The sequence below is a fragment of the Larus michahellis genome, chromosome 1 (assembly GCF_964199755.1).
Source record: "Larus michahellis chromosome 1, bLarMic1.1, whole genome shotgun sequence".
Taxonomy (NCBI): domain Eukaryota; kingdom Metazoa; phylum Chordata; class Aves; order Charadriiformes; family Laridae; genus Larus; species Larus michahellis.
In genome coordinates, this window is record NC_133896.1 from 154,365,835 (window position 1) to 154,475,600 (window position 109,766).

At 40.6% G+C, this 109,766-nt stretch overlaps 1 protein-coding gene across 2 annotated transcripts; it reads right to left on the reverse strand.

The window, feature by feature from the left end:
• Positions 1-6,099: 6,099 nt before the first annotated feature.
• On the reverse strand, positions 6,100-71,569 carry UXS1 (UDP-glucuronate decarboxylase 1). 2 transcript variants are annotated; one of them, XM_074560363.1, is made up of 16 exons: positions 71,332-71,546; positions 60,981-61,052; positions 57,877-57,904; positions 55,049-55,097; positions 53,052-53,095; positions 47,151-47,211; positions 42,076-42,256; positions 30,816-30,920; positions 29,402-29,461; positions 26,933-27,054; positions 16,670-16,789; positions 14,011-14,054; positions 12,735-12,795; positions 11,216-11,273; positions 8,629-8,732; positions 6,100-6,941 (listed from the first exon to the last, which is right to left on the reverse strand). In XM_074560363.1, exons 3-16 carry the CDS (start codon positions 57,879-57,881, stop codon positions 6,810-6,812), a joined length of 1,146 nt encoding a protein of 381 aa, XP_074416464.1. In that variant the 5' UTR covers positions 57,882-57,904; positions 60,981-61,052; positions 71,332-71,546; the 3' UTR covers positions 6,100-6,809. The 2 variants fall into 2 exon arrangements, with proteins under 2 accessions (XP_074416464.1, XP_074416455.1); XM_074560354.1 differs by lacking the exon at positions 60,981-61,052 and having other exon boundaries at positions 71,332-71,569.
• Between the last annotated feature and the right edge of the window lie 38,197 nt (positions 71,570-109,766).

A 109,766-nucleotide genomic window follows, 5' to 3' on the forward strand; every position in this document is an offset into this window, starting at 1 on the left:
CTCTCTCTTGTGGATTCTCCAAGAGAAAAAAATAAAAATCTTTTCCATTACATTGTGCTGCAATGCTGAAGTTTTCCACCACGTACTGGGGTCTGGCTGGGATAGAGTTAACTTTCTTCATACCAACAGGTATGGTGCCGTGTTTTAGATTTGTCACTAAAACAGTGTCAATAACATCCCCATGTTTTCACTGTTTCTGAACAGCACTTGCACATCATCAAGGTCTTCTCTGTTGCCCACGCTACCCCAATAGCAGGTAGGCTAGGGGCAGGCAAGAAGTTGGGAAGGGGACATGGGTGGGACAGCTGACCCCAACTGACCGATATTCCATACCATATAACACCTTGCTCAGCAATAAAAGCTGGGAGGAGGAACAAGGGGGTGGGAGTTTTATCTTCCAAGGCAGCTATCGCTCAGTGACTGGCTGGGCATCAGTCTTGCTTAGGGGAGATGGTGAACGGCCTTTGCATCACTTGTGTTTTTTTCCTTCTTTCCTTCACTTATTAAACTGCCCAGCCCTCAAGTTTGCTCACTTCTGCTTTTCTTATTCTCCCTCCTGTGTGTTGGGGCAGGGGGAGTGAGTGGCTGTGAGGGTACTTAGCTGCTGGCTGCGGTCAACCCACCACAAGGCATTGGAAATCACCATCCCTGCAAGTAATTAAAAGACGGGTAGACGTGGTGCTTAGGGACATGGTTTAGTGGTGGTTTTGGCAGCATTAGGTTAATGGTTGGACTCAATGATCTTAAAGGTCCAACTGAGACGATTCTATGATTCTAAGGCAATAGCTCTAAGGGAAGGGCATCCCCCTTGCAGATGGGTCCAACCGACTTGAAGCGCAGCAGTGTCAACAACGCAAAAATACATCCAAGAAGCTACAAAGCCAGTAGGTATGAGCCATCACGGACTTGGGCAAAAGGAAGAAAACGATTAGAAAAAACAAATACGGTCAGGGTCAAATATGGTCAAATGTGCAGGGAGTTAGTTAAAGTTAACTTCAAAGTTAACCACATTAACAAAGTTAATTTCCTTTTGACTACTTCTGTCCCAAAAGAGAGATGAAACTGTGCAACAACCCCTCCCAGCCTCTCCATTCTGCTGTGCAAACAGCACAGAGCGCTTCACATCATCATCATCCCCCAGCTAACCCGGCATTGACATCATGTAACCTCTCCACCAAGAGAGAAGAGCAGCCATTGTTCATTGTGGCTCCCTGCAGAACAGGAACAGCTTGGCCACGCTCCAGCACTTCATGTTTCGAGACCCGATGCTGCCGCATCCCCCAGTTTGTGGGTGTCAGCCAGGCAAGGCCGTCAGTCGGACTGACGAGGCAGTCCTGCCTCCTTTGCTGATCATACCTCTAAAGTAACCCTTCCATGTCAAAGCATGGGAGTACTACTGACGTGCCTCCACACCCACTCTCATATACCCGCCCAAGTCTAGACAGAGATCTCCCTCTCCAGATCAAGTGTCTTCATCAGCAGTCTTAAATAGATATTTATTTCCATCTTTATTTTTGGGCCTTCATTCCCTTTAAGTTCCTACTTGTAACACAAACACTTTGGGGATGAAGCACCCCAGGACTGTTTCCCAGACGGAAGATGTAGGCTTCCTTGCTCAAAACAGCTTTCTCTGCAGTGGGGTGGACGGAGCCCAGACTGCAGTACTTAAGGCTGCCTCACAGTTTCCTGTGGCTTCGTGTTTTGGACCTTCCAGCTGCTTCAGCCATGGCGTGCTCCAAGGCATTCAGAGGATCCCCCTCCTTGCTGAAAAGCATGTCAGAAACTAGGCAAAGCATTGCAAGAATGAACCAGCTGTTGCCTGCTCCAGGCTGTAAATGGCAACAAAACAAGGTGGATAAGAAGTTGTTGCCACATTTGCTACCATGGAGTAGGCAAGTGACTGAAGGAAAGGGACTGGGAAAAGGAATAGAGAACCAGAGTCTGTTTTTTGCAAGAAATATGAATTGTTATTTCAGAAAAACCTCTCCGTTGATGTGGAATTGCATTCAGGAACCTCCTGGATACAAAAGGCGCCCCGCTTTTCTCCAGAGCCATTGCTGCTTTTCCTGGTAGCTCTAAGGCAGCTCTAAGCTGGTACCCACAGCTCCCATTTTTTCTCAATGGCTGCTCTAAATGCTGAACTAGGGTTGCACCCTCGTGCACCACCTCTTCATACATGCTTCGGCATCCAACAGCACATTTTGAATGGGAAGTAAATAGAAGGAGAAAGAGCACCTTCCCCCAAGCCTTATTTGGGGCGTTCCCATCTCCTACTGCTTGAAGCACAGGGAAATGTTCACAACTACGGATTTGTGGTGGCTACATTCCCACCTGTTTCAGGGGGAGGACGTATGGAAGTTAGGGCTAGCAATGTTGAGTACACACTTCCCATGCTATTCACAAAGCATCTCCTTCCTGTGGACAGGTCTTCCCTCATCAGCCTCCAACAACCTTCAAGGACTTCTTGGCCTCAAGTAGCATTACACTCAATACTAATAAAAACCTGAGGACTAACTCAATCCATCGCACTCATCAAAGCCCTCTTTTGCTCTCTGCAGCCTGTTCTCCAAGGCTAATGAATTTATGCAATGGTGTTTGTGTCTTCCCCCTCCTCCCTTGTCTCTTTCTCTCAACTATGAAACTCAACTCCGACCCCGCTTGGCAGAAGTGAAAGGTTTTTTCAAAAAAATGGGTGACAGAGACATTCACGAATGCCCAGAGGGCGGCGAGCTCACTGAGTACTAAATCTGCCAGAGTCTATATAGGTTAAGAAAAGCTGCAAACTCTCTAGACAGAGGAAGACTGTCAGATCATCATTTCCACACATGGCAAAAAAAATCTAACCTAACGATAGATATGAGGCTTCTCTAGACTATACACTTATGGAACTACTTAAAATAAATTAGGACTGCAAGTCTCACTGTAGCTTGTCTGTAGATCAGCAACCTGGTTTAAAAGCTTCCGAACAGCCTACATACAGAAATAAAGCAAAAGTGCATCTTGTTTAAAAAAAAAAAAATAAAACATCCAACTGTGGACCTCACAGCAGTGGATGCCCTGCACACCTCTCCTTCTAGAAGGCAGATCTCACTCACCAGCACCAAGCCGGGCAGTTCACCACAGGCCTCTGCTACATTGCACATTTCCTACTGAGAGAGAAGGACTTGGATCTAACACTGGTTGAGCTGCCCGTTCGTGCAGATCACTATGACTAAATAGCCACCTCAAACTCGGTCACGTCAGTTTTGCCTTGACTGCCTAACAGGCGATAGCAGAAAATCCCAATTCCCAAATTTCCTGGAGAAAAAAAAAAAATAAAATGCAGTATGCTGTGTTCAGGCATGGAAATCAGAAGGTCGTTTGGCTTCATTTACTCCTAAGTCCTACGTTTCTACACTTTCAGTGCTGTATTCCACCCCCCTCCATCAAAAGTGGCTCTTCTGGAGAGGCAGCAGCTGTTTCTCACCTGTGGTTCCCGGCAAAATTGACGCTTTCTTTCACCTTCTGAGATGGGTAACCCCGGATGGGAACAGAGACCACCAACATCCAAACCCTCATCTGCCTCAACTGCCTTGAAGACCCAGTTCAGACCAGAGCAAACTTGAAATTACCCCTGACTTTCATTCTTAAGCACCAGCAGATTCTATTTTAACACCCACGATTCATGCTTTTCGAATCAGCTAGAAGGCCAGTCACTGGCTTCAAACACAAAGAGCACAATAGCTGCCTCAGCTGCTGTTTCTGGAAGATGCTATTTAGAAAGAATATGGGGACTGAACCAGGAACCTCTGAAACAAAAGCCAGAAAGAGGACAAGGAAAGCAGCAAATCGATACAGTCTGTCACCCAGGCACAGTGGGAGGCCTGCCACGTACTCACAGATGGGCTGTATTGGTACCAGCCATTCGCCCTCTCTCCGATTTGTTCCTTTTATGAAGGAGGTCAGGCTGTGAAGTAACCTAAAAAGCTTTTAAATTCACATCTGTAGTATCCAAATGTTCAGACTTCCTGAGGGATTTTTTTTTTTTTGGAAAATGTACATTTTGTGCCTGTCTCCAGAAGCGTGCTTGTTCCAGTACAGTTTACGTATTTTGCACTGAAGTAATTGGATTAAATGAAAACCAGTCCTGGAAATAACAGCTGGTACCCACAGCTCCCATTTTCTCTCAATGGCTGCTCTAAATGCTGAACTAGGGTTGCACCCTCGTGCACCACCTCTTCATACATGCTTCGGCATCCAACAGCACATTTTGAATGGGGAGTAAATAGAAGGAGAAAGAGCACCTTCCCCCAAATATAACCTAGAGCTTAAGGGTTAAAAACACCGTGCTCAGAGCCGATTAGCAGTTCTTGCCACAACACTATTAAAGAAGCGGGCACTACTTTCACATACATCCAGCCGTGGTGTTGAGTATAGGGAGAGAGGCTGTGCTTTGTCAGCATATCAGTGATGACAGGTTACAGGCACACTTGGAGCACGCATGCCACGGTGTACTTTTCAGGCAAATTAACATGGAATAAATGTCCAGATCAAGTACCTAGAAAAAGGCTTCAAGCAAAAAGCAGACCTCAAGCTGCTCAGCTGCGAAAAGATGAAGGCAACATGTAATACCTAAATTCTACCTCTGAGTCCAGACAGGAAAATGCTCCCTGGCTCCCCATCTTAGTTGCATGGCAGATTTCCACTGGAAGAAAACTTGCCCACGTGAGCAGGGAAGAAAACCTGTGGCACTGGTGAGACCACACCTTGAGTACTGTGTCCAGTTTTGGGCCCCTCACCACAAAAAAAGACATTGAGGTGCTGGAGTGGGTCCAGAGAAGGGCAACGAAGCTGGTGAGGGGTCTGGAGAACAAGCCCTATGAGGGGCGGCTGAGGGAGCTGGGGTTGTTCAGCCTGGAGAAGAGGAGGCTGAGGGGAGACCTTCTCGCTCTCTGCAACTACCTGAAAGGAGGCTGTAGCCAGGTGGGGGTCGGTCTCTTCTCCCAAATAACAGGCGATAGGACAAGAGGAAGCAGCCTCAAGTTGTGCCAGGGGAGGCTTAGATTAGATATTAGGAAAATTTAGGTTATCAAGCATTGGAACAGGCTGCCCAGGGAAGTGGTTGAAGCACCATCCCTGGAGGTATTTAAAAGACAGGTAGACACAGTGCTTAGAGCTATGGTTTAGTGATGTTTTTTGTCAGAGTTAAGTTGATGGTTGGACTAGGTGATCGGAAAGGTCCCTTCCAACCTAGGCGATTCTATGATTCTATGAAACCATTTTGACTGAAAAGGATCACTGCAGAACTGGTCCAGACAGGGCACACAAATGACCACGTCAGCCCCACCACTGCTGGAGTCCCAGGGAACTTTACCAGGCAGACTGGATGGGACTCCAAGCCTTGCAGGCACTGGGAGGCACTGGAGATGGGATGCTCGGACAAAGGTGACTAAATACCACACTGCTCCCAGAGTCCTCCCTGGGTCTGGGTGTCAAGTCATCGCTACGGGTAACTCCCGCTTTGACCATCAACCTAAAGATACTCAAAAGCTAACGAAACATCAAGCTTTAATGAGATAAAGTCAAGTCATTTTGCTTGACGAGATTTATGATTTTCAATTTTGAGTGGCACTAAGCCAAAATACCTTTTAAAAACTCTCTCTCCCCAGGTATTCAGTCCTAGGTATTAAAAATAAAGGGAAGCCATTAAAAATAAGGGGAATTGGATTTTTTTTTTTTGTTTGCTTGGTTGGTTTTTATTTGTTAAGATGACAGGCATCGTTATCAAAGTTGAAAGCATTTACTGGCAATTCAGTAACTGCTTAAAATAGAAACATTTCTTCAGTTAGGGAGGCTAAAGTTAGACTCTACAGTTTAAAGAAAACCGTATACTCCTGCCTATCAACTACCTGGAGTAAATCATGATGGTTTTGTCTGATCTATTTCAACAGACAACCTGCAGCCCTTCCTGTATATCTGCTAAGAGACAACCAATGAAAGACCAATGTTAACTTTGAGGCAATTATTTACAGACTGTTACTTTCTAATTAATATACAATAAATGCACAGATGTCTAATGCCAGAGAAGTGCCCGCAGTGAAACCCTGAAACTAGTCAATAGAACTTTCAGTATTTTATTAAAATAGCATATTCAACCACTGTAACCAATAATACATTAACTTTATTCCCAGAGTACGCACAACACAGTAGTGATTCAAAATATCCTTATCCATGGTAATCAATGAAAATATCTCAAATTCAAGTGTACAACTAAAACTAAACCTTTGAAAAAATCTCTCCTTTAAAGAATACATAAAGCTCTCGTACAGAATTCTTTTAAACTCCTTTAGACTTAGACGTCAGTGTCTCTCACCTGACAATACCACTAACTTTTTTCTTATGCATAGTAGAACATCTCATATTTTATAGTACCCATTTTATAAATAAATTGGCATTTTCCATCCCGTTTGTGTTTATCGTCAGCTTCACAAAGAAACCAGTAAATAAAACTGTCAAGGACAGTCACAACAAAATGATCTCACAGCAAGATATAAAACTTGAAGATACTAAAAGATGCTTCTACTCTATTTTACATAAAAAGACAGATTTAAAAAGTGCAAGGCAAGATTTGCAGGGGAAGGGGAATATTTGTTTGTTATTTTTTAGGCACATCCACTTCTTTAAAGCAAGCTTCAGAATGAAATTCCAGTTTGTTCTTCATGATACCTGTTTCAAAGTCTCTCTCAAAAAAAAAAACAACAAACCCAAGAAGAAAAAAAATTACATCCGTCAAATGTCAAGCAGGGAGTTTCCTGTCCAACTAACAGTCTTCAGTTATGTCTTGTTCTTCCTTTTTTCATCCTTGCGGGTTTTGGCTTGGGAATATACTGATTGTTCGCCTGATACTCAAGTTCTTTACGGAAGTAATGAATTGCTTTATTCAAACCTTCTTCCAATGGGACCTGTTCCCAAAAGTGAGGAGAGAATCGTATCACACTGAGTTCACATCAGCTCTTCTCACAACGGTATCTTTTTTAGTACAGCTATCAAAAGACTGCTCGGAAGCCTCATTCTTAGCCAATATAAGTATTAACAGCACCACATACTGGTTACATCTCTGCACTGCTAACGCATGTTAGCTTTTAAACATCAGATATATTTTCTGAGGTATTAAGTCAAAAAAACCAACAAATTTAAATCTCATCAGATGGTTATGACTGGTCTGTTTAGTGTCAAAACAGACTTACATAATTCCACTTTCAATTCATAATACACTGAGATAGATAAGCACACAGAAATTTAAGCCCCTTCTGTTTTTCGTCATTAAAGATCCTCTTTAGCAGATTCTCACAGCATGGTATATACCACAGAAAGGTATAAAGGTGGTGGTTGTTTTTTAGTTTTTATTGCTCCAGTGCTCCATTGAGATACAGAAAAAGGGATACAAATTATCATCCAGTATCTAATTTGATAGTCTTAAATCCTATAGAAATAATTGTAATTCTTCATATTCTAGGCCTGTATTTAAACACTATGATTTGTAGACAAGAACAACAGAAATACTACCCACTTTTCTCAAGAGCCATATGCTCTTGACATGCGTGCTGATACCATCACCAACACAGGAGGATAAAATAGCAGCACAAGAACTACTCAGTGGTGAGGCAGTGGAACAGGTTGCCCAGGGAAGCTGTGGATGCCCCATCCCTGGAAGTGTTCAAGGCCAGGCTGGATGGGGCTTTGAGCAGCCTGGTCTAGTGGGAGGTGTCCCTGCCCATGGCAGGGGGTTGGAACTAGATGGTCTTTAAGGTCCCTTCCAACCCAACCCGTTCTAGGGTTCTACTTGCCTTGATGTACCAACACCGTACTGCTACTTCAGAGTAAGTTAAGTTTCGGTACTGACTGTGGCAAACAGTGAAGGTTAGAAGTATAAAAGTTAACTGTTTTAAACCTTTTGTGGTATCATACATCTCTATGTATGATATCCATAGTCTAAAATAAGGGCTTCTTATTCTGCCTTACTTCAGTCCACCAGCATAAATAAAAATAAAATAAATGTGTCACCTCTGTCTGGGTAGCTTCTGTTTTGCCCAAGTTTCACATATTTCCCTTTAAACAAACTAAAAACCAGAACATTTTTCTGGTGCTCATATATCTCTCTCTTAATCCAAAATAACTTTTTGGTTACAATGCTGTTACAGATAATCTTAAAAATACTCTTACTCCAAAGATTTTCTAAAAATATTTTAATTAATTAAAAGCAATTTTTTCCTTCCATAATGCATGTTACCACAGCAAAAAAGGAATGAGGACTGCAAACTCATTAGTTCTCATAACTATGTACCACATATTTCAAAGGATTCGTTTCGTTTACAGAAAGGTAGGTAGACACTTCATAATACGCATGTGAAAAAAATTAAAATGCCTATCATCAAAATGTTTTTTTCTACTTGTCTATTACAAATGCTAATTGTTCCTGGGTCATGAGCTAGGGCAACATACAAGACAGCCTTTTAAACAACTGTCCTGGAGATTGTGTTAAGCAGATATTCTGATAACTGAAATGCATCATTATCATGTGGTCCTCTCCCACCCACCTCTGCCTCCCTGTGTCTTTGCACACAACCCCTGTAATACAGCTGTACATACCACAGGTTCCCAGCCAAGCAATAACTTGGCTTTTCTGATGTCAGGTTTTCGTTTCTGAGGGTCATCCTGTGCTTCTGAGAGAAACTGGATTTCACTCCCACTGCCTATTAAACAAGAACTGTGCATTATCACCTGCAATTCACTATGCTTCACATTTACATCTTTCCTACCTATTGGAGCATCAGGTCTTTCTGCAGCTTTCTGTTTCATAATTCTGCCATTGAAATGCTTTCCACTGACACAGCTGCACTGCCCGCAACAGCTGGGTGAACCAGCTGTTCCACAGCAACATGGATTCACGAAGCATTTCACAAAGCTTTCAGCATGGATTCACAAAAAGGAAGTTATGCTTGACCAGTCTAATAGCCTTCTACAATGAAATGACTGCTTCAGTAGCCAAGGGCAGAGCAGTGGATATCATCTACCTTGACTTCAGTGAGGCTTTTGACACTGTCTCCCATAACATCCTTACTGAGGGCTGAACGAGCAGACAGTGAGGTGGATTGAAAACCGTCTGCATGGCTGGGCCCAGAGGCTGGTGAGGAGTGGCACAAAGTCTACTTGGAGGCTGGTAACTAGTGGTGTACCCCAGGGGTCAATACCAGGTCAACACTGAGTTGTTGATACACCAGAGGGCTGTGCTACCATCTGGAGGCACCTGGAGAAAAGGGCTGACAGGAATCTCATGAAGTCCAACAAGGAAGAGTGCAAAGTTCTGCACCTGGGGAGGAACAACCCCAAAGCACCAGTACAGATTGGAAGTCAACCAGCTGTAAAGGTGCTTGGCAGGAAAGGACCTGGGGGTCCTGGTGGACAGCAAGTTAAATATGAGCCAACAATGTGCCCTTGCCACAAAGAAGGCAAATGGTATCCTGGGCTGCAGTAGGAGGAGTGCTGTCAAGCAGGTCAAAGGAGATGATTTTCCTCCTCTACTCAGCACTGGTGAAATACATTTGGAGGGCTGGGTCCAGTTCTGTGCTCCCTAATATGAGACACATGGGCAGACTGGAGATAGCACAGCGAATGGCTACTAAGATGATGAAGGGACTGGAGCATCTCTCCTGTGAGAACAGGCTGAGAGAGCTGGGACTGTTCAGCCTGGAGAAGAGAAGGCTCAGAGGGATTTTATCCACGTGTATGAATACCTGATAGGGGAAGTAAAGAAGGCTCTTTTCAGTGGTGCCCACTGACAGGACCAGAGGCAGTGGGCACAATCTGAAACACAGGAGGTTCCCTCTGAACATCAGGAAACGCTATTTTACTGTGGTGGTGACCCAGCACTGGCACAGGTTGCCCAGTGAGGCTGTGGAGTCTCCATCCTTGGAGATACTCAAAAGCTGTCTGGGCATGGTCCTGGGCCACTGCCAGCTGTAGGTGGCCTTGCCTGAGTAGAAGGGTTGGACCTGATGACGTCTAGAGGTGTCTGCCAACCTCAACCATTCTGTGATTCTGTTAGCACTTTTGCATTGTAAAAGGACTTCACTTCCTCTTTTTGGCCGTACTCTCCAGTGTGATTTAAATAGCCAACACGGTACCTGTCTTTCGTCATGACAGGAGACAGAAACAGGACAATTTCTCTAACCAGATCTAGCAAATAGTTTACATGACATGTTACTGTGTGATTTTATGGATGTAGGACTAAAGTAAGCGTCTCTGGGCAGCCTGAAACAGATCAAGTTGTTTGTGAAGAGACAGACAATTGGGGGTAACAATTATTCTACGTGCCTGATGGGTTTGGTGCTCCGATTTTCAATTTCCTTCCCTGATCTGTGGATGCACAGATGTTTTCCAGAGGGGATAACCCTCTATTAGAAACATCACATGCATCAGCTTCTGTACTGTATGTTTGAACTTGTCTTTTTCAGATGCCTCAGAAACACTGCTGGAATCTACAGACTAAAAACCCTGGGCTAATGGCATCAGTATGTTTCATCTCATTAGGAAGCCGCACTAGAAGACTGAGTGCAGCCCTTCACTTCCATTCTCGAGAGCTCTGATTTGCTACAGGTATCAGTGCAAGAATTAAGAGAATGACACAGTGTTTTCTTCCCAGCCACTTACAAGGGAGGTGCTGACAGCCCTTGCAAGAGCCACTGGTAGATCAGTGAAAAGTAGAGAAAGACTGTCACCACAGCATGAGGTTTTTGATGGCAGTTGAAGGAGAACAGCCTGCGTAATTGTGAAGAACCACCTTGCTGAAGTATCTGTATTTCAGCTAGGAGGTTACGTTAGACATTTTCATTCATGTGTTTTCCATTTCTTTTATGAATTGTCCTTGTGCCAAAACAAAGCTAGAAAAATGCATAAACATTATACAAAATAATTGGTAGAGGTCACACACATACACAGAAAGAATGTATTCATTCTACTGTTCATGCAATATTTTACATACAATTGAGAGGATTTGTATTATCTTATTAATATTTAATTATATGACCAGGATACAATTAAATGCCTTTGATAAAGTTATTACGAAATCCAAAGACCAATTAAGTTATCCATATATTACACAGACCAATCAAGTAATAATCATCTAATGACAATAAGTACTTCATTAGCTTTTCTAAGAATCACTTATCATACTCACCAACAAGTTTTTTAATTAACTGGGCAAATTCTAGGATAGTGTGCTCTTCTGGGTTTCCCTAGAAATGGAAGCGATATTCATTACAATAACAATTAAACAGCTTACAACACGCTAGCTTTCCGACACGAGATGAGTCTAACAGGGTCATGTTAAACTCTGAAAAAGCTAAAAATCATGCCTTATTCCTACTTTGATGAAAAAATTCTAACTTTGACAAGCTCCACACTCATTAGAAAAGTTGCTCTCCATTACAGTTGCCTTGGTAACACAATGTACGCAGGGGGCTGCCCAAAAAAATCAGTCTGTAAAGAATGGGCAAATGCACTTCAATCACAGTAAAGGCACATGCCACTCAGCAGCCCACAAAACCACACCATCACTTTGAAATCTGGATTCAAGGACTTGGCCAAGTTGAGGACAGATGATATAATGAAGAAGTATGATAAACTCTCAGTTCATCCAAGGTTAGGAAACTGAACTAATTTAGCTGAAAACAATTGCTTCTGCTTTTACTACACCTTACATATCAACATGTATAAAGGCTACTTGCTTTCCTATACAATATTACTTTTCTTAAATATTTTTTTTAATCAACTTGCATGTGGACTCCTGATCAACATTTCAGAACAAAATGCTGAAAGCTTCCTGTTAGCATTAGCTCACCTTCATCAGCCTCAATTCCCTTCATCCCTAGCTTTCCTTGTTGCAAACCTCTTCTTCACTACATCTTGTTTGACCTAAAGCTGAACATTTAGGTACATATAGATTTAAACAATGAGTTTTCTGGACACAAAACATGTGATGGGGTTTAAAAATGTCAGCATTTGGATAGAAACATAGACATGAATTCATGTCCACAGTAAAAAGGAAAATCTAGTGAACAACTGCCCTGCAGAGTTGAATATCTGATTTGGCAAAAGTTGGCACACACAGAAATGACCTGGTGTATGCATCCTTTTTCTATTTTTATATCTACTACTGAGAATAAGGTGACAATAAATGGGACAGAACAAAAATCTTATTAGAAAAGTTAAGTTCTAAGCAGCCTTAATCAATATCAGAAAATTATATAATCAAATACGATCCAATTTCCCTCTAATCAAGACTACTAAGAAGTGATTTCTAATTATTTAGAGATAAGTATTCCTTCAGTGCTTTTTTCATTAAAACCAGACTGCAATCATTTCCTTGGTGTATTTTGCGCCCCCACCCCCTGCTCATATTTTGTTGTGGGGTTGTGTTTTTTTTTCATATTCTAATTACATAAATCCTTTTGCTAGAACAAATGAAAAACACTAGCAAATTTATCCTCTTCTTGGAACTACAAGATCTCAACATCTAGGGGCTTAATCTTCTTATTTGTAAAGAGAATACATGGATGAATACATTATTCATAATGAAAAGAGATTTTTTTACTCTGTTTATTTCTTCTAGAAATCAGCATCAATGACAAGGAGGAAACAGAGGTGATGCTGGCCACTGGACAGTAAACGCAGTAGAGTGGAGCTCTCATACTCACCAAGTTGACAGGACTGCTGACATTGCTGTTCATCAACGCCACCAACCCATTCACAAGATCACTATAAAAAGGGAAGAACAGATTGAGGCAATTTCCACTTCCCTATAAATAATATTATTGTCTAAAAAGAGACCTGCTTCCTCAGAGCTCCAGTAAGGCAGATCAGGCAGCTGAGTGAGGAATGCTGAAATCAGATTTACAGTGTATAATTCAATGGGTGTACGTTTTCTCAGCTGCTTGTTCTACAGTCATTCTTGTAAGATATATTGAACTGGAGATTAGTTTGAAAGGGTGATTATCTTTGGAATGCACTGGATATAGTTTATCTGAACATATGAAAGAATACATAAAAATATCAAGATACTAAAAAACAATACTTCCTTTTCTCTCTGGTACTCAAGCATATTTAGAGGCCCATTTCCAACACATTTCAAACAGAATAGGGTAAGTTGTAAGACTTCGCAGTTTCTTGTTTGAACTATCTTCTCGCTTTCAGAAATTCTTAGACCACGTTTGTTAACAAACCAGTATTTTGGTGTTACCTTCCCCCAGCAAAATAACCCTAGGTTATTTTGGGTTATCAGCAACAAACTTATCCACTCATCCCTGGACATACACATCCAGGTCCTTTTCATTATGACTTATAATTAGGAAAGGAGTGGATACTTTAAACTGATGGGGTTTCTGTAGCGTCTATCATCACTGTTATTACTTTCAGCAGAGGGAAAGAACATTTCCAAGTGGAGAATGATTAAAACAACCCAGAAGGCTGGCACGGAAGTTCAGCTAGCACAACAGAACAAAAGATTTGAGGAACCGATTCACTTTTTCAGTGAAAGTACGTCCTGGCCTTGCTTACACTGCAAATATTAGCTACAGCAATACCCCCTCAACTGGTTCCTTCCCGCAGCAGGGGACACATGCATGTGAAGCACACACACTGACCACGGATCCCCCGAAGACACAAGGTGGCACTATTGCATTACAATGCAAGGACTGACAAACTGCTCAGACTTAAAGCAGCATTCAAAATTTTCCTACTCGGTTATTTGCTGTCCCTTGAAGGGAAGAACACAATATTTTAATTCAAAGTTCTAAATCCACTAAAGTTTTGTTTCTTGGTATTTTTAGAAACGTCTCTGTCTCCTTTCTGAAAGTAAAGCTGGCCTAAGAATGAACATAATTTCTTTGACTAAAATGCACATGCATACAAACCTGGCCAAGCTCAAAGAAGCCCCAAGGGAAGTAAATATCAGAGAGCACAAATAAGGCTTACCTGACATACTGGAAAGCTCTCGTCTGAGTTCCAGGTCCATAGACCTAAAACCAGATGAAAATTAGAAAAGTTACATAAATATGAAAGTCCTCTCAAGTCCAATTATCTTTTCCTCACTGCTCTAGACAAACATCGCAAGGAGACACACCTGAGACATAAGCTCAGTGTTGCAGGAATGGAAAAAGATGTGCTTGCAGAACCTTTGGCAATGAATCAGTTCTTTGGAGGTCTTTTTCCTCTTGGATGTATCTCCATTAAACATACACTTAAGCATTTCATCAACCAGAACTCTGGATGTAGGAAACATTCTCAGGGATGTAGGACAGAGCAATGCTTTGTCCTCTCCTGAAACACTGAAAGACGCTGCAGCATGCACTCAGCCAGAAAAGAGTGCCAAATATTTAAAGCAAACCCCAGAATACCAACATGTGGTTATAATGAGCAATTTTTATTTGCTCATTATCAACAGATAACTTCAAAGAGACCACCAAATGTGAGTGGTCCCTAAAAAAATTGTCAAGAAAAAATAGCACTGTAAGCCTTTAAAGGAATCAGAACAAAAAAAAAATCATCACATGGCTCTCTAAATATTACTATTTGGGGAAATGGGAAGTAAAATAATTTCTAGTGGCTAGAACTTTTGAGTAAGCAAGTTGTTCAAAAGATTCAAAAATTCAAGTTCAAAGCAGATATTAAAACATACCTAAAGTGTACATAATGGTATCAGATAACATTCATTTTTTTCACAGCTTAGTTGCATGCAGTGCTTAAAATCCCTAGAACATGAATACTTAAATTCTGAAAGTTATCAGTAGGCATATTTAAGTGGGAAAACACTTAAGTGGGGACATACACATCTTACCACTGATCTGCTACAACAGAAAAGCTTTTTGGAAGGACAGACTAGAAAGTACGTTTTTTTTCTAGCAGACAGGAAAAACAATACAATTGGTATACACAGAATCATAGACTTGTCTGGGTTGGAAGGGACCTTTAAAGGTCATCTAGTCCAACTCCCCTGCAGTGAGCAGGGACATCTTCAACTAGATCAGGGTGCTCAGAGCCCCGTCCAACCTGACCTTGAATGTTTCTAGGGATGGGGCATCTACCACCTCTCTGGGCAACCTGTGCCAGTGTCTCACCCTTCTCATTGTAAAAAATTTCTTCCTTAAATCTAGTCTGGATCTACCCTCTTTTAGTTTAAAACTGTTACCCCTTGTCCTATCACTACAGGCCCTACATGCCATCACCTGTCACTTAGTAAACCTGTTGCTCTCTGAGGCAGATTCAGAACCAAAAGAGCTTCACATTTCAGTAAGCATTGGGTAAGATGAGGGGTTTAAGAGTTTAAACTGATTCTGAGAGAAATGCGCCAGAAGAGCACAGTGACAGCCTGACAGCCTCTCAAAGCAAACAGGAAGACAATTTTATGTACGTATAGAGTTTCCTGCTTGTCTTCTTTTAGCTTGTGGGATAAGTTTTACATAACTAAGTCATTTGTGCATTCCTTGGTCTTGACTCTTCAATGCTCTGTCCAGTTTCAGATTTTTCTCCACAAGAATCACAGCAGTGGAAGTTGCCACAAAACTTATCCTTTTCCTCCTTGGATTACATGCTCCTTCCTAGAGGAATTCCTGGATGAATTCTTTCTAGAGTCCCCAGCAGAAGGAATGCTATCTCAATCTCAAGATAGCTGCTCTGTGGAGGTACTTCGCAACAGACTTAGTTATTTAGCAGCAGACTTCCTGGCACTTCACTCTTCTAATCCAGGCAATATTACCAAATATTTGTATGAACCTTCTGTTGTATGTCACAAAAACTGTAAATGTTTCCATGACCTCACAACTGATCTCAGATTTCAAACTACTTCTCCCTCTTTCAGGATGTCTCCTCATTTATTTTACATATTCTAATTATTTTATAATAGTAAAGTAAACAGAATCAGGGCATAGGTCAGGCACTGTCTGTGTTGCTACATTACCAGCGTCTTTGGCAGAGTATTGGCTTGTGACAGCTCTTGCTCTTCCAGACAATGTTGTGATGTTGCTTAAGCTCTATCAAGAGCCAATGACCATTCACAGCAAACAGTCTGGATATGGCCATTTGTTTCAGCAGGAAAATTTAGCTGCATAGATGTGGGCCATGCCACATGGCGATGCCACTAACACATGATGTGTTAGTAAATAAAGGCCTGAAGGCCTTTATTAGTTAGTTAAAGGCCTTTAACATTACAGGAGCTTTTTAGGCTGATCTCCGAGCTTGCAAAAAGACATTTAGATGTCTAACTTCCAAAAAGGGTTCAGAGAAAGCTCCTCAATGGAAGAAGTACCAAAATATGATTCTGTAAACCTTGTCATGCCACGTTCCCATAGATGAGTTGCGACAGACAGAGATTCAAGTTCAGGATGACTAAAACACTTTCTCAGATCACAACTGGTAGCCTTGTTTCTCTCTGGTAGAGGAATGCTGATACCATCAACTGAGCATATCTTTTCATATATAATTCTATATGCTTGAGCTTGATACGCTGGTACATTTGATTTTTCAGAGGGCAGGGGGGGAAACTCAGTGTTTTCTAAAATCTAGCCTCCTTCATATCACATGAGGATAGGATATAAAGACAAATAACTCTTCGTGTCCCTGAGAGGTCATTACTTACTGTTAGTGGTTCTCCCTGGAGAGCTTGTAGGATAAAATTACTGACAACTCTACCATCGTTCATATGCATTCGAGGACCAAAGGTATTGAATATTCTGGCAACCCTCACTTCAACTCCTTCCTGTAGGCAAAGACAAAAGAATTGTTACTGCCTTAGTAAGACTGTTTTTCTTCCTAAAAGTGCAAATTAACTCTCCTCTGTGCAAAAGCTTTCTTAAGAATCCCTCTCACAGCTTTAACAAGCATTGTTTTCTCACCATGAAACACTTCTAACTTCTCATGTATGCTACTGGAAACCATAGTGCATACAGCAAGGTAATTTATAGTAGTTCTCAGTATTTGTAATGCAAGCAGCTGATGCTTTCAGCACATGCATTGCCTTCAAACGAGAACTTTTATGATTTTTCAATAGTACCCTTCCAACAACAACTTATTTCACCTGGGACTTTTCTGCATTTTTTGCGCATAAGTGAAGTCTCACAAACACCAGATACAGTATCAAGGTAGCATGTCCAAAGATTAGAAAAGTTGAACACTTCCCATAAGTATCTTCACCAATGTTATAAAGTAAGTGGCTTTGCAACCACAGCCACAATGTTTCTTAGCTCCCTGCTACTTATTAAACTGTGTAAATGCATGTATTAACAACCCAGGTCTCTTCAACGGCTTAGCTTTTTTCCCAAGAAATGTTTCCACCATTCCCAGAAGTCCTTTCTGGAGGATATTTTGCAAATCTTCAAAGCAAAATGCAAAAAATATGTGACATTGCAAACTGTCCGGACAAAACATTTTAACACTGAGAGGCTGCAGACTAAAGTTATCTCTCTCTAGGTATTTTCTGTTTATTGGCACTTACTCATTTGGGCAAGCCACAGTTCATGATAAAGCCTACAAGAAGGATGCTTGGTATTTGTGAGCTGAAGCATGCATTTGGCTCCTGATAAGTTCAGAGCAGTGTGGTATGCTATAAACAGGTAGATGCTACCATGTGAGAGTGATAGCCGCTAGGCAGGGAGCAAGATGCCAACTTCAGCCCAGGCCTATGCACCCTTTTTCTTGGAAGTAAACGTAACTTTAAGTACAAGAGAAACTTGCAAGAAAATCTGACCTTCTCTCTTGAGTCTCCAAGTGATTCATAAACAAATTAATCTTTAAAGAAGTTTTGGGAAAGCAACAGCATTAGCTTTTTACAAGAGAGAGTGAGAGAGGCAAAAGGCACGTTTAACACTAGCTATTACTTGGTGTTGAGAAATGGGAAACTCTTAATAGCATAGGTAAAGCCCAACACTTCCTAGTATGGAGAAGGCCAAACAACATCCAGTTCTGTTTAATTGTAGGTAAGGTTTCAGTTGCCACGATCAAACGTTTATACTGGCAACTAAATTGTAAGCTAACAGTAACCAGGGAGGTAACTATTGTGCCATAGGAAAAGCTACAGCCTTAGGCCTTTGTCACACAACAAGCTTGCATCCACACCAGAGCCAAAAAACAACCTCACAACATCCCACTTGTCCCTGCTGAGAGACCCTAGAAAGAGCAGAAGTCCCTTACCATGCAAAATGCATCAGTTGGGAATATACTCCCTACAAAAAAGCACGGCAGTGTAACATGTCAAACACATACTTCCAGCAGCATATTACAGAGCCATTCCCAATGCCTTCATTGTATGTAGAAATATATACTATAATAGAGTTTCTCCTTCTTTCATTTTGCCCAGCACTCTGTCTTGAAAAGGACACTGACTCCTTCAGGGAGGGACTGTATTTCGTGTGGGCTTTACAGAGGTTGCCACTAGTAACAAGTACAGAAAATGAGGCACTTGGAGGCTAGTACTCAAGGTAAAAATAACTCATTAAACAATGCCGACCAAAAAGCCTCTCTTGTACTGCACAAGCTACAGCAGCAGCCTTGTTTTCCGGTATTGGCTGGAAAATAGCATGAGATCTAGAAAAGAAAAACAACACTTTCTCTATAGGAACTTACTCATAGCCACAGTGAATCCAGTATTTCTTCTCCCTTTTATTTATTCCCTCCCCCCACTGTAATGTTGTCTTTTAAAATGAGTAACTTTTTATTTATAGTGTCATCTAGAAAAGCTTTTCTCTGCAGCCTACTGCTTTGAAAAATCTGTTTTTTGTGCAGCTGAATTTTCATTTGTGCCTGTATAACTAGGATCTATCTCCTCAAAAGAAACTTCCACAGACAAAGAGATTTTGGAGTCAGTAACTTAAAAATTGTCCTAAGTTTCCTTTCATCATTTCATTAACATCTCCTTTGAACTGATCCTGTTTGCCTGTTGAGTAACTCCTTTTTGTATTAACTGCCTACGAATACTTATGGTACACTCTTACCTATGTCCTCTTACTCTGAATATCAACAACAACACATTAATTGTGATGAGTGCCTCCACTGTATTCCCATTAGCAAAGCCAAATACTTCCCCAGATTTGTGCCAGTAAGTCATGTACAATATTTTATTATATTGTATTCTCTGGTAAAGAAAGGAGAAAAACTTCTTCGACCCACTTTTATCCTGCTAAACAAAAGAGAGCTTGAGACTAATCCCTGACACTAAGATCAAACGTGATCAACTGCCTTCTGTCCTCACAGTTTAAGACTATGTCTTCCTATAGCAGATTAATCAGAGAGAAAGTTCCTTAAGCAATCCAAAAAAGAGCCCAGAAGCAAGCTAATAACATGCAGCATTGTGGGCTATCAAAACACTTCAGCTCACTCTATTCTTTACCAGTATTGACATGTTCACAGAGACCGTGCCTGTACAGAAAGAGAGGGAGAACAGAAAAGATGCAAGAAAGATTGTTATGGCTTACAGAGATACCTCCTCTGAATAAATACCCAGACTATTCTATAGCTGTCAGTCAATTAAATAGTGTTTGTTTCAATAAATAGCAGTTTCCCCTGCAAAACAAACTTGTCCATGGTCTTCAGCATGAGCCTTTGCCACTTAGTTCTAGAGCTCCCTACTCCAGAAAGTTATCAAGGACGTTAAGATAACATCTTAATTTAAAAAGAAATATTTTAATTTTATAAGCCTTTTAAGAAAAGATGCCGCCTTGTGTTGACTGTCTCAGAAAATAGATCAATACAGAACACAACTCAAATGTCAAGAGGTTCTTTTAACTGAAACAGCTTGAACATATGCTGTGGCTGTAATTCATAAGGATATCTATCAGGCAAGCTTCTCTTACTCATTAACAGTGCTTCTTTCTTTTTAAAGTCTGTGTATCTATCTGAACAGCGAGCATGAATTAGACCTCCCTGCATACAAAATCAGGAAAGGCAAAGCTGCAATTGTCTGCTCTCCAGCAGACAACTGGATTCAAAAAATTTGCTAGGGAAAGCCCAGACAGTCGCACAACTATCACTGTGACCTGATACAAGTCTTTATCAATGTTTCAGCTAAAATTACTAACACTGTTGCCTGCATCCCTTGCTTTTTAGTCACTTTCTTACCAATACACATTTTTTCCCATATGTTTCAGAGATCATTAACTAACTCTCAAAATTCTTCCCCAACACCTGGATTGTAACCACAGCACAATTACTAGCACAGTGTTCACCCGGATTCATCTGTGACGTGTTTAAGCTACAATACTCTACACTGAGACTTCGTCCAGAGAATTTTATAGATATGTACTGCCTATGGTATAAGCAAAATGAGATTAATTCACAGTTATTAATAGATTTCAAAATTGCTTTGCAAAAGTAGTGATGCTGAGATCTGAATTTCCTAAATAGTAAAGCTGTTTATAAGCTAGGAAGGACAATCACAATCATCTGACTCTGCTTTTGGCATAATGCGGGTCCCTGAACATGACCAAGGCACACCTCCAGTACTCTATCTTACAGTTGAAATATTACCACTCTTATAGTTCAATGCTTCCCAGACTAGAGAAGCTACAACTTCACTTTGAGGTCTCTTCATACCATTATTTATACCTCCCTGCTAAAAGTGTGCCCTATTTCCAGCACTTGCCTCAGCTTGCATACCTCTTGTACGTACTGTACATGGCCAATGGAAACAGCCACAGCCCTGTTCCACCAACACTTGAACAGGAGACATTGCCATTGGGAAGCTGATGTGTAACCACTTCAGTGCATCTATGTCTGAATTATAAGGATTTCCCCTTCAGACTGTGATTTTAACTTCAGTAATTTATTGCACAATGTGGCTTCTGAACACGAGGTGGCAGACAACATGAGTGCAATACCCAGTGAATGAGAGCTGTATCTCAGCTTCCAGTAAGTTTCCAATAAGGGTCAGATATACATGCAACAATCTATACTCCAAATTTTAGTTATCTGCATAATGGAGAGTTCTGTAGACCCATACTCATGAATTAGTGTAACAATGACAGTTACAGGTGAAAGAAAATGCCTTACCAGTGCTTTTAGAGCAATGGTGGCTGTATGAGGAGGACGTATCTTATAGCCAAAAATAAGAGGTGTAACAAATTGAAAAGAACATCAGAAACAACACACACTTTGCAACAAAAGTTGAATGCTGCTATGGATATATTCTTACTCAAACACTGACTGAACTTATTGAAGTGAATCAATTTCCAAAGAAAGTTTAAAGTCTTCATGACTTCAAAACTCAATTTGCACCACAGTGCAGCAATATTAAAACCAAAGAACTAAGTTCTCCAGTTACCTGAGGGAAATCGGAAGAGATGATGTCTTAGAGAACAGCAAGGAAAGAAAAAGAACAAAACTAGAGCACAGAAACTATGGAAAGTATTCAGACTTTTCTTGGGAAACTGCCTCTATTTTTTTAGTCCATGGCTTTGATAATCATTGAAATACAGTCTTCTAACCTTGTGTATGGTACAAGGTTATTTTGCAATTGTTAACAGCACAGACCGTGTACAAACAGTAAAGATACTACAGCATTAGCAAAACCATTGTGTCTGAATATGGGCCAGAAGACCTGACAGTTTTTTTCTGCTTTATTTTCATATAATTTGGAAAAAGTGTTGCTCCACTGACAGAAGAAAGCCTCCTATTATATCCATGCTATGTTTATATCAGGAAGCACCGACAACTCAGATAAAAGAACGCAATTTAGAAACAGATACCTAAATAATAAAACTTTCCACTTACAGAGAGGCTCCTATTACTGATGTCCCAGTGAAACAACAGGTTGCACTTTTAGAATACTGACTCAGTTACTGCAGCGCCCTCCTCCCCTTTTCATCCCACTTCCTCCAACCGAATGTTACCAACAGATAGCTTTGGAAAACTGTACGCCCCTTCTGCATTTGCACAGGACCAAACACAATGTTTTGGTTCGTGTGCAGAGCTCCTACATAGCAAAAAAAAAAATTACTACAGACAGCTCTAACAAGTCATTAGAAAGTGTGCAGATCTATTAATCCAATAGCGCAGAGAATACGTACCAGCAGGTTTTAGAAAATGGCAGGAGCACCAGGACTGTACAAGGTTAACTGGAACAAGCCATTTTCAAAAGCTTAGCATTATTTAATCTCTAAATTATTAGAGTTTGCAGGACTTAACTTTATTGAACTGTGGGGAAGGATTTTTATCTGTGGTTTCTCTCTTCCAAAGTATAAAAGCCTGTTTGTGAACCACGCAGTTACAGTGGTTGAAAGCAGCAGAGTTTCCTCTTTCAAAGTGGAGCCAGTTAATCAAGAAGATAAATGTGACTAACAACAAACAGTACTTGAAATTTTCAATGGAATTGCCACATTTATTGAGAATATTAATATAATTGTGAGTGTGTGACCTCTCAGACTTTGCAGAGGAAAGGAACTGCAGACGATTTTTTTCTTTTCTTTCTGAATTTCATTGACTTGTATAATAACTCAGATGGGACACCAGTTGCAGTGTCGACACCTGCACTTCAGGGGTTTCAACGCCTCTCAGTCGGCAGTGAGAGGGGCTGTAGCATCTCAACTACCTTACAGGCAGCATCCAACGTGTCTGACTGCCTGTAGCATCTTACAGACTCCCCTCTCCCACCTTTGCCTCGCTAATATTCCTGGACGTAAAACTCCTCTGCATGGCTTCTAAAAAGCTAAACGGATCCATGACAGCTCTTATCACTACAATTTAGCTTTGGCCTGGTATCAATCCAACAGTAAAGACCATCTGTGTCATTAAAGGACTGTTGTCTGGGCTTTTGACTATTGCTCTGAGGAGATGCAGTGCTTCCTTTTCTCCCCCTGTGCTGTTAGAACCATGAATTATTCAATTCCATTCTTCCACAAAAAGCATCAACTCTGCATCTTTTCTTCAGCAAACTGCTACCAAACTTCATGTGACAACACCAAAAAAGAATACTGCATGCTTAAACAGAATCTATATTGAATATCAAGGAAAGAAAACAATGAGCAATAATTAGAGAATACAGGATAAACTCCCAAAAGACATTAAAGCAAACTGCTTTAATTCAACATTGCTATTTGCTGTCTATCTAATTACTCAATAACTACCTGGTTATTCGCTATTCAATGCCTTTTCAGTTGCAATTCAATCAACAGTTTTCATCACCCCTACATTTTACATCAAGGCTTACTGAAGCCAACTCAATTTGTGAATTAAAGATCAGGGGAAAGTACAACTCAATATAAAACAAAAAGTCAGCCTCGTGTTGCAATTGCAATGCACTGCTATATTTCACTAATTTTGTCACCAGTTTGCACGTTATTCTTTCACATTAATATAATAAAATTCACCTCTAACATGTCTTTCCTGTCTTGTGTTACCTATTAAGATTTTTGGCACCTTGAATCTTCAGTACTGGTTAGAGAATATTCTATAATGCAGAGCATAACAGTTGTCCGCTTAAAGAAGGTTATACTTAATATTTGATTATAACAACTCAATTCACTCCTACATGCTTAGAAAGGCATCCAGTGGAATTCTTAATTGGAAGCCATTCTAAGGCAACTTGAAAACCATCACATCCCATCATGTACCACTAAGCCCATTTGCTACCACTGAAGGTTGCAGAGTCACACAGCTGGTATGAAAAAAAGGATGAAGAAAGTGGAAGGAGACAAAAATTTTCCCTGCAACTTTCCATGGTGATCTGAAGTGTTGCTTCAGCTCTGGAGAATTTCCTTACAGATCAATGCTATAAGAGGAGAAATTAAATCTAGCTCAGAAAACACCCTGAATATGCTAAGCATTTAAAATGCTGTGTATTTATATTTACGACATGGCTATGCAAACACACCAGATTCCTGCCGTGAAGGTAGTGTCAGATTCTGACTAGTATTTAAATTAAGCCAGAGTTGGAATGTACATGAATACTTGGATTTCCAGGCAGCTCCATAATTCCAATGGCAATTTTTTAAACAGTTAAATGCATACTGAAGGGCAACTCCTAAACAAAGCAAAAAATTCACACTGCAGTACTATGTGCTGAAACTCCCTTCCAACCTCTTTATACCCCCTGGCACCTGTATGTTTTCTCTGCCTATGTATGTCCAGAAAGACCTTACTTGCATTTGGAAAATGCTGTTCATTTTGGAAAATGGTGGTATTACCGTATCTAGTAAAATAGCAGTTGTGTGGAGGAGAAAAATTACTAGCTGTGCAATTGTATCACATCTATAGCAAGTCACACACCTGTATATGAAGTTTATGCAAAAAAGCACTTTGGAAGGACAGGAAGGGTAGGCAGAATAGTAATAAAGGTAAGAGTACAGAATGGAAAAGCAAACAGACTGACAAGCTGTTATTATAAGAAAGTCTCAAAACTGTGCCTTCTATCTTATTAAGGCGATTGAATGAACTGAAAAAGGCTTTCCAGAAGAGAGTGCTAGTAAGCACTAAAATAGAGCTGAAGAAAAGGGAATTCCGAAGAAGCCTAAATCAGAGGATGCAACTTAGTTCCCAGATGAACAGGGCAAGGAACTAAAGCTTCATGTGGCTTGAGAAAAGTTCCAGAAGCAGATACTTCCACTCACACTGAGGAGCATGGCTGACCTACGCTCCCACATGAATTTATAGAGGGAGAGCTGCTCCCAGAAGCCTATAGCAAATACCCTCTCAAACCACACATTCAGGTGTCTCACATGGGATGAGATGAACTTGTGTACAGGCTTCAAATTTGTGAGCCCTGCATTTCTCCTTCAAATATTTCACTCCCCACTTCTCCTTTCAAGCAGATGCTTATATATTACTGAATGCTGCTACTGCCCTGGCACCAGGGAGTACTGCTGGGTTTGTTTAAAGACAGCAGTTGTAAAGAGGAGATAAAGTGAAAAAAATGCTTAATTCACAGAGTCAAAATAAGTGAACAGATCAACATTGCCAGCAGAAAAGACTACACCAAAAAGGTCTTGGTCAGGACAAGCTGCTGAGGAACTCTGACAGCTGTGAGTAAAGAGTCATCTTTGATTATATTGAAGAACTGTTCTGATTCAAACAGCCTATCTGGAAGTATAATGTAAATGTTAATTTTTATTTTATATTTTTTGGAAACACGATTAGGTATTTAAGGTACCTAACAATGTGCACGATCATGGAAACGACAGAAAAAACACAGAAATAAGTTTGCTTGTTTCTTTCATTTATTGAAGCTGAGAAGATTCTGGAAATACTTTAGCCTGAAATGCTGTAAATCCAATTGTTTTGGGCGAGGTCACTCCTGTCTGAAAACCCTCTTAAAAGCACAATACTTTTTTTCATAGCAGAAGTCAGACCTTTCCAGTAACAAAAGATGATGTTTCCTCCACTAATAACAGCGCACCATCTCAACTCTGAAAAAACCCAGTGTTTCTGAATATACGTCAATGTGGGACAAGCTTGGGCAGATTTCACTAGCCCATAATTAAGTACAATAAATATCTCACAGAGCTGCCCCTAGGACAGAGAACTCATTTGCATCATGAGTTTTCATTTAATGTATGTGTGCACCGCAGTTCCAACTTACAAACCTTTACTATCTTTTGTAAATCCTGCATAAAATTTACAGGATAGTATCAGGACTCATCCCGTATCTTTAAGATACAGCCCATGATTTTCAAAATTACCTACGTTCTTGCCCTTCTAAAAGAATACTGCAGTGTGTACCACAAACTTGCAAAAAATTCAATACCCTCCAGCACAAGAATTTCTCATCAAAACTACAATTTTCAACTGCGAATGGATTTCCAGACCCACAAGGAATATTTTGCTACAGTGAAGTACAGAAGATGTCATCCTGAACAAGAACAGTACCACAGTATTGGACCTTAAATGATTTAAAAGAGAACAAAGGAGACACAAACCTCTGACTTCTCTGTCTGGCAGAAGAGATAAGAGAAAATTACTACAACCTCTGTACTAAAATACCATCCCTAAAATCTTACTGTTTAATTCTGTTTTCAAGGTTTTTAAAAGCACTTAGTATTTTGTCACTTAAAGGTTTAAAATTCTACAGAATATATATTTGATTTATACCTTTGTATAATAAGGCTGCAAACACAAAGAAACAGTGATATGATTTTCTTTAGTGTGCCACATTTTCTAATTGAATGTTCTCCCACACACCAGCTGAACAGCAATTAAATAAGATAAGATTCACACACAGGTACAGAGTTGATGCTGGGTTAATTAATGATGAGTTTCTACTTGTTGATTATAAAACACATGGAAACTGGCATGTATCACTTCGCAACCATATTTTAAATGGCATTTTTATCCTCATGTTACTGTGTTTGTCTAAAAAAGTGCATTACATCAGTAAGTATTCATATCTTTCACTAAAGGCTGTATTTATACCTGCATAGTTTTAAGACATTTCTGAAGTGATTAAAAATACATTGCTCCTATATGGGTACTCATTAAAGAACTTCCTCATTTTTACCTGTATATTCTGATTACAACTATGCTCATTAAACATTACACATTTATCAGTTATGGCTCTATTCAGCAAAGCACCTCTCAGCACAAGACCAACTTAAAACTACTCTTATCTGGCTCCCAAATTAGTAAGGTCATCTCAGTTTAATTTGTCTAAAAAACTATTTACATGAAAGACATAATATGTCTATCAAGAAAAATAAACCACATTTTCTTGAAGAACACTGCTCATCTGAAAAAACACAACAGATGGGAGCAATAAAACTTTTGCATTAAGTAAAACAGATTTTGCAGCTATGATATGAATGCTCCTACTCAAGACATTCTCTTTTGCCCTCCTACCTCTAAATACACATATTCCAGTTCTGCGATACATTTGGCCTTCATAATTACAGAAAATCCACTGAATCTGATACAAGTTTAATACCTGCTTCATGTATGCATAGCACATGGTCTCTGCAACCCGCTTTCCTTCATCATAGCAGGCTCTTGGACCTATTGGATTCACGTGGCCCCAGTAATCCTCATTTTGAGGGTGAACTTCAGGATCTAGGGGGGGAAAAAAAAAACCGAACATCTTAAAAGATCTTCTATCAAAAAGGTGAGTATATATAACAAATCTTTCAGTAGATCACTGGTATATAGTTTATCAGCTTCTGTCTGAACTATGAATTTAAAAAAATATTAAGTTTCAACACCATTCCTTGTAAGTGTATTCAATAGAGCCATGAAAATGACAGTTATGGAAGATGTGAGAGTCTGGTAATGTAACTAAGTACAAGCAAAAATCAGCCATCATCTGCTTTCACCTAGAAGAGTGTGCAGCTGAGGGTTAAATTCAACTCTTCTCTGCAAAGACAGACTACATCAAGGGCACAAATAAGACTCTTATCTAAAGTAATTCAGAGGAAATATTATAGGTTATGTAGGCAGCACTTTTTATTGTATTTGGAAAAAAAAAAGAAAGTAAAGCATCTTCAAGCTTTATAAAATAAGAAACAAGGAAAGAAAATTGGACCAAATGGAGAAGTACTGCATTTCTTAAAGAACGAGTGATGTACCGCAATATACTTGCTATGTTTCTTTTGTTTTATCCTAAGCATTTTTACTAGCTGTAGGCACAGACAATTAGGTTAGACAATCTTTTCATTCGATCCAGTACAAAAGTTCCTGATGCAGAAAAAAACACCAATGAAAAAGCTCCTAGGAAGCTCTGTGTATGCCCACTTTATATGCTTGAAACTTACTTTGTTAAACACTCACTTTGTTACATTTCCCCACTTTGCTACCTGTGCCGACCTACTGAGTTTGAAGTTTGGGTAAGTTACTACTAAACTTTCAAGTGTTACAGATTAATTTTTGAAACTTTGATGTTCGGTTCTGATTAACTGTTCTAGTTTCTACGCTGCTCACGGACATGATTACAGATGAATTCCTGCCATGAGAGCCACAGAGCAATGGTAAATGCAGAGAGGTTTTACATTACAATATCATGTAGCATTCTTAAAAAGGCCCCAGAAGGTGCTGTGATCTTGAAGGTCACTTCAGTTTCTGACTCCTTTCTGGCAGAGGAAGCCCTACGAAACACTTGGAAATTCTCTATACAACACTGCTTTGAGAACTGTTGAAACAGCTAACGGGTATTTTCTGACTTTATTTTCTGACGATTATTTTTTAGCCAAATGACTTTGTGACTTTTTCTGTTTAGTCAGAGTATGATGTGAATAGACTCTCTCCACTGGCTCTACTGACACAACAAAGCCTGATAATGGGAGTTTCAAGTTTTACACTTCAGCAGGAAGATTTGCAGCAGGGCAATGAGGATCCAAAACTTGGGGGTTTTTTGCCTGTTGGTCCCCTGCTCCGGGAGGAAATTTTTTTCAATTATAGAAGAGTCCTTGGGGCTACCATTTTTCTCTGTGGAGCATGTCCGTGGATAATCAAAGGCAAGGGACAAAAGCTGCTTATTTGGTTGCCTGGTCATCTTAGTGGATCTCTTGCTTGGGTATTTACTTTAAGCCTTCTTAACTGAAGTTGTTCCACCAAAAGTGTACTCCTTGAGGTACGTTCTTTGTCCTTCCTCACTTCTTCCTCCCAAAGCTTCATATCTTGTTACAGAGATGAGTATTTTTTGACTGTTTTTTAAAGCCTGGAGTCTCACAACTACTAATGTTGAGCAGGTGACCATGCCTGCATAACTCCATTAACCTTGCAACACTGCTATTATCAATCAGGCAAGAGTTCACAACTGCAGGAAGCTTCTCTAGCAGGCACACGGTCCGTCATACACCCCAAGGAAGTACTAAAGAGTCTCGTTTCATCCAGCTAGCAGTTCTATCAAGTCAGTCTCTCACTACTTCACTTCTTAGTAACAGCAAAAGGAAGGAGGAGAGACACGTCACCATTGCTCAATATTATGTTTTAAGAGACACCGCAATGGCATGCATGCACAATCACTATTTTCTTAGCTTGGAGGTTATATCCTTGTCTCTTGCACTGTGCTGCACACACCAGGGCAATTGCTAAATCATAACAATACAATTCATATACACACTGTGAAGACAGAAGCAGATCTGCTACTGAAATTACCTTTTTTCACAGGTTTTCATGATGGCATCTGGATTTTAATCAGAGTTCAACACTCAAAACTCCCTCCACAAGCCGTTTTGAAAGAAAAGCCATAAACTAAGACACAGGAAAGTTACAAAGTCTGAGCCTCCTTCCACCACTCTGACTAGGGATTTAAAGCAACAACTAATGCCGAAGCTTTAAGCTATGAGAAGTACTCAAGCTAAGACAGTAATGAAAATCTATCAATCATCCAACAAAAGGTTTGTAAATACCCTTTTACACAGTCACATCTCAAGAGTTCTAAATACTGTTTTATCCTTCTTACCTCCATATACCTCTGATGTAGAGGCCAGCAGCAGCCGCGCTCCAACACGTTTGGCTAACCCTAATTTTTGGGCAAGGAAAGAACATAATTAGACCAAGTTCAAGAATCTCTCAGTCACATTAACTGCTTTAGAGTGATCCTATTTTACAAGTTTTCAAAGAGAATTTCACTTCTCTCACTAGATAAATCTAGCTGTAAATCACATCCATAGCTCCCACTCCCACGCTTGAAGACTTGAGAAACGGCAGAGCAAGCACCCACATGTGCTTTATTCTGTGACTAAAAGTTACACTGAACCAAATACTCAATATATTACAACCTAAATCAAGGCCAAGTAAGCATAAACCATTCCAGTTATGAAACTGGGATCCTGAAACAACACACCATATTACGATTATCAAAAGTTAAAGATAAGTTACGTAAAGAAACTGATACAAAATGACACGTTATAAGACAAAATCAATCATTTTCCCTTTATTATGCCCCTTTAAACAGCCTAGATGATCTTACCCATCACTCAAGATTATTCTGCACTCCATTTCAATGACTTCCTGGCCTTCAAGTTGACATGGCCAATCAAAGAAATCTCTCATATATGCTGCACAACTGTCTGGTAGCTCAATAACTTCTAAATCACTTCATTCTCTGAATTGTACTCACTGGAGTATCACTCAAATGAGAAACTCAGCTGAACTAATGCCCAGTGGGTTTTTTTTTGACTCTTACTAATGCTTAGGATCACTGACACCCAGTTCAAGCTGCAGCATATGCCAAATGGATCAAAGACAGGAGGAAAAAGCAGTGAAGGCTCAAAGCCTTCTTTTCATAGGCCCATTCCCGGCATCAAAACCGATAGACAAAGCTGAAAACGTTGCCTTGTAATTATCTAGCATGAAGGTAGACATTTAACGTTCTTGCAGAATTTGCTAGCCGAGGCACGCACAAGAGGGTGCAGTGCTCTTGATGTCTGGGGTTTACAGAGCCAATGCAGTTCCACCCAGTCCAACGTTTGTTGTGGTGGAAAGGAACAGTCACTCATGGCAAACGTGGGAATGTCCCACAGTCACCAAGGTGAGAAGTGCATCACGGACACAACTTTGCTATAAAAATCCCATGCTCTTAATTAATTGTTCCTATGACTTCTATAATTACTGCTCTGTTATTACTCCATAGCCAAGTTACAGGCATGAAATTCTTGTGCTTTGATAGCTGAGCTTGCACATTGTCATCTGCTAATATATTTAAAGGAAAAGTACAAAAATCTTCAAAGAGGGGAAAAAATCCCTTATTTTTCTTAAAGAATCAACTTTTAAAAATGTTCAACTCATCTGCTCCATTCTCCTCTCCCTCCACTAACACTGTCCAGGTTATATTATGTCTAACAAAGTCAAGTAAGAAAAAAATTTCCACTTACCCAGCATGTTTAATGTCCCAATAGTGTTGGTCTTTAATGTTTTTATAGGATTGTACATGTAATTTGGAGGAGAAGCAGGAGATGCTAGATGATAGATCTGGTCCACTACAGAAAAACAGCGGGAACGGAAAGAAAGAATTATTATTTTCCTATGTAACATATTCAATGAGAAAACTTTAGGGTGAAGAAGCAAGTACTTCTTTCTGCATTTCCTAACATTGGAACTCAGCACTTCTAATATTGCTACCTACAGATAATATATATGTATGTATGCAAATCTGTTGTAACACAAAGCAAGACTTACTTTTTAGTGAAAAAAACCCTAAAGCATAGTATATATCAACATTATTGACATACATACAGAAGTCTGTCTGCGTTTTGATTCTTCTCACTTGTAAAAATTTTAATTATGAGTACTTCAGAGATCTTTAGAAGCTGCAAAAGTATATGCAACATTCTATTATCCTCAAGTTTTTAAGTGACTAACAGCTTCAGAATATTTTTCTCAAATGGAATCCCAAGCAAAGATGGCAGAAACATTTTTTAATACCAGGAGGAACCTTGTTGAAAAAATATTTTATTGTTATTTGTAAGCCGTTTGTCAATGAAACACTAATGGAATTAGTATCATATTTATGTTTTCTATACATATGCAACTTTTGTCCTTTTTTCCCCCTATCTATTGCGTTTGCTCTACTGGTGTTCCATGCTGCACTTTGGACAACGCAGCATTTTAGCTTTATAAAACAAACAAACAAACCCTTGCCAATACAGAGATTCCAGCCTCCCCAGTTAAGAAATATAATTAACCAACACACTAGACCATACCTTGCAATCAGTGAAGGTATACTGATGCCTAACCTAATATAAAATAAGGTAGCTTGGGTACTGGCAACAGATTGCCCAGGTAGTGCAAATCCCAATCTTAACTAATTAAATTTGCTGCATTTCTGTGATTGCAGTATAAACAAACCCAAAGATTCAAATCACCCATAGGAAACAGATATTCCACTCAACAGCAAAACAGAACCTAGTACAAAAAAAACTAAACAGTTACACCACTGACATGAGTATAGACTAGGGCCCGTGTGAACCTCATGAAGTTCAACAAGGCCAAGTGCAAGATCCCACACCTGGGCTGGGGAAATCCCAAACATGGATATAGACCGGACCATGAGTGGATTGAGAGCAACCCTGCAGAGAAGGACTTGGGGTTACTGCTGGATGAAAAACGGAATACGAGCTGGCAATGTGTGCTTGCAGCCCAGAAAGCCAACCACATCCTGGGCTGCATCAAAAGAAATGTGGCCACAAGGTCACAGGAGGCGATTCTGCTCTTCTACTCTGCTCTCGTGAGACCCCATCTGTAGTACTGTGTCCAGCTTTGGGGTCCCCAGCATAAGAAAGAAAATAACACTGCTTGAGCTGGTCCAGAGGAGGGCCATGAAGATGATCAGAGGACTGGAGCACCTCTCCTATGACGACAGGCTGAGAGAGTTGGGGTTGTTCAGCCTGCAGAAGAGAAGGCTCTGCGGGACCTTACAGCAGCCTTCCACTACTTAAAGGGGGCCTACAGGAAAGATGGGGGGGAAGTCTTTATCAGGGAGCATAGCGATAGCATGAGAAGTAATGGTTTTACACTGAAAAAGGAGAGATTTAGGTTAGCTATTAGGAAGAAATTCTTCACTGTGAGGGTGGTGAGACACTGGAACAGGTTGCAGACTCCCCCTCCCTGGAAGCATTCAAGGCCAGGCTGGATGGGGCTTTGAGTAACCTGATCTAGTGGAAGGTGTCCCTGCCCGTAGCAGGGGGCTTTGGAACTAGATGGTCTTTAGGGTCTCTTAAAACCCAAACCATTCCATGATTCCTAATTTAACAATTATTCCTAGCACGAGATAACAGAAAGAGAAAAGAGAATAAAGGCTGTAACAGATTTTAAGTTCAAATGCCAAGTGTATCATCAATCAGGAATTCCTTCTCTCTCCACCTTCTTCTACTTCAGTGTATCTCTATCGTAAGCTAAATGAATCATGGCTTTGCTATCAATTCACCCAGTAATCGGGCTTATTTGTTTATTTTCATAAAATGCTCTATTTCCAGAACAATTATGGCAGCCATTTCTATAAAGGTAGTTCAGAAGACACATATAGGTATCATAAATGGTATTTGATACAAGGAAAACAAGCACATGAGACTTCTTTGCTCAACTTTGGTTTTGTAACAGGCCATCAGGAAAGTTGCTCTCCCTGTACTTCAGAACTTCAAAGAACTCATCTCACCCCAGCAAATTTAAAGAACCAAAAAAAATTTCAATAAGCTGTGCAGAACACCAGGATCAGTCTTAAACATGAAACCTAAAAGAATCCTAAAATAATAGTTGATTAATGTCGGTAATCATGAAAGTCTTAGGTAAATCTTAATTTGAGACCAGCCTCAATATATTAGGGTTGCAAAATGCATTGCACAAGTTAAGAATGCAAAGGCTGGAGGTACTACAGGGAAAAAACAAAAATGTTAAAATATAATAAAAACAAACCAATAAAAACTGGACTCATTTTCACAAGCAGTATCAAATATTCAACAAAGCTCAACCTGCAAGCCTTTCACAACACAACTATTGTAAATATAAAAATGTCTGTCTTTTATGTAATATCAATCAGTTAGCCAGAACTACTTAAAAAAAAAAAAAAGAACATGGATAAGCAAATGCCAAAAAAAAATTAAACACAAGATCAAATGAGAGACAGTGATGCTGAAGAAAGAAGAAAGAAAAAAACCCTACCAAGGTCATACAAGAAAAGTAGTCAAAAGATGATGTCCGAATTGGAATGGCAGAATGGAAGAAGGGAGAGTAATTCCTTCTATGTGTTACAAAAGGAAAGTTTGGGTTTTTTAGGAAGACCCAGCACTGAAACCTGCAAGAACTTGGAAAAGTCAAGGCTAGCTGCTATTCTGACAGAAGGCAATATTGCATGTTATAAGGCTGTCTTGCCCCAGAACAGAAGACTATTGGTCCAATGGTACACTCAAACATTTTTCTTTTAACTGCTTTATCAAGTGTTTTATAATTAACAAGGAGTAGCAAATGACAGCAATATAAAATAAAGCTGTATTTCGACAATGTATCGATTACTGCTAGCCCTGTTAGGTCTAATTTTCACAGTATCTGTGACATAATGACCTTTTTTCCTCCAGTTTTAAATTAATTCTTTTACCAAAACAAGGTAGAAGCATCCTTGACTTTCAACTTAAAGAAAAAATAAATCCAAACTTGCCCCAGTTTTTCTTTTTCTCCATTTGAATATAATTATACTTGCTTAAACAGCACAGGCTGTATATAAGGTACAACTAGTAGGAAAAAAATATGAAATATGAAGTTATCATTTACTCTCAACTAGCTGAGAGCACTGAGAAGGAATGTGTTTCCTGTTGAAGACTCCCCTTCTTCCCTAATTCCCAGTTTTCATTTGACAAAGAAAGCACACAATCCTTTGCTTCCTGACCTCTCTCTAATGTAAAAAAGCAGAGCAGTTGGGGTGACAGTGTAAGTTAAGTGTCTTGATTTATCCATGTGGAATGTACCTATTACTTTTCCACAAACCTTTAAACAATAGAAAAATTAGAAGTAGTTAAAAGCCTTCAGAACACAAGCATCTCTTAAAAGGGATATAACATTTTAATTTGAAGATAAACACATGTTTTGATAATAAAGCTTTAAAAATACCAGCAAAATTGTCAAGGTAAAATATTTAACCTACTTTATTTCTGAATCCTTAGTGAAGTGTGCTGCACATATAGTCACGTTTTTCTAGATCAACTGTTGTTTTTAAGTCTACTGGGCAAGCTCATAGCTCCTGTAAGTGCACACTGGCTCACCTGTAGGAAGCATGTCAAAGTTTACCCCGTGCTGCATCTTTGCATTATTGCCCCAACACAAGAAATCCTGCAAAATAATTTATGATTAAGTTTTACTCACTGCTTAAGCTTGCAATGTCAATAGTGACCAAAGTAAGGATCATTATTTTGAGTCAAACCACAGAATAATTAACTATCAGCATAAACACAAGATCAGCTTCTAAGGCAACCTGCATGACTCCATCACTCTCAAGCTTCACTATCTTGAGAGAGTAATGATATTTGACAGTTAGTATGCTCAAGCAGATGCCACAAAATATATCCTCTTCTCATATCTCGCCATGCTGTCTTTGGTCTACAGCTGTTAACCTCTAGAGCAGAGATGACCAGCTGCCTACCAGATGTCAAAACAGCTCAGAAAGGTAGAGAGAGACAATTTTGACAGATGCATCACGTCAGTGAGGACTTATTCTCACATTAAAAAATGCAGAGAAATACAATTTCATGTAGCAGACTGCTCTGCTATTTGCTCTCCTGTCAAGAGAAACTGATATTCCCATTCACTACCAACTCCAGTGCAGAACCAAAAGAGAGCTTTTCACAGAAGGCAACCTCCACAGGCAGCCTGACACAGTGAGTGCCCGAGGAAGCAAACTTCCAGCTCAGGCTCAATTCAAAGCCCTGCCCGCATTGCTAACGCAACTGAAACTTCTAGGATTCTGTCTGCAACATGAACATAGTTAATTGTTCTGTGTGATAAAGCGTGACGTGGAATAATTTCTCCTTATTTTGGTCGCTGTTGACATTGTAAACTTCAGCAGTGAATAAAATCTAACCAAATTATTTTGCAGGATTACTTGTGCTGGGGCAGTAATGCAAAGAAGTAGCATGGGGTAAAATTTAATTAGTCTGTTGAACTTTGACATGCCTCCTACAGATGAGCCATGAATATGAATGAAACATATGACTACCTCAAGTTATGCCTCTGAACATAAGCATCCCCTTCTCACAGTATGGTGCTGTCATGAAACCAAAGAAAAGGGGTAGAGTAGAGGCTGACAAAAGAAACGCTCAGAGAAGCCGCTGACTAGTGCTTGCAAGCAGCAGGTAATTCACACACAGTGGCTCAGAAAAATGCAAAAAGCAATAGCTAAAGCCACCTGTGGCCAATGCAGAGTTGAACTCTGACCCGAGTTTTGCGTTGTTTCTCTCTACCTGTTCCATCAAAACCCTTTCTAAATCTAGTTTTCAACGAGCTGTGGTGGAACTTTTCCAGAGTGAAAATGTCACTTCAAAAGCACTGCGGTCAGGCAGTAACTTACTGCCCAATCCCAGTCTGTCAAAGCAGAAGCGAACACTTTCCTGCCTCCCTACCTCCATACATTTAATTTTTGTTGTTTTTTAAATATCTGCTGAATTTCTGACATGCAGCAGTTCCTATAGGAATGGCTCCTTTAATGGCACATGGCAATTCAAATGAACAGGGACAAAAACTACCTTTCCTTTCACTGCATCAGGACACAGTTAGGCCTGTGATTATCAAACTGGTCATATAATTGTTAGGTATATACAAATACAAACACAATACAAACCCCCAAAGGTTCCTTATCAACTTCAAATTTATTTATTTATTTTTAAACAAGAAGCTAAGTATAATGGACAATGCTCAAAAAAAAGAAGAGAGAAAGCAAGAAAGCACTTTTCTTCCCCTGGTCCTTCTTCACTTTCTTCCTCAGCTGGCACTTGCTTTAAATGTGACAAAGAGAAGGAGCTGGGAGACAAATAAGGTTTTCCTTGCCAGAGACATGGTCTTGCCTGTCTGAGTCTGGTTTACCTCAACATACTTCCTCCCATATGCACATAGGCAAAAACAGATTCCTGTGATGAAAAGGTTCAGCAAGAGCAGAACTAGCAGATGGATGGAAGATGGGGCATTTGGCAAGTGTCAGATGTCCATCTTCTGGATCAAAGGGACAGACAGGCAGGCAGGCAGCTCCAGGACCTTCCTCCCTTGCCTAGAAAGGAATCTTTAAAGTATCAAGCTTTAGACCAAATCAAAGCATCACTTCTTTCCAAAACATTTAGAGAGTTCTGGACATTTAGAAAGGTGGAAAGGCAAGTTTCCTGCCCAAACTGGTCACATCTGAGACATCAAGTTGAGGGTATTGAGACAAGTACAGTTATTGCTACTTCTATCTTCTCTCTTTTAACTGTCAGGTCTAAAAAACCCATAATTTTTTGTCTCAGAATTCCAGCAGGCCAGCCAGACAAAGCCATCTACCTAGCTTGGCTGACAACCTCATGTGCTCTGGCACAAAGCTGGCAGTTATTTAACACAGCAGGCAACTTAAACTGTCCTCAAGCCAGAACTGTGGAAAGCCGTCCTAAAAGGATTAACTGTCTGGATGACTGGGACAGCATCTACTGGAGGACAGGAACAAATGCATCTTGCAATTGACCTCCATGCCTCTTCCTTTGAGCTTTACAACATTTAACACTGCCTGCTATGAAGCCTTCAACTAACTTTGGAATTAAGTTATAGTGCAATTAATTGAAAGTGACTGTCTGAAAGGTTGAGCAAAACTTTATGTAGATAGGTAAAGACCATAAAAGAAGAACAAACGATAATAATAAAATTCTGCAAGTCTTGTATGCAACTGATATCAGGGGGTAGAACTCTATAAGCCACTGTGAATACAGCAGCAAGAAGTAGTTTACCAAGCACAGGATGGCAGACTAGTAATAAAATAAATGTTAAACAAATTAGTCATGTTACAATTTTGCTGGAAAAAAGCAAAAAAATAAATCCATTGCAAAATAGCATAGACACAGAAGCTGGCATAAACATTCAAGCCATCAGGCACCCAGTCACAAATAGAGAAATCTACGATCAACATAAAGTTTTAGTAACATATTGCAAGGTCAACAGCAACTAAAATTTGTCAGTTGTGCCCGTTTCTATGTGAAAAGTTAAAAAAAACCCTATAATTTAGTGTACATGGACTCTGTAAAATCATAGAATGGTTTGGGTTGGAAGGGACCTTAAAGATGATCTAGTTCCAACCCCCTGCCCTGGGCAGGGACACCTCCCACTAAACCAGGCTGCTCAAAGCCCCATCCAGCCTGGCCTTGAACACTTCCAGGGATGGGGCAGCCACAACTTCTCTGGGCAACCTGTGCCAGTGCCCCACCACCCTCACAGTAAATAATTTATTCTTAAAATCTAATCTAAATCTACCCTCTTTCAGTTTAAAACCGTTACCCCTTGTCCTTTCACTACACTCCCTGATAAAAAGTCCCTCCCCATCTTTCCTGTAGGCCCCCTTTAGCTACTGAAAGGCTGCTATAAGGTCTCCCTGGAGCTTTCTCTTCTCCAGGCTGTAATACCTAAATTCAGACACAAATGTTCATTCTTTTGTCTTCCTTAATGCTAACTAACTATGATCAATATAACCACTCACTTTTACAAAATATTGCAATAAAACTCCTTCCTTCATACCACCTATCTTTATTTTCTAGCCGTATCGCTGCATTTGTTCTGCATGCTTCCTATGTGAATAGTAAGGGTGGAATGTACTACCTTTCTTTGACAGGAAATTGCATTCCTTCCTATGAAGGAATGACCTTTACTTCGATTTCTGCCATCCATATGCATCATGGTTCTAGAAAGGACACAGTGGGTCATTAACTCCACTAAGCACCTGCATCCATCACTGTACTTGCTAGTCAGGAAGTACTAAGCAGAAAAGCCTTGATCAGAGGCATACAAACAATTTTCTACAGCTTAAACATATGGACTTTTCTTGTCAAGAACAGCTATGCCGATTCCATTATTGTAGGTCAGGCCAGAGAAGCTGACACAGTGAAGGGAGACATTTCTATTGCACTGAACTAAAAAGGACTACAAATATAAATTAATTTTCCTGATGTTAAAAACATTGCCTGTAACTTAAGGCAAACCAGAATAACCTTTTAAAGGTTTACCATCATATTGCTTGCACTGGAGCAGTTTTGGAGAGCTTCACCAGAGACCCAGGCACACTGCACTTGGCTCTGGACCAACAAAATTACAGTAGCATATGTAATCTTCTGCCTTGTCATGACTTCCCATAATCAAACAATTTAAAACCAGCAAGTTGAATGCATTAAGTATCTGGCAGAGGGAATGAAGACTAGTGGGAGAAAAATCTGGAATGGAAGTACTGAAGTAAAAAAGAAAAAGCAACGTATTGAAGGCATTCACATAAAAAAATTAGAAGTTATATTTGTATGTGACAAGTTATCTGTGAAATGATTTAGAGATGGAACAATTCTGGGATACTGTAGTGTTTAGTAAAATGTTATCATCTTGACTTCTGGAAGGCTGTTATTCACAGGAAGGCTACAGCCTATTCTTTTGGCCATCTAATGACATCACCTTGAAACTGGTTTAGAGTTTTGTGTGTGTTTTTGGGGGGGTTTAATGGGGTGTATGGTTTGGGGTCTTTTTAGGGTCAACTCTAATGCAAAGGTGGGTATAAACAAGACAGCACGAATCCTATATGCAAACAAGTATGTTACTTCTGTCCTACATTTATTTAATCTAAAATTTCATTTGGTAGTTTTTAATGCAATTCTATTACCATGAAGTGGGGTAGATCACAGTAACACCAGATCAAGCATTCATTCTTATTTGTTCTCCAACTAATATCTGCGTGCCTTTACACTAAGGTTTGTGGGAACATGAGCCACAATGCTCTTCAAGTAACCATCTGAGAGGGCTTGTATTCTTAAAGAATGTAGAGAATGAAAGGCAGAAAATAAGCAAAAGTAGATTTCTATACTTTTTTACTGATAATACAGAAGAGAGCAATAAGATACTTTTCTTTATACACCACCCTGCAGAACAGAAAACTGTTTTCCTGTACCTGAAAACCCCCCATTTAATAGTGGATTAAAACTCAATGTAAGTGTTAGGCTGAAATGGAAATATCTTTAAAAAATACCAAGTACATTAACACAGAACTCAACCACAATAAAAAAAGATATATGCAAAGTTCAGAAAATTTTGCTTTCAGGCTTTTTTTTTTAAAAAAAAAAAAAAAGATTTTCTGTCTTTCAAGATTCCTAAACTAGTTCCATTCCAATAAAGAATTCAGGGCCTTTGCTTTTCTGCTTGAAAAAGCCTACATGAAAGCTATGTACTTGTGAGTTTTCTACTGACATCATCTTCAAATGCTAAAGCAAAGGAAATCCTAGTGGAGAGAAGTTATTCATCACTGCAGTTAGCTATAGGTATCCCAGGGCTAAGAAATAAAATGTGTGTTGAGGTGATGTATTACTGTTTCTGCCCGATCCAGATCAAGATGTAAGAATGCCGAGCGCCACTTCATGTTACAGATCAAAGATAATGACTCAGACAAGGAAGATTTTATCTTCACATTGATGCACACGCTCAAAAAAAATGCACCAAAACAACCCCCACAAAACACCGCATCAAGAAATTTAGTGAAAGCCACGCATCTTGAGACTAAACTTTTTCCATATCAAAAGTGCAAACATTGTTCTTTCTAGATCAGAAATGAGGTCGTTTTCAGAAATAAAGTACTGACTACTCTCTCTGAAATTTAAGCAAACATCCTTATATGACCTTGTTCAAACAGGAGAGCAAATAAACAGGAATTCTTTCGATACGAACCGTCTTTTGTCATGACTTCACAGTCATTCCAATTTCTATTTACAAGTAAAAAGGAGAAACTGGGACTAAGAAGTATTGGTCCACATGCCAACTTGTTAATCTGTTACAATAACTATCCCTTATTGCCTCCTTTTCCCCCCCACATACCTTTCCTATGATGGAGTATAAACTCTGCACTGAAATGAAATTTTATCATGTTCCTATACCAGTAGATTAAAGTTAATTTTATTTTAGCATTTAGCCATACCAGCTTTAATTTATGCTGTTGGAGGATGAGAAGACATTCAATAAACGGCCCACTGAATAACATGTTATAATTTGTTGTCAGTACAAAATGGGGAATTGGTGGCTTAATTACATAGAATACAGGAGAGGCAGCTGAAAGATCTCAGAATTCCCATTCATTAGTGCCTAGTAACTGGGCAACAGTATTAGCAATGATGATAATTCTCTTAAAATGCCTCAAGTGTAACAGTCAGGAATAAGGTAATGCAGGGGAAAGATTAGGAATGCTGAAAAATTGAACTGGGTGAGGTATAAGCTACCAGCACCTGGAGTCAATTAATAAGATCCTAGTCCTATTACCTTGTCAGTAAGTTTGAAGTAAAATAACATGCAGTAGCTGAAGCAGTGCATTGTCAGAGCAGAGAAGCAGTATGTGTTTGCAGGACAGTTTCAGTAGCATTGTCAGGAATTCATCACAAGCAATAATACATAAGATGCAATTGCTAGAGATTTTCCCTGTGAAATTCTATCCATTAAACTTCATCAAGAATAAAATACAACCTCATATTCATTTTTTTTGTTTAAAAAAATGAAACAACTACATTGCTATGAAGTTTTAAAGGGATGGAGCCAACCCACCAGCAATGCAGTTTAATTTGAGTAACATTTTCAGTGATTCACTATATCTTTCACACTCCCAAAGCAGTCTATAAATGGACGTCTCTCTCAAATACGGCTACATTAATGCTGTCTTATAATCTGGCATGATAGTTTGAGGTGTATGATAGTTCAGATGTTGAGTTACTTCCACTGCTTCAAAGTGGAATGTTTTTTTGTTTTTTTCTTTGTTTAGGGGTGGTGGGTTTTTGTTTAGTTTTTGGTTTGGGTTTTTTTTTTTGTGTTGAAAACTTGGGAAATTTGGTGCTGACAATTTCCTATTCTACAGGCTGTGGAATGTTTGTACCTAAAGTAGGAGTAATGTTTTCCACAGGAGACATGTAAGGCAATTAAGGAAAGTGAGCTGACTTGCCTTCTGAAAGAGCTTATTCTCCTCTCAGCTGACCATACACAGTTGTAGGATATATGCCGCCTCGTGTAACTGCAGCCCTGAATTAAACTTCTCAGTTCATGACATATTGAGACCATAGACTCTTGTGTCCATAGTAAGCCTGTGGAGGCCCACAGGGATGCGAGACAACAGATGGGACAGACAGACCGAGCCATTGCCATCTTGCCTTCTCACATCATCAGTCACATTAGGAAGTTTTTAAGATTCCCTTCCTCCTGTCCACTCAGAAGAGAAGAACTGATTTCAAAGACAAAAGTGCTCTGAACCTCTCAGTCCACACTGGTCACAGAAATTAGGCTAATAATAAACAAAGCACACAAGTATTAGATAGACTAATCCAGAATTCAGCACATAAATTTAATTTCTTTACAGACATACATACTTCAGAGGGTAAAGCACAACGAAGTGCAGATACCGAAGCAGAGACTACTCACCCTCAATATACAGGGGCTCAACGACATCGTGATTTATCAGTTCGAAGTTCTCATGACCAATCCAGTGCTCCACATTTCTTTTCCTGCCCGTAAAGAAGTTGTCCACAACTGTAACCTCATGGCCATCCATCATTAGTTTGTCAGTAAGATGAGAACCCACAAACCCTGCTCCTCCAGTTATCTGCGTTAGGACAGTTGGTATAAATTTCTTTTTCTTTTTACAGAAATACCAGACAAAGTCTACAAACATGAAGACAGAAGAACAGTTGCTTTCAGGTCTTTGCTTACCCCAGGGGAAACAACTCCATTTCCATGCTTAAGTTTTTCTATCTGATATTTATTTACAGCATTTAGAATTTCAAGAGGGATGCTTGACATGTTTCATCACTGTTAGGCTAGAAGTTCAGCTAACCATTTTCATCAATAAAATCTCATTTCAGATTAATTTTTTTTCCTTTTTTCCTTCAAATTGGATTGTGCCCTTTTATGCAACAGCAAAGCCTAAAAAGACCCAAAAAGGTAAGAGGAGAATTCTCTGCAATTCTCATTTCTCAGAAAAGAGACGACAGAATGCCAGGTTATTTTTGTGGAAGACAAAGTATCAGAAGTGTTAAATCCAGCTTTTTTCTGGTTTAAATGGAAGACATGTTAGGTGTTCTGAGTAAGTAGTACAAATTCTTTCACCCTTCATAGAAGGAAGGAAGTGTATTCTTAGACAAAAGCAAGTCTTTGAAGATCTCTCATTTGAAATATCTGCTAAAACCGAAGTTATTCCTTTTGTTTTTTAAGGCATCTATAGCCCACATCCTATCATTCTGTTTTCAGCCTCTCATACCATTAGCTCCGACATCTGGCATTTGCCTGTCTTGGAACTTTATGATGTTTTACTGCAAAGAAATAAGCAGAAATAGAATATTTAAACACTTGTACTCTTGTTCCATTGCAGAAGTAGAAGCAAGGAAGTTCTTTATTTTTTCCCTTTCTGTACCTCATTCTTTTAAGAGTAAACAAACAAAAAAGATCACTAACTCAGTACCGAAGCAGTCAACACAGTAATTAGTACAACTGCAAGTTGTGTGACACATCCAGACAGACATATCTACGGAAGCAATTATTTTCTCTGCACTTCATAAAATGTTTTCAAGAATACACAAATACATGACAGATCACCACTCTCAACGAACGAAGGGACTTGTAAAAGCCCCGTGTGGCATCAGCTATGTTATATGACTGCATGATCAAATTCACACTTTGAAAGTGGTTCAGCTGTTGATCTCCATTCTTCAGCTGCAGTGACAACTAACAAAACAACAAAAGGACATGATGAAATTGTCAAGCAGGATTCTAATGAATGGATGTGCTACTATGACGAAGTGCTGTGTGGAGAAGGATGTAGATATCTGAAGATCTTTCCCTTTGGGCTAGTCAAAGCCTAAACTTTTACCCTGTCCACTTCCTCCCCATCCACTACTGAAACAAGCCAGATTAGCAAAAATCTTCCTTTAAAAAAAAAAACAAACAAAACCCAAAACCAACAAAAACAACAACAACAACAAAAAAACCAAGCCACAAGCCCAGGAAAGACACAAAGGCAAATAGAAAGCTAGCAAAAATTGAAAAAAGAAAAAAATCTGTTCTCTTCTGTAAAAACCTGAATGTCCACTTCTTGTATTCTCACACTTCTTTTTCTTCCTAAAAATTCAGGGCCATCAGTCTGTCAAAGACATTGTTAAGTACCAGTTAATAAAATAATCATTTAGTTGGTGTGTCTAGTATTCTTTTGGGTTTATCAGAGCTTCCTTGTAGCAGATTCAATATGTGATTTCGTTCCTTGACAAAACCTGAAGGAAAAAGAGGATTTAGGAGAAGCGCTCTCTGAAAAAAAGAAATTAACTCAGAGCTCCCACTATCCCAGAACAGACAAGAGGCAAGAACAGGTTTCTGGCAGAATGCTGTGAACTAGGAAAGAAGGGCAGTAACTGAGGGAGAACAGCCCTCTGACAGGTGCCACCACTTACCAAGGAAAAAATAATATGCATGGAAAACTTACTGCCATAAGCTTATCCTAACTTGGAAGTGAGCTCCAGCCTCGCTGAATGTTCCAAGGGTTTTGCTTTTTTGTGGTGACCAGGACAAAAGTTTTCTGTAGATGCCCTGAACCTATTCATTCAACTGAGGCCCAAGGAAATCCCCTGATGCTATTTCTATTTCCAGGATTCCAGAGAAGACAAACTTGATGATCACAATATGTCTTTGGTGCAGTAAAAGAAGGTGTCTTCTTCCCCATCTCCCTTTTGGAAAAAGCTGTAAACCAAACCAAGCACTGCTTACGGCACTCTTCTATGCTAGATGCAAGCAAAAAAAAAAAAAAAAAGAAAAAAGCACAAACCAATTTTGTCTGGAAAGAAGTCTCCAATTACTTTAAATCTGTGAACAGTTTTTATGATAAATCTATGTTAGCTTTATTAACATATCACTTCCATAGGTATTAGATAAAGAACTACTTGGAAAAGGAGCTGAATTTCCCCTGGAAAAGTAAACAACTTTATAAATTAATTTTTTACCATTACTTGAGGCTACATTAAAAAAAGAAAAGATGATTTATCAACTGAAGCTCTCTGTATAACCTTCCTGTAATCACTCATAAAAGCAAGGTCAATATACTTTATTTCTAAAGATGACTTCCTGCAAATCACAATGACATATTAATCTACAAAATCATATACCGTATGTAAATCATTTCTGTTTCAGAATTGAAGCACCAGCATCTGGGGCTTAAACAGGCATTCTTTAATAAGACATCATTAATAAAAATGTTTAATTACTTAGTAGTGCCAATATGCTCGGTAACTTCAGCATCTACTAAAAGGCACAAATATTACCGATAATTTCCTCCACTAGAGGCACTTAAGTTCTGTGTATTTGCTAGACAGGTTTGTTTCTGCTGTCTGCAGTGAGATTCAAAACATCTAACGTCCCACATGGAAATTATTTTTGTTTTATGCTTTAATTGGTCTACCGCATTCAATTCAGAAAAAACTCACACAACTGACTGAACCAATGTCAACACTACCATCCATAATATTAACAGAATTCCTTCTCTTGCATATAAAAGCCTGTGGCCTAGTCACTTCAGAGAACTGAGTAAGTAGTTAAATCATACACAGCAGTATGAAGACTTGAGCTCTTTTGAACAAAAGTGACAGAGTATCTAGTCTCAGCTGAAATACCACCCCTGCTAGCAATTGTCTCCAAACAGATGTCATATAATAAAAAAATAACTGCTAGAACTGTTGTCTGATGAGCACAACGTTGCAGAGACTCCATTCAGAGAAAAATCAGAGTTTAGAACGGATTCCAGGAAAAGATGCAATATCAACAAGATACAGAACAAATCATCTACTGAAGTTCATTTGGCTTGCCAATTCTTGTGTTTTCTCCTGAGAAACTTGCAAGTGTCATGCAAGGTCTACACGAGTCCTCAATAAGCTGACTTCAGCTACTCAAAAGAACATTTTCCCTGTAGGACTATGACAGCAACGTTCTAACAGAACGAAACTGCCTATGTGGGCAGGAGGCTTGTGAAATCCCATCTGAGTTCCCACTGAACTAATCCCCAACCATTACAGTGAAGAAATGACTAACAACTCGCTGATCCTTTTTGCCAGCCTTCTCTTTATTAATTTAAACTCTACAGACTACGCGGACACCAAAAAGCTATTCATCTCCAGGTCACCAGACAACATTCCTATTCCAACTACTTGCCATCACTGTTGAAGCAATAGACTTCATCGAAATATTCAGTATCTTTAAGAGGCAAAGTTTAGAAGTTAACATTAAGAACTCCATAGCCTATTAACAGCATGCACTGATACTTATCTTCAAAGTACCTTCTTGCTTACACAAAAAATATGACACTAAGGTAACTTTATTATGCTCAGACACATGAGCACACGATTTAGGAATTTTCATCATTAAACCTCTGATGTTTTCCTCAGTGTACCTTCCACATTCAAGAAAGGAACAGGGAGCCCAAAGATCTACCTCCTTCAGACTGTCATAAAAATGACAAAGTAACTCTGAAAAACTAACCTAATTTGATAACACTCATTCTTTATGAAGTTTTGCAATAGCAGTGAAGACTATTGTCTAATAAAGCAGTAAAAACAAGATTTGTTTTTAATTGCGTCTTTTCAGTGTTTTTCTTCAAAATTTTGAAGCATCAGAGCAAAGGAGAACATCAGATATGTCAAGCATTTTACCAGGGATTTATCCCAGACACTGCTCTCTACTACACAGGCAGACATTCATACTTCTATATTGACACATGTTAAGTAGCTATAATTTCTCTGCCTTTTTCTTTCTGTGTGGAGACAGTTTTTTTTCCCCAGGACAGACAGAAACAAGAAAAAAAAATTAGGACACAGCTAACTTAAAAAGCGTTTGTAGACTGAACTGGACGGCTGATGCTGCAGCACATTTTGCCAAGGTTAAGAATGCCTTGGACAATTATGTCTCCTGACTTAACCTGCCTTCCTCTTCCACCCTGAAACACCTGTGATGCTTCAAAATATCAGAAACAACATAGAAGATAACAGAGAGATAAACATTCCCTCAGTCTAATTAACTGGTCCTTCTTAACAGTGCTGCAGAGCAGCTACTTTTCTAGTCTTAAGACTAGATTTTGTCCAACTCAGTCATACAAGCTTTCTGTCAAGATGTGCCCAAGAAGTTTCCCAGTCTCTGCAAGTTTAAGCCCTCTGAGGAGCACAAGATGAAAGACCCTTTTACACTGCAGTCCTGAGATGTTACAAGTAGAGAACAGTAGCTTAATTATCAAGTCAAACTTCCAAAACACAGCCCAAGTGTATTATCCACATGCCGAGTCTGAGAACATCAACACAGAGTAAGTGAAGTACTACTCTAAACCCTGTGCAGCACATATGACATACAGGGTAATGTACTTTATTCCTGCTCATGTCTTTACTTAATCCTACAAGACTGATTACATTCCACAGATTTTTATTTTTTTTTTTAATTTCCCAAAACCAATCCCTGAGTAAATACCAACTTACCAGGATTCTTTTACGATCCTTTTCTGATAAAAACTTCACTGGAGGGTATTTCTGGGTGAAACTACAGAACATTTCAAAATAAAGAAGAAAAACCGTAAGTTTCAGCATTGCTTCTTCTTTCACATATCTGTCTTTGAAATATGAAAAACTGCTCTGACAACCTCCCATTCTTCAAGTTCTGCTATGGATATGTTCGGTCCTTTTTTCTAAAGGATGTAGGCCCACATGAGAAAATGTCTATGCTTTGTAAAAGCACTGTAAGAAATATCAAAATTGATTTGCAAGAAGTGCGTTTAAATTTTCTGCTTAACTGATTTTCTAGAATGAATCACTTCTATCTTTTGAGAGCAGAACTGGCACGACATCACAAGAGAATAAAACAGTAAATTGCAAGCAGTGACTTTTTTTTAAAAAAAAGTTTTTAAAAGCAAACAATCTTCTTAAAAGTTCTGAAAAAGAAAGCAAGTTGTTTTGACCTACCGCATTGACTTTAAACATTTCTTCTTGAAGTTTCAATGTGAAGTTTATAATATAAAGTCTTAATTCTCCCTAAAGTTTCACAGTAATCAATGTAAAGTTTACCATCAGAATGTTGAAGAAACTCTTTTTAAGATCCTTCAGCAATTTCTGCCAGAGATCTTATTCAGCATGAAAGCTAATCCTAATTTTCTTCTCAGAAAAAGCTAGATTGCCATTGTTTTGATGGTCTTCAAGCTACTTTCACTTTAATTTTTTGCATCTTCTTCTTCACAGGAACTTAGTCAAAACTAAAATATCCTAAAATAAAGTTATATGATGTACGACTCTTAAGTGGTCTCTCAAGATTAAAGTTGATGCTCAGAACCTTAGATAATTTCATGGATAGGGAAATATACAGAATCATAGAACCACAGGGTTGGAAGGGACCTCTGGAGATCATCTAGTCCAACCCCCTGCCAGAGCAGGGTCACCTACAGCAGGCTGCAGAGGAATACGTCCAGATGGGTTTTGAATGTCTCCAGAGTTGGAGACTCCACCACCTCTCTGGGCAGCCTGTGCCAGTGCTCTGCCACCCTCACAGTAAAGAAGCTCCTCCTCGTGTTGAGATGGAACTTCCTATGTTCCAGCTTGTGCCCATTACCTCTTGTCCTGTTGCCGGGCACCACTGAAAAGAGACTGGCCCCATCCTCCTGACACCCACCCTTTGAGTATTTATAAGTGTTGATAAGGTCCCCCCTCAGCCATCTTTTTTCCAGACTGAAAAGATCCAAGTCCCTCAGCCTTTCTTCATAAGAGAGGTGTTCGAGTCCCCTTATCATGTTGGTAGCTCTCTGCTGCACCCTTTCCAGCAGTTCCCTCTCCTTGAACCGGGGAGCCCAGAACTGGACACAGTACTCCAGATGTGGCCTCACCAAGGCAGAGTAGAGGGGGAGGATGACCTCCCTCAACCTGCTGGCCACACTCTTCTTGATGCACCCCAGGATGCCATTGGCCTTCTTGGCCACAAGGGCACATTGCTGGCTCATGGTCATCCTGTTGTCCACCAGGACTCCCAGGTCTCTTTCCACCGAGCTGCTCTCCAGCAGGTCAGCCCCCAACCTGTGCTGGTGCATGGGGTTATTCCTCCCCAGGTGCAGCACCCTACACTTGCCCTCATTGAATTTCATAAGGTTCCTCTTTCCCCAGCTCTCCAGCCTGTCCAGGTCTCTCCGTATGGCGGCACAGCCTTCTGGTGTGTCAGCCACCCCCCCCAGCCTTGCATCATCAGCAAACTTGCTGAGGGTGCACTCCATCCCCTCATCCAGGTCATTGATGAATATATTGAAGAGGGCTGGACCCAGTACTGACTCCTGGGGAACACCACTCGTCACTGACCTCCAACTAGACTCTGTGCCCCTAATCACTACCCTCTGAGCTCTGTCTTTCAACCAGTTATCGATCCACCTTACTGTCCATTCATCTAGCCCACTCTTCCTAAGCTTCCCTATGAGGATGCTGTGGGAGACCGTGTCAAACGCCTTGCTTAAGTCAAGGTAGACCACATCTACTGCCCTCCCCTCATCTATCCATCCAGTCATGCCATCATAGAAGGCTATCAGATTAGTCAAACACGACTTCCCCTTGGTGAATCCATGTTGAGTACTTCTTTCTTTTCCTCCACATGCCTTGAGACGACGCCCAGAACAAGCCGTTCCATCATCTTTCCAGGGATGGAGGTGAGGCTGACCGGCCTGTAGTTCCCCGGCTCCTCCTTCTTGCCTTTTTTGAAGACTGGAGTGACATTGGCTTTCCTCCAGTCCTCAGGCACCTCGCCTCTTCTCCAGGACCTTTCAAAGATGATGGAGAGCGGCCCAGCAATGACTTCTGCCAGCTCCCTCAGCACTCTCGGGTGCATCCCATCAGGGCCCATGGACTTGTGAATATCTAATTGATCCCTCACTTGATCCTCCTCAATCCAAGGGAAGTAGTCTTCTTTCCCCATTACTTCCCCCAATGCCTGGGACTCCTGAGGGTTGGTCCGAGCAGTAAAGACCAAAGCAAAGAAGGCATTCAGTAACTCCGCCTTCTCCACATCCTCCACCACCATGGCTCCTGTTTCATTCAACAGTGGGCCCACAACTTCTCTGGTCTTCGTTTTACTTCCAATATACTTGTAGAAGCCCTTCCTGTTGAGCTTGACATCCCTGGCCAGGTTTAATTCCAAGGTGGCCTTGGCTTTTCTTGTTTCATTTCTTTCTCCCCCCAGTGTCATGCATTCTGCATACAGCAAGAAACTTCTCCAAAGGAAGGTGCGAATTTTATTATTTATTTCAGTAATTAGCATTGTAGTCTTGGCAGTATTTTAATAGCCCAGGTTTTTCTTAACTAAATATCAGTGTGATACTGGACAGAAATCAAACGATGGCTACTCTTCTCCTCCAGAAAGTCCACATGCTAGAGAGGCAATTGGATGTAGTATGCAGGAGGTATATATGCCAAGACTTCACACTGAGATTACATTTTCATCTACTCACAAATAGACTCTGACTGAACTGACCCTACATCTTGTGAAGCACCTCCTTTGCTTCTAACCTGCAGTACTGGCTCAACAGGAATTCTTCAGAGGCAAAGCACAGATGATTCTGTACTTGTGTCAACTTTTCATCCCAGAGTGTAAACAATTTTCAGCTTTCTGGATAGGGGAAACATGGCAGTAGAATCTTCCAATATTACCCATACAGGAACACTGAAATAAGAAGGTACCTACACTTGCCTTGCATCACCACATGCGTCACTAATGGCAACCTGATTTCTTTGATTTAAGCTGAGAAGCAATGAGAAACAGCAGTGCATAAGTATAATGCAGATATGTAAAATGCAGCCTTCCCGTGAGACAAAGGCAAATCCACCAATAAAAAAGAAGCTGATGGAGTTTAAAAAAAAAAAAGCAGCGAAGCACCAAATAACTTGATGCAAGGTAAAAATCTGTCTCCTCCACTTTTAAGACCACTATTTTAAGGTCATGTTAATCCAGCATGGAGTAATATTGCTGCCAAAGGGACCTCCCAACCATTTTTGCTCCTTCCATTACAGCAGTACTAGCTTAGAGGCAGTGGGCAGGAGTCTGGAATGTTTATTTTTTGGCAACAACATTGAATTTATCTTGATCTAATGCTTCCTTTGATGACTACACAGCAATGCTTTTGCTGTGCAAATTATTAATAAAAATTGTCCGACTTTAGCTTCAGTTAAACAATCTCTTGCCATGAGATTAGCATTAAGGAATTCTTCTCTTTCCTGCTTCCCAAAAGCATGACGATGGTTTGCTTTCAGGCTTTATCAGCTTATGAGGTAAAAAAAAAAACATTTACACTAGAGCATAAACTTTGCAAGCATGATCAGCCTTCAGGCATCTGACAGTGATTAGTTATTTACTGTCACTTTACATAGATATAAAATCCAAAAATTATTAATTGCAACAATCCACATGCAGTTAAACCAGCAGAAGTAAATGGCTACACTATTTGAAGAACTCAAAACAATAAGAACCCATATTTTCATACGGGCCATAAGAGACCATAAGCTCACATTTTGTGAAAGTATAATTCCCAGATCGGCTCATACAGAGGTAAAAGAAAATATTTTGATTCGTTCTCCTCATTGCTAGACATTTGAAACAAGACTCATCAATACACTACAAACATTACTCAAAAACAAAAGAGCATTTAGATGGCTCTTGGGAGAAGTTTTAACTTCATGGTTTCACACAGCAACTCACCGCTCATTTGGAAAAATATAACAATTATTAAAAAAAAAAAGCACAAAACAGGATATCCTCCCACAAAGGTCCTCTGTGAATGGCAGGAGGAAATACCTGAATTGCCAACCACTGAAGCTGAAAATATGCTGGGCTATCAATAAAGATTAAATAACTCAATTGAACAGAGGTAGGACATCAAAAATTTCTTCTGAACATAAATCTTTATAATTTGACTGTTATAATTGGTACGGTAGTATCACAGGCAACTACTACAGGTGATGTAGTCTGCTAATTGTTTCATATTGACAATACATCACCTAGTTCAATTCATGAAGTTCACACTTATATTAAGAGATGAGCAATCAGATCAGTATTCTCACTGAAATAAACTGCATGTGGCAGGCCACTGAATCTTTCAAATCCATTGTAAAAAACAGAACTGACAAACTGTTTTCTTTTTTTTTTTTTTTTTTTTTAAACAGCACAGGACTGGTAGGGGGAGGAGGGGTAACTGCTCATTGGCAAGACAAAACTCAAAAACACTGCTGGTGTTGAGCATACCACTGGCCAAGAGCAATAGGATTCTGCCTCCCCATCCAGAGGAAGGGCACACAGCCACCAGTATGCCATGCATAACCATCCAGGCTTACTGGCACTGCCTGGGTAAGTCCAAACTTGGCCCTCTGTATTGCAGCATTCTCAGCTAGCTGCTTGCTGGGGACATCAAGAGTACCACCTGTGAAACAGCATCACTGTCAAAAGCAGCAGTGTCCTTGTTAGAGCTGACAATTCCCACCTCTATTCCAGACCTTATTTTGTGATGAAAAACACCTGCCCATGAGGATACTCAGGTGGGAGAACTCATCTGGCAGAAAGGCAACCAGGCTGGGGAGCCAGGGAGGTATTTGCAAAGAGAGACTGAAATGCCTGGTTTCCCCATCCAGCTTATTATCATCACTCAAGTGGTTCTGCTGGCATAAAAGGGAGGAAATGACATTGCAGGGTGGACACAAACAGACAGGGAGAAATGGATCAGGCTTGGGTAGTCTTTTTTTGTGGTTTTGGGTTTTTTTTTTTTAACAACTCTGTCAATTTAAGGTGCTTGTGGAACTACTGTACATGTTTAATATCTGCAGCCCATCAAAAAGCTTGTCTGCTTTTCCTCAATCACATCATGCAGCTTAATCCAAGATATCACGTTCCCTTACAAATTCTGAGAAAAGTGAGTCAGTCAGGCTCATCTAAAGCACATGCACAGGCTAAGATTCACAAGCAAATCACTATGCTTTAGCTAAACCATTGTAACTGATCGCAAGTGTGAGAAATGTGAGGCAAAAGCTATTTTCAGTCTTCTGAAGTCAAAACCAATGTTTTGGGACACACCTAGGTTGGACTTCCTAAACCTTGGTAATCCGTTCACCAGCAAATTCCTCCACAGGATTTGAACTTTACAAAAATCCAGCACTCCTAGTTTACTTTACTGGGATTAATCAACCTAATACCTTATGCATTAATGTCTTCCAGCATTCAAGGCCTCATCCTCACTTAGATATGATAAAAATCCAAAGGTACTGGGGGTATACACAAAACATTTATCTCAAACCTACAACTACAGAATTGACCTCTACAGAACAGAAACTGTGCTTTTTAACTGCTTCCCAAATTTAGCAAAAAAGACGTACCTTTTTTCTAGATCTTTGATTTTCTCCCGTAGAGGTGCAACAGCCTAAAAGAAAGAAATCTTTAATCTTTGAAGGATAGAACAAAATTCATATCACAAAACATACATATAGGAAGTTACTTTAGAGCAAAAATCATGGCAAATAGCCTCCTATGAAGAGCTTCACTGAAGACACTCCAAGAAACCTGTATCTTAAAGCATTCTTTATGTAAAAAAAATCCCTTTTCACCAAAAATCAAATCACCTAGTACAGCATGAAATCCCTTAGCCTACCACTGAAAACAAAACACCTCAAGGCTAGGAGTACCATGGTCTTGTTGATAAGAACATCCAATGTTATGATTCCTATTTGGCAAATTGAAGTCACAAATGACTCATCTAAGGTTGTCAAAGGCAATCTATATTTAGCAACAGCATGATAGGACAGTCAGTAAAACCTCAGCTATTTAAATGGAGAGCAGATACACATACTTAAAAGAGTACAGACACACAGAAACAGGGGCATTAGCTCCAGTGCAAAGGCTAGATTTCTCTCAGGACATGGTAGATGAATTCAAAGAAACTTAATGTTTAAAAATCTAAGATAAGTTTTATATCATGATTCAAAGTTGTATCTAGGCTTTTAACAAATATTAAAAGGAAATTTGTCAGAAAATACAGTTCACCTACCAAGACTTCTTTTTTCATTTTCACTGCTTTGAAAGAGAGAATCAATTAAGTCAGCATTAGTTTCACATTCTTTATCATGTGACTCAAATTTCTAAAAGTCCTGCCAAATTACAACAGCTCCCTGAACTTGTTTTTAGGTTTACTAAAACCTTGTCACAAAATTTACCATCTAGGGCCATACATAACTTGAAAGCTATCAGAGGGTTATCACTTGAAATGGTACTATACAGCAATACACCACCAATCTTTATTAATTAGTTTTGTACAAATATTAGTGGTTAGAGCTAGACAATTCAGGAACTTCATGAACAGAAATAAGCTGCAAATTCATGTTAAGAATAAATACAGTATTGTCATTTATATTCATTATCCAGCTCTGTGAAGCAGCAAATAGTTCTTGAAACAGTTGTACGTTGAACTTTCTGATGGTTCAAGATACTGTATAATTAAAGCTTTAAAAACATGATAAAAAAAAAAGGAGGAATGAAACAAGACAAACTAAGAACACAATCTTTCGAATTTAAGTGGGCTTCTCACTGCATCCAGAGGAATGATTGCTATATAAACCTGTTGGAATACAAGACATTAGGCAGACCAGATCACACTAGTATGGTCACACACACCCCAACACAAGGGGCAGGTGGTATTGACCTCAAAGACTTTTGTATCTGTTAAATTCTTTTGTTTTCTTGTTATTAGACTGGAAGTCTAAAAACAACTGGAGATAGATCTGTTGCACAGATTCTTAATGTTTCCCAACAAACTGAGGTTAAATGACAATTCAGAGGTATTGGTACAGAAGTTCAGAACCACTGGTGTGTTCCAATACCCACCTCTACTCCAGAAATTGCCAGGGCTTGTGCTTAAAGCATTGGTACCGCCCACCATCACAAACACCCCTACCTTTGTTCATTAGTTAAGAACAAAGCAAAGCATTTTTTGGAGGGTTTGAATTTTCAAACAAACATATATACTTAAAATTTTGTAGGGGTGACAGAGGAAAGAATTTGTGCGTATCCTTCATTCAATAACAAAAAACAGTTCTCAGGAGGACTCTACCACAGTCTCTGCAGCAAATGAGACAGTAGAGCTATTACTTTCAAGAAAGGCTTAGAGAAAAAAAATAAAAGATGAGTCATAAATCTATGTTAGAAACTCCGCTACAGTGTTGAAAAGTTCAAAAACTTATGTACAGACACAAATCCAATGCTTTGAATGGTTTTAGCGAAATGGAGAGTAATGAGATAGAACTAAATAAACCCTTTCAATATAAAATAAATGAAATGGAGTCCTCAAAACAAAACAAACAACGACTGTTAGCAAACTAACCTCCTCTATTTTACTTTCCACCTTCTGATCCCCATTTTCTTGAAGAGACCTGTTGGCAAAAAGAAAAAACATAATCTATACCTAAGCATTAGTTGCTCCACTGCACCTGCATCATAATTTTCCTGTTAAAACAGTATCTTCAAAGCATCCCAAGTTATTATTATTTCAGAGATATATTCAGAGCAAATGAAAGTCAAATCCCCACCAAAATCAGACAGTCTTGTCACCACGTTTGGCAGAAACTGAACCAAGCCCACAGGAAAGAGTAATAACCGTAAAGATGACATTCTTTTTACAGAGAAAATTAACCTCATTGTACAAAAGAGTCTAATCACTGCATTAAGGTACAGTTAGGTCAGCAGAAGTGTTTTTGAATGTAGCTTTACTATGCAAATGCCTAAGATGTTTTTTGAGAAACTCTGTTTACTGGATGCTACAGGTATGCTAATAAAACATTTTCCTTTAATGCCACAACCGTAACTGTAATGTCAATCAAAAAGAAAGAAGGGCAAATGTGTCTAGCTTTGAATTTGAACTTTTACAAAAACAAGGAAAAAAAACCCATATCCAAACTCGTCTTAAGAGACCATCTGATGGGCAATACTGACTTAGCACACAAATACTACTTATTTGAAATGAAGCCAAGCTTATATACTTAGGGAAGTCAAAGTAACTTGTGAAAACTTCTTACCATGTAAGAAGTTGTTGTCTTGCACAAATATGTGTGGTCTTATTTAGCATCTTACTGTGTAAAGTATCTCAAATTAGTCGTGTTCATTCTTTCAGTAAACTTCTACAAGTGTAGAATATGTATCTTTACATTTTTACCTCTTGCATCTAGTCTATGTGATTTTCCTTAAGTTTGCATAATTTTTTTTTTTTTTCAATTAAACCTTCCAGAAGGGGAATTATTTATCTTACAGTAGTAAGTTTTTGCATAGTAGAGGATTCATGGATATCCAACACAAAATGGAGTTCTTTCAAATAAAACAGAGATCCTTTACTCAGGACCTGAAGTCATTACACCTAGGGAAACAGAAGATCCTTTGTTAAGCAGATATACATATGCTACACTGTTAAAAGTCAGAGCAATGATTCCCTTCATATCCCTCTGTAAAACTCTTTTACTAAAAAGCCAGTTCAGTCTATTACTGAGGCAAAAATCTTATTGACGAGATTCGTTTTGTTGTATCAGTTAAGAGTGAAGTAAATTCTTGGACCAAGACACACAGACCCTCAACCATCTTTTCAAAACAAATTGTAATTTATTGTAATAGTGGCAAATAAAAACCCTCCAGTTAGCATAGTATGAATTTACTAAAAGGAAGCAATATTATGTAAATCTTGAGAATTTTTCAAATGTTTTGCCAAATAACAGAAATCTACGAAAAGCTATGCAAATAATCTGTGGAATACTTAGCCTTTCCTCTCTGCTAAATGAGCGAGGAAAATCTGGGAAACCTCTCAGAATATAAAAAGGCTCCCTCAAAAATAATTCCTACTATTGTTTATTCACAAATCCTGGAACTTGAGGACTTGCGCTCTGCAGTTTAGGTTTTAATGAGCTCTTCCTCCTAACAAATACAATCTTATTGGCTGAGGACCAACATCTGACCTTCAGAAATAAAAATTTCATCCTTGATACCTCTATAATGGACACCTCAAATAAGTCAGATATAGCTCATGGTAGCATTTGTAAGGACAGCTTATCAGGGAGTGAACGCATTAGATCCCATGCCCACCTGCCCTCCTCAAACCCCTCTTTAAGGTTCTTGTCCTTCCTTTGGAAATGCTCAGCTGCTCATGTAACAGCTGCTAAGCTGCCATAGTTTGCTGGTCACAATAACACGGTAATCTAAATGATATCTCCATCTGTGAGCCACAGCAGCTGTTTGCCTAACAGCTGAACACATTGTAGTAAGGGTGGGAAACTCCCAACAGAAGTAAAGTGCATAGCCTGGGACAGGAACAGACCCCTGGGTAAGCTGCCCATGCTGACTCAGAGCCCACAGAAAATTAATTAATTTTCTTACTTTGCCTCAAACTTTACTCTGTGCTTCTAAGCATGGCAACAGGCAACAGGGTACCCAAACCCTTTACTGGCAAAACAACACGGTGAAACATTTTGTCCTTTGTTGCAGGGAACAGACTGTCCCCATATTCTCTTCACCTTATTTTTCAGTTGTGTCTTCCTGGTGAATTTTCCCAGAGGACAAAGACTCACATGCAAGCAGAAATGCAGTGAAAATCTGCATGTTTTGCATGCATATGTTATGCTTTCCTATTTCTAAGGGCAAAAAATCTGGGGGACAGCACGGGATTTTTTTGCGTTTCAGCAGTCAAACCACCAGATTCTCTCCCAATTAGCTGTGGAGGAGGAAAACCCCTCAAAAAATTCTAGGTACAGAAACATAATTACGGCAAGCAGTGGAGGATCTGCTGCTCTTCAATGTTTAAGCCTGTATTGCCACTGAGATATGGTCAGATCTGTGCTGAGGAAAAGCAGAATCCAAGCAAAAGTGCCCAGCTATGTCAACAAATGTGCCTGAAACCATCTCCAAAATCAGAAGATGAATTTGTGTAAAGAAAGGCAGATGCTGAAGTGAAAGTAAGATCCTAGGTGAGATTTCCAGCAGAGGTATAGTCCTTTTCAAGACTGAACACCTTGTATTTAAAAAGAGGTATCAAGTGCTTAGCAACTATCCAAACAGCAGTGTGAGCTGCTGTTCTATTTTCTCCCTACTTGAAACAGTGATGCATGTTGATGGGAAAGGCAAGTTAATTTTATTTCAGATAAGGATATTCAATACAAAAAATATATACATTACCTCATATTGACAAAGTTTCCCCATACAGCTGGAAAACAAGAAAAAGAGAACATTAGTGTCATACAACAGTACATGAAGTAATTTTTTCCTATTATCATTGGAAGGAATTTAAAATGATGTTACGTATGTTAATCACATGTTATCTAAATAAGCTACATACCCCAAGTGACTAGAACACCGTTTAAGAGTATGGGAGGAATTCTGATGAAACTACATGAGACTATAAAAAAGTAGGAAAATACAGTAATTCAATAAAAAAAGGACTAGACTTGGATTCCAGTGCACATCTGGAATTATCTGACCAGTAAATCAGCAGATATATTTATCTGATCGTTATCCTCACACTATATCACATAAACAAAATGTACAAAAATTCTCTGGACTATAATCTGACACCATACACAGATTAAACAAACCAGAGCTCTGAACTTGTTTATTAGGGATATTGAAAAAAATGGGAAGAGCAAGAAAGGAGACCTGTAGACCTGAATAACATGAACGGGAAACTGAGCCTGACAAGAGTAAAAAGGCTGGCTACTACATGCGATATCTACACCAGTCCAAGGAGATGCCACAACAGTCCTGCATTAAAGGTAGCAAGTGCTCGTGTGCATGTGAATTCTCTCTCTAATTATGTATATATTGTGATGCAGACACGAAGTGTACCTAAGCAACCTAACCAAACGCCTTGCTAAGCAAGCAAAGGTCATTTATTATGCTCTTTGTATGGAAAAGTTTTAAAGACAAACCACAGTGTAAAATAGCACAGCAAACATGTATCAGTTGTTTCTATGTTCACAAAAAGACTCATCTGCCCATTTTATACTGAAAAAAAAAAATCTTCTGAAACTGTTCAGGGTTTAAGTGATTACACAAAGACTATTGGAACACTGATTTTCCTTTTAACTTTCAACTAGGACACAGAACATAGTTTAAAGTGAAAAAATGAGAAGCCATAAACCAGGCTACACTAGAGCTGACAACTTCAGATTGTCAAGACAAGGTTAACACAGAACAGTTACGTAAGGGACTCTGCAGCAATAAGCAACACAGGAAATATAACCAGCATATCACCAGAAAAACATTCTGCAATTGCTCTTTAAGAGACAAGGCTGAACCTAAGGATCCAAATTACACTGGGTCTTAAGGAGGAGTAGCGCCTATATGCAGTATTAACATACATATAGAAAGCTTCTGAAGCGTCCTCAGTTTTTGTAAGCTGGGCTTCAGGTCTCAAGTAGCAGCTGATGAAGTATTTTGCTAGATTCAAGCTTTGCACATATATTTTCATCATTATTTCTTATTGATTTCAAGCAGACAATGAGGTGTTACAGAAACAAGAAAACAAAAAATGCTGCTACAGTCACAGACAGGCACCTTCAAGGCAAGAGAAGAAAAGAGATATACCCAGGAAAGAAGAGCAGGGAGGACATGGGTGAGGATGCAGTAATGCAGCCTGTGTTCCACCCTTTAGGATATGTGAAAGCTACTGAACTTTTTTTAACTACTGAGTGCTGCTGAGTAATTCAAAGAGTAACTCAAATGAACCCAGGACTATCAAACAAACTGTAGGAGGGCACTGCGATATCTGTGGTGGTATCATAAAACCTCTGTCGCCTTCTGGGGAAAAGATAAGGAAGCTTTATATTAGAACAGATGACCCATAAAATCCAACTGAATTTAAAAAAACACCGTGGATTTTATGTTAATTAGATAAAATAAATTATCTGGCAGAAAAAGGGATACAGTGTTGAGGACTAAATTAAATTCAAGTTATTTACCCTCTGTCTAGGATTTTAGAATTATTTATGATAACATTAACAGAAAAACAACTTTTTCTTTTTTCAGTGAATGGTGACCATCTGGCAACTACAGGTACAGAATTCTCAAGTTATACATTACTCAGCTATACTTGCAATCAGTTATTTTTCTGGGCTACAGAAACCCATACAAATAACATAACATATTGTTCAGGCAGTGGCAGGAAACATCTGGGCTTAGTTGGTGAAGCAGGAATTGAAAAAAAATGAGTTGCCAGCTGCACCACAAATACCACCCTGCCAGTTTTGTCACAAAGACAGCACAGCTACACTGCCTACAAGAAACTGGCTTCCTAAACAAAACGTGTTGTGTGTGCTCAGTGTCCACATCAGGGAAAGGGAGCTCAGAAAGGCATTCGTGTACTTCCAGAAACACTACACTTGATATCCGAGTTCTGTAGGAGTACATGACTTTCCATTAAACTTCTAGGAAGCATATTTTTGTACCATTGCAAAAAAGAATGAAACTACAAAATAAACCACATAGGAAATACCATATGGAGGGATTTGAAGAACTCTGAAGTCTCTCTCACATGCAGAGCGGTGCCACAGAAACTCACTTGAACATACTGCCCTCACAAAGGCTTCTGAACACACAAATCTAACGAAAATCTCTTCGGGTACCACATGTTCACATCCAGCTTATGTCAAGGTTGAAGGGATAAGGTTTTTCACTACAGTAGAATTAGAGGTTTTCTTGGTTTTTTTTCCTCAATGCGTATCACAATTGTTTATATAGCAGGCTTACACAGCTGCAGTATGACTACAGCTTACAGAGGATTTCCTTGACTTCTCACTTCCTTGCCTAAAGGTTATGCCAAGCCAGTTTGACATTCAGGCAAGAACGATGGAAACATATTAAGGCAAGTGGGCCCAAATCCACCAGCAGAATGATGAAATATTAGAAGTCTAAATCCAAGACAAAAACCCTCACAGACACCATAAAACCCCTTGACAGGCCCACCAACTTCAGTCACCAAAAGCTGCAGATGTGGATGGTTAAAAAAAGCTTCCGTACCAGCAAGGTCATGAATCAGGCACTACATGTAAACCCAGTTTTCAAAAGCATCAGACTCCTAATGGATCCAATTTGAGCAAACACTAACATAATTGAGCACCTCACACTAAAAGCCAGTCTTAAAAAAATAAAATTAAAAAGTTTTCCAACTCTAAAGCCAAATCTTTTAAGCCAAGAGGTACTCATTCAGCACAATAGTCCTATGCCAATTCCCAAACCTTAGAGATTTCATACCCTCACCCCCCACAGCCACACACAGTACATACTCTATGAAGCTTCTATTCATCCATCTAGAGAGCATTCATGGACAGAAAGTCTTCCTGCCGTCTAGTGAAACTCTGTGAAAGGAAGAATTCATGATAAATTGGACTAGACAGACAGAAGTATGACTTGTAACCAAACAACTAAGACGCTCACCTACAAAAGAGAAGAAATAGAGGTTCTGCTTATTTGCTCAAAAAGTATTCATAAATCTCATCCAATGACTGGTTATACTAAGTTGCCATTAGGGAAGAGATCAGAATGTCTGAATTGTTCTGAGACACATGAAAGCCTGGCTTAATGGCCTGTAGGAGAAAGATATAGTCCTATTTTGACTCTATCTGTTCTGGGATGTTTCCTCTGCTCTGTGTCCCTTCCATAAAATGATGAGAACAGTCATTTTTATTGTAGCAGGTTTTTTGCAAGGATTAATTGCAAGTACCAGGAAGATTAAAAATACATCAGAGGCATTAATCACTCCTACAGACACTACACTTTAAAGTGACAGCTTCCAGAGAAGAAGAATGACATTCTTGGATGAAGCAATAGAGCTGTACTATTAGAAAAGTGGAGATTTGTTTCTTAAAGCCTTAATCATAGTATTGTTATTAAAGGGGTATTTACATTTTGCCAACTAAACATTAATCACTCATGGTTTTCAGAAAACCCCAGTCCTCTTTTTTGTTTGGTTTGTTGTTTGTCTCACACACACCCCCCCCAGCCTCTGAGAGATAAAGCTATAACTATTTGGCAAGCACAGCCTTATGGTAAAATGGTTGCAAGACTTCTCAAAACTACATTAAACAAAAGCCACTCAGTCACAGACGAGTAAAGAATGTTTTCCTGAATGTCTACTGAATACACTTATACTCCTGGAAATTAAAAGGTTTGTTTAGTTTTTCTAGAGAAGACCCTTTCTGAAATTGTGCCAGATGCAGAGCAGTACAATAACTGGGCTACTTTCAGCAAGGGAATATTCCAAGAGCTATCCTTTGAATATAAGCCAACCCTGCCGGCATGAAGTGAAAAAAAACCAAAACAAAACACAAAAATCCCAAACCCAAACACAAAATCTTTTAAGTCACACTCAAAAAAGTGCAACAGAAATCCCAAGCAATTTGCTGTTGAGCATCCACTATTAAATGGACACTTCCCTATCTATCATCATCAGACTTTTAGCTCTGACCAGCTGTGCTTCATAGCAGGCAACAGTTACTCTTCTAGATCCTCAGAATATGGGAACAGGATATATGCTTTCACCTGAATGTCCTCTGAGCCTGTCATGTGCAATAATGCTTATTGTATAGGTTTCTATAACACACAGATAACTACTCTGAGAACCACGCATGCCTTAATTAACTCATCCACAATAGGCTGGGGAACCAGAAAAATAACTTTATCACAGTCCAAAGGTGGGAAACAGAATCACTAAGGAAGCCTGTGCCTTTACCACAGGATGATCCCTCCTCTCTGGATCTCTTTAAATGACATTAAAATCAAGTCATAGACTATCACAAGGCACTGACCATAATAAACACTCATAATCTGAAATTATTAGTGACAATACTAGTTTTATCATCACATACATTTTAAAACAAGTGTTTTAAAAAGTGAGACCATGATGCCCACAGAGATCCAACTGTACCAAAATCGGACACAATCTCTCTTAAAACCATTGTCTTCCCCGATGGCTTTGTTGTTGGCATTTTCAAGGCACGCAGTTAAAGAAACTTTTACAAAAACTTTTGTCTAAATAGGTTTAGCTAAAAACAGAGGAATTTTCCCTTGTACCACCCTCTGTACAACCTCCACTCCTCAGAATAAAGAGAGCACAAAATGATGTTCGTTTCAAACGGATCTCACTATCAACAGAAACAGCATGCAGGAACAATACGAATTAATATACACTCGTAACCTGACTTTCTAGAGCAAAATCGTAAGTTCTGAATGTCCACAGTGAATTGGTTCAGACAAGCTTTCTATTTCAGAGAGATGCAATGTCATTCAAAAGAGGCTTTTTTCCTTAAATCTGATTCTCCATAGTCACTCAGCAGCTTCTGTGTCCTTATAGAAATAAGCTTTTTGTCCCCAAAGGAAAACTTGACAAAAAGGAAAAGTAGGCAAAGGGAGCTCATAAAATGCTTATTATTACAGATGCATTAAAGCCTTGATTTAATTCTTTTGCAGGTCTCAATTAGATATCTAATAATGGAAAGAAAACTATTATTCTCTTTGGGAAACTTATTTCCCACACATCCTTGTCACTAAATTGGAAAGATATAGGTTTGATGGATGGAGTACTCAATGGATAAGGAATTGGCTGGCTGGCCACATCCAAAGACTTGCAGTCAATGGCTCAATGTCCAAAGGGGCATCAGTAACAAGTGGTGCCCCTCAGGGGTCTGTATGGTATTCCATACTGATGACACAGACAGCAGGACTGAGCAACCCTCAGCAAGTTTGCAGATGACACTGAGCTGAGTAGTGCCACTGAGGGAAGGGATGCCATCCAGAAGGACCCTGACAGGCTAAAGGAGTGAGCAAATAAGAACCTCACGAAGTTCAACAAGGCCAAGTGCAAGGTCCCACACCTGGGTTGCGGCAATCACCAGTATCAATACAGGCTGGGTTACAAATGGACTGAGAGCGGCCCTGCAGAGAAGGACTTGAGGGTACTGGTGGAGGAAAAATTAGACATGAGCTGGCAATGTGCGCTTGCAGCCCAGAACACCAACCATATCCTGGGCTGCATCAAAAGAAGCATGGACAACAGGTCGAGGAAGGTGATTCTCCCGTCTACTCCATTCTCACAAGACCCCACCTGGAGTACTGCATCCATCTCTGGGGTCCCCAGTACAAGACAGACATGGATCTGTTGGAGCGGGTCCAGAGGAGGGTCACAAAAATAAGCAGAGGGCTGGAGCACCTCTCCTGTGAAGACAGGCTGAGAAAGCTGGGGTTGTTCAGCCTGGAGAAGGGAAGGCTCCAGGCAGACCTTATAGCAGCCTTCCAGTACTTAAAGGGAGCTTATAATAACAATGAAGAGAAACTTTTTACCAGGACCTGTAGTGATAGGACAAGCAGCAACGGTGTTAAACTGAAAGAGAGTAGGTTTAAATGAGATACAAGGAAGCAATTGGCACCTTCCTGGGTGAAGTTTATGATTATGCCTTTGGGGAATGTACAACAACTTGAATATTAAAAAAAATAAATAAAATCTACTCCTCTGGTATGTCTATACAGATTTCTGTACAGCAAGCAGTTCTTCCTGTTACATTTCCTGAACTGATGCCTTGTTCGACAGTAAAGTTTCTGCCCCAAACCAAAAACAGCACATAGGAACTGTAGCTTTTCCCACATGGGAAGTACCCTAGACATCAGGATACAGGGTTTTCTGAAGCAGAAGATGCTCTCTCTTCAACTTGGATAACACCACCGCCCTCTGTCAGTCCCTCAGCTAGTCACCACCTAGCAAAAAAAAGGCAACATAGTCACTAGGACAACATTTTTGTACCTTCTCTTAAGAACAAATACTGAAGCTTTAGCAAACTGATACACTGCTACAGCTGTGAATATAACATTATGCAAATATTCTTTCTTTACAAGAGTTAATGGAGCTTCACACTGGATGGTAAGCTAACCATGAACACTTATTCTAACATTTCAGTTAGCATCATCACTTTATGACTGAATTCTGTTCTTTGTTTCCCAGATGGCAAATTCTTCCTAATTCTTCTGTTAAGTCTTTTTTCCAGCTCTCCGTTCAGTGTTTCTACTCCTTTCTATCTCATACCTTTAGCATATCATTCTTTATCACTACTCATCCATTTTTGTCTATCCTTTGTATTTTTCCACAAGTAAGGTAACGCACTCCAATTGTTAGTTACAAACAGAAAAAAAAATCCAATTTTTACAACAAAAAGCAGAATGCATATAACTCATCACAGTTATGAAGTTCCGAACAGGACCTTTGATTTTCATCATGACGTATATTTAAATGTGCCTGGACATCATAAAGCCTTCTACCTTTGAATTTACTGGCTTGAAACAATAAAGTGGTTTGCAAATATGTTGACTGCCTACAAAAGGTCTGAATTCCCAAGGGATACAACAGGAGGTCTTTGACCTATACCTAACTGGAGTACTACATAATAATTACATTCTGAATCGGGTGAAAATTATTTCGGCAACGTGAAAGCTAAGCAATCTAAATTGCTAACATCCCCGTGTCCCCTTTTCACTTACAAATAGAGAAAGAACTTAAAACCCTAAGTGTCTTTACCTAAACAGCAGCAGATGATGAAAAAAAGCAACTATGAAGTGACATCTATCTCCAGATAAATCTGATCTACACAATTCAAATGCACAAAATCTGTGGAGAAAAGCATTTTCTCCCTTTGCTTTAAAGTAACATGGCAGGCCAAAGAAACCAACAACAACCTTCTGAGCCAACAGACCTGTATGCGCTGCTGTTATGGCTATATATCTCCCTATTTCAAGTGAAGGAAAGAGAAAGCAGCAGAACTATTATCTCAACTACTGGAATACATTATATACAGTTTTACACAAAGCATGCTTTCCCCAATCTAGATGGCAGCTCCGATTTTTCAAATGCCTTTTAAAACAAACAAACCAAAAAAGGGGTGTGTGTGTGTTAATCTTTAATTTAGCCCTTGACCTTCCCTTTGTTTCCCAGACATGGTTAGCAGGCTCAAGAAACTCAAAGAGGCAGAGAATATTCCACTCTCCCAAAATAACGATGACACACCAGCATGCATGTCAAACCCCAGAAAGTGAGCGGGCACTCAAGGTAACATGACTCTAATTAGGGTGGCAACTAAACAAGGGGTCATGACTCTTTATTTTCAGCATTTTATTTTACGTTTGTTGACTGCTAAGACTGTTTTCAGCGGAATCATGCCATGCTCCAATGGTCAGCACTGTAACTGAACACACACTCACTTTTCCCAGTTACCTTTTACAAACCCCTTCAGGTAACTTGGTGCAGTAACCCCACCCTCTCCCTCCCTTCCACAAACAAGAAGTTGAAAACTATTAGTTTCAACTAAACTGGACTTTGGTCAGCCAACCTTACAGAAAAGAAACAAGCAATGTAAATAACATGGAAACATTTCCCCTTTGCAAAAACACAAAGGGGAAAGAAGATGAAAGCTCTTAAGAGTGTTTTTTGTTGAGTAGAATGATGGCAGCATCTTCTCCTGCACATGTCACAGAAAAGACAAATACTAAGTGGAGATAAAATATTAAAGACAGATACTAAAGGCAAATATTAAAAGGAGATAAGCTGAGACCTGTAGGAGTAAATTTCTCCAGGATGCCAAAAAATTGGTTTAAAACATCATGGCTAGCAAAGCAGAGTTGGAGTCCATCTATTCCTGACAAACTCAAACGAAGCGTGAAGAAATTTTCATAAGCTACACGGCTACGGCTAGTTGGAAGCCTGACGAGCAGGGAACTGGAAGCTGCTGAAGACAGTAAACTTATTTGCATAAACCCACAGATGAAAGGCAGCTCTGCAGGACATGAAGCCAGCAAGCAAATGTTTTTGGTTTGTTTTTTTTGGTGAAGAATCCATGGCATGCTGACACAAAAAGCAGGCGAGCCTGATGTCACATCAGACCACTTCTAACTCTTCCATGCCCAGTCAATCCTGCTGTCTAGTTGTAAAACAGCTATGGAAGGAATACTTCTGGTATTCCCCACAGCAGTGCTGAATAACTAGCCTGAAGCAACAGGACAAGACCAAATTCGCAGCTACTTTTCTATTATGAAAAGTGAAAGTAAAAGCTTATCAGAACACCACATCAAGTAGCACGTAACTGTTGTTTTGAACACGTGCAACCTGCAAGGGGCTGGCAACACTTAAACCAAAAAGCTTACTCACACTTTAATATTCGGAGAAGACCACACTATATTCTTCCTAGCTGATGGAAATCTGACAAAAACAAATGGCTAACCTTGTAAAACAAAGGATAACAACCTAAAATAACACTGCTGGGAGAAGTTAAGCCACCACACTGCAGGATGTACTTCCCTCACATTATTTTGACATTTTGTTTCTAATTGGTTTCAGTAGCTGTCGCAGTATTTTATCTTACAAAGGTAACAAGGTCTTAAGCTTCGATGTCATGACAGCACCCTACTATTCCTTCCTTTTTTCCCTTGGAAAAGGAACAAGGCTACTGACATACTTCCCAAGAACTATTTCATCTACAAATGAGCACAGAGAACTGTTCTACTTTACCAGAAATAGAGCTCTTAACTTTATTTTCATAAAGAACATGCAACTCCCTTGTTATACCAAGACATCGGTATGTTATTCACAGTAGCACCAAGATTAAACCAAACCATGCAGATTGACGAGCTCTGATCTTTAAATCCTGGGTACAAAATTTTACAGAGAATTTACAACAACTTAAATAAGATCCTGATTCTATAAAGTCAGCCTCACTGAAGCATGTCAGTATGTCCATATAAAGCTGAATAATCATTTAAAACTTCAAAGGGAATTAGTTTAAGGTGCCTATGTTTTGACACACCAATCCACAAACAGGTGGGCTTTTTCAAAACAAAACTCTTAGCCTGCATATAAGTTACTCATATTGTGGTGACATTGGATATTTTTTTAACCATATCTATTCAACTGGTTGCTGGTTTATGACCTGTCTACATTTCTCACTACAGACCAAAAAAATGAATTAAATCCACTTCACTTGTGTTCATAATCACCTTGTGTTCTTAAGCTGTAGTTTCACAACAGCTTCAAGATGATGCAAGTGCAACCCATGACTGAAAGGATTTGTTTCAGTCCACCTCCACATGCCTCCCTCTCCTTTGGTTGGCACTAGCACTCCTGCAGTATCTTGCTGGGGTTTAAATCAGAGAAAAGCTGTAGCAGAAGGCTTTGTCCCTTTAAAAAGGCAATGAAAATTCAACCTTTGGGCAAGGCTTCCCATTATATGTAGTACAATATAGCCATGCAATATTCACAGAAGACGACAGCACTGCAACTGAGTCAACTAAGCTAATTCTGAAAAATACTAAAATACAAAAGCGAGTAGCATTCTTTCAGATCACTGAGCGATTTTGACAGCTCACTCACTACCTGCGCTATCTCCAGATCCATCACTTGGGTGACTGGGAACAAAAATCATCCCTTTCACCTAGGGCCTACAGATAAGGTAAATATAACTGTTAGTTAAACTGCATTCACTTCAGTTTTGCCAGGGAACAGTCTATTAAGTTACAACAGCTTTTAACTGCCTGCTCCATAGAAATGCTCCTTTGGGGTTCTATTTTTATATACACAAACTATGCCTACCGCACTGTTTCAAGTGAACTTTTTTTGAATTAATAGAAATCAGATTTACAGAAATGAGACATCAGACATTACTTTAATTCAAACCAAGATGTAAAGTAAGGATTCTTTCTCACTCTAAGTACCACTAGGGAAACCAGTCAAGACCACAAAAAGAGTTGTAGGTATCTTTAATGTGAGCCTGACTGGGCACCTCATGTCACGGTGGCACTTTAACTAATGTCAACAAGACTCCTTAGGTGAGACATTAATTGTGGATCTGCAAAGTGTGTAATAGCAATGCTGCCAACAGCTCTGCAAGCTGCCCATTTCATCACTGCATGGCCTCCTCAGTTGGGCCGAAACAGCTGTCTGAATACCCACACTGCTAAATGGTTATAAGTCAAAAAAGGTGATCTTAGTCCAGACCACCTCCTGGTGCACAGCACAGAAATTTAAATCCTTGTATATGATGGATGCTGGTGGGAAATGGGAGATGTGGAGCAGGGATACCTAAGCCAGCTTAGCCATGCAACACCTTGCACTGTGAAACTACTAAGAGAGCCACTCAATGACCCTTGAGAGTGAGACCTCTAATAAGCTCTTCCTCTATTTTGCAAACTCTCATGGAGAAGTTCTGCAGCCACATTTGTAACAAATTTGCATTCAAAGGCAGAAGCTTTTTATGAAATAAGGCACTTTCCTAAAAGATACTCCCTAAACGTTCTCTTGGGGTTTCACACACAAACTGATAAAATGGCACTATCAAAAAAAATCCAATCTCCTAGTTCAAAAAAAAAATAATGCATTTGCCAAGTTTTTCATTCCCTGTAACGTAATGTGCTTCAAATCTGATTCCCCATGTACTAACACCGAATGGATATTCATGACAAGGAGGTGCACAGCCTGAAAACACTTAGTCATTTGGAGAGCACTTGAGAAACAAGGAACATGAGAAGTGCCAGCACATACACCTACACCAGCAGCTCAGTTTTCTCAGATTCTATGCTATTTTAGTTGGGCATTATCTGACTGCAAGCAGAGTACAGTGATGATTCAGTAATATTGCAAGGAGTGCACTTTTAGGATAGGGGGATGGGATCATAATCACTTCCATAGAAAAGAAAACAAAAAATAGCCTCTCCAGAATCTATTAGACTACTGGCATCTGCTAGCACATCACACTATATTGAAAAGACACCAAAGCCATAACTAACGATTGCACTACTTTTGACCACTAGTCACAAGACTGAGAAGGGCAGCAACCTGACATGTTAGACTTCCAAAAACCATACTCCCATCTGACACCAACCTTTGTAAGCTACTTTTTGCCACGCTGGTGTGCAGTACCTCTCCTCCTCCATTTTTTCTGAATCCCAAAGGACGACCAGAAACACGCGGTGAGAAGACTTCTATGACTTACAGCTTAGTAAAAATCATGTGGCAGTTTTTCCCTACCTTAAGGCTAACTTTGAGACACAAATATAGACAGCAAACACCACCTACGGTCCATAGAATCTAATCAATAGCCAGGTCCCACTGACCATGTCAATTGCCACTCAATTCCAGTATTTTCACAGCAGCCTATTAACTTTGTTTTCAAAATTAAGTACCAACCATTTTTGGCAAAACATCAAACCCTTTCAAAATGAGAACAAACACTAAGCTGTGCCTGCTTTAGTATGCATGGAGCCTGAAGTCACTTGGACAAATAAACTGTCCTAAGAGTCAGAACTGGCATGTAATTTCAATGATAACAGCACTATCTAAATAGCAAGGTCCTGCAAACACAGTAACATATGGCAGTCAAGGAAATTCCCACATTATGTTTCTGGGGTAGGAAACACCACCCCTTCTGCCAAATTACTTGAGTTGTACCTCTCCATCCTCCGAAAGGAAAGGGAGGATCCTAAATCTGATGCACACACCTATCCCCAAAGCTATCTCACCTATATGTGTTCCGAAGCATCATGCGAATCACTTGTCCCTCGCTTAGCTGACGAGGCTTCAAAGATCCTCCTTCCTCATGATGTGCCTTCTACATAAGATTTACCTAAGTCTAAAACCAGAACAGGCTAACTTTAAATAAACTTTATATGAAAAATGCAACAGAAAAATCTGGACAAGAAAGGGAAGAGAGCTGACAGGACAGCGTTATAAATCCGAGACTCCCTTTGACTCACACCTAATAACTGAAGTCATAAACATCCCTGCCAGCAGCTATTCTAAGACCTTCCCAATACCTTTCTGCCTCTCTTCAGGCTCTTAAGACTCCAGCTACGTGCTGAGATAATAAATAAACAAGCAAACATTTATCGAGCCCCCAAAAGGAGGTTTTTACAAAAACCAGACCCCAGGCTTGCCCTGGAAAACTTCCCCACAGGCTCACCTCAGGCAGCTCCAGGCGGACAAAGAGGGGACCTGAGGAGCGGCTGCGGGAACACCGACTCCTTCAGCCACGTCTGGCTCCCGCCGCTCCCCCTCGGCCTCCACTGCCCGCCCCACCTCACCTCACCCTACGCCCGGGGCTCGGCCCGAAGCCCGGCCGCCCGCCGGCCAGCCCCCGGCAGCCCCTTCCCACGGGGCACCGAAAGGAAGCGCGGCCGCCTGTCCCCCGGAGCGCGAAGGGGCAAGGAGAAGGGGAGGGTTCCTCACCGCCCATCCCTCCCGGCGGGGCAGGGGGGAAAACGCCCGCCCGGCACCACCGGCAGAGCGCGGCCCGGCGGCCCCGCAGGCACCCTCCGTCACGGCCTAGCCGGCTGGCCGCCGGACTTGGGAAAGTTTCAGCGAGGCGGGGGAAAGACAAGACCCTTCGGCCCCACCGCTCAGAGGTGAGGAGGGCCGCCCGGAGCCCCCTTCCCCGCCGGGGCCGGCGCAGCCGCGCTGCCGCGCCTCGCAACCGGGCAGCGCGGGAGGAACCGACCCCCACCTTCATCCCCCCGCTCCAGCGGCGGAGGGCATGGGGGGCCGGAGGCTACCCGAGCCAGCGGGCAATGAACGGCCGGACCAGACCCGTCCCCCCACCCCTTCTCACTCACAGGCGACATAGGCGAGGAAGGCGAGCCCCATGAGCAGCTTCATCCTCCTCCGGTTGATGGCGGTCAACAGGCGCAGCAGCGGCCCCTTGCTCACCATGCCCAGCGGCAGCCGCACACGCAGCGCCGGGCACCCGCCTGCCTGCACGGCCGGACACGCCACCACCCACCGCACGGCTCGGCTCTGTTCCCCCCGCCCGGGAACTACCCGCGCAGGCGCAGCGGCGGGCGCCCGCCCTCCCCTTCCCCCGCGGTGGATGCGGACGGCGGCCCGAGCGCGGGCGGCGCATGCGCGGGGCAGTCACCGCCGTCAGCGCCTCATGGAGCTGGTGGGGCCTCGTCCGTGTGTGTGTGTCCTTCGTGAGACGCGGCGAGCTCTCGGCTAGAGGGTGCCTGGGGGGCGGCCGCCTCCCACAGAACGTTCCCTGAGGGAAAGGGAGGGCGGCCGCGGCCTCTCCGTGCCCCTGGCATGGTCTTGGGTCTTCAGCCATGGCGGTAGCAGTTACCCACCGCCTCCCGCTGTGGTGGCCCGTGGGTGGTGGCCTGCTGGGTGGACAGACAGACAGACAGACATGGGCGCACACACAGGCAGAACATGTGTCATGCTGTCTTCTTCAGCGCCTGGCATTTTGAAGGCACCATTTGCTTCATCCCAAATGCGCTTTGCATAACTGCACACATCTCTTTTCACGGAGTCATGGAATCATAGAGTCGCCTAGGCTGGAAGGGACCTTTCATATCATCTAGTCCAACCATCAACCTAACACTGACAAAAACCGTCACTAAACCACATCAAAATTTCGGGATTCCTTTTTTTTTTTTCCCCTTGAAGTAACAGTTTATGAATTTGCCTCTGTTTAGGATAACGAGATTGCAGCTACTTTCAAATGGTTTGCATTTCTTCTGCAGGTTCCATCCAAAGTCCTTGTGGGCTGTTGCGAACAGTCGTCACCTTCCTCACGTGTCAAAACGTGTTCTCCGGCCAGTCAAATACACTCAATACAAAGAGAAATCTCCTGCCACAACCCAACCTTCCCCCTCAGTTGTGTGGCTGTCACACAGTTTCTAGGGGATGCTCTTCCTCACATTCATCTCACATAGGAGAAGACCGCAAGAACTTGAATTAAATGACTAGTTTCGGTCATTTAATTTCATGTAGAAATGAGCTGTTTACACTGAAGAAACTATGACTTCAGTCAAATAAAGATCCACAGAGACAACAAGAGTTAACCCCTCCTTCTTAGGAGGAGTAAAGTCAGGTAAATGTGTGAGTCTCGGAAGGGTAAGTGCAGTAAGATGCCATTCGGGGTGACGAAGAATATTCCCCTGCAGCCCAGAGAGGCAAAGTGACTTTATTCAGGAAGCCTTGAGAATTGAAATTTCCTAACTCCTAACCCTGTGCTTTGATTAAAAGGCCGCTCCTTTCCTCTTGACTTTTGTTTCCTTTGGTTTGTACGTGATATGCTTTACTTGCCCCTTATTTCCACTGTTTGTAGTTATATGGAGAAAAGCGAATAAAAATATCATGATCTAAAACACAGTCTAGCACCGAATTTGTCTGCGTAGTAATCACTCAAATAGTAAGAGTTTTATACCAGGAGTAAATTTGGCTGTCAAAAAGCTGTAGCTGAGCAGCGCTGCATGAAAGGTAGAGAATATTACAGGAGTATACTCCCTCCCTGCACCTCAAACTCCCATTGTTTTCAGTCAGGATTTTCCATAATGGTATCTGCACGCATGACACCGATTCCACAAGCCTCTCGGGGTAGGCAAGATGCTTTTAGCAGTTGCCCTGCCCAAAGCTGGGCTGCACAACCCGTGACTCCATCAGGCTGCCTGCGTGAGGCACCTCGCTTGGCAGCGTGCTCAGTGCTCTGGCCAATTTTGCTGCAGGAACATGTTGAGGCAGGCTGCAATCCGTGAAGGAAGGAAAAGGAGAGCAAAGGAGGAGCAGGGTGCTTTGTGGACCTTCATGGTGGAGGAGAGTTGAACCCCATGGCAGGCAGCCTGACCATGCTCTCTGCAGGGCCAGCTGTTTGTCATGTGTGACACCGGGGCCAGCTGTGTCCATGTCGCTCTCCAGGTGAGCCAGAGCATGTCTAACAACGGCAAGGGGTGAGCGTGAGTCTGTTATATCTCAACTATAACTATAGGCGTTTACCTTAAAAGTACTATTAAGTTTTCCAGGACCATGATGGCCGACAGCAGGGACACTTATTTCAGGATACAACTGGCCGCATTCACAACCTTGTGCCAAGCACTGGCACCAATAGCAGAGGTTCTGGTATGTAGTAGCTGCTAAATGTGCCAAGAGAAATACAGTTCCGAAGGCTCCCTTCCCTTCCCTTCCCTTCCCTTCCCTTCCCTTCCCTTCCCTTCCCTTCCCTTCCCTTCCCTTCCCTTCCCTTCCCCTTCCCCTTCCCCTTCCCTCTATAGATCAGGAAGCAGGCAGCCATCTGCCTTCAGGTCATTATCTTAATCAGGCCGATAGCATAACCTCAGCTAATGGCAATCCTCTGTGGGCTGGTTTGCAGGCAATATACCCCATCTCCCATACTGCGGTTTTCAACTTTAGTTCTCAAAGTGCTTTATGAGAACATTTTGATTTTTTTTTTCCACTAAACCACAGCCTGTAAAATGGTGGGGGTTTTTAAATGATGGATTTTTTTTAATTACCTTGTTAATGATTAAAAATGTGAACATGCAGGTGTATCTATCTGAATGACCAGAATGAACTTAGAATTCACAGCACTCCTGCAACATACTTTTCCTTGATACCAGATCAGAACCATGCAATTACACAGCCGTCATTCCAGAATCAGGAAAAAAATCCACCCAAACCCAACTGCCACAATTTGCAGGTTTTCCACATGATGCCGCATAGAAGGAGACTCTTCTGCCACGTGGAAATAATAGGAAGGTCTTGCCTTAATTGTCCCAGTCATGTTTCTGCAAGAGACGATGTTCACTGTATGATCAGGGAGACAGAAGTAGACCCTGGGCACTGACACCCAAGCAGAAAGAACTGCTGTGTATGAGGTAAGGAAATGAGTTGCAAAGCTCTGAAAAAATGCAAAAAAAAACCAAACCCAAACCCAAGCCTTTACTACCACACTACTATCATCTCTCAGAGACCAAAGTTAGTAAAGTTTTGTTTAATATCTTTATCAATGATCTGGATGAGGGGATTGAGTGCACCCTCAGTAAGTTTGCAGACAACACCAAACTAGGTGGGAGTGTTGATCTGCTTGAGGGTAGGAAGGCTCTACAGAGGGACCTGGACAGGCTGGATCGATGGGCCAAGGCCAATGGTATGAGGTTTAATAAGGCCAAGTGCCGGGTCCTGCATTTCAGTCACAACAACCCCAGGGAACGCTACAGGCTTGGGGAAGAGTGGCTGGAACGCTGCCCAGCAGAAAAGGACCTGGGGGTGCTGGTGGACGGTCAGCTTAACATGAGCCAGCAGTGTGCTCAGGTGGCCAAGAAGGCCAACAGCATTCTGGCTTGTATCAGGAACAGCGTGGCCAGCAGGAGCAGGGAAGTGATCGTGCCTCTGTACTCGGCACTGGTGAGGCCTCACCTCGAGTACTGTGTTCAGTTCTGGGCCCCTCTGTACAAGAGGGACATCGAAGTGCTGGAGCGTGTCCAGAGGAGAGCTACCAGGCTGGTGAGGGGTCTGGAGACCAGGTCATATGAGGAGAGGCTGAGGGAGCTGGGCATGTTTAGCTTGGAGAAGAGGAGGCTGAGGGGAGACCTCATTGCCCTCTACAACTACCCGAAAGGATGTAGAGAGGTGGGTGTTGGCCTCTTCTCCCAGGTGAATAATGACAGGACCAGAGGAAATGGTCTGAAGCTGCGGTAGGGGAGGTTTAGATTAGATATTAGGAAGAATTACTTTACTGACAGAGTGGTCGGGCACTGGAACAGCCTGCCCAGGGAGGTGGTTGAGTCACCATCCCTACAGGTGTTTAAGAAACGTCTAGATGTGGTGCTTCAGGGCATGCTTTAGTGGCAGAGATTGTAGGTTGTTTGGTTGGACTCGATGATCTTAAGGGTCCTTTCCAACCATGAAGATTCTGTGATTCTGTGAAAGGCTGAATATAGCCAACAAGGTACCACAGAGTTGCATAGCTGTGCATGCCCTTCTTCAACATTCAGCTGCCTCCTACAGCTAGTGATACTTAAGCTGGTAGGAATTGTTCTGGTACCCTTCTCCTCCTTTAGTAAATCTACAGATGATTCTGTGGAGTAACACTGTTGTACTGCAGAGGCACAACAATCCAGTCGTACAAAGCCCTAGATAATCTTGAAAAATTAATGGCATTCGTGTATGCACAAATAGTAAAAATGTGATTTTTCTTTTCCAAAAAATTGGAATGTGAATCTTTTTTGGGTTAATTCTACTTTTAACGACAGATCATAGTGGGGAGGGGAACTCAGGCAAAAATGAGTTAAAACTAGCGGTGTTTCTTTTCAAGGAAAGTTAGAAGTTTGAGGGTTTATGTGTTTTTTAAAAGACTACTGAAAAGAGAACATGCAGTTCTGGGAACAGAGTCAATTCTTTTAATATTAACATCTCAAAAGAAAAAGAAAACTGCTAAGTGCTTCAGACAGTTATTATTTATTATTTGGATGGAGATGGCAATAAGCAGTTTCAAATACAACTGGATCACAACTGTCCTAAGTATTACATGAATGCAGAATTGAGGCAATCACAGACCTTGAAAGCATACAAATTAAGAGACAAGATCATCCAGTGAATGCGAACAAACAAACAAAAAGGTGTCAAAGCATAATTTGAAAATGACTACTTAAATACGGATTTGCAGTAATTAGGTGAATCATTTAATGATTTACACAGCTATTTGCAAAGAATAAATCATAAAATATAAGGAAATAATTGTATTTCAAACTACAGTGCAGTCCATCTATTTTGTTAACCAGTTTTGGTAGGTATCATGTGGGAATAGTCCCAAGGTTGCATTCTGTAGAAGTTGAGGCTTCTTTTTACATCAAGCATGTAGAAACCCAACACACAACGCTACTCAGAAAAGTTGCTTCAGGCTCCAGGCTTGAAATTGATATACTGACTAGATTAAAAAAGAGTCAAACAACATTCCTAAATTGACTGGTAGCATTACCTACATAAAATACTTGTTCTTCATGATGCATTTTCCCCTTGAGGTAACTGAAGACAGCCCCGTACATTTTCAAAGTTGGAAAAAGGTTTTAAGGTGCTATATTTATTCCAAAAGTGCAGAAGGCCACATACAAGATTCTTCAGTAATTGGGTCAGAATGAAATAGCAGAGGTAGTGGCTAAATTACTGATTTTAAAACTTGTGAGCAGTTAAAACCACTGTTTCTCAAAGTTCTTTTATCATCCATCAAAGAAGCTAGTTTATTAGCCTAGGTCAGCAATTAAGTTATTCATTCACTGCTGTTTTACATTTCATAATTTCCCCAAGCCCTTTGGAGCTTTTTAATTGGCATCGTTCTACCCTGCAGCACTTGGGAAGTAGTGACTGTGAGTGGATCTATTTTGGGTTGGATTCAGTTCAGATCATGCTGGAATTAGTACCAAAGCAGCCTGTGGCTTCTTTGTATGATGGTACAGAGCAGTCGTGACTATATGCCTCTGTTACCCAGTATATCACTGCCCCAGAATGTGAACAAGAATAAACCTATCTTGGGGTGGGCCAGGGATGTATATGCATGTAATATGCATGTGATGTAGAAGTTGAGGACTGCTTGTTGTTAAGAAAACCCACTTGAGGCTTATGCTAGAAGTCTGTGCTGGCCACTGCGGCACTAGGAACAGGGAAGCCATTTTTCTTCTGCATCTTCAATTGCAGTAATGAGCTGGATGTGACTTTAGCCATTTTAGCAGTATGCTATATATAAGGTCTACTTCTTTCCTCATGCAAGCCTCAGGCAGATGGTTTATAAGCAACCTCAGTGATAGTGTTTCTGCATTACACCAGTGTGAGGATTATCAGCTTAATTGTGAAGAAGAGGCTGATGCCTGGAGGAGCAGGACTGCAAAGTGCTGGAGAGCACATCTGCTCTGCAGTCTAGATATATCTATTGGTGTTTTGTCCTCTGAGGCAGAAAAGACTTAGTGCTGTTCAGCTGCTCTAATGCTGTCAATAAAGGAGAAAGTAAACAAGGTCATTAAAGGTGTTAGAGAGCTTGTACAGCTTGTACAGTTGAATATAAAGAAAGACGCTACTGAGAAGTATCTGTATCACAGGCCAGTTGAAATGTATTTGGAGTACACAAATGTCTACTGATATTTGATGTTATTCCTCTTCCACAAATTTCCCTAGCTGTAGTGTCAGAGAAGTTAGATGGATGACAGAGAGAACACATACACTCACACATTTCTGGAAATGTAACACAGAAGTATTATTAGGTTTATGCGATCCATAGCTATGATGGTCCGTGGCCTTACAAAGAAGGATCTAGGACAGCTGCAAACAGAACCTCATGTAGCAGGCTCATCTGAATGATGGGGCAGAGCGTACGCTCATCAAATTTGCAGATGACACCAAACTGGGAGGAGCAGCTGATATACCAGGGGGTCGTGCTGTCATCCAGAGGGACCTCGACAGGCTGGAGAAATGGGCTGACAGGAACTTCATGAATTTCAACAAGGAGAAGTGCAAAGCCCTGCACCTGGGGAGGAACAACCTCAGGCACCAGTACATGCTGGGGGCCAACAAGCTGGAAAGGACTTGGAGGTTCTGGACACCAAGCTGAAGGAAAGCCAGCCATGTGCTCTTATGGTGAAGAAGGCTAATGGTATCTTGGGCTGCATTAGGAGGAATGCTGCTAGCAGGTGAGGGAGGTGATTCTTCCCCGCTACTCAGCACTGTTGAGGCTACACCTGGAGTGCTGGGTCCAGTTCTGGGGTCCCCGGTACAAAAGAGACATGGACATACTGGAGAGAGTACAGTGAATGGCTACTAAGATGATTAAGGGACTGGAGCATCTGTCCTATGAAACAGGCTGAGAAAGCTGGGACTGTTCTCCCTGGAGAAGTCTCAGGAGGGATCTCACCCATGTGTATAAATACTTGAAGGGAGGGTGTGAAGAAGATGCAGCCAGGCTCTTTTCAGTGGTGCCCAGGGACAGGACCAGAGGCAATGGGCACAAACTGAAACACAGGAGGCTCCTTCTGAACATCAGGAAATAATTTTTCCTTGTGAGGGCGACCCAGCACTGGCACAGGTTGCCCAGTGAAGCTGTGGAGTTTCCATCCCTGGAGAAACTCAAAAACCGTCTATGGGCATGGTTCTGGGCAACTGGCTGTAGGTGGCCCTGCTTGGGCAGGAGGGTTGAGCCAGATGACCTCCAGAGGTGCCTGCCAACCTCAACCATTTTGTGATTCTGTGTTTATGGAGGAAACAAAAGCACAGATCTGCATATTTTACTTAGCTTTGTTCTTTTCCTGGGTGCAGCTGAATAGATACAAAACCAGGCAACTGTGAGTACCTTTGTATAAATTGGCTTTAGTTATCTCAATAGAAATATTCACATGAGTAAAGACACTAATGAACAGCCTTCTGTGTAACCTTATTCTCTTTTGCAATTACAGCTTTAGAATTATAGCCTATGGTCAAGGTAATTTACAGTGTCAAATTTCTGTTTTGAAGTAAGGAGGATTAGGAATTTCCAGATAACTTTTCCAGGAGCTAATGAAATTTAACCAAATAAACTTTCGTTGCTGCCTTCCAAAGTTAAATTATGGTCTTATATAAAAGGTAAATTCCCCCAGTGAATACCTGTTAAAAGAATTTGGAAATTGTGTTGCAGCCCAACAACCAACCAACAAAACCTAACAAAAGAATCCTTGAATTTTCTTGTTGTACAGAGCATAAATTCACTGCTAGTGAAAGCAATACCCCGTAGATTTCCACATTATGTAAAAGCAATGTGAACTTTTGAGTATGAAACTTATTCGTACAAAAAATTATTATGTGCACACTTTTACCTTGTGCCTCTCGTTGGCACTGAAGATTTATTGCTGCAGTGCTTAATAAAAGCAACAAACAAAAGACAGTGAAGGTCTAATGCATACAGCATTTGCATTATTCTATCAAAAATAATTATCAGAAATTTATCTTTTCATGTCATGTCAATGCTTCCATGGGAAGGTTTTATAAATGAGCAAGTTTACATTTTATCATGGGCTTCACACTAGGCAGTTAAGCTAAGTTGATTAGGCCAGGTCTGGACAATATCATGTGACCTTACTGGCTCATGCAATCTTCCCTTTTTAGCTATGGAGACAATACTGCGAGATGAATGGTGAATTGAGGAAGGAATGCCATGAAGACAAAGCTGGGACATACACCTGAACTACATCTGGGAAGTATTCCTAGATCCCGAAGTTTCAACGTGTGGACTGCTTTGAAGCATTCTGGAAAAGGTTTTGGGGAAAAAAAAAAAAAGTAACCCTATTATCGGGAGACTTACATCTGAAGTCTGGGGGAGTCTGTAGATCAAAAAGGTTTGGAAACCTTTCTTCTATGCACACGTGATAGGCTGACTAGGTAGGAACAGGATCTCAAACTCTAGTGCCTGTTAAAAGGAAAACCATTATGTTGATTCAAGTTATTGGTTATTTCAACAAGTAGATGGCTCACGAGCTTGTCTATGTACATACAGAAGCATTTCCTAACCTAGTTGTACTGGATCCACTTCCAGATAGCACAAATGTGCCCACATAGATTATATTGAAAAAATCAGTCTCTTGCCAGGATAGCTTCAACTAGTACCCTGAAAAGAATCAAGCAATATCAGTAAGATGAGTTGTTACTAGACATTTTCCCTAATGTCTGTGCTAGTGATGGCTGTGATTTTTTAGCCAGGTATGGGTACATACCTGTATAAATGTATGTACACATTCCCGTGTCTCTCTCCCTGCTCTCCTGTCTCTCTGATCCCCCAGTAATTTTTTAATCACCAGCTTGTTTCAGCTGAAATAGCATAGGTCTCAGAGATGTTAATTTTCCTGTACCTTTATTGGTGGTAGGCAAGTGGAAAATATATAGGTTATCCGTAAGTCTTATTAAGCAGCAAAGAGTCCATGCAGGAGAAAGACACATGAACACCATGACTACGAGAATTTCAATCAGAGCTCACAGTTTATTAGATACGAAACAATCCAACCACAAGGCACAAATTCTTTGGAAACAAGGCTTAGTTACCTCTTCTGTTCCAGGAGTTACTAATTGTAGCAAAACTTAAGAGCAAAGCCCGTAGTGCCAGTTTCCTGGGAGAAATGAACGGGGCCCCAGGAGCAGAGAAATCTCCAGGAGAAGATGGAAAGTAGTATGGAAAGGGGGAAGGAAAAGAAAACAGTCTGTTGAAACTAAGAAGTTGTGCCCAAATATCTTCAAGCAGAAGCTTTAATTATCCATGTTTCTCTCAAGAAGTTTGAGAACAATGCCAGGTGATAACAATCTAGATTTCTGATCCCTTTTTCTCCCCACAACCAGTACTCCGTGGCATTTACAAAAAGAAGAGGTTGGTTGTATGAGGAGAGAAGAAGGAAGGGTGTCATCCACGTGAATGGCACTGAGGTACTGTGCCTTGGCTCAGCCCACCCACTCTCACCCAAAATGAACTTGGCTGTAGAGACTCCGATTCCTTATGCATCTCATTCAGCCTTCATTTGCTAAATCCAGCCAACTGGAGAGCAAATGCAAGTAAAATCAGTTTTGTACTCCATTTGTCAGGCCATTCATTTGTCTTCTGTGTGGTTTTGTCACACGTCAATGGACATTTCAAAAGAAAATGCATTTGAAATGCATTGTTTTCCATTTTCTTTTTTTTTTTTAAAGAAAATGACTGTACTGAAAGACTACATCAGCAAGCCTTGTCTAGGGATTTGTGTACTCCTCTATAGAAGTTCCAACAAGACATTCCTGGCTACCTTTGTTATTTATTTGTTTACAGCCATGTAGACTTACGGCTTATAGCACCTAAATTAATCTTGTGAGACTATAAAATCTGTAATAGTCCTATAGGCAGCACCCTTCATATTCATCTAGCTTTAGTAAAGGCTATGTTCATATATTTATGGGCTAAGGTACTCTGTGTGGTTGCTGAATAGAAATAGCTATGCCTGAACAAAAACTGTATTAAAACCCCCAGCTATTAAGGACCTCTGATGCCCTTCAACATGGTCATGTACTTTGGGAAATAGTTAGAGTTTATTACCAGGGACAAAAAGCCTTCTCTTTTTAGCAGTAGTTGCTATCTATATTGCATCCTGCAATTAGTTAAGATGGTATCTATAGGACCACTGTCCTTCACTGGGAGTTGAAGGACACCCTAATACCAAATTCCTGATGTTCCTTGCTGTTTTGGTGTCAGATCACACATAAAAGCACTGTTAGAGTGCAATAGCTGGTACAAAAGCACAAAAATCTTTGTGTTTCCCAGCTTTCACGTGCTGTACTAGTACTTCCCACTGCCAGTCTTGATGACTCCTATGGGTTAAAATGCTTGCCGCTCCAGCTGAGGGCTGCCAAGTGCAGGTCCTGGGGAAAAAAGGTAAAAGTGGGAAAACTTGTAGATTGAGATAAAGACACTTTAATAGGTAAACCAAAAGCTGTGCGTAAGCAAAGCGAACAAAGGAATTCATTTACTGCTTCCCATGAGCAGGCAGGTGTTAAGCCGTCTCCAGGAAAGCAGAATGTCATCACATGTAACGGTTACTTGGGAAGACAAACACCATAACTCCGAATGTCCCCCGCTTCCTCCTTCTTCCCCCTGTTTTTATTGCTGAGTACAACATCATATGGCATGGAGTATCCCTTTGGTCAGTTGGGCTCAGCTGTCCCAGCTGTGTCCCCTCCCAATTTCTTGTGCACCCCCAGCCTGCTCGCTGGTGGGGTGGTGTGAGGAGCAGAAAGGGCCTTGACTCTGTGCAAGCACGGCTCAGCAGTAACTAAAACATGGGTGTGTTATCAGCACTGTTTTGGTCACAAATCTGAGACACAGCACTGTATGAGCTACTATGAAGAAAATTAACGCTGTCCCAGCCCAAACCAGCACAGCTGTACAAACAAGTGAGGGGAGAAGAGCCCTGGAAAGGTGTGGGATGTTGATTTGGCTTGTAGCATAAGCATCATGGCCCACAACATTCCATGCTGTGTGTAGATGTGACTAGACCACCAAGAGAAAGGAGCTGCAAAAGCATTCTCTGTGGTCTTGAGTGGGGCTTTACAGCTGGGGCTTGTACACAGGCACACACTGCAGACATGGATACAGTGTCCAGCTAGAGGCAGGGGTCTGGTCAGGCTTTCCATATGCTTACATGAAATGGCTCACTGTTCTTGCAAATGCTTTCTTCCCGTCTGTTGGTCCACTTGGCTTGGAAACTCAAAAGGCCATTGATATTAATTAATCAAATAGGAAAAATGCAGGCTGAAAGGAAAGGGAGAGGGTGCTAGGAGGTGTTTTGTTGTAATGGCTTTTTATACATTCTAATTTGTATTTTCAATGACTTTGTCTGCAAAATACTACTTTCAGCACTGAGCCTGTCCCTGGGTATTGCCTCTGCTTGAGATTATTTTTATTTTTTTATTCTTCAGCTTTTCAAGAGTTAATTTTCCCCCAAACACATAGGCACTTCCTTCCTCAAACGTCTTTCCTTTTTGTACCCCTGGACAGTGTGGAAAGGTAGACCTCTGAATATAGTGAAATAACCAGTGCAGAATTTATGCATCCCTGCAGCAAAGCCAGAGCAAGCACTCACTGTGCAGCTCAGAACTTCCATTTACCCATTGAAATACTTTGCCTTGAACCTGTTCAGGTTTATTAATTGAAATCAATCACTAGAAGTGAGACAGATAGGGGAATTTTTTCATCCTCTTGATATACATAGTACTTCCATTAGCATCATGCAAAAGAAGATCTTCCCAGGTTACAGATCAGACAATTTCAACAAAATAAGTAAAGCCTTTAGAACAATTAATGCAAGTCACCGAAAAAGTGTTCATGCCTGCATTTTTTTTAGACTTCAGTAGTTTAATTGCCTCTTGAGCCTGATGAGGTGTTGATCTCTGCTAGATTGCAATAGTTAAGCCTCCTCTGGCAATAACTTAGAAATGGAAATAGGGCAATTATCATCTGGCCATCCAGTTTTCCAAATAAGACCTGGAGAAATGTTATTTAAAATCTCTTCCATCAGCAGAAGTGATCATATAGTTTATATAATTCTACTTCAATCTGATAAAATTAAGAAAGGCCTATTTATAATCTACCTACTCACTGCTTGGTTTGGGTAGAGGAATCATTTTTTATTTATGTTAGCACTGTATCTCTCCAATCCTGCAGGAGCAAGCTAACTCAGAGAGAGGGAAGACAGGAGCTAAAGGGCTGCTATTCAGTCAGAAACTTCAATATTTAATATGTTGCCCCTCTTCCAAAATACACTTTTTAACAATCTTTCTGCTCCCTCTGAATTTAATGGGAGATGTACCTACAAGACAAGCCTTTTATGAATGTGGGTCACTGACAAGTCAGTAAAGAGAAGTCAGGAGAATTCCTTGAGGTACAAGTTAAAACTAAGAAAAGTAAGGAAAGTAAATTTCAAAAGAGTGAATCACTAAGATTTGTTGTAAATACAGTGTTAAGCCACATGTTTAAGGACCAGATCATAAAATCACAGAATCACGTAGGTTGGAAAAGACCCTTAAGATCATCGAGTCCAACCATTAACTTAACACTGCCAAATCCACCACTAAACCATGTCCCTAAATGCCACGTCTAAACGTCTTTTAAGTACCTCCAGGGATGGTGATTCAACCGCTTCCCTGGGCAGCCTGTTCCAATGCATAATAACCCCTTCAGTGAAGAAATTTTTCCTAATATCCAGTCTAAACATCCCCTGGTGCAACTTGAGTCCATTTCCTCTTGTCCTATCACTTGTTACTTGGGAGAAGAGACCGACCCCCACCTTCTACAGCCTCCTTTCAGGTAGTTGTAGAGAGCGATAAGGTCTCCCCTCAGCTTCCTTTTCTCCAGACTAAACCATCCCAGTTCCCTCAGTTGCTCCTCATAGGACCTGTTCTCTAGACACTTCACCAGTTTTGTTGCTCTTCTTTGGATGCAGTGTAGGTCCCAAACTAAACTCTGGATTGGGAGTTGATAACAAAGGATCCGTGAGTGCTGAAGCAGAATCTTGTCTGGCTGTTCTAAGAGAAACTGCATCACTTCTGTGCAGACCTGTTCCTGTTGTTTAAAATAAACATTAAAACATTAATTCCAGACACTAATCCCACTACCAGACACAAATTCAGAAAACCGTAGTCTTCTGTACTTTCCGATGAAAAATGCCTTTGCTGAATTCTAGTTGTATCCTATTTCCTAAAGGCTGTATCTGCAATTCATATGTAAGCACGTCTTGATACTGTTATATTCTTTGTGACTCCACTTTAGCTGTAACTGTTTATGTTGCAGGATCAAATGGCATCTAATAAATTGAAAAATGTGAATGGAATCTTCACCCACCCACCATTATAGCAAAACAATAAGTATGATATATGGGAACTCCTTGAAAGTTCCGAATCTACTGGGAACACGACTTACCCGATGCCAGGACCAGAGGAGACGCTTTATAGTTCATTGTTCAGATGGATTTTACCCTGAGCTAGCTGATTCTTGTGATATATTATGTAAAGAACACAAGGCACAGGGGTATAACTTCAACTTTGGGGTCAGACGTCTAAGTATAACACTCTGTGGAGTTCAATTTTTAGATGATTAAGTCCTTCATCAACTCAAGCTCAAAATGCCTACCAGGTTCCCACAAGAACTAGTTCAGTTTTGAACATCCCTCATTCTGGCTAGTCCTCTCTTGCACCACTTATCATCATGGGACTAGATCAAAACTATCTTCCCTCTTGTTTCATGAAAAAAAGGAAAACAATGGAGCAACCTAAAATACCCTGGGGCTGCAGGGTGGAATGGTTGCACAACTAGCAAAATCAGTATTACAGGATTTTAATAACAAAGGTGATCTCTGTAAGCTTGGAGGAATGACTACTTCATAGGTTCATACAGATTTTATAAAGAAATTCATAGCAAGGCTCTTATCTCAGTCTTTTACTAATTTTTCCATCTAAATTATTTTGGTAATTCAGCTCTTATTCTCTATTTCCACAAAACATGTTCAGCTAGCTTGCTAGCTAACTATATCTCATATTTTGATTCAACGTTTTTCATTGACAAGGAGTCTGTTTGGTTTCAACAACAAGGGTGTGGGTTTGATTGTGTGAATGGATATTCTTTTTCCATCTGTCACTGAGAAATAGAATGGATGTCACCTAAACTGCAACAGTCTCTATCCATTTTTAAACACAATCAGATGACAGTTTATTTTCCTATTTTTCTTAGATGGAGTATCCTGTATGGATTACAATATTCCTTACAGCCGCTTGCCTTTTTTGACCGTAGAACAAAGGAAACACTCAGATTCATCATTGCTTTTAAAATATATTACAGCCTTCCTGGAAATACATAATTCCAATTGTAAGTACAGCTCTGTTCTCATTTCTTCCAAGAGCTCATCACCATTTAGAAGGAGAACCCATGTTGAGTGCTGATGTTAGAAGTCCAGAGGGTATCACCACATCTCCCCTCCCCTCCTGGGAGTTTGCCTGCATGGGCTTAGGGCCAAGATCTTATCTGGTTGTGTTCAAGGCCAGCTCGCTGAGAGGAGCTCTTGTGAAGAAAGAGCCGGAAGATGCTAAGGGTCCCCACTCCTTCCTTTCAGAGTTGATTTTAAGCTGAGGCTTTTGCCCTTGTCCCCACCTGAGCGACCTTGCAGTTGTGCCACAGTCATGACCATCCCTGGCCATGATCCTGACTTGTTGGCTTCGCTCCATGACTTGATCAGTCCTGCTTCATCTCTATGGTCTTGTCTGGTGATCTGGACTCTCAGCCTAAGCTGCGTACTGTCACAGGACCTTCTCTGGTGACCTCACTCAGGTCCTGTGGGACTTGGCCCTTGCTGGCATGGGCCCTTTCTCTGCCAGCTACTTCATCGTGCTTGGCTCCCCACTGCCTTTTCCTTATGGTGCAGCTGAACCCTGCTGCTCCCTGACGGGGAGATTCATGGCAGCTGGCACGGTTTATTAGCAGTAGCCTGAGTATCATACTGTGCAATGACTGCCGGAAGAAAGAAAAGCCCTTTTGAGAGGTGAAGAGGGCCCTCTTGCAGGATAAAGGATAGCCATGCTAAGACCTTCTCTATACCTGACAATTTTTCTTTTTGTAATTGTGCCAGAAATATAGTTTCTCTCTTGCCCCAACACTCATCCACTGAGATACACTCACAGTGGTACAGTGATGTTATTATTGGTCTTATTATGAAAAGCTGAGGGATGTATTCTGGACTGTATGAAATACATGGCACCTATAACTAACTAGCCTGGCAAAAAAAAAATACACCCTCTCACCACCATAGTTAAAAATGGTAAAACTTTAAATGTGTGTTAAGCTCTGATTTGCAATTGTGATGTAGTTTTCCTGGTATTTGAGTTACCAAAGCAATGTTACTGTGCTCCTTTCCAGTGAAGTAAAATCTGGGCAGGTGTCCTGTATGCACTATACAAAGATTTTTGGAGGTGCCTACAGGATCTCTTCTTTTCCTCTCTCTCTCTAAGCAGTTTTCAGTCATGCCTGTCTTTACACTGCACGAATACAACTCCCTAACATGCAGGTGATACAATCACACTGGAGCCAATGTGCCGGGGGGCCGAGTGTGGGTTACATATCTGAGGATAAGAAAATAATTGTGGCTTTACTTCGGCTGGCTCTTTTCTATCTTTTTGCACAACTTCTGTATGACCTTGACTACTGCATGTTGGGATTGACATTTTCTCATTTTAGAGGTTTGTAAGCTTCTCCTATAGCTTTTCTCCACTTTAAATTCTCATTACCACTACATGTTTTTTCCACTTTTTAAAACTTGTTCTTGGTAATACCTTGTTAAAGCTGAGAAGGACTCTAACACATGCTATGTACTGCTCACTCTTAAAAGCTTATATTGCCATTTTCAAAAACAATTTAGCTGCCTAGAGCTAAATCTGCATCAGACCTTATCTGGAAAAGACTTATTAGTGATCCATCAACAGTTACTGGATTACACTTACAACATTTTTCACAAAGAGAGAGTTTCACTGATAGCAACTTCCCAGCAATATCCAGAACTGACACAGACCGCACCATCACAGTAACAAATTACTGCAAGCAAATCAGCTCCACAGTGGAAATTTCTCTGTCAGACATTCACTCTAAATTATGTATCCTTTGTATGTTCTGCATACAGAGCTGATGTCAACCAGGGGGAAATAAAAGCATCAATACTTTTGGAGCAAAAGCAGAAAGATAGCAACTGCAGTGTGTGGGAGGAGAGAGACATCTTCCTTTGGTTTACTCGTTCTAGAAAGTGTGACATTTCTGTGAGATTTTACAAGACTACCCAGAAAGCTCGCTTATGGGTTGCAACCCTTCCGCATCTGCCAAGAGGCTTCTACCTCTAGGACCATATTACACGAGGGCATTGGCTTACTCAGTGTGCTTATATTTGTCTGGAGGGTCTCCCACAACTAACTCAGCTCACCGCTCTCGTAAATACTGCTAATAGTCTGTCTTTACAGCAGAGTTAACTCAACTGCAAACATAGTGAAAGTATGGTAACAGACCACTCAGATGAAGAGTACGTTAGGTCTAGAGGTCTTCATCCTTGAGATGCTGTAGTCCAGGCCAATGTGATTGTGCCCGTAGAAACTCTAACCCAGCCTTAGAGCTTTCAAAAGGACTGTTCAATGAACTCATTCACAAGGTGCTCTCTCATCTGCCCAGAGATGCTGTCTATGGCAGTGACATAAAGTAATGCTTTATGTAAGTAGCTTCCAGGCAGTTACTCATCATTAACGCAGATAGTGCAGACAGCAAAAGCAAACAACATTTGGCAGCAAGAACTTAATAAGAATGTCATTAAGGAATTCAGTCTGCAAACCAGCAAGGGCTTTGTAGTGCTGTGAGCTGACTTCCCTGCCTCTTTGCCTCTTTTTTGGCTGCTAAACGTAAAAAATGTCATTGTACATCTATTTTCCCTCTTGATGTCTTTTACTGGTACCATACCACAGTTTACCAGAAGATTGATGTCAGCTCCGGCCAATCTGTATTCTCTGTCGGTGTCATAGAGATGGAACAGGAATACATGAAAACTGCACAACACAGGAGAAATTCAGCAAAGTACAAGCCTGGTAATACAGGGGTTGGAACTGGAGGACTAGCAGTATCAACGTTTAGTTTCCTTTCATGTTCATTGAATGTATTTGCAAAGACTAAGGCCATTACTTGTGTAGTTGCTTTGCAGAGTATTAAAAGGTGGCAAAGAATAGCTGATAAGCACGATCCCTGATGAAAACTCCTGGTATTTCCTTTGCTCACACTATCCTATCCTATCCTATCCTATCCTATCCTATCCTATCCTATCCTATCCTATCCTATCCTATCCTATCCTATCCTGTCATGTTAGAGAAATTAAATGTGTTTAAGATTAAGGACACTAAGTAATTTTTAAAAGCCCATGGCTTTAACTTGACCCAAACACAGTAAAACATTTTTTATCAAATGTCTGGAAAGAAATGATGTATCAATTGCTTTGGAAAGGTTAATCAACAAAATTGGCATGTGGCACTTGGTCTTGGCATGCCAAATACCACCCTGTGTGGCTGTACAGAGAGAAAATAATGTAGTGCTCTGGTCTTGGTTCAGATTCAGCTGGCGTTGGGTCAGCAAGTCAGCATGTACCTACTATTTCACTACAGGTGATCTGCAACGGAGAATAATGTTTATCAGTCCTCTTTAAAAAAACCCAAGAGAACAAAGTGCAGAACCATAAACGGCCTCATGTTTGGAGAATGAGCAGCACTTCCTGGACTTTTTTCTGGCTTCACTTTCTAATGTTAGAAATATCAGGAACAGAAATCTTGCCTGTTATAACTTTGCTGAAAGATTTATTCTGCCTTTAGTTAAAAGAGCAGAAGTGTTGAGTGATTCACACAGATAGCATTTCTTGCAGATAATTTAGTAAATGAATGTAAACTAACTAATCAAACAACAACAAATTGCACAACTGTGATGTTTCAAATAATCTGAATAATGTTCTCCTTTGCTTTACTTGATCAGTCTGAGTTCCTTGGTATATGTCATATCATAGCACTGCCATTTCTGTGACTCTCCATTGAGACTCTAGGGGAAAACAAGCCCCCAAACAGTTTCTTTTTTACAACCCAGACATTCAAAATGGAAATCCCCCCCTGCCCTTTTTTTTTTAGAGGAAGTCTTTCAGACCATCAACCTCACTGTAATTTAACCTTCCTCTCCAGAAATTATGCCAACTTGTGTTAGTTGGCATAATTAGTTAGATCATCATCAGCTAGCTCTGTTTGAAGTACAGAAAGATAATACACAAGAGCAGAAATTGGTAGCTTTTTTCACAGCTGCCCTTTCTGGTCAATACACATGCAATCAAGGTAAAGGAGCTTGGGATGAGGAAACATGGCACATGAACAACTGGGGAGCCACTGTATCCAGAGCTTGAGTGTCTCTGAGAGTATTCTTGAACACTGAATAGGTAATTGCTGCTGTTATATTATGGATTCTTCTGAGACTGAGGTTTTTTTTCATAGTTACAGAAAGAAAAATCAGTATCACTTCTGACTGTGAGAGAATTTCGTGTTTGGTGGTGGTGGTGTGCATGCCTCTGCATTTTACTAGATGGAGAATTCAACCCTCTTCATCACCATCCTTATACCACAGGATATACAATTTGGAACCTGACCTGTCCTGGATAAAGATGTTTTTAAACAAGCACAAAATATGCATTTTCTTCAGGCAGCCACTATCTGTAAAGTTCCCTACCTAGACCAAGAATGCACAGGAATCAATATTAGTAGGCATCTCTTTCAAGTTGTTTGTGGTGTAGCAGAGTTCCTCTTAAAATAATATCCAAATGTCTGTTTGGGTTTGTCCTGCATGCTTCCCTTTATCAACCCATGAGGCTTGGCTACACTCATTTTGCAGTGGTGCCAATGATTTTACAAGCTTCCTCAGACGCTGAAAACCCCACAGACACTGGCAATCTACAGTAAGCCCCACAGAACGGGGAACTGCTCTTTTTCCAATTTTACGAGCAGGGGACTGAAGCACAAAGGACAAAGGAGGCCAGAGCCTTCTTCCCTGCGCAGGTTACAGAGTACTTCCTTCAGTGATGGATCTCCCTGGCTACTCACCAGATACTCAGCCCAAGTAAGGGAGGCAGAGCATGGCTGTCAGTGGGCTACCTGCCTTCCTTTGGAGAGCTGAGCTGTTTTATTTTTGTTGTACACTCTAAGGCACCACATGTGCTGAAAGAAGCAATCCTGCCTTTCCTGCAGCTGCAGTGAGCTAGACTGGGAACTGGTCTTGTGAAAATGCACATTTTTTTTAATGGGTTATAAAGTCTGAGGTTTGGCAGGCAGCTGGGGTGAGTATCTTGCTGGAGGGGCTGCCTTATGCAGGCTTCACCAGTTAAACTATGGCCTCAGTTTTGGGATACTATAATATCTTCCAGGGACAGCCACAACTGATTCATCTGCTTTCGATTTGTATTCTTCTATACAGCATTTCAGCAAACAATCTATATTTATAAAAATGTCTTGCTTAAAACCTGTGGGTGCATCAGAATTGTGAACTTCCACAGTGCCATCGTTTTAGTTCTCTGTATGTTTCTATGTCTACATACTGAACAACTGGAATTAATAAATTCCCAGCGGACCATGGCAAACCTCAGTTTAGATGACCCATGTCCAGTTGGTCCAGGGAAGACACATGTTTTCTTCTGGATTATCCTGCCTATGCTGCTGTTTTAGGTGTTTTAATTGAGCTAACTAGTTTATTTTGCACTTCTTTCAAGGATTCCTTATGGGCAACTGAATTCTAGCAAAGCTAATTAGAAGCTTCAGAAGTAATCGCTACCGGTACCTTTGACACTTTGCAGATTTATACATCTTCTCTGACTTTTTTTCCCTATTACTGAGAAAGTAAGGTACATATTATTAAACTCTCTATTATTTTTTTTTCTATAGTCCTTCCTTCACTGAATTTCCTGTCTTTGGAATTAGTGTAGTTTGAAGAATTGTCATTTACTAACGCAGTTCCAATCCCACCGAAAGGCAGTCTCTGTAGGAAAGCAGTGCTGTCTATATTAATAAGCATTAGTGACACTCAGGAAAACTGGGTCTTCTGAGTAGACTCTACATGTTGCCAGTTCTCTCTGCCATTCAGCACTAATGAAAGAGCTGATGACCTTTCTGCAGCCAACAGCTGCTGCAGGAAAGGTTGCAAGGCTATTAAATTAGGAACGCAAGTACAGTACATTAAGACTAATTGAGCATGCTGCTTCCTGTTGCGATTGTGATGTTGCTGGTTTGATAACGACACCTCTGCTGAGAGTTTCTGAAGCATTCCAGAGTTCTGGTGCAGGAGCAGATGAAAATTTTGGAATAGCAGCAATTTCTGCAGTACTGTTAATGGCGGCACCAACAGTTCTGGTGACAATCAAACAGGGAAGAACAGTCAGCTAAAGATTACCAAAATCTCCAGGTCTACTCGGCTATGGAGAATGCTGGGTTACTATCAGAGTAGCATGGCAAAGTGGGTTGGAAGGAGCCTTTAGGATTCACCTACCCACTTCCCCAACCCTGCATTCTTGGGAATTATTTGCTGAGCAGCTAACGGGGACTCTTTGGGCACTTAGGCAATCTACTGAAGTGCTGCACTAGTCCCATTCCTCCAATGGAAGGGGAAAACTATATCTCCAATACATTTGGTTCTTCAAAACACTTTTCATTTCTAGATTTCTAGGATGACCGTTGTTTCCTTTGAACCAGCTGCTTTCCATCCAAGCTTTCTTTTTGGGGAAGAAGGAGTGATTCAGAAGTTTCAGGAATGGCAGGGATTCCACCAGCAGAGAGAATGAGCCACACTACAACAACATAGCTAAGCTCACAGCATCTTGCAGTCTTATGCTTTTGGAAAGAAGAAGCAAAAATAACAAACCCTACAAGTCTCTAGGGGCAAGAATTTCAAAGAGGAGGAACTATTCTCTTTCATATCTATTTGAATTCTGCTGCATAGAAAGGACTGAAAGCTGTTGCTGGGTCCTCTCTTCGTACTCTTATGGGCAAGTTAGAAATACCCAAATGCTAAGAAGTACTCAGTTGCTGAGAAGCCCAGCAAGGTGGACACAGAGATCCACAGGACAATGGAAAAAATGACTTAATGCACCATGACTTCTCTCTGCCTTCACCTGAGCCCTCTCTCTAAGACATCCAGAACATAAGCAGCTATTGCATATAGTTGCAGCTTGGCAATTTTTTCTTATTTAGTGATTTTGTCCAGGCATTACAGTCTGGTGAAAGACTCGCAGCTGGATGGCACCTGAGTAAGCCGTGTCTTTTTCAGAATGAGGTGTTGTACAGAGACTTTTTTATCAGATTGGTATTTCAGTTTCTCTACCAGAGGCATTTACTAATTTTTTAAAAAGTGGACAAAGGCTATTTTTCAACAAATTTTACCAGCGCAGGGAAGCATACAACTGTTTCACAGGTTGCAACCCTGTATTTCTCAAAACTTCTCAAATTCTGGCATTAGTGAATGGACAAGGTCAGTCAAAAATGATGGAGAGGGTAACACTCAAGTGTTGAATAGCCACATCCTTTTACAGATTGTCCACTGCCTCTTCTTCACCATGAGGCGCTTCCCACAGCAGATGTCTTCTCTTTTCTGCCCATAACTTACAGGAAATATAGTATACATGTCAACAAATACAGGTCTTGTAGCATTTGGTTTCGAGGCTCTGGAATTTACCAGAGTCTAAGTTACGTCCCTCACAACAGCAGGGAGGGGAATATTTATCAAGGAAAATGGTTCTCATGCGGCAGAACATCCACAGTGTTCATTTGCTGTATACTTTGCATTTTGTTTTGTCTCTTTTAAACTCCATTACGAAACTACAGCAGCGAAAACTAAAAAACATGGTAGATTAACTTCTGTGGAACTGGTGTGTGTCCACTTGATTGCGTGAAGTGAATGACTTCTTGAGAGTCTTCAACTTTGTTTTCTATTATTTTATGCCAATGTTTTTATGACAGAGTTTTTTTTAACCTATACAGTAATTAGAGGAAAATTCTGAAATTAAAAAAAAATACTAAAAAGAAAAGATCTAAGATTACCTCAGAGGTACCCACAGGAACTGTTGTTTGAGTTCCTCATGGCATACTTCCCTGTATAAGTGAGGCTCCTTGATTCAAATAAAGACCCAGCTGCGTTTTGTGATCTGCCATACTGATGTATCATTGAAAGTTACACTGGGAGTACACACATGAAATCTGTACCGGGAAATGGAATCATGTTTGGGATTCTGACCCAAGAAAAACAAGGACACTTGAGACAATGGATTATCATGAGATTTTACATTAGGGCTTCTTAAATAAGATCCTTTTGATTACTGAAATATTTAATTTCTCCAAAAATAAATTCGTTTTTGGTTTTCCAGATTTTTTTTTCAGAAAAATTGTGAGATTTGCTGCTGTTTATGATTTTGACTGAAACCTTTGAATTGAAAACTTTTAAAATTGTTTTAATTCAAAATTTTCACACAGTTCTTTTAGCCAGCAGGAAGTATCTATGATGATTAGATCACGGACTTCTTAAAGTTTCCTAGAATATTGTCTTCCCTGCTTTTATGCTCTTAATACAGGAGTGTGGTTGTAAGTGATACTGACTCTGCCTGTTAGTTAAACTAAAAGATTATCTTACATTCATAGATGGATGGAAAACAAGTTGACGAAGAATAACACCTCATTTTTCACATGGTAAGTGATAAAAAAAAATGAGTACTGAAGCAAAGACTCGCTGCTTAGTCATTATTTTTCACTTTCCACCTTGGCCTTGTTTGTTTTGGCATCAGTTGCTCAGCACATTTGGCCATGCTGAATCAGAGAGGAAACAGAAAGCAATGAATTCCACTTGCTGATGCATCTTTCTTATTTTGCCCAGTTTTCCAGGCAGTGTTCCATCCGCTGCTTACAAAGCGTTTTTATTCTGGGTCTTTGCAGATAATGATGAAGAAAGTTTGGATGCATATTTCAAACTGTAGTTATGGGAGACTGATTATTCAAACTGAAGCAGAAATTATGAAACCAGGTATGTATGTGTTTAAATCCAGTACTGTAGTCTGGTTAAGACCAATGAATGGATTTTTTTAGATAAACTAAAAAAACTCCAAAAGCCATAGATTGAATATGAAGATCAGTGTGACTCCACAACTCTAATAATACACTCTCGTCCCAAATTCATACAAAAAGAACAAGGAGCTCACAAATTTGGACTTTGAAATGCTGTCTCCAACAAGGAAACTGAAATTCTGCAAGCTCTATGTAGAATTTGAGATTTTTGTATTTTATTCGTTCATTGTCTTAACAATGCACAACAGCTCTTCGTCGGGGGTGTCCCATGAGAAGTTAAACAACCACCTGCTTTGTGGAATCAGTAACAGGAAGAGTGGATCACGTTTTGGATTTAATTTCCAAGCTGAGAACACGTTGTGGAGACAGAAATTTCAGCCTAGAAAACATTCTTCTGTGGCTGAAAAGTGTTTTATTTATTTTTTAATGTGACAGACAAAACTGATGACATGCATGGCAAATAACCTCTAAATCTTTTCAGCCGGAAGAACAATGACTGAAGAATTATGTACTTCCTCACAGATTCTGTTTATTCTGCTTTTAAGCAAATTTTCTGGCAAGTTGAGTTTTTATCCAATATGACTTACCTGTGACTGGATGGCTGTCGAAAAATCAGTGTGCAATGATAAAGTTGTATTGGCTTCATTGTAATTTTTAATTGAAAATAGTAGTGGCATTCATCACAATGCTCTCCTTCCCCCAAATGCTCCTCATCTTCATGAGTATTTTACATTCCTACCAAAAATGAAAAGCCTAATGTTCACATCAAAAAGGTGTGATCTCCAATTTCAATCTCCAGTTTTTCAATGGTTCCATACTAATTCTCCTGATTTCAAGACAAGCTGGTCGTACAAGACATTGCTTGATATTTGCTGGAGCATGTTATGGGGATCTGTAGCTGCATCTATGTTATACTTGGCTTTGATACAGTATTGAAGCAATGTAGTGAATTCCTCCAAAATGTCGCCAGCTGTGCATTGATTGATTTGGCTTGTAGAGCAGTTGGATGTATGCAAACCCAATATTCTTTTGATGTATGTTAAACCAGACGCTGTGCTCCTGCTGTACATCAAGCGTACCCCAACCCCTAACAGACCTAAGGGTCTGTGATGGTCCTTTGGACAACTTCAGTCCACAGCCAGGGGGATGGATAAAGTGTGATCTGAAGTAAAAGCCCTGTACCATCTGATTGCTTCCGTGCTGAGCCACTTCTTTTACACCCAAGTACTTGCTAAAGTAGACATTGCCTCAGATTCTTCACTTTCTATGAAGTATTTTGATCTCCTTATTTCCATCTCTTACATGCCCCTTTGTTACCTTTTTTTTATTAATACATACACTTGCCCTCTCCCACAATAGGACATATTTTTTTCTGATTTGTTCTTGGAAATAAACCAGTGGCCCGAACAACTTCTTCAGTTTCCAGTTTACATGTGCTGTCTAAACATAATTTATCATTTTCCATTTTTCCTTTTTATCCTTCCTGGAAGGTTTTGCTTATCACTTTTGTGTCTTTGAAATGCCCATTTCCCTGTTAAGCAGAGTGACATGAAATGAGGAAGCCACTTGCTTATAAATTACCTTCTTCCCTTGACTTACATTTCTAACACATTTTGCAATGGCTCATGTTCAAAATTTCTTCGGGAACATTATTACAAGGGACTCTCAGTGAATTACTCACAGAGATTAACACATTACATATTACAGTAAAGCAAAAGCATAACAAAGGCATAATTCAGGAAATGTTATTAAATGTTAATACGCTTGAAGCAAAACTACAGCAAGTCTTCATCTCTGTCCTTGACTGGATTTTGTTCATATGTCACTCATACATGGCTATAGTTTGTGTAAGAAGTTTGTTCTTAGACCTTCTGTACGGGTTTTGCTTCAGTCTCCTTCCCACACTATCTTTTAAGATTATTGGACAGCGTAATTAGGTGTTAAAACTTTACATGGGTTCAAGAGAGGGCGGGACAAATTGCCAGAAGACAAGTGCAAAGTGCAGGATGTGGAGTGATAGTTGGGAGAGGTGTTGTACCTGCTCAGCCTGCCCTTATCCACTGCCAGGGATCTGCTTCTCATCACCCAGGACCACTTCAGACGCCTTCCCCATCCTGTGGATGCCCTTGTTGCCTTGACAGCAGTGGTTTCTGCCAGCGGTTATCAGCTGCAGCGCCAGCCCTCTGAGCTTGTGCTTCCTCACAAGGTGAGCCAGTGACTTTTTTACTCCCTTTCCATCCTTCAGAGTATCTCTAGTAAACCCTTTCTACCCTTTCCCCCGCATCTTTAGAAGCAGAAAAACAAAATCCCTTTAGGCAAGAGATGTTCCTTGCACAGGAGGAGGTGGCCTACATTTTAGCAGTGGATGCCAGATTTTTTAATTTTGTGCTGTGCGGCTACTTTTTAATTTCTTGTCACCATTTTTCCCTTAGGTGGTCTGGAGCTTTTGTATTTTGTAAACGTGCAGAAGTTGCAGTTTTGTATATAGTGGTAATATAGTGGTACCAGCTGTAGCACATCCAGGTACTGGTACAGCCCAATGACAGACATCTGATATTGTTCAAGTTGCTTTGCAAGTTTTAGATTGCTCTTGCAGCAATAGTTGGAAAGAGATGAGTGTATTTTCAGACATGCTGGGGCTTCCCTGCTCTAGGAATTTAGAAATGTGCTGAAGGTAGAAGAAAACTCTCCCCTCCTGCTGTGTTGGAATGCAGAAAAAACAAACAAACAAAAAACAAACCTAAAAGAACACAAAGCCCTCACTATTTTTAATGCAGAACCCAGCTAACAGTGCTGACTACAAATCCATGCAGAGTATGTGCAGGGTTTTTTGAAGGAGAGCTCGTGTCCTTCCCACTGTTTGCTCCTTGGGTCTTTTCTCGTGGGGAAATGGGAACCCGCAGCCCCGAGTGCAGATGTTGGGATGGCAGCGGCAGCCAGTCGGTTGCTTTATTAAGTGGCTGTTGTCCTCCTGAGCACCAGCAAGGAGCAACAGGAACTCCAGAGAGCATTGCCTGCCTCTAATCTGACACCACTCTGCTCATCATATGAGTTAGAAGAATCGCATTAGACCCTGTTAGACCCACAAAAAGCTAATCTTCTCAGTTAACTTTAGCAATCCACAAGTGAAATGTCTAGTCTTTTTTTTCCAGGTTCCCCTTGTAGTCCAGGGAATGCAATCGTCACCTCCATCTGGGGATGCATTCCGCCTGGGTGTGTCTCTTTCCCTCTCCTTGCGCAAAGGGGACCTGAAGGACTGCCTTCCATTCTTAAGAAATACCCACCAACCCCAACGATGGGAGAAATGCTTACCCTTACTAAGGTGTGGGGGGACAGTACTTTAAAAATCAGGCTTATCACAGAGCTGTCTAGGACAATCCTGATATTATTGGAGTGGCAGTTGTGTACCCACGGTCCCATCCCCTCATTTTGGGTGCTCAATTTAGACACAGCAGCTAATATGGTGCCAGTTCAAGAGCCTGCGACCCGTCAGATCCCTGCTGCCTGGCACTGCCAGGCCCTGCCTCTCTGTGAAAAGAACCAGCTGCTCGTGTGTAATATTTGGAAAAAGCAATTTCTGTCATCTCAGCAGCACCCGGCATAGTTTCAGGATTTCTTTGAAAAAAAATAAATAGTTGACTTCAGTGATACAATATCCACATCCAAACTGAAGACCGTTCAAGAGTTTTGGGGCTCAGCTCTGCCAGCAAATTGAATAAATTGTCCTCATTTAAGCAAAATGGCTCGGAAAGAAATGGAAACTTATGGGATTTCCCAACCTAGCAAGTGCTTTGCTAAATCAGTGTAATACCTTCCTATATTGAGAGTTTGTTTAGATATTTAGTATTCCAGTTATCTAGAACAACATTACCACAATCTCTGGGGCAGAAACAGATAGTTTCATCATAGCGTTTTAAAAATCTGCTTTCAATAACCAGGCTGATTTACAGTGAGTGCAATAATTTAGGATTTACTTAGTGGGTTAATGCTGAGCCAAGTGAACGTGACATATTTATTCCCTTTAATCACGTCAGTGTTATGTTGACAATTAACCTTTGATGATTCAAAAGCTTTTTGAAATATCTGGTGGCACTATAATGCTATATTTAGATCTAATTAAAACTTTTGTTCTGAACATGATTTCCCCTTTAATGCCAACTGCATTACTATATGTGTTACAAATGCAATCATATAATTGAATGGATTTGAAGTAGTAGTTTAAAAAGAACAAATGGACAATCTGAGTGGGAAAACACTTCAGGAAAAAATGAAATGGTAATTAGCTGGCTAGCAGAGCATTTTTGTATTATTTTATGAAAAGCAGGATATTGCTGCATTTTGCATTTTATTTTCATGATGTCACCTCTGGCTTTTCCTATTTATACACCTTTGCTTCTTGGACTAATTTAAATCTAAGTAATTTTTTTTTTTTAATGAGATTTTTTATGCATATGACGGCTAATCTCCTTGGAGTGCAAATGACTGGTGGGTTGGACCCAGTTCTAATTGAAAGCAATCAAATGCTCACTTTGGCATCAGTGTTTTCAAGATATGCAGAAGGCTTAGCTATTATTCTGAATTGTTACCATTGTTAATTGTTCCCTGTGTTGGAATCTTATCAACTCCTTTTTTTTTTTTTTAATGAGACAAATTCAATTCAATGATTAAATTGGACAATGTGCTTAATTTAGATATTGTATTTACTTAGACATGTGTAAAAACCACATGCGTACACCTTCCTGCAATAATCTGCATCGTCAACAAATGGCTGCTTTATCTGGTAACCATAAATTAATAATGGCTCTAGGATATTTTTTGAATGTACATTCTTTAGCAAATATTAGCAAAAATAATTTTTGAATGCATTCGTTAGCAAATATCAGCACCCGTATTTCATTTAATAGAGCTAGGATAAAAAGAAATTAATGGAGCAGTTACTCCAAGTTAACTGCCTTCCTCTCTCACACTCCGATCTGACTGGAGGGGTCGGTAAACAAGCCATGTGTTCTTTATAATGCAATATATGTCACTAGACATGTAATTCCCTCCGCCAGCTGCCCCTGCCAGTGGGGGTGCCGCAGCAGGGCTGGGCAGGGCTGGTGGCTTGATTTGAGTGCCTTCCTCTACCAAAGTTAGTGGCACCCGAGTCGAAACGGCAGACAAGGGAGAGAGAAAATGGGGCTGAGTGGTGATGTGCTGAAAGGTTGTTTCATTGCAACGGGCAAGGGACTGAGTCAAAGTCACCATAAAGATGAGAGCGCCATTTATCGCTACTTTATAGGTAGTATATGACTTTTCCTATAATGATGCTGTCCCATTTGCCTTCCTTTCTGTGTCTTCTGTACATATTTGGTACTCTCAGGCAGGGAATTACTGCCTGGGAATGCTACCCCGAAGAGAGATGGAGTCATTCCCCTGGTTTTGAGCGGAGGTTCACTGGGGTTTGCAAGAGCTGCTATGCAACTGGAAGCTGGCAAGTGTTCCTGGTATTGGCGGGAAGGCTGCCCAGCTGTGTTTGTCAGTGGACCACAATGAGTTTGTTTCATTAGTAACTGTTTTGCTGAGGGAGGCAGAGTGCTTATAGAGCAGGAGGAATGAGGAGAACTACTTTGGAGTCACCATTTTAAGAAAACAGCTTTCTCTTTCACTCGAAGATACTAGTTGTGTAGGTCTCTTGTGGTCTAAAAACATCCATTTGCAGGCCTCCCAGATTTTGCCTCTAACAGGAGACACTGCTGCGTCTGCTCAGGAGGCAGGGTCCATGCCTGGTGAACGGTGCCATGTGAGGGGACAAATGTAAGCACCCACTGACCAGCTGTACGTGTCATGCCGGGTGACAGCCGAAGAGTGCAGCGCTGCACTGCCTAGCCACAGCCGGCCTGTCTCTCTGTGGGGCAGAGGAGGGAAAAGCCTGTCTGGCTCCTGCTCAGCAGGAATCTTGACAGGCACGGTGTGCCTGGGAGCCTTTCTTCGTACTGTCTGGAGAGCGGCTAGAGAGTATCTTTAGTATGACGGATGTCCTTGGATGTCCTGCTCAGTGCCCACAGCTCAGGGGTCCCCTTGCTGGGAATGAATGGGGTGCAGTTGTGCAAGTAGCCAGTGTTTTTAAATTAAGCGCCTCTGTGTCCAACTCAGAGGAGTGATTGCAAAAGCGAGGAATCCAGGTCCCTTTCAGATGACAACGCTGTTGTAACAGTGGTTTAGGCAGTGAGAACTGTCATGAAAACCAGCAAGAAATAAATCTCTCCACGCTGCCTCACAGTGAAATAAGTATTTGCTCCCAGAGTGTGGTCTTTCTGCCAGTCACTGGCAGCAGCAAAGCTGCTGTGAATAAAGTGCCGCTGTGAACAGAGGGCCCTGGCATATCAGTGATAAGCATTATAAAAAGGTGTTACTGCTAGGGACTGTGCTAAGTACACTTTTACCGCACAAGGACAGATAAGCATAGGTTGTGAGGTGGCACATAGCACAGTTGTCACATAGTGTTTAGAGGAAACCCCAGAGGGCTTGGACCATGAAAGACGATAAGAGAGGATTGAAGAGTGTGTCTTTCTTCAGCGAACTATACTTTGCATAAAACTAGTGACTGCTTGAATAAACAAGCTGTGTAAAAACAAGTACACAAACGCGACATGAAGGTTGAATAATTCTCATACGGGAGGCTCAAGCTTTGACAGGACATCAACCATTCCAGGCAGATTTTGGGAACACGGCCTGATACGAAGGTAGCCACTTGTCCCCCATAACAATTTGTTTCCATGAGGTGTCAGAAATCGACTTAGGGGACTAGATAGCCTTTCTGTGACTTGTGCTGTGGTGGCTTGTGCTTCACCTCAGGATGTAATTTCTGGAGAACACAGCAGCTTCAGGATGATTTGGAAGTGTAGAAAGCCTCAGGGAGAGAAACCCAGGGACATGGTCCAAAGGCAGCCTTAGTCATTCAATTCCCGAAGGGGCACAGGAAAAGGCGGTTTTCAGTGCCCTAGTTCTAATTAACTCTTCAAAGGCACAAGTGTTACAGTAATCTCATTCAAGATGAAAACTGTGTCTAATAAGATCATTTGTCAATGAAAACATGAGAAGCAAGTAATTCCGTGCACACAAGAACTGAAGTAGCCCAGTTTCCAGTGTCTGTTTCTCCACATCTTTTTCCTGCTTCCTCACCCCTGGTAGGGGAAATTTTGGTGTCTAATGGAGAGCAAAACCACCCCTTAATGGGAACACCAAACACACGACACAAGCTTTATTTCCTTATACAACCACAGAGTTGATTATGTGCTATTAGCAAGAGTAGCAGTGGGGGAGGAGGACATACTGCAGAAACGTTAATCTTTGTGTATATACAATAGTGGAAAACTTGCATTGAGCTTGTGTCTGAAGGGACTTTCAGATGTAAGTTTACCTGCCTAAAGACCTTACAGTTTATATTATTGTACATTAAATTTTGGTTTTATTCCTGATCTTGCTGAGACTGGATAATTAGGTATCAAACCCAGTGCCACAGGGAGCCTAAAATCAACAGAGCTCTCCCACATGGCCTTAGTTACAAAATTCTAACCCTCTAATGCAATAAGGCATCTCAGGGCTGTGTCACAGCAATTTGTTCTGGTTTTATGTATGCTTACAATACAGAATTTAAACTCCTAAAAGATGCAGTTGCAGTATTTCTTTCCCTCCATGAAAAACTTTATGTACGGTGGAACCATAAACAGATCTAAATGTGAAGACAAACAGAATTTACAATTCAACATTTCTCAGCATCAGTCAGGAAGGAAATGTATGAACCCACCAGTGTGCTGAAAGAATTTGTTTTAATTTGTTTTCTATTTGATTCACTTCACATAGTTTAGTAATGTCAAGATTCTCGTGCTTCACTGCAGCTGTAGTTTTAGCATGATCTTTGTACAGTGTCTTGTATTGCAAGCTTTGCTTAGCATCTACTGCTGGACAAGGGTCCAAAGGGAGAAGGGAAGAGATTATTTTCTACAAGACCAGACACAGAATGTTTGTGGTGTTGCTTTATGAGGTTTATTCTTTCACCTCACTTAACATCTCTGGTGTTACTGCTCTGGTATTTTGCTGTACATTACTGTATTTTGTTACATGAGACTTTTGCACTCATTACTTCTTGTAAATTTACTGCTCATGCTGTTATTGTAACTAAATTTGTCTTGATAAATTTGTTTTGATAAGGGGGAAATCTGTATTATTTCATTCAAAAAGGTAGAGTCAAAAAAACATCTTTCAGGGAAGCCTAAGTTCTCCTATGCAGTCCCTTTTGCCAACGGAGAAAATACAGATCAGAGCGGTTGGAGAGGAGGCAGAAATTTTGTGTCAGGCTTGGACTAGAATTTGCATTATGTGTATAAAAGTGCAGAGTGGATGAAAAGTAGCACATGCTTTTAAGCCAGAATGTGCCAGGGAGGATGGGGAATAAAAGCTCTGTACCAGCTACTCCCAAGATAATGTTCAGCCTTCAGCATCAGCCACCAAAATCCGCCTGACACCTATAGTAATTCACACTGCACTGAAGTTATTTAAATCAACCTTATGAAACTATGTTGATAAGAAGTGCCAGAGTGAATTCTGTCTGAAGATTTTGGTTTTCCCCTAATAATAATTTCTGATTTATTTCTTTTTCAAATGAATCATCTTAATATCCATGGGGTGAAACTTAAATATTGCTTGAGTGTTTGTGGTTGGTTTGACTGTGTATTATTCTAAGATATTTGCACAGCATCCTGAAAGCTATGGAAAGTACTTTATAACTCAGGAAGGTATCATCAATCTATTTTTGACTGAGCTCTTGAGCGCATTTTCAAAATCCCTACCTGAGTCAATCAGTTGCAATCACTTAGAGTACACATGAATGATTGACTTTGACATCTGGAATGGTAAGATTATTATAATACAGAATAAAGCACCTGTGCCATTTCTGCCTTGAATGGCTGTTAGGGTAATAACATAAAGTAATGAACTGTCTAGCGCAAATGGTTAATGAGAACAGTTAGTCTTTCACAGTCAAAACAATGCTTTGTGAGGAGCAAGATTTGTAAAAAGCCTGTCTCACAATGCATAGCATCATCATCCCATATGAAGACCTATATAATCATGATTCTCACTTTCAGCTCACAGTACCCAGCACTGTATTTTTCATAATTAAGGTAGCATAGGCTGTTATTTAATGTTGCTCAGCTGGCATACATACTAGTTACAGAAAGGCTTGCTATAGTAAGATTTCCAATGCTTGATGTTTTTGTAAATAGCAAAAAGAAAGTGGTCCAAATCTTTGAGCATAAATAGTTCTGGTCAAATCAGCGGAGCTGTACCCCATTGGCATCAGCTCAGCATATAGCTCATCACATTAGTACTCCTGATAGATGCTGCTCAATAAAGTAGCAATTAAATTTTTCTGAAAAGTATGTCAGTCTTTTTAGCAAGTGAATCGAGCATTTTCAGAGTAATTTTTCCTTTTTCTTGGCTTACTAAGAAACGGGATGTATTTCTTACTGTTTTGTAAGTCTCTATATTATGGTTAGGGAAAATCAGTCCTAGCCTTTATAATGGTTGTGCCCGTTCGTTTATAGTTCCACAAATTCCCAGAGTAAATCTGGAAATACAAAAGCACCTATTCTATAACAGATTAATTCCACTGTTTTCCTTTGCTTTTCATGATGAGGCTTTTCAATAGCAAAATGTCAGTAACACTAACAATACTCTATAAAATCCAGCCAAAAGGGTATTTTAAAAAGAACAGCATTTGCCTAGGAGAAAGTCCCAACATTACAGCCAAAAACCATAGTGATACTGTGGGCTTAAAGAAGTTGGTGGTGTTTGAATCAGGTTGTGGTTTTCTTGCTGTTTCAGGCAGTTCTACCTGTTGCGAATTATGTTCTTCAGAATGGCTAAAACATTGGATATTTTCAGTTAAACCATTTTGCTAGCTGTGCCACAATCCTCAGGCTTTACCCAGACATTTCAGAGAGGAAGAAATATTAAAAGTTTTAATAATACTACTGAAACAAATAATAAAACAGAGAGGCATTTACATAAACAAGAGGTGCTTAAAGATGTAGAAGCTTGGTTCTGCAGAACCAACCAGAAACCTTGTAATGTAATCCCTCTAACAAAACACTTCCAACCAAGACTGCTTAATGTGTCAGAGCTCCCTAAAGAGACAGCACCTTAAGTACCATTTGGTTGTGCAGAGATTGAAAGGAAACAGTACTGATGCAAACTAAAATGGTACAACACTGGGCAGGCTTCTTTTTTGAGTTTTCTAGCTTCACTTCCAGTTCTACCAGTCTGTGTACTCTGGATCCACACAAAAGAGAGTGCTTTGTTTTGGGAGCTCTAAGCGTAATTGTTTTGAGACTTAAAAACTGGATAAAACCTTGAAGTACCTATGTTCTTATGACCATCTGTGCTTAAAATTGAGTATTTGCTCACTGATGGGTCATTGCCCAAAGATGGTTCCAGATAGTGAGGAAAATATTTATAGGGCTCATTATTTATCTTTGTACTGGGAGTTTCACATAGTAAGAGACTGAAGAAAAATCTGTTTCGAAGTTTTGCAAGTGATGTGAGAGCGCGAGTATTCACTAGGGGGGTGTGTGTGTGGGTGTGTGTATGTGTGTTTGTGTTTGTATGTGAAAGTACAAGACATTTCTCCTCTGGATAGTTAAACTGTGGGCCCTGGTGACCTGTTGTGAGGAAAGCCAGAAGCAAGGGCCTGACAATCCTTTCCCTTGGGAGCTGCTTACAAGCTGAGGCTTTACTGCTGGCACTTGTGCTACTGTCACAGCTGTCTAGCTGCTGTATCTGTGCTTGGTCTCAGATCACCTTGCTTCTGTCCCGGACCTTCTGGCTTGGGTTCCTGGCTTCACCTTGGATCTGCCTCATCACTGTTGACTTTCTGGACGATCACTGGACAGTATCTGACACCAGTCAGCATCTCCTGACCCGATCCCAACCCTGACTTGCTGGCTTTGCTTTCTGGCTCCTTGCTGGCCAGGACACTCTCTTGCCAACTTGCTAACATGCTTGGCTCCTGACTCACCTTCCTCTGTGGAGCTGCTGGCCCTTGCTGCTCCCTGACATTGCCACTGTCCTCCAAATGGAAATTCAGGATTTACCACCCAAGAGGAAAAAAAATCTTGTTTGGAAGAAGAGCAATATTCAAATGAACTGGAGGTGAACGCAGCAGAACTTGCTGGGTTTCACCCTGTCTGGGGGCACGTGGGGGCCTGCCGGGAGGATGCTGCCCCTCACCAGTTACCTTGTCTGGACTTTGTTCCCCCAGGAAAAAGCAACACATCAAATTATCTGTGTAACTGGATATAATCCCTCCACACTGAACTCAATGTTTGCAGGGTCTAGCCTGACTATGCTGGGGTCTGTCTCTCTGCTGTAAGTAAAACCAGAACAAACACAGGGCATGGTTTTAACCAGCCTTTTCTCTGCACAGGCTGGCAAGTATATTACATTCTCTGCGCAGGATTTCTTGCTTACCCCTCTACTACCGAAGGCAGCCTTTCTTTTCTCCTCATGAGGCCCATCTGACCTGCTCACAGGAAAACTGAGCAAAATGCCCTTTGCATCTTCATCTAATGCTCTTGCAGTTTCTTAAAACACCGCCAACACCATAAAGCGCTCATCGTCAAGCTTTTATTTTAACAAGCTATTTGCTTGTTAGGGTGATTTTTGCAGAAGAGACCACACATCTGGGTGACCCATTTGTCATTTTCTTTCCTCAGACTGCAGGGCCCACACAAAAGTGTTATCTCAGTAGACACATGCTCGGCAGGAAGCTCCAAACTCTGTGTAGAGGTTGTCCCGCAAGGCTGCCCTGCCAGCACCTATTGCAGAGTGTAACCATGAAGCTGCCTCTCCTGTTTCAGTGCACAGAAAAGGGAGGGATCCATCTCAGATGGACTTGGGCAGCTAATCATAGAATCTTAGTCTTCGCAGCAATTCTTATTCATGTTAAGCCAAGTATCTAAAATAACTAAAAGGAGTTGCCCTGTTGATGTGCCAGTTGCCCTCTCTTGACTAGAGGAAATGTTTAGACTGACAGGTCAGACCGGGCACCTATTTTTTAGTAAAGAAAGTTAAGTGGTAGCCCACTAATAGCTTCTTCTATCATCCCATATTCAGTTACTTCAGCTGCTTCACTGTATTTTAGTCCTCCACTGCCTTCTCCAGCAAGTGAACTCAGCTTCTGAGCCCCTCTGCACTTGCCCATGACTGCAAAAGCTTCATCTTGCCATCAGTGTTATCCTCTCGGTTGTTTTTGAACATCACAAGGAATGAGCAGCAAAGGTCTGCAGGATGCCATCTTCTGAAACACATTAACCATTGTGCCATTGTCTGTCACAAAAACGGGAGTTATGGAAGATCTATACTGCACAGCAACCTCCTCTCAAATGCGGAGCCACCCTCCATCTCCTGTCAAAGATTGCTGGACCTGTTGCTTTCTTCACTGGATATCAAACTCTTTTTTTCTCTGACTGACCCCCACCTCCAAAAAAGAAAGAAGCAGCTTCTCATGTATAACAGAAAACATGACGTCTCAGGTACCGTTAGGCATGATGAAAGGTAATTCATAGTCAGGTGACAGGAAGGTGGTGGGAGAACCTATAGTTCTCAGCTGGCTTCAGTTATGAAAACAGTATCTACCAAAGCGCACTGCTGACACTGCACGGCTATTGTCACATACAGGGCTTGACACAAGAAGGTTCTGCCAACCTATAAATGAATTGTCTCTGTAAACATTATGTTTTCCCAAACTTTCTTTTTCCTGGAACACTGGCGTGACTGCAAGATACAAAAACATTAAATAAGCCAGAGTGGAGTAATCTGAGTGATGGCTGGAGATTATTATGGGGAACATTAACAATAGATTAAGCAAAAAAAGCACAATTTGTTTTGCTATTGATTTTGTAAACTCTTTCAATGCTTCAGGTTTTTATTATTTGCATTTGAAGTTACTTTTATTTTTTCTTCTCCATTCCTAACAGCTCTGGCCAATGTGCTGTGCAATTGTTGAAGGGTCACTGGGAGCTGGGCCGCTTTTATGGCAGCTATCCCAAACCCCACCTCTACTTCGGTTTTCCACAAAACACATAGAACTTCTAAAAAATCAGGTTGGGATTTTCAGGAGTTCCTATGGGATTTGCACGCTGAATACTCTGAAATACCATGGAAGCTGGGCATCTAGCCTCTGTAACAATTGCAGGTCACTCTCCCATCATGTAGGAGTGGTAAAGAGCAAGTACTGCAGGAAGCACATCTGTTCTACTCTCTTTATTAGGTAATGTTCTTTTAAATGTTACCTACATATAATTATGTATTTATCCTTGTTCAGAGGTGTACAAGAGAGTTATGACCTGTTTCATGATACAGTACAAAAAGATGTTAAACAGAATCATTTCATCAATCATCTGAAATGAAATGGAATGTCTTATTTCAATATAATGTTTTTAAAACAGGATGACTGAATCGATTTTGTCAGCAACAATGTGATAAAAGGCTGTCAAATTTGTGCTGCTGCCACTTCATAAATATTAGTATGTCTACCTTTTTATTTACTGAAAAGTCATTTTTTATAGAAGTGACAGGTATGTGATATTAAACTAATTTTTTACAGGTTATGCTTTACAAAAAATATACTGCTAGCTGAAAGTTGCAGAACTCAGTTTTACTGTTGTGCAAAACAATGTCACGTCATTAATTCCAGGGCCTTTGTAAATAGGTTTCTTTAAAAGATGACAGGTATCTCAAAAGGAGCACATCTTCAACCAGTTTTTGATGACAACTGATTTTAGTTATGACTACAAACCTTATTTGTTTTGTTTCTCATGTCTTAGGTTTCCATTTCCCTTTTCAATCACTAAAAATTCTGTTTTGGTTCCATTTTATACATTAACATTTGAAGTATCCCTATTCCTAGTTTTCTATGATAGCATTTTATTTTTATTTTATTTTATTTTATTTCACTTTAAAAACACATAAAAAGTTGTTATGTCTAGTACTGGGACTGAAGCTGAAGCAATTCTTGACCGATATTTTGTATTTTCTTAGCTTACAAGCAAATTATTATCTTTATTTCATAGAATCATAGACTTATAGAACGGTTTGAGTTGGAAGGGACCTTAAAGATCATCTAGTTCCAACCCCCTGCCCTGGGCAGGGACACCTCCCACTAGACCAGGCTGCTCAAAGCCCCATCCAGCCTGGCCTTGAACATCTCCAGGGATGGGGCATCCACAACTTCTCTGGGCAACCTGTTCCAGTGTCTCACCACCGTCACAGGAAAGAATTTCTTCCTAACATCTAATCTAAATCTCCCCTCTTTCAGTTTAAAACCATTACCCCTCATCCTATCGCTATGTTCCCTCATATTTGTCTCTATTCAGATTATCTCTGGCATATTACTACAGATCTTGTGTTTCTCTGCTATGCAGAACACTTGCAGGTTTGTATTCCGTTTCCAACACGTTGCAGGCATGACGGGGTTGTCTCTCCAGCATTTACCTTGCTTAGTAGCTGGAAATTTTCCAAATCCTCTTCTTGTTTTCCTGTGTAGTTTCTATTGCAGATGCATGACCTTGCATTTAGTCTGGTTGAACTTCATGAGATTCCAGTCAGCCCATTTCTTCATCCTGTCCAGGTGGGTGAAGGATGGCTTCCCTTCCCAATCTGAAGTCTATAAGAGGATGAAGAGAGATGTTTGGCTATTTGTTACTTAGCTATAGAAAGTTTGAAAGGGATCTTGAAGACATTAACAAGAGTTAGATTTAGATTTATCACACATAATTTAACCTAGGCGTGACTATTGCTTATGTGCACTGTACAGACTTTGGGGAGAGCTAGATGCCTTTAGGTGATTCCTCCTATCTTCCCATCCAAAAATATGCATATCGTCCTCTGGAAACATCTCTTTGTACCTCTTCTTCTCTTCCCTTACTAAAGAGGGAAGCTCAATAACAAGCCTCATCATTAGTTAGTGTTCCAGTAACCTCATGCCTTACTTATATAGCTTGTGCTGGACTTCTAGTAGACTCATTCCATCTGTAGTCAATAAATAGACATTAGGTGTCTGGTACTAGACTCC

Coding starts and splice junctions, on each gene's coding strand:
- UXS1 (XM_074560354.1), bottom strand. CDS start 71,428: ATGGTGAGCAAGGGGCCGCTGCTGCGCCTGTTGACCGCCATCAACCGG. Junction 57,905..71,331: donor CTTCCTCGCCTATGTCGCCT/GTGAGTGAGAAG, acceptor CTTGTTTTCCAG/CTGTATGGGGAAACTTTGTC. Junction 27,055..29,401: donor TACATCAGAGGTATATGGAG/GTAAGAAGGATA, acceptor TTCCCCCCCTAG/ATCCTGAAGTTCACCCTCAA.